The 144,179-nt window shown below is 39.3% G+C and overlaps 2 protein-coding genes across 14 annotated transcripts in view; one reads left to right on the forward strand and one right to left on the reverse strand.

Annotated features, from left to right (window-relative positions):
* Window positions 1-9,002: 9,002 nt before the first annotated feature.
* Window positions 9,003-119,567, reverse strand: dysf (dysferlin, limb girdle muscular dystrophy 2B (autosomal recessive)). Of its 9 annotated transcripts, none has more exons than XM_037546330.1 (58): window positions 119,291-119,567; window positions 107,425-107,480; window positions 107,060-107,151; window positions 101,857-101,962; window positions 97,856-97,976; window positions 95,814-96,031; window positions 94,243-94,371; window positions 94,050-94,112; window positions 93,912-93,962; window positions 93,681-93,711; window positions 92,288-92,403; window positions 91,990-92,116; window positions 91,801-91,904; window positions 91,322-91,390; window positions 91,189-91,232; window positions 90,963-91,045; window positions 89,460-89,492; window positions 88,536-88,651; window positions 88,156-88,269; window positions 87,867-88,044; window positions 87,194-87,318; window positions 86,991-87,097; window positions 86,705-86,900; window positions 85,387-85,533; window positions 83,356-83,487; window positions 82,343-82,509; window positions 81,957-82,071; window positions 79,952-80,057; window positions 79,102-79,244; window positions 73,235-73,408; window positions 68,542-68,629; window positions 68,382-68,459; window positions 60,295-60,476; window positions 60,032-60,172; window positions 59,056-59,085; window positions 58,317-58,352; window positions 58,183-58,224; window positions 55,535-55,636; window positions 55,217-55,378; window positions 52,207-52,372; window positions 52,046-52,119; window positions 42,484-42,543; window positions 33,587-33,598; window positions 33,314-33,412; window positions 29,848-29,976; window positions 29,038-29,193; window positions 27,259-27,350; window positions 26,688-26,858; window positions 25,818-25,960; window positions 23,163-23,302; window positions 21,515-21,603; window positions 21,326-21,421; window positions 20,916-21,057; window positions 16,800-16,899; window positions 14,742-14,914; window positions 14,446-14,555; window positions 11,859-12,006; window positions 9,003-11,462 (listed from the first exon to the last, which is right to left on the reverse strand). In XM_037546330.1, the coding sequence occupies exons 1-58, from the start codon at window positions 119,376-119,378 to the stop codon at window positions 11,403-11,405; spliced, it is 6,372 nt and encodes a 2,123-aa protein (XP_037402227.1). In that variant the 5' UTR covers window positions 119,379-119,567; the 3' UTR covers window positions 9,003-11,402. The 9 variants fall into 9 exon arrangements, with proteins under 9 accessions (XP_037402227.1, XP_037402226.1, XP_037402225.1 ...); XM_037546329.1 differs by lacking the exon at window positions 119,291-119,567 and adding an exon at window positions 111,613-111,937 and having other exon boundaries at window positions 73,235-73,405; XM_037546328.1 differs by lacking the exon at window positions 119,291-119,567 and adding an exon at window positions 111,613-111,706.
* Window positions 119,568-136,342: 16,775 nt separating this feature from the next.
* The window catches only part of LOC108434643 (ubiquitin carboxyl-terminal hydrolase 15-like), an 8,330-nt gene continuing 493 nt past the window's right edge, over window positions 136,343-144,179 (forward strand). The window contains exons 1-7 of one of the 5 annotated variants that reach the window (XM_017709934.2): window positions 136,343-136,491; window positions 136,960-137,566; window positions 137,888-137,983; window positions 138,678-138,911; window positions 139,008-139,161; window positions 139,346-139,483; window positions 140,631-144,179. The exon at window positions 140,631-144,179 is cut by the window's right edge and continues 493 nt beyond it. In XM_017709934.2, coding sequence (XP_017565423.1) covers window positions 137,084-137,566; window positions 137,888-137,983; window positions 138,678-138,911; window positions 139,008-139,161; window positions 139,346-139,483; window positions 140,631-141,337 — 1,812 coding nt within the window. In that variant the 5' untranslated portion in view covers window positions 136,343-136,491; window positions 136,960-137,083 and the 3' untranslated portion in view covers window positions 141,338-144,179. Of the gene's footprint in view, window positions 137,567-137,887; window positions 137,984-138,677; window positions 138,912-139,007; window positions 139,162-139,319; window positions 139,484-140,630 lie in introns of those variants that run through there. The other 4 variants (XM_037535365.1, XM_037535367.1, XM_037535370.1 and 1 more) reach the window with 4 other exon arrangements.

Genomic DNA, 144,179 nt, shown 5'->3' on the forward strand with positions numbered 1-144,179 from the left:
GGCTGCAGTGTCAGAGAACAGTTCAAAGAGTCTGAGGACAGGAACCAAAGAAGTGGCCATAGCAACGTGCCCTTTTTATGGAGAACTCAAACACATTCTGGGTGATGAGTCCAGCTGTCAACCATACAACTCTATAATCGCTCGTGTGATGCTGGCGAAGACGAAACTAAAGCTCCAGGAGTGACCAGCGGTCTCTGGCCGTCATGACTGTTTACCTCTGGACGAGCCCCATGAGCACTGTTCTTTTGCACATGTGGGTCAGTTTTGGAGCATCCTCTGTTCAGACTGGTGTCGCATACAGATCAAATTTAAAGATAATGTGAACAGCCAAACAAAAAATCTTTCTCACCAAGGATTTGGTGAGAAAATCAGATTTGTGACACTTTTACTGCTGTGTAACTGTAGCCTTAGACATACGCCCAAGAGGTTCAAGACTTGATAGAGACTCACACCAAACAGATATAACTTGACTCAGTCTCATACCTAAGAGACACAAGAATTAAGTCAACATTCACCTATGTGACTCAAGACTTGACTCAGACTTGCACCCAAGAAACTCAAGACTGAGCTTAGATTCACAACTTGAGTCAGACTTAACTCAGACTCGCATGCCAAAGACATGACTCAGACTCACAAGTCAGAGACTCAAGACATGAATCAGACTCACACCCACATGTGATTTTGCTCAGACTCATACAACTTGACTCAGACTTACACCAGAGATCTAAGACGTAACACAGACTTGAACAGCTGAGACTTCTCAAAATCACAAGCTAGAGACTTGAGACATGACTCAGACTTACACCCAGATGACTTGAGACTCGACTCCAACTCGCACACAAAAGACTTCAGGCTTGACTCTTACTCACATTCCAGAGACTAGAGACTTGACTCGTACACAAAAGATGTGACTCAGACTGGCATGTCTTGACTTGAAGTCACACACCAGACACTTTGTGCACCTGAGACTTAAGGCTTCACTTGGCATCCAACTTGGGCTTTCAGCAAAGAGGCTCAAGAATGGGCTTGGACTCACTTGACTTGACTCAAACTTGCACCCAAGAGACTCAAGACTGGGCTTAGACTCACACAACTTGACAGAGACTCTCACATCAGAGAATTGAGACTTAACTCAGACTTGCTCATCTGAGACTTGACTCAAATTCACACTCAAAACATTCAAGATTTAACTTGGACTCGCACACCAAAGACTTGAGACTTGACTCAGATTTGAATAAAAAAAAACTCAAGACTTGACTCAGACTCACACCCAAGAGACTTGTTATTTCACTTGAGACTTGACTCATACTTACACCCAAGACTTGAGACTGGTTTAGACTTAGCACAGCTTGATTCAGACTCTTAAAACACAGACTTGAGACTAGAGATTCAAGACATCCAAGAGACTCAACACATGGCTTAGTCTCACACCCATGAAACTCAAGACTTAACTCTGACTCACACCCAAGATAGTCAAGGGTTGACCTTGACTCGCAACCGAGAGACTCAAGAGTTGGCTTAGACTCGCATGAACTGACTTGTGAACACCTCTGAGCTTTACATTCAGCAGTCATTTTAAAATACTAAACATGATATCTCCTCTTCTACTTATGAACACAAATGTGGCACCGATTGAAAGCTTAGAATTTGCCTTCTCAGCTGAATGTCTCCACTTGTTTCACTAAGTTGCGTGAAAAATATTACACCATGCTTTTATTGTCTATGGCAATAACCGCGACTTCTAAGGTTTAAAAGTAGAAGTTGACATCTTGTGCTAGATGTCGAGTCCAATTAATTCTGTCCACCAGCTAGCACACATCTGATCCTTTTTCCTCATGCTGGAGGAATTGTGAACTGTTGTGTTTGACTCTTGCCTCCCACACACAGACACTCAGTGGACATCGGTCAGAGAGCACAGGAAGTTCACCAAGTCTGAAATAACACTCTACAAACCCCTACACATGAACACAACAAGCTCATGTTATCTACACAAAGGAGTGAGGAATAGAGAGAGAGAGAGAGAGAGAGAGAGAGAGAAAGAGAGAGAAAGAGAGAGAGAGAGAGAAAGCTAGCAATTAAGGCAAACTTCAAGGCTGTCAAAATGCAGTTACATGTAGATATGTGCTGACTCAGCAGGTTCGGGCACAGGTCAGCTCAATCAGCCACGTTTCTCTCCTACTCCTGACTTTCTTTGTAAGTCCTGCTATTGCTGGTAAAGTTCTCTTTAGTATGATGGTGTTTGCTGTAGGCCATGGCTTTGGTTGGTTGAACACTGATGATGTAGTTTTCCTGAAGCATGGAAAGCAGCTAGCAATCATACTTTAGTATAATTTTGGACAATTTGTGCTTTATTCAGAATGTATTGAATTGACTTGTACTGACTACATTTCAAAAGAGAAAACATACTCTTACTCCTTATTTTTCGTTTAGATCTATAAAGTGTTCATTATAAATATAAAAGACTAAAAGATTTATCTCTTTCTCTCTTGCCAATCGGAAAAAATAAACCAAAATTTAAGTTCCTGACATATACTATGACAACATGACGCAATCAAAAAATGTGCACCCCTTTGCCACCTGACAAAAGACTGTTACATACAAAATATTAACTCAACCCTTTCCTAAGCCATCGGCCTGCTGGCAGGCCCAAAGTTTTATGACACACTTCTATAACCTAAGAAAAGTTCCATTAGTTTGCACTGAAGTCCCTGTAGTTAATGAATAATAAGCCTTAGTATGTAATAAGCGTGGAATGTTAAGGTTAAGATGATTAGGAGTTAAGACGATTAGGATGTTTCATAAACAAATAACATTTAACAAATGTATAGCAAGTGTATAATAAGTGTATAACTCACATTTCTTTAGTTTAGTCTACAGAGAAATCTAAGATCAGATGATCAGACATGTGGTCGATGATGTCGACTCTTCTTCAGAAAAGAAACGTGTGCTTCAAACATCCATTTGGTTCTGAAAACAAATATTTATTAAAACCTGGTCCACCAGAAATCTCTCCTTTAGAGGGATTATTTTTATCAAAACCGTTTCAGCAGAAAATGATTCCACCAAGATGGCTTTGTAGGATTGATGGAAAGATCAAAGGCTTCTCAAAGCACCGTTTTTTTCTAACGCTTTGGATACACAACACTGATTTTGTTCCAGTAAATCAATTTGGAATTGATTTTGGAAAGACTCTTGTTTATACCTCAATCTGGAAATGATGTGGGAAGACACGGAGGCGTGTTGTACAGAGAGTCCTCAGAAATTTGAATGGTGCAGTATTTATGTCAGTGTCCTGTACACAAATCCCCTCTCGTAATAAGCATCGTCAGAAATAAATTTGGAAGCATGCAAATGATCACAGCTTGTTTTGGTAGTGTATCATGCTGACTGAATGACACTGGGACATATTTGTGGTCACTGTGTATTCGTAATGTGTTCTTGTTGAGGTCTTCAGTGTTTGATGTGTAGTCTAGTCTAATCTTGTCAAGCCAAATGAGTCATTGTACACAATAAATCTGAGGCTACCTCATATTCAACATGATTTATAGCAGAAATTTACCCCATAGGTTTGTGTTTCACTGTCACACTGTAAAAAATCATTTAATTAGTAACATTTTGAGTTGATTGAATTGAACTTGTAATAATAGTAAGATAAAATAAGCATAATCTCTGTTTTATTTGAAGTTTAATGGACTCAAGCAACCAGATTACTCACTTTTGTAAAGCTTGCTTCACACTATGTGATTACAGTGGTCTTAAATGTTTACTACTTGCCCCATTATGAGAGAGGCTGCAAATACAAATCATGTCAGACTATGCAAATTCAGATATGTTGCAATTATATAATCATTGTATACAATAAAAATGTTGGCCAATTTATGAAGAAAATGATGACATAAGACAAAAGAACCCTCTGCATAATAGTGGTGATGCTTTCTAAATGTATATTAAATGGGAAAGAAGGAAAAGTTGGAGCTGTTATTGGCTAAAGTTGTAAAGTTGGTGGGGAAATTTCTTCGTCCACTATGTTTTAGCTAACTCTGCTATTTCACCGCAGGTCACTCTATATGTCACCTGATGGCTGGTCAGACTAATAGCGTAAGCCTATTCTTAAACCTGTGAGCAATAAAGTCTATCTTCTCTCTCGTCCTCTCATGCGTGCAGACAGGTCATTTCATGCCTCTTCTTACTGGTTGTTTTTAGATGTGAGTTGTAGCCACAGTTGCACTGCGAGATACTGGAACAAATTTCAGACATTGCTAGAATTTATCACTGTCTTTGGCCAGAAGCAGTAAATGAGTCAAAGTGGAGTGCATCACATTATATGTCCAAAGACCAACACTTTTAAGTCACAGTTAAAGAATTCTTTCACAAATTGCTATTTTGGTCAAAACCAAATCATTTATTCCAGTGAATGATGCCAAAACTTCTATGTTTTATCTATTTTGCACCACGTGCTGATTGAAGACACTGTTTTTCATATGATTTGAAGCCGTGTGAACATTTTATAATGAATTGAACAGAAATGACATATTTTCTCATTCACTTTTAACTCAAACATTTTCTTGAAATGTCTATCATTGTATTAAAAAATCAAAGCAGTCATATGGGACCAAAAGTTTAGATATAATAAGATAAATTAAATGTTTAAAATCTCACTTTTTAGCCATATGGTTTAATAAATGTGAGACACTTCTTCAGCTCTGTGCTCAGGGAAGCTCACAGAACATATAGACCATAGAACATTTAAATGTCCAAATATGGACATTAACAGGTTAACATAAGCACTGTTTCCTTTTCCTGTAAAGTTACCATTTTGGACATATGAGGTTTTTTTATGACAGCAATGATATGCAAACATAGTCTTTTTCCACTGCTTATATCAAATCATCTAAACATGGATTCAGTTCATTCTATGGACAGTAAACCCACAATTATGTCTTTTTAGTTCAGAATGGTTATATTTGAGCTGTTGGACAGCAGTAACTCTGTATTAAAGGCTGTCAGGGTGTGGTGGGACCCAACTAAATGCTAGTAGGCGCTGATTATATCATTCTGTTACTGAGTGCACTGGGTGCTGTAATAGGGATATTTCCCTGCATTGTAACCAGGTTACAGTGAGTCAGAGAGAAAGCGCAGTGGCCCACTGGTATTGAGTCACATCCAACCCCACGATCTGTGACCTAGTAATAAAGACGTATATTTAACATAGCAGAGTGAATTGCCCTGAGTATGCCTATTACTAGCTGGTTACAATGTAACAACAGTGTAATAGATGCTTTTCCCAAACATTACAGCCAGAGATGTGGGAGTATCAGATATTTACTTGCTGACCGTAATTAAGGTGATGGAAGAATTGTAGCAAAAACTGACTGTTATTGCTTTTCAGAAATGTAGTTTAACATGAGTCAAATGTATAGGATGTCCTGTACATTTTGAATGATGCAGGAGGGATGCAAGTGAATCGCCCTGGTTAATGGTTTGTTAGTGTAGTTCTTGAAGCTTTATTGTCACTGTAGCTAAAGAGTTGTGCCCTATAATGGAAGTTCGTGTGAAAGGATATGGAGTAATGAGGAGCATTTGTATCAGTCAGTTCATCAAGCAATGTCCAGAAATATCCCTAAATCGCAGCTGATGTTCATCAGTTATGTAGAAACAAAAACAAAACAACAACCAACAAAAACAACAAAATAGAGATATTAAGGTTTTCCTCACTGGAACGTTATGTTTGTAAGAAATGCCACATGACTGGTCATTACTGAAAGCATAAGCTGTAAATGATGAAAAGACCAAAAGAAATAGTCCAAAAACACTTGCAATCTCTGTTAAATGAACACACATTAAAGAGCTGTTATCAGGGAAACGCAAGTTTCTGTAGCTTTTTTTTATTTTTTATTTATTTACATAATGACTATTATGTTGTACTTAATTAACTCACTTAATTTAAGCTGTAACATATTTCTTTTTTGCTGAACTCGAGTGCACATTTCAATCATGTGACGTCAACACCTTTTTTCCACTGTTGTCTATTCCCTGTTCCACACAGTCTATAAATTCAAACTAAGCTGTAAAAACAGCTCATTTTGAATAGTTTATGTGACGTCATGAAAACCAACGTAATTCAGCAGGATGTGGACCCTTAAAGACTTTTTTTCCCTTCTGCCATAAAGCTACCATTTCAGGGATTTGCGTTTTGCCAGGGAGGATTAACTCTATGTGTCACTGTGTTAGAAATAGATTGAATGTTGATCTCAGTAAGGTTCCACACCGGGGGTTTTTCACACACACTCACTGTCTCTCTCTCTCTCTCTCTCTCTCTCACTCTCTCTCTCTTAGCCTTACAGGGTCATGATTCACACTTGATTCCCACTTTTATTTCAAGACATTCCAACTCATTTGAAGCGTCGGCACGGCGGCAGCAGTGAGACGGGTGTGGCGGCTGCCAGAATGTTTCTGCACCCAGCTTTGGTGGAGGTCTATTCCACACGGCACAACCAGAACACTCTGTTCCTCTGCCGCACCTTCCCCAAGTTTATGCTGGGTACTGTGTTTTTATAAGGCTAACCCCGTCTGCCTACTCCAGGAGCGCACTGTGCAGCGAGATTCCAGCTTTGCAGCTCACTTTCTAGTTTCTACTACAGTCTGCACTCAGTCCTCATCTCCAGCCTGCGCCCTTCGGTTGAGGGACAGTTTAAACCCAAAGCAACGTTAATTTGCTGTGCATTAGCTATCAAATCATGGCAGGCAACTTTCTGAGTACTTCATATACTTTTTATTTCCAAAAAATAATTGAGTTGAATGAAGTCACATTCTTTTCAGCTGACCTGACGTTTCATTTTATATATCTAAATATACACTGTATTGTCAAAAGTATTGGGACACATCTCAATCATTGAATTTGTGTTTCATTCAGTCTTATTGCCACAAGTGTAAAATGCCTAGCTATACACAGTGTCTTTACAAACATTTGTAAAAGAATGACTCGTTCTAAGGAGCTCACTGAATTTGAGTGTGGTGTTGTAATAGGATTTGCAACAATTTAGTTGACAAAAGTCCTAATGATAACGGGGTCGCCGAGTGCTGAGTACGTAAAAGTCACCAATGCTCTGCTGACTCAATAACTGCAGAGCTCCAAACCTCCTCTGGCCTTAACATCAGCACAAAAACTGTGCTTCCACTGGAGCAGTAGAAGCCCATTCTGTGGAGTGATGGCCACTTCTCTACCTGTCAGTCTGATGGTCAAGTCTGGGTTTGGCGAATGCCTGCCTGACTGCATTCTGCCAACTGTAAAGTTTGGTAGAGGAGGGATAATGTTATAGGGTTGTTTTTCAGGGATTGGGCTTGGCCCCTTTCTTTCCCGTGAAGGGAAATCTTAATGCTTCAGCAGACCAAGACATCTTGTACAGTTTGCTTTATATTAATACCTAGAATGCACTGTAAAAAGCAACTGAATGTGGTAAAAAGCAATTGAACTAGTTTTATTCAACTCAAAATATTACTTTGAAAAAAAAAATCGTGTCAAAGTGTTTATTTAGGTTGAACAAAACTAGTAAATTTACTTGTTACCACATTAAATATTTTTAAATTAGATCCGACAAGCCACTTTTTACAGTGTGAGATGTCATATAAGCTCCTGTAGCTGTTATGCGTAGGTGTCCCAATGCTTTTGTCCATATAGAGTCTCTCTCTCCGTTATATATAACTCATGACTTATATATAATCATATTCAATGAAACCTATTTTTACATTGTATGTTTGTTTAACATTTTTGGCCACAGAAATTTAAGCGATTTCAGGGTCTTGACATGGTGTGACTGTCTAAGCACTTGCCACATTATTAGGGTATTATGGGTTTGAACCCCAGTGATGCCAGCACTGTCCTAAACTGGGTGCCCAAGATACCTGGTGGTGTTGTGTGGTATGGAAAGTGAGCAAAATTTTAAATATATATGTATTTTATTAACGAAGAAATTTGAGTTGGGTGAACTTAAATGCCCCCAGGTTAAGTTACAGTAAAAGGTGAGAGACTAAAACGGGGAAATGCAGGGTGCAATGTGTTAAAAGGCTGTGACAAGATGAATGTGAAAACTGAACCTGATTCCAGTGCAACATATGTGGAAAACGACCTGCGAGGTCAACTTGAGCCGTTAGGATCTGACAAATACGGATGAATTATTGAACACACTGTTGTGTAGTTGTTGAACTTAGAGGGTGTTTTTTTGTGCATTTTGTGCAACAAGGTGAAAAATATGCCTCATCCATTAAAAACAGAATAGAATAGCACCTGGGCCCACAAACGGAAGGAAGAAGGAAGGAGACGTGCCCCAGAGGCAACTTGAGAACTTGAATTTTAACAAATTTCAAATTGAGAGTGGTTTGATGTGAAATTTACTGTGATTTCTATATTTAGCCATTTTATTTACTATATATAAAACAAGTGAACTTATGTTTTCTGAACTTTCAGATATTAAGATCAGTTAAGTTCAACTTCACAAGAACAAGAATCTGAAAAAAAAAGTTTTCTTTGAGTACTCATTTGCCTTACAACACACTGCATCTCTCCATCGTGAACAGATATAAAAAAAATACCATCAATGTTTCAGGAATCATAACAATTTTGTGTACTAGCTTCGAGGGAGCTTTTAAACACATAAAACTATTCAGATGTCTGGTTCCTAACACAAGTACTGTGAACAATTCTCGGTAAGTTGCACTTGAGCCAAGTATTTCACACCAAACCACTCTGAATGACTCCTTATACATTTTAATCTTTTAATTATGCAGTATTATAGAAAAGTCAGTGGAATAAATAGTCCAGCATGATCCCCAGAAAAAGACAAACGTATGATACTCATAGTGACACACTCATAATGCAGTGTTTGAAGGTGGAATAGTTTCATACATTAGACGTAAAAATTATAATATGGATTCAAAGTATGTTTATTTTTTACGGACTTCTTATGCTGTTTAATGACACATATATACAAAATAAACAAAGCATATTAAGGGATATATGTTTTTTATTGGAATATTGCTACAGAAACCACATATATTGCTTGTAAACATATGCACATACAGTGTCTTCAACACAGTGAAATGACTTCAAAACAGTGAATTTATCCCTTATAAAAGGCACAAGCAATAAGGCATCAAATCCAACACATTCAGCATCACATTAGAAATGAATAAGATGCTAATATTCACGATTCAGTGTGATATTTTTGCAGTGATATCAGTCATACACATAACAAAAAAGGCAAGATTGTCATCATGACAAGGCATAAGATTGACAGAATCGCTAGCCATTCTCAGGATAACATTCGACTATAACTTTGGCTGAAAAGAGCCTGGGCTACATATTAGCACTGTGTCCTATGAAATGAGGCATTTCAAGTATTCTGAATCTCAGACTTCAGGACAATGATATAATGGACACAGTCTGTTCTACTTTGAGAAAAATATCAAGTTAAAGCAAATATTTTGATCTTTTATTTTTCTTTTCTTCCACCTGGTTCTTTCCCTGTTCTCAACACATAAGAAGAGAAGACTCTTCCCCTCTACACCAATGAAGCCTATATAAAGATCAAAGCCCTTCTTTCCGCCTTTTCCCTCTCTTTTTCGGGCCAAAACGTACACACTCCAGGAAATCTGTGGAGATTCAGTGGGATTAGCCTGGCTCTCTTGACCTTTCCTGTTCAGAGAGATACTGTGTGGTGCTGGCTGTCGGATAAACACACCACTAAGCGCTCTGAGCACGCAAAGGTCAGCTTTACGTAATAGGTGCGGTGCTGCGGAACCCTGGATCCGTTTGACCCTTCCAGTGCCCCGGCTATGACCCCTGAGCTTGCATTTCACTCAGTGGAGGAGAGAACGGTGTACATAATCTAATTACGCTAACAGAGCAGGCAGTGTGTTTTATCGTGCTGATTACGTTTTTATTAGGCGCTTTGAGATGATTCTGACCTTCTACCAGATGCTCACACATAATTTTACAATTCTGGAAACGGCAGCCACCCAGCCATGCTTTTCTACAGTCACTTAAAACCATGAACCATGAACCAAGGGGGCTGCTTAACTTGCAAACTGAAAATATGTCGACATTAATTGCAGTTGCAGTCTACGCTTGGGTAACAAAGTCAGTGTGCTGACTCTGAGTGAACGGAAATGTGTGGCATAAGTGAATTAAACTAACAACAACAACAAAGTTAGCCCACAGCTGACACCAGGTCCATCTACTTGTATGAAGCAAAACAACTGAGCTTTGATAGTTATCAGACAGATAGGGCTTCTGACAGCAGGAGTTCAGCTAATAGCCAGACTGCCTCAGCCCTTACATGCTGGACAAATCCAGACTTTAACTAAAGCACCAGGCCATGTTGAAAGCAAAAGAGGGAGGAGGCAACTCCTTCTCTCTGCGTGAAGGCAGAAGAAAGCCACGGCTAGCAGCAAAAAAGCCAGGGTTTTACAGACGACATGAAAAGAGGTTTAAAACTGGCAGAGAGAGATAAAAGTGTACATGGGAGTACAAGAAAATACAGAGAGAGTTCAGCACCAGGTCATAAACAAGGCCAAAAAGCTTAGAGTGAACACGCATACGTGTACACACGGGGCGCACAGACACACGGTCCACCTTCGCATGTAGATGCATTGACCAAAAAGGTGCACATGTACAACACATACAGTCATACACCCTCCAATACGCAAAACCTTTCGCTGACATATAAGCCGGCCAAATTCTACGTTTTTCTTTTCTTTCTCTTTCTTTTTCTTCCTTTTTAGGTTCACTTATTTTATCTGCGAAATTCTATGTACCAAAAATATTTGTTTCATTTATCCATGACCATCTCTTTATCTTACTGTTACTGTGCCTTTAAGGTTGAAAAGTTTTCTGATTGGCTGCCCTCCAAAAACTCTACAGCAGAAACACTTCTTATCACTTCATTGTGAAGACTGGCTAAACTGCTTGAAGCTGATTGGGCAGTCACAGGTAAATGTGTTCATGACATCACACTCAGGGATTCAAAACATGCTGTTTTTCAGCTTAGCATCCATTTATAAACGGTATGGACTGAGTTAACATTTGGAAACTTTTAACAGTGCTTACTTAGTACATCAAACTCTTCTATGAAAAAAGCAAGGGCAACGCAGTTTTCCATGATATGGCCCCTTTACCTTATTCAGCATTCTCTCACCTCACAAGTCACAGCTGAAGATGAATATAAATAAGAGCAGATTGTGGATTTCTGCATATAAATACACTATAGCCCAGGCGGTATGACTTGATTAGCTCACAGTATTCCACTAGGAGTGAGCAGTGAAGGTGCAGCGATGTATTTGGTGCAGTGCTGGAAGGCGCTAGGCAAGCCCTACATCCTCCTTGCGATCTTCTCCAATCATTTTATTCATTTGTTCCCCTTGTTCATTCCACCGAACGGCCCCACCATCTTCATAGCAGCATAGTTCTGTAAGAGAAATAAAAACAGGTAATTCACATGACTGATTAAAATGATACGCCCTAAAATCACTGACTAAAGCACTGTCTCAAACTGCCTACAGAATGAGTGAAAGCAGGACTTTCTAACCAAAATGACGTGTGTCTATAGTATACTGAACTTTTGTGTGTATGAGTGTGAGTGTGTGAGTGTGTGTGTGTGTGTGTGAGAGAGAGAGAGAGGTGGGGGGGGGGGAGAGAGAGAGAGAAAAATATTTGACCCAGGTTGAATTTTGAGTAATGGACCCCACATTCCTGAAATCCGATCAGAGAGATACAAGCTATTTACACTCGACGCCTATCCTTTCATCGCAAAAATTACCTCCCATAACCCACACCCACACACAGACACACGGGTGAAGCTTACAGGGAAGGCGTAGAGGAAGACTCCCAGGAAGAGCAGGATGAAGAAAAGGAGGATGAGGCCCAGGATAAGCCACTTAAATCTCCTCCACACAATAAACTTCAGTGTTTTGTACGGAGAGGAGAACCAAAGGAAGGAGGTTTCAGGTCGCCTGCATGGAAAATATAGAAACGCATGAAATATCAGTTCATCAATTTCCAGTTACTACTGATCCAGTTTCTGATCCTGCCCAGTCTTTTTATACTGCGCATTTGCAGATGCAGTCTGATAAATATATTTTCATAAGATACAGTGAAGGGAAATAAGTATTCAGACACTTCTGTTTTTGCTATTTAAAATACTTCCAGTATATATAACCACTGCAAATTTACCTACACGTCTATGGCAAGTAATTAGCTTTTTACAGCATTAGTTTTTCACAGCATTGTGGTTTAGTTGTGACCCATTTCTCTTTGCAAACTGTCTTAGATTCCATATGGTTATGAAGGTCTTTCTGAATGAATCCCAATTTCCTCCATAAATCAGGCAATTCACTGTTTTTTTTTCCAGAAACCAGTCTTGAGTTATTCTGGCTATACGCTGTTAGAAATAGGTACTATTTCACTTGCAGGTACATTTTTTGTTTAGCAGAGCATAAACAGTGTAAACTATAGTTTTAAGGTCCAACTGAGTACTTTGAATAAGTTTTTTTTCCCAGTGGAAAAGTACAAATTTATACCTGTTCATAACCCAATGTTTTAAAACAGAACAATAAACTAAAAAGCCTGGAGGCGAGACGGGGTGTGTGGAGTCAATACAACTAGGAAAATATAATTTCAATTGATTATGGTACAATTATGTTCCCTGACCAAAGGTACTGAAATGTACCCTTGAGGGGACCACCCAAGTGACAAGAGGAGTACAGCCCCAGTGACAGTTTCATACCTTTATTTATTGGAATATATGATTTGGGTTGTTGTTGAAATGTCCATCCTCTCTAGATTCAATTTCTTGGCTTTAATTAAATTTAAATTAAGATTAAATTCTCCTCTAATATCTCCTGGCACATTTCCCATTTCATGCCTTTTGACTGTCACCTCACTGATTCCTTTCGTTGCCACTATACACCCATTAACTGCTGCTTTATTGTATTTTGTGTTATATTTATTCACTACATGTAAATGTATGTCTGGTAACGTGCACTGTGAGCTCCTGTAACCAAAACCAAATTCCTTGTATGTGTAAGCATAACTGGCCAATAACGCTTGATTCTGATTCTTCCTTCAAAGACATACAATGTCCCAGAACCACTTGCAGAAAGGGCCATGCCGTGATGCTCTCCCCTCTTCACTGTAGATATGGTATTTCTTGAGATCACACTAATAATCCTTATTTCTCCAAACACTGTTAGCCTAATTTATTACCAAACATTGTTTTTGTCTTGTACGACCAGAACACATTACTCCAAAAAAGTCTTGATTTGTCTAAATGCTTGTGTGCAAATTGTAGACATACATCTCTTGTAGACATACGCCTCCTTTTTGGTGGAGTAGTTTTGCATGGCATGTAGAAACCAAGATGACTGCGGTGCAGTCATTTATTCACTTTCTGTAATTTGTGTAACTGTTGTTCCTGTTGCATTTAGGTTGTCCTGAATTAATTTGTGGTTCCATGAACTTTCCACTTGCTATTCCCAAACCATTTGTACTGACAGGGATGTTTTGAATATTATTAAATAATACTGTCCCCGAGAACCTTAGGAAGCTCTCTCACCTTTACCATGATTCCTGCTTGTTGCATGGAATCTTCCCAGCATTGTCATTGATATGCACAATAACATTTTTTGCAGCATCAATATTTAGAACATGACTCATTTTTACCTAAACTTCACATATATATCTCATCACTGTCAGAACAATATTTTTTTGTGTCTGATTTGTTTTAAACCTATTGTTTAAAACAAATCATTTATGTTTATGAACATAGACTTTTTTGTTCATAAGTTCAACAGACAGAAAATTTGTCAAATGTGACTGAAGCTTGTAATATCTCCATGAGGAGCATTAATAAGAGCTGTGATTCGATTTGGCATGGATTGGACAACTTTCTGGATGTAGGCAACATCAATGTTTAGCCACTCTTGCATCAAAGAATTGCACAGTCCAGCTTGATTTTCTGGATGCCTTCCCTGGCATCGTACTCGTTCCACGTAGTCGCACATGTCGACAATCCCTGTTCATCAGTTTCATCTTTTGGCCACAACTCTGATGAAAACCTGCGGTAAATTCAGCTACTTCTTTCACACTATGGCCTTTGGTACACCCAAATGCATCGAACAAGACATTCACTGCACTGTACCACCTCTTCTCAATCTATGAATCCCATCGCACACCCCACAGGATTTTATAGCCCAATCATCCTCATGCAAAGCAGGAGCCTGAAGTTACCACCACCTTAAACACCAAAGGTGACAATGTTTTATCCAGGGAGCTTATTTGTAAGTACAAAGTCAAAAGGCATTGTGTGTCTAAATCTGAAATGGATGTATGCACCAAAGGTATATGTAATAACAAACACAAGTGTCTGAATGCTTATTTGGGGATGAACTCACTGTGGCTCCTCCAGGTGAGGGTTCATGTTGGGCTCATCTCTGCCCAGCCCTGCAGGTCTCTCATCCTGCTCCTGCTCTGATACTATCTCCATGGACATCTCTAACTTTCCCTGAGTGACACAGAGACCAAATTCAAACACATTTGTGAGGTGATCTATCCATGCTCCACTAACAAATGCATCCTTTCACAGCTTCACAGAACGTTAAGACGAACCCATTGAACTTAACTCTGCATTGTTGAAATATCTAAAATTATTTATTAATTATTATCTGCATGAGTGTTGCATGTCGCTCACAGCTAAGATTTTCTCTCCTTGTCTGTCACACACACAGGGCCACCAGCCCTTAACTGTCTTCTGCTCGAACAGAGACACCAGCTTATCCTGGGGCTGAGTGAGCAGCTCCAGACCGCATTTCTCCGGAGACTTCGCTGGCCTCAACATGTGGTTCAGATCCATTTCCAAACAACCTGAAAGAGAACGAGAGATTTTGCTTTCATGCTTATTTTTTCTCCTTCACATCATTCACTTTTGATAAAGTTGTGGCAGGGGTACGCAGTGCTGTAGGTTTCTCACTCTAATGTAGGCAATTTGTCATAGCGTGTGCATTTTTTACGTTGTGGCCGGATGATATTTATTTTAAACATGTACATATTCCATATTTCAGAGCATTATCTGAGCGCCTTTAGGGAGTCATGTTCCAAAGGCCATAACTTTTATTTCCCCTGCTGAATGTGCTGATATGCTGGAAATAAGGACAATAAGTGCAAAAATCACAGAGGCAGTAAAGCTGAATGTTGGTCAGAATGATGTATTTGTATTATCCTCAGGACTACCGTGTGTGGTGTAACCTCATGAATGGAAGCTAGAAGTTACATAGGTTCAAACTGAGGCACACACACAAGCTAATGATCAGAACACACACATGCATACACAGTAAGCTTAAACATCAGGATCCTATCAGTGTGGTTCTATTTCACACTGTGTTTTGCTTCTCTTGCTCCTGTCATGTCAAGGCTGAGAAATGGTGCAGCACAACAGTTCTGTGGTTTTGCGAAGGTTAACAGTGTTGAACTGGCTAAGATGGAGGTCTAACAGAGGCTTAGGGATTTTCACTGTCTGTGTTTTCTTACTAGCGATTAACGTAATGAATGTGAATGAATGCAATGTTTTGGATCAGGATTGGTACCAATGCAGACCTTATTAAAAGCACAGCACTGGGTATCAGCTAGATGTGAGCGATCGTCTTTAAATACTGTTTCTTGGATATAAAATTGTAACCACACATTATCCAGTAGACCTTGTTGTACACTTTATTCATTTTCAGTGCATTTATGTGTTTTTTTTATTGTGTTAGTATCAGATCTGTACTGACTTTTGTGATTTTGTTAAAGTTCTCACAAATCCCACACCATCTATTAGACTAAGGGTCATTATACACAGAATACAACATAAATAAACGAAATGAAAATGAAAAATATTCAGATATGACTTTTTCCAATTTTTTTTCCCAATCAAAATTATACGCAACACAAAGACTTTTTTGTACCATGAAAAAACAAAGAAGTAGAAAAAAAGCAGAATATCTGTCAAAGTGTCCTTTTCACATTGTGCAGAATGATTTCTATATTGGAAAACTGTAAGGGACGTAGAGAGTTTCACCACCTCATCCAGGAGCTAAATGTAATGAACTCTTTTGCACAAAAGAGTTCATAAAGTTCAACTGGGATCTTTGAAATTCTGGAATTTGAGATGATATTGGAGATGCAGTTCAACACATGACAGAGCATAAAACAAATGAAGACAAATGTCTTGAAGTGCAAATGCAATCTCCTTTACTCCTTACAGAATGACAAAATGGTGACACTGGCCTACTTTCCCTGTTTTGCTTCATTCAGAAACTGAAAGTTTGATTTTTTTTTCCACATACAATTAGATGTTTTTGACACTGGAGGAAAAAGTTCTAGTTTCTACCATTTTGGTTGTCATCATTCCAACTTCTTGATTGGTCAGAAAGTATATGTCCCGAGCAAAACGGTGAGGGTGAATAAAATAATTTCACATTTTCACTGTCTAAAAATTGCATTTTGCGTTCAAGGTACTTCCAGTTATACACATGCTCAAATTAATTTATTGTTGTCTAAATAAACTGCATTTCTAAATCATGCTGTGTGTGTAAAGGCCTTAAGAAAGCAACATATTGTGGTATCCTGCTAATCTACCAATACTAATTAATCAATACTATCAATACTCTGGCCTCCATGTATCAATACTATCTCTTCAGTTTCACTTCAGATAAAAACTGATGTGGGCAGAACATCTGAGGCTGAGACTATGTGTATTGCTAATTCTTACCCAGGTAATCGTCAAAGGAGAACTTGTCATTGTCCCAAATTTGAATGATGAGCTTAGGAGGCAGCTTCATCTCGGCCTTATCCAAACTCCAGAAGTGCTCCTGCGCAGACGGAGACAGAAAGAGAAACAATCAATGATGACCGTGATGAAGGAAAGCAGAGATAGAGGGGCAGAGATAAACAAACAGACCTAGAGAGTGACTGAGAAAGACCAAGTGAGAAAATGATGGAGAGAACACGAGAGAATTAGAGAGCAGGTGAGAGACAGAGCCAGAGTGCAAACAAGACAGAGAGTGAAGGAGTGACAGTGCCACCAGAGGCCCACTTCCACAATCGGCCGCCAGACAGGATGCCATCACTGTGACAATATAGGTTGCGTACAGTACGAGTGATTGATGTGTGCAGCAGCACTGCAGGGATAATGAAGTCACGCTTCACGAGAGCATGCTGCTGTCCTGCACTGGTAAACAGGCCCTGTCTGTCTGCTCAGCCTGCCTGACAACCATGCAACAAGCAATCAAAACAAACTCTCACACCTAATCTCCCACACTCCTTCACTCATTATTCTCCTACATGTACATATTTAGCAGACACTCTTTTTCAGGGTGATTAACAGCAGGAGCTGAATATGGAGCCAGGAGTCTTGCCCAAACACTTAGAAACAGCAGTGATTTTCCTGTCAGGACATAGAATCCAAACCCTTGTCTTTGGGGTAGTAGTGCTCTCCACTATGCTCTCCATCTGTTAATGGAAGCTTGGTCTAGTCTGGTCTAGAATGAAGACTCAGAGATATTTAGTGGACTAAGAAAATAATGCATTTGCTATTATTAAATAATAAACTATTAGTATTTTGGCCTCCATGTATTACTAATTTCAGTAATACAATACTGTTAACAATATGGTAACTCACAGTATATTTTACTATATCGTTCAATTTAGATGATTACTGCACATTTTTTGAACCCTGAAGAAATCAAAAGATGTATTCTGTATGCAATTGATTTAAGAAAATGAACAGAGCCTGTGCCAGTTTCAGTGATAAACCAAACATAATTTGCCTCTGTATTAACTGTGAAACTGTTGCACAAGCCTAAGCTAGTAGTTTATGGACTGTGTGCATGCTAAAACACAAAATACACTCATCTCACGCATACGCATTTGAGGGAGGGCTGCACAAAATGTGGGACTATTGTGTAAAAAGTGGGTGAAAATATTACACAGCCACTGAGCAGTTTAACCAGTTTTACCTCAATTCTCTTCTACCTTTTAAAAGCAGGTGTACATTTGCACTAGAATCTTATGTGTTGAGAGGCTTCCTTTAACAATGGCAGTGGCTAGAAAAATGCCTCCAACATACTCTGAAAGCATGTTTACCATTAGAATAACACTATTTCAGCTCTGAGGATCAGTTGTATGTGCGTGAGAAGATGCAGTGTAAAATATGCAGTGATGTGACTGCAATATGTGCACAGTCTGTGCTATCACTTCACAAAATTGGAGTAGAATAACACCCCTGGTCAAATATTTGGGAAGGAAATATCTCTGTTCATTAGCACTACTGTCTCTTCACCTTACATTACATGTACAGCTTACATTTTCTGTTTTGTCTCCAGGTTGTTGATAACTCCATTGTTACTTTTAAACCCTGAACATAAGGAGCGCACATTTAGTGGGCTATGCTATGCAAAGTTGCATTCTTAGTAAATCAGACATTAATTTCAGAGGCACTGTTGGCGCATACTTCTGTCTGTCTGCCCTGCGATGGACTGGCGACCTGTCCAGGGTGTATCCTGCTTTCCGCCCAATGACCGCTGGGATAGGCTCCCGCAACACTGAGGGAGAAGCGGCTTAGAAAATGTGTGTGTGTGTGTGTGTGTGTTGCTACATACTGTGATCGCATCAAGGCACATTTTCTGCTGTGTTTGTGCTTTTATGTACATCTGGCCCACAGTAGTTTTACATGATTGAACACAAAACATAGCTAACTCTGCTAACAGTCATGCTGGTTTGTGCTTCTGTGAATGGCTAGACTTCTTCTGCCTTCTCGTCTAGTAAGTATAGCATAATGAAACTGCAAAACAATAATACAATCTGTTCAAGGTTTGTTGCTTTGCTGCATAAACTTGATTGAGAAACACAACATCATCTCAAGTGCATTAAACCAAGATCAAACAATGTTTATTTAATGTTTAAATAATCCTCTTTACTGTTTTGTTGCCCAGACCTAACATATCACCTCAGTTGCAGTGGGGTCCAGAACACTCAAAGCCAAACCTGGATCCGTCTTCTGACAGTCAGCATAATGGCCTACTCTGGGTGTAATGGGTGGAACTGCTATCTTAAATCTTACCATAACTGATCTTTCGCCTGCCAAAACCACACTCTACGTGCCCTTGTCCATCATCGCTGTTTTCCCTGAGCCAGGCTTGGCTGGAGAGAGGGCAGTCATGCTTTGACAAGACCTCTCTTACACATTGTTTTGGAGGGACGTAGCTAGCCAACATCTGAAGTCTCAGACAATTTGTTGTTCTGCACCTGTCTGCTTCAAGGATGTCCATCAAGCACAAGCTGTCTGTGGCAGATTTAAACAACAGTTAGGGCTTGCAGATTTGCCCAGAAAGCCGAGCTAAAGCACAGCTAAAGTGTGGGTAGTCTACTCTGATTTGTTCAGGCCTCTGCAATTGGGTTTCTCAGTCTGACAGTTGACATTGGTTTGGGCGTACAATGTTTCCTATTTTTAACTGCTACGACAAAGTATCAACCTCTGCGATAAGATTGCAAAAGGCCAGAGATAATAAAATGTACTCCTGCAGCCACAGAAATGTATTAACTAATCACTGCCTAATTGCATCATGTTGAATGTTCTGATAGTTGATAGAGGTCAACATCAATCAGTTTATCTTTTATCATGTCCAGGGCCAGCATGTGGGTAGTTACTCAGGTAGTTACTAGTTACTCAGGTTTGTCGTTCCTCAGCACTCTGCTGCCAGGTTATAATGCCCTATGCTAGGCCCATCACAATCATGTGAAATTTTAACTTCCATATATTACTGTGAGTCACAATTGGGTTTTTGTTAATAGTATGCTGTTACAGTACAAACCTAAAATGGCACTATGGTCGGATCAGTCAGACACAGCTTGAACTCGAATTAATACACACACATATACATCTTTCTAAGCCACTTATCATTCTGGATCACAGGGGGAGTTAGAGCCTATCCTAGCAGCCATTGGGTGGCAGGCACCCTGGATAGGTCGCCAGTCCATTGCAGGGCAGACAGACAGATATATATACTCACACCGAGGGGCAAATTAGCGAGTCCAATCGGCCTGACTGCATGTCTTTGGATTATGGGGAAAAACCGGAGGAAACCAGAGAACCTGGAGGAAACCCTCACAGACATGGGAAGAACCTACAAACTCCACACAGAAAGGACCCTGGAATCAAACCCAGGACCTTCTTGCAGTGAGATGATGGTGCTGCCCACAGCACCACCGTGCAGCCTCTAATTAATGAATATTTATTTGTTAATTTTGATTTGCTTTATCTCAACAAGTGAAAAGACGCGCAATTCACACTCGGTTTGTTACAACGTTATCATATTTTGAAAGCTAACAACTGTGGAAAATCATCCCAGTCAACCGGGTGTGCCCCAATTCACAGCATTATGTTAGTATTGTATGAAACAGCTGATGACAACGTTTTTAGCCTATTTGTTGATCAGTCAACAGTGTTTTTTATTTCTTTTATGGTAAAGTTGATAGACTGATGTCTTTGTATTATATCAGGTGAAATGACAGATGAAATGACGGGAGAAAAAGTACTGAAGGGTGGAATTTCTCATTTTACTCACAGTGCCTGATTAGCACATGGAAATAGGAAGTAACCAGTTTTATTATGTTTCATCATGTAATTGAGTTGCACTGTATGTAGAGTTACCCACACAATGTATTTTTGTCCATATCATGCAGTGCAAATGGCAATGATGACATCTTGTTTAAAAGTTATAGGAAGAAATAAAACTAGCTTGATTTGGCAATATACATTTATTTGTGCACTGCCTGTATCTTAACCTCCTCCAGAACTACAGACTGTAGTGTTCTGTCTGAATCTAACCTTTTTATCAATGGTGCACAGCTGCTCAGCAGGTAAGTAATGGAACGGGAAGAGGAACCTCCAGTTGAAGTTGCCTTCGCCACCAAGCGAGCGATAGTGCACGTCTGTCTTCTGCTTGTTCCCCTCGTGTCCATGCATCCAGCTGTGAGCAAAAAATAAAATCCATAACAAATAATTACACAACACATAATTTCCACTCAGACAATGTCACTAGGTTTGATGCATGGCTGCAGTTGCCCTGCAACCATGTTTGTTGCCATTGTTCGATCTCTTTAGCATCTTTCTGTTACTATTAGTCACACTGGCAACAGACAAGCAACAAACCTGTGACATGGGAAACAAGAGCAGCTTCAGCCAAGCAGAGTCAATCTACAGCAGATTAACAGCACCAATATGATACGCAGACATACCCTTTCACATAAATGTCACTCATCCTCTCCCCGGTAACACTGACATCATCCAGTATGACATCACTGGTGTTCCATATGATGCAGCGTAGAAAGAACCTATGCAAGAGGAAGGGGGAAAAACGCTAACTCTCATATACAGGAAAAAAGTCAAATTCATCTGTTTTGCATAGCTAGGTCTTTTCATCTTACTTCTTGGCTTTGCGTGGAGTAATTTTAAAAGGTGGCCCTGGGGGGCCCAAAGACTTAGGGAACAGATCCACCCACAGCTGCAACCGGCCCTGAATAAAAATGTACAAAATGCAGTCACTGACAATATATAGTATCTTGTAATATCCACAAACCTAGGATGTTGGTAGCTACTTGCTATGGTATTCCAGGTTGTTGCTAGGTGGATGTGATTGTATCCTTGGTGTTTGTTAGGGTCTTCTAGGTGGTTGCTTTAATGATGCTAAATGGTTGCTATGGTATTCCAGGCGGTTGCTAATGTGTTGCTAGGTACCACCACTCATTATTATGAAAAAAATTGTCATTTAACAATCATTGTACAATAAAACATACATCTGATCAAAAAGGTGTATACAAGCATACCTTTCCTGACCAGACAGAATATGCCAGAAAAAATCTGATCTTGTTTGTATGTAACTAGGCTGTTGATTCGCCATAGTCAATGACATAAGCCGATGCTGCCAATTCACCACACTGTAGCACTGCAGCTATGCGAAATCACACAATTCTCCACCCTTCAAGTTTGTTTAACCTGTGCAGCTCAACAAACACGCTAATGACATGATAACAACAAATCAGCATTACATCACAACAGCCAAGAACCAACTTTGGATAACACAGTAGCACTGCAATGGCACAACAGCCTTTTGTACTAATCCAGAGACTTATTTAACCAAAATAGAAAAAAAAACCAGAAAGCTTTTTAAAGCTTCCCAGGTCAATAACTTCACGCTTTTGTGTGGTTAATTCTTGTTATACCATCATGAACTTGCACCAGCCACACATTTTATTGCAGTGTTTCATAAGGAACCATTAGATTTATAGGAGTGTTTTCCCACTGCGTATTCACAAATAAGAACTGACACAAGCAGAAAAAACTGAACTTGCAGATTTAGTCCTAGTTAACTTTCCGCCTGCTCAAGAGGCAGCTGGAACCATTATAATAACCACGATCAATATTGAATGGTCTTTTTGGTCATTTTATGTCACTCTGAAGTGTCTACTTTGGCTAATTGGCTACTTTGCTTGCTAGTTAGTTTTAGTGAACATGACAGTAATTATATTCAAAATTTTTTTCTTTTTAGTTTTTCTCTTTTGAATTTACCTCTAATTGCACTGTTTTGAACAAAGATCATGTTCAAGTCTAATCCTTATTAAACACAGCAAAATTGATTCAGAGCACATTTTCATTATTGTCAGTGGTTTAACATTAAATATATACCACTCAACCTCATAAAGAAATACAAAATAATAAATATGTTACATTTTTTTCCCTTTTCTTTTATTTTCCTGGGGGCGGGACACATTACTGTGCCTTGCGCCCAAATTTTGGTGCTACAACCCTGAGGCTGTCAATCGTCATTTTGAGAGATTGCAAACACCACAGGAAGCAGTGAGGCCTTGATAAACATGCAGCAGCATAGCTTGATAAACAGACTAAATTTGATAGTGGTGGCAAAAGAAGAGAAAGCAAAAGATGCCGTAACACTTAAGTTACTCTAATAATTAACTGTAGAAGCAACTGTTATTTACAGCCCACTGCTGTCCTACAATACACACTCAGACTGATGATATATATCCGTCACTAGCAACTGAAGAAAACCTGTTGTACCTGTTCTATCTCAGGCTGCAGGGGGCTGTATAGAGGCCTGTTCTCCACATGTTCAGGCACCAAGCCTTGCCTCCTCAGCACCAGCAGAGCCAGCTGCTCCTCCAGTGGACCAAGGTGAGGATTGGGCAGCTTTGCATCATCTAAGGAAGCAATGGAGTGATAGAGAGATCCATCATTAGTGCAGCAATAGCATGGTATATATAAGCAATAAATAAATTCATACATGCACACAGGGAATTCTAGAATGTGCAGTATGTTTTTTTGAGAATAGCAGTAAATACATTTAGCCAAATTGCTAAATAAAGCTAATAAAAGCAAATAAAGCTGAGGCACAGCGAGCTTTTAAACCAGCACAGTTAAAATTATGTGCAGAAGACATGACGTGACATGACCCACACATTTGAGGTAAAGTGCTTTGGGCATTGAAACACAGCTTCATAAAGTCATCGATGAGACTCTGGGAAAATAAAAGAAAAGCAGTACTGTAAAACAAATTCATGTAGCATTCCATTTCTATGTTCTGAAGTGTTTATCTTTCTCAGTTCTCTGGACAATCCATTCATTTCATCGCTGTTGATCTAAGAGGAGATTTTTCCTCTTCTAAGACAGAAAGAGAGAGACAAAAAAAACACAAAACTTTGCTCTGTTGAGTTTATGGTTTCAAACTCTGTGTCACATCTCTGAGGGAAACATGGTTAGAGTGTGGAGAGGGGAGGAAGACGAGAGGAGTGAAGGAAGACAGTCTCCTGCCGCGAAGTTGGAACCCCAACATGGCCACCTGACAATCGCTCTGACGCGTGGGTTGCCACGGATACGTGGGGGGAAACAAAGAGAGGTAGTTTTCCTCGGTGGTGAGACACGGGAGCAGGAGGCGGAGGAGCCCACCGCAGTGTTGACCTTGGCTGGGTCAGGCTAATACACTAGCGCACTGTAAATCTGGAGCTGACCTTGGAAAGATGGCTGCCGGAGCACTTAGCCTCACTCAGGCACAGTGTATCTTGCCTTGCTAGCAAAAGCAAAAGTCCATTTGTTGTGCTTTTTAATTATTCAAATAGTTTTAGACACAGCAAACAATGTAGAAATCAATATAGGGAGCAAAAGGTAAAAAGAAGAGATAGGGATAGGATAGCAAAATTAGGTGTAGTTTTATCACAGCAGAATGCTAATCACAAACTAGCACTACCTGCTAAGGAAAGAATAAGAGGTGGACAGAAGGAATGGGAGAGCACAAATATGTAAATTATGCTATGTTAATCACTAACTAGCAGTAGCTGCTGGCTTCTCTCTTCTCTTTTAGAGAAGTAGAAAAGGTGGACAGAAGGAGTTGCGGTGGTGAAGTTAGCAGAAGTCACATGTATGCAAATTCAAATTAAGAGATACTAATCGTAAACTAGCCCCAGCCACCAGCCTCTAACAGGTGTGTATTAGTAATGTTTAGGCATGTGGTGTCACCATCCCAGATAAATAGAAGGCCACTGTTGGCCCGCTGACGGCAAGGCTGGTGGCCCACTGGCTTTTTGCTCAGCGTTTTCTGAGCAGCTCTCTAGAGGTTGAGTAGCGTCATTGACAGATTTCCACTTTTCATCATTTGTTTTTCACTTATAGTCCAATTCACTTATTTATTAAAATCATTTTAAAAGCATGACAAAATAAAGTATAAATAAGTAAATTAATGAGTGGAAAATGAGTGATGAAAAGCGGAATTCTGTCTAATACTCTACTTAACCACGCACAGTCCTATTAACTTATTTTTCCTTCTTCTCTTTTACCATGCTTTGTAAATTAGTTTAAGAAATCATTTTAACAGCAATATCATAACTAAGCAGCTTACACAGCTGGGATCAATATAGCACAGTGTCAGCAACATTTCCATCAAAATCATTTTAAATTAGGCCTTGTCTTTATTTTTTTCCTCAATTATTTGTAATATTTGTCTTGGTTTATATTCTAAAATAAAAGGCTATGTTCATGTATATATTCAAAATCTGTTTGACGAGATTAACAACTAGTTGGACCCCGTATGCATGACAGTAATCTAGGTGGTCAAGGGTGGACTAGTAGTGGCATACAGTCAGCGGGGTGCCGAGCTTATCAAGACAGTGGACCGATATATGGTGGCTATCTGGGCATGTAGAAGTGTGATATAATTGCTGTGATTTAACCCCCACAGCCGTTGTACATTTATACAGCCCCTTGGTCTCCTCTATATCGCACAATGTTTTTCTTTACGCCGAGGAGCAAGTAATACTTTCTGCCGATAGCACCCAAGCAGGAACTGCCACCCAGCCTCCCCATCTCCCCTGCAATCCCACACACAACGATATGATGTATAACACGAGCCGAGACGTATGCAGTTATTCTTTTTCTGTCAGTGTTTTCACAGAACCGCAGTCGATCTTGCGCGCCGCTCGCTCTTTTAATGACGGAAGATGTGATGGAGTTGGGCTGATGCTTTGATTAGCTCTTACTCGTGACTAATGCACTCAGCAGCTCCAAAGAAAAGACTTCCACCTTCATTCCTCACTCCCCTGTTCATTCCCCCAGAAATAATGTCTGCTTTACACACACACACACACATGCAGCCACATTATACTGGAGGGTTGAAAATTTGACTTCAAAATAGTAATGCAGAATGTATGCGTGCACAGTACTGACCAAGGTCTGCAACAGTGTACTCATGGCCTCTGAAGTACACCCTGTCCTGCTTGTAGACAGGCAATTTGTAGTTTCTCCTCTGACATAGCCGCTGGAGCAGCTGGGTGGGTTTTAGCTGGTCTCTCCACTGGTTCACTCCAGATCTTTAGAAAAGGGTAAGAACAGCTATGTTACATTCAAATATACCTCCGTGCATAAAAAGTACCTTTTCGTTGGATCAGCAAAGGCTTTTTAGTTTTTATTAAAACTGTAAATGTCAGTAGGCAAAAGTAGGCCTGTGTAATGGTAAAACTGTCACTTTAGTTGAAGTGCTTTGGAAAATGTTGTGTTTTTTATTATTTTTGCTTAAAGCACACTTTGAAATTACTTTAAAGTAGTGTGAAATTGAAATGACTAATCCAGTGTTTTCATACATGCTTTCACACAATGCTTTCATACATTTTCTGGACAAACATATCCCACTTGTGTTGTACATATATACATACATACATACATACATACATACATACATACACGCCTTGTATCTTCAAAATGGTAACTTTTCAGGAGGATGAAAAAACATATACTTTACTTTTAATGTAAGTCAATCAATGGAACCAGACTTTTTTCCCAGTACTTTTGGGCCATTTCTTTCGGGCCATTCATCATGAAATTTTGGCACGATGTGAAGGGCAAGAGGTATTTTCACATTGTGTCAAAAATGACAAAAGATGGAGATATGAGGTTTTGGTTCGACAGCATCGATATATGTGTGTATGGAACATTTACCATACACGATGTTTCATCCTGATGTATAAAAACAAAAAAACAAAGCCAAACACAAAAGAAAAAACTGTGTTTGTGTGTGAACAGTAGCATTACACTCCTTACATGCAGTAGGACTGAGGCAGGCCACAGCAGGCGAAGTATCGAGACAGAAATCGGTTCTCTAGGTCAATGACAGTCTCTCCAATCTTCTCATCTTTAGAGAGCATGTCGTAATCATACAGCATGATTTTCAGATCTTTCTCCAAAGGCAGAGAACACGTCAGCTCGAACATCCTGCACAAAAAGAAACAAAAATACTTATCCACTCTATCCAATTCTCTCCACACTCACTGACTGTATGACTCGTTTGCATAAAACGGCAGCTTGAAAGAGAATCATTGCTCCATTCTTTCTTTTATGTAAATGTTTCATTTTCTTACTAATAACGTCTCCCTGTGGTGTTGTTATCTATTTTGTATCACCTTTGTGTTTAACTTATCACTGTCAGACTGAAGTATTACAGTAATAGTGCTGTGGTCATTGCTATGAGTATAGCGACCCCTGCTGGTGTAGTGATAGTCCCTTGATTAGCCTAATACATAATACTGTACATGAATATCCCTTGAAAAGTAGTGTATCGTCTGTATGTAGTTGGGTGAGATGTGGAAAAGATAAAAGTGACAGAGTCACTTACTTCCCAAAAACAGGGTCCAAGGTGCAGGGGATATAGCTGTCGTGGTCATTAATTGACTTCTTTCCTAGTGTGATCTTGACATAAGGGTCGCACTGTGTAAAGAGCAAATGGAATCATTTAAGTGCATGCAGTAACACACACATACACACAGATGCTGTAACCAATCCATCGGTGATCAGCACACACAGCAGCAAACTCCCTCGTTTCTGACTCAGACCGTGCCCTCTCTCATGAGCACTGTGGAAAAAGCCCTCTCTGTGATCAGTGTAGGGTTCAGTGTAGGCTGTAAGTGTATGTGTGAAATGTTCCATATCATAAGTCCTGGCTCGAGTAGGTAATGACAGAACACCATCCGAGCGTGTTCACAGCTAATGACAGACGGGACAGCCCATCTGTGGCCAGACCAGTGGGCAGAGGTCTGTGCATGAGTGAAGCTTTACAGCCATCAAGAAAGAGATGTCTTCATAATTTTATACAGTACCATTTCTGGATCTCTTGACACTATGGAGAGTAATCATAATGCAGCACACTAGCAATGGAGGGACCGTTAGTTATTTAAAACAATATGGCAAGACTACAAATGTCATGGAGCTACAAAAGTCCAGTTTGTTGAGGGAAAATAACCCCACAACTAAAGGTAACTTTATACAAAAAAGAAAGAAATTTCTTTGCTCCAAGGTATATTAAACTAGCAAGATTTTATTACAAGTAAGTTTGGCCATTTTCTGTTGGTTCCTCTCTTAAAACCAACCAGAAATCAAAATTGGCCTTTTTTGCCTAGTTATCTCATGTCTCTGGTCATATCAGGTGCAAATCCTATTATATCATTTAAAAGCAGAGCTGGTCAGTTCTATACACCCACTACACATGTTGCAAATCATGCAAGGGCCCCACCTCCCCCATGTCAAAGCTGCTTTTTTGTTTACAACTTCAGTGAGAGGAAGTAGTGGGAGCACTGGGGTGTCAGGTATGACTGTCTGCCAACTGCAAAAGGTTTACATGGCTCACAGGTCAGGTAGGAGGGCCCCTCTGCAGAATTTTGTTTAGGGTCCCAGGAAAGTCCGGACCAGCTCTGTTTAAAAAAAATCATTCTTGCCCACATTTTCTGATTATGTCACTGCACGGCTGGGGAAAAATAACATTAACCTTAATGAGCCAAGCATCTGACCTGCAATCCTTCTTGAGAATCTTTCTCATTTAACCCATTTAAATCTAGTGCCACTTTCTTGCACCACTGTTTTTTGATTCATTTTCATTCACTCATTCATTCATAATTTTACACAAATATCAGATTCATTTGGGATCCAAAAGGTGAAAATTATTATAGAAGAGGAGACAGAGATGGGCTCCACAATAAGACACATAAAATTGCAAATATATAATTTACACCTCATGGATAACTTTACAGTGGGAATGACACTGCATCAAAAATATGAGCTGCTAATCTGGCCATTAAATGGTTCCACAGTGTAAACCCAGCCTCAGGATCAGAAAGAGTTTAGTACAATAATCAATAACGTAACATGTAAATGTTACTGGTGTGTTTCTTACTATTATATTAAGTGATTCACTCTGAAATACGTCATGGCACTGAAAGAAAATGCATTATTTACGATTCACACTGACTTTGTGAAATGTATGTCAAAATCAACTGGTATTTTTTAATTTGTGTAAAAAAAGTGACAAAATGAAAAATAGACATATATTTATTGAGTAAAATACTTATGGATTAAGATGATGGAGAAATATCTCTAACATTGGAAGCTGTGTAGCACCTACCTTGCCATTGGCATCTTTGGGCTGCAGGTTGTAGGCCTGGATAATATAGATGCGTACCAGGCACTCCTCTATGCCATTAGGAGGCAGCTGACGGAACTGGCGTGGTAGGCAAGGTGCAGAGGGGTCATCAGGTAACGGGTAGATTTTAAACATGCCCTGTGTGAGAAAAGTGTCATCAGATATATGTAAACACTCCATACCACGTTTTGTAAACAAGATGTGTGAATGAAGAATGAAGAGCATCAAGAGCATAAAGAACCTTTTTAAAGTTGACAGAATCCCATATAATGTCATGGTCCATTTAGGAACCTTTATTTATACGCATGTAAACACTCCTAACCCTAAACCTAAAACACTCATAACACATATGCTTTTTAATTTACGATTTGTTTTGATGTTATATTTAGTAAAAGTCTCTAAACATAATTCCGGAAAGTACCATCCACCCAAAATATAAACGAACAAAGCACTTCTTACAGAGAGTGGCGCACTGCTCTAATTCAACATTAAAAGCATGCTCTGAATTAAATAATTGGTCTAAGACAAACTTTGACAAAGAACAGACTCAGAGTTTGAGGCCAGCTGAAAAGGAAAGGCCAGTCCCTAATGACTTGCCTCCTCAGTCACTGCATGGGTCCATTAATAAGCAACATTTTTCTTATATGGCTCTCTTATGAAGTCATTCTGGTTTTTACCTCAAACATTAGTACAGATAAAAGCAAAAGAGGTGACAGGAATCTTGACAGAATTATTACTGTGTCTTTGCATGACTAAGCTTCTGGGTCACATATGGGACCTTAAAGAGCTCACCTTGAACTCTCCAACTACAGAGGGGTCTTCACTCTCATCCTGAGTTCGTCCACGGTAAAGCTTAAACGTCTGACAGAAGTCAGCCAGCTGCTCAAAACCCTCAACTTTCTCAAGCTCTCGGTCATACACCTGCAGAGAGAAAATAACCACATGTGAGTGAGCTTGTATGCAGTTCTTAGCCACTGAAAACAGTAAAATTGTACCTACGGTTCAACAGAAAAATATAACAACACTTTATTGTGTCTAATGCCAGTCGTGTTTTAGGGTCTTGGACATTAATCGCAAGTCTAAATTTCATCCACATAGTGAATTGACTTCAAATGCTCTATAAATGTAAATGGATCAGTAAATTCTCGATTACGAGGATGTTTAAAAACAGCAATAAACTTGTGCATAAACAGTCTGTTGTACTGGAGGAAAATTTGCATCGGTCCAACACAACACAATGCCATAGCTTGTGCCACATGATTCAATGATCCAAAATGGCTTTCAAAAGGCCACCCAGGAGACAGCTTAGAGAGCATGTGTGAGAGAATACCCATAAACAGCGCTGTGTTGTTTTAGGTGACTCATTCTATGTTCCGGCTCTGGCCTTGGAACCCTAAACGTGCGACACTGTGCGCATCCTACAAAATCTCTTTCTCTCTCTTTCTCCCTGAGGCACTATCAGCTCAAAATAACAGCTGATCTCAGCAGTTTTGAGTGAGAGATGTCTGATGTCTGAGCGTTACTCCTCCTCCGGTGAGACACATACCCATGTGGTTGTAGCCGCCCCAGGCCTTGCTTTTTCCACACAAGGGCAAGGTAAGCCCTGAGAAACGAAGCCTGGAAAGGTTGGAAAGATCGGCTTAGGGAGTGAGAGGGAGAGAGAAAGAGCAAGAGAGAGAGAGAGACCCAGAGAGAACTAGAAAAGAGAAAAACAAAAAAAGAAAAACTAGAAAGAGCGAGAGGAAGCAGGAGAGATGGGAAGTAAGAAGGAGTGCGAGATTGAAAGAGGGAGTGAGAGTGTAAGAAAGAATGAATTATGGAGAGAGAAAAAAGGAAAGACTCGAAAAAGAGACAGAGAGGGAGACGACAGAAAAAAAGAAAGAATGAAAGAAAGAAAGAAAGCAAGAAAAGGCCCGACAGAAGTGAGAGAGAGGAGGGTGGAAAGAAAGCGAGAGAAAGAGAGAAAGTAAGAGAGAGAGCAGAGATCACAGTAGTGAGCGATGTGAAGGAGGTGTGGAAAGTGGGGGGAATGAGATGATGATGACGTCAGTAGTGGAGCCCCTGTCTGCTCTTGGTTATACCCCTGCGGTATCCCCGACATGAATTCATGGGAAAAGCTGGCAGCTGCGGCTTGCTCTCTAAACGCTCAGGCTCGTGGGAAGTGGAGTGGAGTGGACTGCAGCAGGGCCGAGCGTACACTTTTAAGAAGGCATGTGCAATCCCCACTGGCACAGCAAGGCCTTTGAAGTCATGCTGCAGAGCTGACGTTTCTGTACCATTAGAAAACGTTCTCATCGCGCTTTCTTTGTCTATTATTTGCTTTTGCTTAGCACTGCTGACAAATCCACAGACAAAATACACTGAACTGATTTCAGGTCAGTAACTTATGTTGTGCTTTAATGTTGCTGCAGTTAATTTAAACATCATTATGGCTATGTTCATATTGCGGAGATATACTGGACAAAACCACTTCTTCACCTAAATATAACAGATTTAGTGACCAATCTGATTTGAGCTACTAGGTCACAGGGCAGATAAAACTCTGGCGGCAGTGGTGACAGCATTGATTTTTCCCCATCAATTCTTTATTTTCTACATGTTTAGGTAGAAACAGATTAGATCTGTATGCATGGTGAAAATTTGATCTTTTCAGATAAGATGTGAGATAATTCCACATGTGGTCATAGATCAGACACACTATATTGCCTAAAGTATTCACTCGCCCATCCAAATCACTGAATTCAGATGTTCCAATCACTTCCATGGTCACAGGTGTATAAAACCAAGCACCTAGGCATACAGACTGCTTCTACAGACATTTGCAAAAGAATGGGTCGCTCTCAGGAGCTCAGTGAATTCCAGTGTGGTACCGTAATAGGATGCCACGTGTGCAACAAGTCCAGTCGTGAAATTTCCTCACTACTGAATATTCCACAGTCAACTGTCAGTGGTATTATAACAAAGTGGAAGCAATCGGGAACGACAGCAACTCAGCCACAAAGTGGTAGGCCACATAAAATGAGTAGGTCAGCAGATGCTGGGGCACATAGTATGCAGAGGTCACCAACTTTCTGGAGAGTCAATCTCTACAGACCTCTGTGGCCTATAGATTAGCTCAAGAACAGCATAGAGAGCTTCATCAAATAGGTTTACATGCACAAAGCAAGGTCCATAAAGACATGGATGAGCGAGTTTCGTGTGGAAGAACTTGACTGGCCTTCACAGAGTCGTGACCTCAACCCGACAGAACACCTTTGAGAAGAATTAGAGCGGAGACTGTGAGCCAGGCCTTCTTATCTTACATCAGTGTCTGATGTCACAAATGTGCGTCTGGAAGAATGGTTAAAAATTCTCATAAACACACTCCTAAACCTTATGGAAAGCCCTCCCAGAAGAGTTGAAGCTGTTGTAGCTGCAAAGGGTGGGCCGACAGCATATTAAACCCTATGGATTAGGACTGGGATGTCACTCAAGTTCATATGTGTGTGAAGGCAGACGAACGAATACTTTTGGAAAACTAGTGTATCTGTGTATCCCCAGATCAACTGTACTCCTTGCGATCTAACTATAAGCCAATACAGACAGCATAATGTTAACACTGCAAAAAACCCTAAATACCTTTATCTTTAAACCTTTTCTCCTCATCGCTTTTTCTTTTCTGTTTTTGGCTATAGGTGCATACATTCTTTCGAGGGACAAGTTTATCCCTTTACACGTATCTGCTCAATTGGGCATGTTAGTTGTTCAGGAAGTTGTTCGGGGCCCTAAGCAGTTGATTATGTTGCCTATTAGGAAGAGCCAGCACTCACTACATTGTTTAACATTGTATGCATCACTTTGTGTTGGCTGGATTTTAGCAGCGCCCTGCAGGTTGTGGGATGATAAATTAGCTGACAGATTTCGTAAATGAGGTGATCTTTGGTGATTTGCTCTGCTGTGATGGTTTTGTCTGATGTGAGGCTCCTTTGGAAAGATCGAACATACATTTCTCCTCCCAGCCCTTCGTGGTTTTCTATGATTTCGTTCTGGCACTGGGCCTGGTGTGAGCACATCACTTTTGTCATCATCCAGTGTTGGCAACATGTCAGCACTGGCTAACGTGCACAGTGTGAGGTGCGTTGATGTGTATGACAGATATGCAGGCACTATAAACGCAAATGTAGACCGTTTTGTGTTGTGAAAGTAGCCTATATATCAGTAACATGCACTTTACAGCATGTTGCTGTTTAAATGTGCTTCTAATGTTCCTTTATTTCACCTGTAGGGTGTCAAAGCCTTTCTCCAGGTAGCTCCCACACTTTTCCCTCTCACCCGTCGAGGCATAGAATTTACTCCACCAGTCCATGAACTCATCATCCTAGTGGAAGAAGAGTGAGAAACGAAAGACACATTACACTTACAATAATGGCAGTGAGCTATGCTTTTTAAATGACAGCCCTCAAGCCTATAGTTCAGTTTTTGGATAACTACAAATGAGTTTTTGTATTTCTTGAATTACTCTGGAGATACTATTACAACAACCCCCACTTACCCATTGGTTCATCTGTGTCCAGCACGGCAAGTAAAGATATCAGTAACACATTAAATTCAAAGAGTGAGGGAGGAGAGAGTGATTAAAGTTCTGGGTCTTAAGGGACTGAATTGTTCATGCACATGCAAGAGTGACTAGGACAACATCTACACACTGAAAGGAGAAATGGAGAAATGACCAGTGGAAAGAGTCTTTTCCAAAAACTTGCAGTTCTTTCCATAGTTACCTATTAGCATGAATGAGAAGTCCCTTGCAGGTGATGAGGCTAAACATTTTAGGGTAATCTGAAGGCCGTAAAAAGCTCTTGGGCTGTACATTCTCGTTGTAGATCTCCACTAAGAATGAAGACCACTGATTTTAAAAACGGTTAACATTAGAAACTGGGGACTAATATATCAGCTGAAGGATAAAACCAGACGTTGTAGAAGCACTGAAATTCAGATTGTTAATTACAATATACACATTTCTCTGATACACAAAACTTATTTTATTACAATTGTTTGAAACCTGAGAAGTTAAACAGAACCAAAAAATGGTTTTATATTGTTGCAAATATTGATTGCAAACTTTTCAATGGTAGAGTATGAGAGCAATCACTCTCCACTGAAGATTCTCAACAGCGAGAAGCTTCAAAGTCAGTCCTCAGCTGCTTGGCTTTTTGTGAAATACAAGCTAAACTGGTGAACTTGAACACAAAACATCACTGCTCAGATAAGGAGAACATGTGATAACACAAAAACATTTATGTGAAGAGAACTATTGACAGCTAATCAGAATTAATGATCAGTAATTATTATAGTATTTATGCACAATAAATCAGTAATTACATTAGCAATAATTACAGTAATGTACAAACAGCAAAATCTCTAGTCATTTGATCACAGCACTAGACTGTTTATGCTTTACAGTTAACAGTTGATTGCTGTATTTGAACAGTTTTTTTCTGTATTTCTAAATGTACAGCTCATGTGTGCTCTAATGTGCAAACACTCTAGGGACCTTTATTTTTACCACATGTAGAACACTATATAAAGTTTTAGTGTAATAATCTAATCTACTTAGTTATTTCTGATACCAAAAGCTTAAATACTGATGTATATTGTTACTATACAGTATTAAGAGAATAATCATGCTATTTTTACAGCAATAGTACATCACATTACAGCATATGCTTCACTTATGTCAGTCATATAAATATGGAAGTAACTAAAAAATGTATTAATTATATCACTATGGGATGAGCTTGTTCACTAAAACACAGTTGTAGTAAAGAATTGTAAATTACCGTCAAACATATCTTTGACGTGGGAAAAACTGTGGATTATTGCAGTGTTTACTGCAAATTTACATTAATTCTTTACAGTGTATTGGTATCAGTGAGGAAACTGTACATCATTTGAGCCCTGTAATGAACCATAATTTAAATGACCTAATTTTCCGTTTGATAACTCTGGTCAGAGCTGCGCTTCATTTGCATGACGTGAGGGACATGGAAAGTGTTTGGTGGGAAACTTTCAAAGGTGGCAAGGAACAGGCGCTTCTCATGCAGGCCAACACCACATTTCCCACTAAACAAAAGACAAAGGAGCATTTTTAGCAAAAGACAACACCCTCTGCCAGTGACGCTGCCACTAAACGAGAAACAAAAGTGCATTTGAACTTCAAACAGAGCCAGGGGAGCCATCATCCAGAGCTATAGTTAACTCAACAGATTATCCAATTGCCTTTGACCTTCAACAGAGACACTGCTGAAACGAATAACGTGGTGTGTGTGTGTGTGAGAAAGAGTGAGAAAACGACAGGATGACCCAACATGGCACAGTATGTGTGAATGTGTGTCTATATGAGAGGGAGATTCAGTGTATGTGAGATTTTGTCTCTTGCCACAATCTCATACATACACACACACACACACACACACACACACACACACACACACCCCTCTGTCCACCCCCACACACACTCTCTCCAGCTTCCAGAAGCACGACTCTGGCATGTTCTACAGGGGGATGCTGAATCCAGCACTCTTTTCACTGTTATTTTTCAACTGCAAAGAGGGAGGAAAAAACAGTAGTGGGAGAGGAATGTTGGAATCTTTCTCCCTCTCTGCGGTTAAGGCGCATGGCTGTGTGGCACGTGTTATGGTGGCTAGACACGGGGCTGATGGCAGTGTGTTATAGTGCCCAACGTGCCACTCTGATGCCAGTGAGTGTGTGTGAATGGACATGTGTGAACTGAGGCTCTGCATGTTCAGTTTTAAGCACACTTTGTTATAAGTGATACATTGCTGTATAGAGGGTGTGTGTGTGTTTGTATAACTGCAGGTCTACTGCATGAAGTGTGGTTTTATATATATATGTGTGTGTGTGTGTGTGTGTATAAGTGTGTATCTGTGTGTGTGTGTAATTCCTCATGATTTATTCTAGATCACCCACAAGATGATGCTCACATCAAGAGACTTGAATCTTTTATTAACGTTTTTTCAGAATATTAGCCAAATGAATAAAAAGAATACTAATGCTACCACCATACAGTACTGTGTAAGAGTCAGAGGCCACCCTTCAATTATTTCAGGAAATTACTTATAACATAATCCACTTGCATAAGCAAGACAAAACTTATGAAAAGATAGAGAGAAAATTGGAACAATCATACAAGATTTGACAGACCACCAAAACCACCACTTTCAGATCATCTTTGAGGGAGAAGAGAAAAAAAAGCTCCCCTCTTGCTTAAGGTCTGAAAAAAATCCACAAGTGTGTCAGTCCATCCTTCCACTGTGAGACGGCAACCCAACACTATGAGTCTGAATAGATGTTGAGCTGTCAAGAAGCCCTTACTAAGAAACAGACAATAAAAAAATGCAACCAACTTGTAACACTGTACTTTAAAGATGTGGAAATATATCTGCATACATAATTCGCATGGATGCAGCTGTGCATTCATTATATGAATGACACAAACATTATTTGCATCATATAGTAGCAAACAAAAACTAGAGGCCGTAAGGTGATTTTCTTCGGCAACAAACTTCTAAGCCTGGTAATGGGTTTCTAAGTTGAATTAGGTACTTTTAAGCAGGTAAATCACCAAACTATGCTGGGCCCCAAATCTCCAGGACCAGAACTCAACACCACTGCTGTAGGTCATTGTAATGTTTGACTTAGACAGGGCCTTAAGGCCTTTATTTGTGTGTATGCTTGTGCATATCTATGAGAAAACTAGGCCTTCATCTCAGTTCCCCACACATTCTGCGGTACCAGAACACTGTGCCCAGTTTCTGAGCTCCAAAGTTTGGCAGAAATTTAGAGCCGCCCTCCACAATCAGGCGAACAAGGGATACAAATAAAGGGGAGAGAAGGAAAAAAAATAAAGTATGTTAAAATAAAACACACAAAAGTATGAACAAATGAAGGACAGAGACAAATGATGCTTCAGTGAACACTGGGGAACATCCAGAGACCACAATCACAGAGAGAAAAAGAGAGAATAAGCATGGGCTTTTGGGGCAGAGAGGTTGTCAAGGGTTCCGCTGCCAGCCGCCATGTCTACCCAGTGGCAACACACATGGCAAATGAGACTGGCTGTATTGTGCAGGATTGAAGCTGCTATCAGAGCCAGTTAGGCTGAGCAGGCGAGGCTGTGACCAGTGCCTGAATAGCGCTTTTCATTATGCCACCATGAGTATTCTCTCTTTACCTGACAGTGGGGACAGCCATATTTCCATCACTGTCAGTGTAGGGGTGTGTTTATATTAAGTACTTTATTATTTTACAGGCGTAGATGTGTATAATGAGGGCCCATGTGTCTGGGACTTAGTGGTGTTATTACAAACGTTATTGCACCAGAGTGGACAGGAGACATGAGGGCGTATGTGTGTGCACTCAATAAAATCTATCAACGAGCCCTTCCATTGAGGGTTTCACCGTAGTTATGGCTGCCTGCCATCTACACTTTCTCAGGCAGGGGAATAATACAGTACCAGACAGGATGGCAGGGCCAGACTTTGTATGCCAACTGCATGCTGGCATGGACACTTCATACATGGGCATGAAAGGGGCGCACTGCCTAATGTCGATACACGGTGGTCGGCACAGTCAGAGGGAAAACAGAGCCCCTCCAGGAATTCATTCATGCAAAACTTGTTAAAAGCGGCCGGTACCGCTCTCCATGCCTCAATTAAATGCAACACTCTTAATAATAAAAGGTACCAAAATGGTCATTTAGTACCACTTTTGATTCCCTAAGAATCTTTCACTGGGTGGTTATTTAAAAGAACACTGTAGGGTTTCTCAACCTAATATATATCTGCTGCATTTGTAGTGTATGGTCACTGACCACAGAAAATAATTTAGATGTGCTTCCCTGTACTTAGAAAAGACCAGAAAAGATACTGACTTATGATAAAAAAGCCAATGGGCTGGCTTTCTATTCTTTTCTAAATATAGGGTAAAGCATACATGGTAAACAGTCACATGCTATAGATTGTATGCTAGAGGCTAGGCTGTTTCTTAACCTTCTAAACCCCACAGCGGCCACCATTTCACTTTACGGCTGTAATGTAGGGGACTTCTGAAAGAAACAGAATAACTACAGTGAGCTTTATTACAAATTATATTTAAGATACTTTGATATTTAATTTTTATATATATATTTTTTACAATGAACATCTCAAAGAAGTTATGGGAGTCTAATAGGAATCAGCTAAACCTATAAGCTAACCTGCTGTCTGTGCTTGTATCTGTTTAATAGCCATGCAAGGGCTAAACAAGTGACTGAGGACATCTCAGCATCCTCACCTGAATGTCATTCAACAGACAGAACTAAAGTCATACTCAGTTATTCTTATAACTCCGTTATTCTTATTTCTTATTGTTGACTCTTTCAATATCTACCACTAACAACTTTCTTCAACATCTCAAACAAATAGGGTGACACAAAAACCAGGTGGCAGGGTTTGGCTGTGTAAAGACCTATTCCATATCACTATTCGTATTCAAAAAATGTTATGTCTTGGATCTGTGTTCATGTTAAAGAGACAGCAACATGCAATAGCTATTTCCACTGGTTTTATGATTGAATGCTTTGTTGGAAACAGTGATGAATAAGCCCTTTACTCTTAAAATGGTCAGGAATCTATTCTAGAATTTGGTTGGCACTTAAATGTTTAAAAAATGAAACGGTGGTTCCTTTCTGGCATCTCTCCAAAGAATTCTTTTAGCACTTGTGTTTTTAAGAGCATACAACAGAACATGTAACAAGCAAGGACTGTGTCTAACCAAGCAAAGGGATGTCATTAACTTCAGGTCAGTTTAGGGAAATAAAGAAGAATAACACATGAAAATTGGGCAGAGGTCAGCAGTAAATCTATAGAGCTTCAATGTAAAGAATGTTTTGAATATACTGTACAGGCATTCCAGACATTTTGACTGACATGTCACTCAAGAACATAAACAATTTCCAAAAAGGCCTGAGGAATTTGCGACAGAGGTCGGTGAAAAATCGGTCAAGGCTCTGGTACAGGTTGAATTCCAGACATGGAACATTTCTCCCAGTCTCCTTTTAACTCAATCTACTATCTTTTTTTGTAAGCATGGAGACAGGGGTTTGGGCTTGGGTTCTTGAATAGCACTTGAAGCTTATAGTCAGTAAACCATATATAATACATTTTTCAAAGCATACTTTCCAGGTATGATTTGGGCCAACCTGACATTAAGTATAAGGCAGAAGTAAAAAAACAACAGAAAAGAATATAAAATGAACCCTCTGGTCTGGGTTACACACTAACTCAATGCTACAAGCATTTTTCACTACAACCAAGGGGGGATGCTTTAAATAACCTTTAGCATAATTGTGCAGTCAAAAGAAAATTCAGCCATGAACCAACATTCCGTTTTATGAGCAACCACAACTCTGGCCTTTTTTTTGCCCTCAAACTTCTGAAGTTGTTTTGGATGTCAACTATAAAGGCGAGAAATGGAAAAGTCACTGAAATGCTTTTTGCGCTGAGGAATGTCTGGAGGCTTAGCTTGTAAGCGGTCAGTAATGTTTTACGTTCCGTAATGACTGCATCTTGGTAAAATGGGCTTCTGCGTTTGACAGTCATCATGAAGCAGTATCAAATGATTGCGATGCCTGCTGGCACTGGATGTAAGGATTATGAAATAGGACCTGCCACATCAGATACAAAAAAAATCAAGTTTTATAAATATAACCAAATTGGTTGGATAAGTTAGACTCTCTGTTGTGATCCAATTCAGAATTCATGGTATTAGTGGTGCACAGTTGTGCATCACTGGGCACACATTTCACTGACTGGGTCAGTCATGAGTAAACGCAATGACTTATAGGCAACTGTGCACACTATGCAGAAGTCAGAGCAGGCCTGATGATTTCTGTGAAATTTTGAAAATGAATTTAATAGAATCACCATGATTGCTGTATTTAAACTCTCAAAGTTTTGTAATAATACTTTAATTCATTATAACATTTTGGGGACAAAAGGGTGACCGTCTTGAATCACCCAATGGAAAATGATCCAATCAAACTATTTTCCTCTGTGGTATCTAGGTAGATACAGCCAAGCAAGCTCTCTGTCTGGGCAGAACCTCGGGAGCTGGAGGTCTGATAAACAATCAAAATAATTAGAAGCTGACAGAAGAATCAATGAATCACGTTTTGATGTACAATGGGCGTGACCAATTACTCTAGGCCTACTGGAAGTCATAGATATGTCACTCACTGTGAGTAAGTGTTCACCTCACCAATGCGTTTGGTCAATTGTTAGAAATGGAAAGCAGCAGCTCAATGTCAGGGCTCTTTTTTCTATGAAGGAGCCATTGTAAAACTGCTGTATACAAGAAAAAAGTATGTTCATGTGAACTGCCATTATCTTAGTGCTAACATACTACTGGAACACTAGAATCCTACAGCGACTCTAGCAGTTTTGACGTTTATGGTGCAAAGAGAAGGCTTAGTCACATTTTGTCACATAGCTTGAGATAAAATTGTTTATTGCAATTATTATTAATAGTGAATTATTTACTCCAATTAACCATGGCAAAATCACTGAAACACACAGGCTTGAGTGGCTTATTGCTTTATTAGGACTGTACAGGGAAAGAACAGGGGCTAGCCTACCAATCGCAAACTACTACATAACGAGCAGTTTGATCCACTTAGGGCAACCGGCAACTCAGGACAAAAGTGCTGTCCCTGAGCTCATGTAAAATCCAGAGCTTGAAAATTTCATTAGTGGAAGTCTGACTGAATGCAGCCCAATCCCAACCCCTTCATCTGTTCCTAACATTTGGCTGTGGGGGATATACACCGGGAATCTTTTAACGGCCCTATTTACTTTGGCTCTAGTTAGAGAGAAAATTTGGGTTTTTGATCATCTGGTTTGAATATTTTCTAATAAAATAAATATCTTTGTTTGCAAAAAGAGAAACCTCCAAATCTTGGCTTGAAGAGACACTGAGTGCTGCACTTGGAGTGTGATATAAACATGCATTTCAATGAAAAAAGTCTGCATATTGTAGGGCTGACCTGGCTCAGGAACAGACTTCAAGACTATCAGCAAAACCACACACACACACACACACACACACACGCACACACACCCCGGCCACTTTATTAGGTACACCTGTTCAATTGCTTGTTAACACAAATAGCTAATCAGCCAATCACATGGCCGCAACTCAATGCATTTAGGCATGTATTCAATGCATTCAGTCAAGACTGAAGTGCAGACCGAGCATCAGAAAGGGGAAGAAAGGTGATTTAAATGACTTTGAACGTGGCGTGGTTGTTGGTGCCAGACGGGCTGGTCTGAGTATTTCAGAAACTGCTGATCTACTGGGATTTTCACACACAGCCATCTCTAGGGTTTACAGAGAATGGTCTGAAAAAGAGAAAATATCCAGTGAGCGGCAGTCATGTGGACAAAAATGCCTTGTTGATCTGAGAGGTCAGAGGAGGATGGACAGACTGGTTCGAGATGATAGAAAGTCAACAGTAACTCAAATAACCAACCAAATTCTCTGAGTAATGTTTCCAACACCTTGTTGAAAGTATGCCACGAAGAATTACAGTATATAATATATATATATATATATATATATATATATATATATATATATATATATATATATAGTCTTTCTTTAACCTGATCCGTTTGATGGAAATGATCACTTAGAACTGGGAGGACAACATTCTTCTGGAAGGCTTTAAAAGTAATATTTACTTAATTTGAATATTTTTACACCTTTATGATCAAAATGGCACAGTCACAAAGTGGTAGCATAACCAATGAATTGCTTTTAATTTATTATTTATTCAATTCAATTAAACAATTCACTGAAACCAAGTTTTAAAAAAGTTTTTTTCTTCATTGCGCCTTTTACTTTCTTTATATAATCATGTTACGTCAAAGCACTAGAGGTGTCTTATTTCTTAATATTTCCTTATTAAATAAGGGAATGCTGTACTAATGCTTGATTTTCAAGCTTAACAGTTACTGGATAAGGCAATACAGGAAATCTACGTGGTGCGTTGGGTATAGTGATTTCATTTTGTGCTACAGAAATGCATACACCACACTTAGAACATGCACACATGCAGGGCTACACAGAGGAAGTACCACACGTGATAAACAAATATACCATCGGCTTTTCAGCATCTTCACCATCATTCAAGTCCTGTAAGAAGACGTCAGTTTTTGCACATACTTTAAAAATATCAAGTTATTTCCTAAGAATTTTATGTAAGCACGATAAAATGACTGATGTGCTACAGGACGGAAGGAAGATGCTAAAAAAACCAACAAGTGGACAAGTGGGGTAAGTTCAAAAAGAGGGTAAGAAACAGGTGCGGTCAGATTATATATGTATACGTACTTGGAGGCTGGAGCGAGAAGTAGAGAGGTTAATAATAACAGAACTGGTGCCGTCTGCCAGCTATAAACCAGAGGCATGGAGGTTAGCATCTCATCAGTCAACACCTGAGACATTCTGAAGAAAGCACTGCTCCACTCTCATAAGATGATCCTCAGTGGCTTAAGTACTGGCAATGCAATTGCATGGGGCCCCATAGCATAAGCCTGAGATATTCAACCCCAAATTATTTACTGGACCCCTTAAACAGATCCCTTAAAAATGGTGCTTTGAATTTTTCTTCAAACTTGTCAATCAGTTGCATCACCACAACGGCTATATATATATTGATTCAACACATTTTATTCATGTAAACAAACACATTTGATTTGAAAGTATATTCAAAGCACCTTTTTTCTCCAGTATATCACTGCTTATGAAACCTCAGACTTATGACTGGCTACAATAAAAATATAAAGCACTGTGCAAATTCAGAGACCACCCATAATTCAGATTCTCTTGGATGAGTTTCTGAAAGTGGAACTCAAAGAACTTGTAAAGGACACAGAGAAAATGTGACTCCTAAAAATGTACAAGACCGGGTAGACCACTAAAACGGTCACAACCAGATAAACAGTAGAAATATTTCATCTGTGAGAGAGAGGAAAAAAGTTTTGAAGAGCCAGACAGAAGCTTCTGTCCATCCAAGGATAATTACTAATTAAATAAATGGAGTGGGGTCTCTGACTTTTGCTCAGGACTGTATTTTAACCATCAGCCTTACCTTAGAGCACCAACTTGATTGAGACATAATAATAGCAAGCAAACAAGCCAACTACAATGTCACTGCTTTCTGGGTGATTCTGACAGTAACAAAAATGGGATGATAAAGTGAGAACGTATTAGCACAGCAGGGCGGTGTATGACGTTATTCTGCACAGAGCAGACTAGAAAACTCACAGACAAAGACTCAGTATAGAGTGTGAATGAAGCACAGATGGCATCCTTAAGCATTCCAATTCCAGTCTTTTGAGCTCAGACTAGACTGTATTTTCAACATTTGAATAAATCATTATGAATGCCTGACCCATACAATGTCATTTCTTGATGAAGGATGTGCCAGTCACTTTTACACGATGGGGCTTTAGAGTGTGCCTTCTCCAATAATAACTCGAACAGATGGAGAAGACACAGCGCGTATAGTTAATGCAACAATGTAGGCACTAAAGCTAATTAGACACAGACACAACGCATACACACATGCAGACACTGCACTATAGTACCCTTTAACACTAAATTAAACCATTGTTGTCCTTGCGAGTATGTTTGCATAAAAGTGCCAAACCCATCATAAATGAGTAGCCGCAAAATCCATCTTCTGAGATAAACAATGGGAAAATAATGAAAGCCTGAAGACTGTCCTCTTGGGAGTCTGAAATCTATAGAAATAAAGTATGTCTTCAGTGCAAAAGACAACAACAGAAGTGTTTCTTTTGTGCACTGTATGCAATAAAACATTCAAACAAGATTTAAGATTTTACATAATATAATTTCAAAGGTCATTTAAAGACAGTTAACATTAAAACACTCTTCGTCAGTGATGGAGACTCGAGTCAGTGATGCAGACTTGAGACGCGCTTCAGTCGACTTTTGTCTGACTTGTGACTGGACTTGAACTCACCCTTAACCCCTTAAAGTCCCAGGCTTATTACATACTAAGGCTGATTACTGAGTAACTACTGGGACAGCTATTCTTAGGTTATAGAAGTGAAACTTTGGGCCTGCTGGTGGGCCTTGGCCATTCCAGACCTGAGACTTAAGACTCATTCAGAGAAAAAAATATACAAACTAAATTGGTTAAACTAAGACTGATCATTGTAATGTGGTAAATGAACAAAACATGTTTTAAAACAATGACTTTGCCTGTCAGTTTAGCTACAGTCATGTGCAGCTATTACTGCAATGCCTTTCACATCAAGTTCAAATAATAAGCCTTTCACAATAGAAGAACCTTCAGTTTGATGGACAGAATGAGCGCTACATGCAAGAAATGCAGTGTTTAAAGTAAAAAGGCAACACTACTAGCAAGTTGTCAGCTATACCAACTGAAGTCTTATTAATTTATAGATTACACTCTTTTAAAACGTACTAAAACTTCAACTGGATTACCTATTATGCTAGCTAGACTAACCAGCTGTTTCAAGTTGTTTCACTTCTTGTCTTTAAACTCTGCGATTACTGCATAAATCGCTTTAGTTCTGTCCTTCAGACTGAAGGTTGTCCATAATAAAAGGCTCCTTATTTGAATCAGTGTCAAACCAGACAGGTTTTAGTGGGAATTTACTTTGGTTCTATGTGATGTGTGAAGCTAATAAGACTAAACCAAGATTCCAGTGACTCAAGACTAGAAAAGTGAACATCTCTGCTTCTCACAGAATAAACATAACTGGTGGCAAGAGCTAGTTACGCTGAAGACAGATAGCATGTTGAATTGTCAGTGGTTTTGTACTTCGAGGGTCAAAGGTTGAGACTGGGATTAAAGTAGTTTATTTAATTTTGTATAACTTAGGTCATGAGGCTGAATCATCCTCAGAGATGCGTACGTTCCAGGTTGCCACTAAACACCAACCAAACATAGCCAGCGCCAAACCAATTAGGCTGTGCGGTATGCCTAGCAAGCTAATCTTCCTGACAGAAATGCTTGCATATACACCAATCCCAGACTATCATCATAATCTCTCCTCAATCATAGTCAGATGGTGTGGGCAATAAGACATTGTGGAAGAAAAGTGCTACAACAGCATCGTTTTGCTTAAAGCTGTGTCATTTACACTGAATGTTCTGAAACCATATGAAATAAAGTTAGCCTTACACCGCAAAAGTTAAACTGAGGTTATGTGGTAGGTGACAGACATCAAGAGCTGCCTAAAGAGGTTAATAAACACAAATGTCAGAATCCACATCAACATTTCTTCAATCTTTTCTCTAAACGAGCAACATCTTCTCAGGTCGCACGGGGACGGCTTTGTTTTTTACACTATATAAGGACGCCGAAGCAATAAAATGTCACAAAGCTGATCAGACAAGAAGCCACAGTTGTCCGAATCCAAGCCCTCGGGCCCGTTTTAGGGGAGTGTTTCAGAACCTGTTTGCAGAGGTCTGTCAGCGCATGCTCCCTTTTCCCCTAGAGTCGACCTCAAGCTTGGGGGGTTGGGAGGGTTTCTTGTGGCGCCTGTGGTGAGCAAGCAGGAGTGGGGGGGGCGCAGTTGCCCACGACAACGACTCACCACATCAGAGAGAGGCCTGAACCCTCGCAGCGCCTTCTGCAACATAGTGCCAGGGCATTATATATACACAACAACAGAGACCGTTTTACGCAGGCACTCGGAGGAACAGCTAATTAGGACCAGGCCCATTTGTTTGCTGTTGTCCTCTAGCATGGGGCAGTTGCATTATGGAGAATTACAGCACACTTGGAATATAACATAGACCTGAGGGAGCTGGATCACCTTTTTCATGCATGATAGTACGCGTAGCCTTGCCACCTAAAGCCCTCCAGGCAAATCCACCAAGGAGCGGTGTGTGGTGAAACCAAACACCACCAGAATGCCCGGTAGGTCTCCCTCAAGTCCTCTCTCAGAAACCTCCTCAAAGCCCCTCGACACAGGTCCCCGCCTTTAGCACCCTATTTCTGAAGCTGGTTCTTTAACTCAGTCCACAAGACCACAGCAAATCTATAAAGCCACTGAAGGCGTGTTAACTTTCCCCTCAAGATGTTGTCTTTGGCCTCATCAAAACCTGCACTGAGTGACAAACATGGTCCTCTTTACCAGAGTGCGTTTTTCACTGGAATACGAGACCCCAGTTTGGGGTTCTTAGCTGGAGCCAAAGCTGGAGTCTTTGGGGAGATGATGGGTCTCAAGTTTCATTTAATGCACTAGGGAGTGTAGCCCAGCTCTCTGTACTGCTCTCTGCCCCCAAAGCATAAAACACAAAGAATTCATAGATGTGGAAATAATTCAGAGTGCTGAGTTTTTTGGATCTCTGCTCTGATGTTTGGCTGGTATAACTTTGTAAATCCAAATTTGAGTTAGACATGACCCTTAACATAGCTCGTACAAAAACGTTCACTGATTTATGGAATGTGACAGTCCTCTTATGAACTGTCAGTCAAAGACCATCAGTGTGAAAAAAATGAAAAAATAAATCAAGCTAGCACACATGAGCATCTCCCGTTCTCTAAAACAGGTATGACACAGCAAAGGGCATTGTATGGTTTGCACATACAGGATCAAGAACTTGCATTGAAGGGTTACCCTAAAGGCAGTAGCATTACCACTGAGACAACACAAGCCAGAGTCTCAGGCCTCTCTCGGCCAAGGAGGCTCCAAACAGTAGCTTAGTAGACCAGGATCAGATTTTGCTCTCTGGCTTTTCTAGCTCCCCCTTATTTCCTGACAGGCTCGTGTTCGGACCCAGGATTCCACTCGAAAGCCAAGAGTCATGTGAGAATGCAATCCAGGAATTTGCCTCAGTATTCTGTGATTTTGGGATAGATCCCTGAAACCATGTTAGACATCGATCTGACTGACCTGACAAAAGCAATGCTGCTCTTAGCAAGAAGTCCTGCTATTGTGTGGCAAAACCTTAGCCTAACACAAGCAAGCTCAGAGACTGTGGCTTCACGATACTTGGACATGCACAGGGCCATGGACAAGCTTGCAAATAAAAAAAATGCCCACAATATGCAATGACATGAACACTTGAAGAACACATAATGATTAAGGATATCATAATTATCTGATTAAACTAAACTGAAAAATCATGGATTAAAATGTACATTCTCTATGAACAAGCAGTGATTAACAGCCAGTTTACATAATATAATGCAAAATTTTAATTCGGTAACACTTATAATAATGACAATAATGATAAACAGTAACAGCAACTGATCTAATAGTTTGTTACTGACTGTTAATAATCATATAATAGTCACATTTGCATTAATAAATGGTATAATTATGAACCATTTACCTAATCATTAATTATAGCTTGTTAATTTTGATTAATAATACTCATAATCCAAATAAAACATTATAAAAAAAGCATTGATTTAGTTGCCTAAAAACGTACTACATTCATTATAATTTTGAATTAATTGTCTACATTCAGTTTTTTGGAGAGGAGTATTTATTTATTACTATATCACTATCAATTATTTTCAAACATCATAAGTTGCAACCTTCTTCTATATTTAGAAAGATAGATCTTATTGTTGCACTTACATAAAACATCTTTATGAAAAGCATTTACAGCACTATAAATATTTGTATGTTATAAAGAAGATGGTTAAAAGTAAAAATGGCAGCACAGTCAGTAACAAACTATTAGGTTAAGGTTCAGTTGCTATTTATAGGGACCAGTTATTATGAAACGTAACCTTAAATGATCTTTCTGGTCTCTTTTACATTAATAAAATAAATAGTATGGAACAGCCATTTGTACATTTTTGGCACTTTTCATAATATGAATGTGCCTTAATAGTTTTTTTAATAATATAAATAAGTTTCTCTGAAAAGCTATGCATACGTGTTAGTGTTCAGTTAAGTCCATTTTTATTGTTTGGCCTTTAACAAAATTTCATTACTCAATTAATCATCAAAACTACTGGAATTTTACTCAGATTATAAGTAGAACTGGTAGTGACAGCATAATATTTCATATTGTATTCAAAGGAACACATCCACTGAGCACACAAAGCATGTTTCATTGAAATAAATCTGCAAAACGTGTATCGTGGAGAGAACACCACCGCCACCACCAACACTCCACCCCCTAGATCTTCTTTGCTCCCAGAACATTTCTGATGGACAGAGATGAGAACCATGAGTGGATTTTCACATGGATGGCTGTGGTTGTGGTCCCATTTTATTTATTCAGACCCGAACGAGCCATTTGATGGCCGTCCTTTGACAAGGCGAGCCAGAAAACAAATGAAAGAAAAATGTTCCTCCATACAAATGCAGAGTTCTAAATAAAACCCATTGTGCTGTGGTCACAAGCCAGCTGAAATCAGAAGGGGGGACTGGAAAGGGTATTTACTGTGTATTTAGCAAAACGTTTGCTTAGTCAAAAGTGCGGTCTTCCTTCTTAGCATTCATCTGATCCCAGTTCAACCGCAACTGGTGTATGTAATGATGGTGCTAATACTACCAGAACATAAAGCAATCAGATATGTCAAATAATTGTAACCATATTGTCTTGGGAGTTTAGAGGGTAATCAAAGTGTGTGGCTTTTTGGGTTCTAGATCACAGCTGGCATCGACTGTCTATTGTCATTATTACAGAGAGTGCTGCTATGTCCTACATGAGACCTTTGGCTCAACATTCCAAAGCAAAATGATAAATTCAAGATGTTATATGTGCTATGAAATCAAATCAAAGCTTGTTCTCTGATTAGATCAATGGAGGAGGTAAGACATGGAGACCAAATGAACCTCATTAATGTCCCTTAATGAGCACTGAGTGTGGAAATAAGCCTGAAAGAACAGACGTTCAGTATTCCTCTTTCCTCTCCATAGACAACAGAACAGATGACATCTATGTAGGGCAGAGCCAGCCTGGCTGGAAGGTCAATAATGTAAATAAACTCACTCTATGACTACAATATGTTGCTAAGGGAACCGAGTTCAATCCCAAATTCATTACACTGTTCTCATTTGTTTATTTCAGTGACTAAACAAATAAAAGGCTGAAAGGTCACAGCTGAGACATGGAAACAATTTTCCATTTTTTATGATCCCTCTTGATAATTTTTATGATGTTATTTTTTTGGAGAGGGGGTATTTTTAGTCTGTAGTCATGGCAGGGAATTGACAAACACTATAGGAGGCTTCATTAAAAGCTGGGCTCTTTTCCAGGCAAAATTGGTCACTGTCTTTTGCTAGAGTCACAAACATAGAATTGGCTTCTAAACAACATTTCCACATGAGTATCCATCATTTCATCATGTACCACAAATAATCCCTAATAATTACTTTACTTTATAGAGCAAAAATCCCCACCATCAACGATACTGCCAAACATCGTCTTTACAGATTCCAACCCAACTGTACACAACTCTACATTTCACACATTTCAGACCTATTACCTGATCCCTTCTGCCTTCTTTTGGAGCCACTTTTGCTACAACAGCAGCTACAACAGTTGGATGAGCTTTACAGAACATTTGCCAAATGCCATTCAACCTAGTAATGGCCTGTATTGCACATAAAAGTCATACTTTAAGGATAGATCAGTGGTGAACTGTGATTATCAGTGGCAGGCCTTCAGTTCGAGCCATGAATTTCAAAACATGGTCCAAACAAACGATAATGTTAGCTTCTGTTAGCATCCCTATGGAATTCTAGTAGTTTGTTAGTGTTAAGCTAAGGGGGGGGGGGGGGGGGGGGGGGGGTGCTGGAGCCTATCCCAGTGGTCATCAGGCGGAAAGCAGGATACACCCTGGGCAGGTCGCCAGTCCATTGCATGTCAGTTCACATTAATATTTTTGGCCATTCTAGATTAATGACAGCCATTTGAAGTTTCCGAAACACATCTTATGTTTTGCTCTAAGCTTGTGACAGACATATGACTATATATTTTACTTTGTAGCACCTTCACAATGACTCTAAGTAGTGAGCTCCGTTAAAGAGCTGCTGCTGTTTTCCATTTCTAACAACTCACTGATTAGGCTACCACTCATACTCAGTAGGCATAGAGTGAAGGTATTGGAAATCATAATTATGCTGATAGCTAATCTAAAATGTTAGGACTTCTCTTCAGATCTTGAAGTCCTAATCAATAGGAGAGCTCACTTAGTTATATCTACTTAGAAACCATGGAGAAAACCAATTCCTGAAACTTACCACTAAAACAACAGTACTTCTGTAATACTTGCAGAGTTTAAATATAATAATAATTCCATTGAATAATAAAAATGAAGGAGAAAATTTCAGGAATGATTTAGATTCTAAGGAATTATTAGGCCTTGTCTGAAGGATTAGAAGGCTCTGAGGGTTCCCATCTAGGATAGATCAGGTCTTGGATATGTCATTAAGGTTTAACATCTGACTGATAGGCAAAGCTTAAAGTTCACCAGCTGTTTTAACAATGCTAGCAAGCTAAGTTAAAATCAAAGCCTTCAGCACTATCTATTGAAACATGGCTTTTATCACTCAAAGGGATTTGTTAACTTTCATTTTCACTCTTGTCATATTTACCAACATTATATTAAAAAATGATGAGCTATATTAACCATCACAATGACAGAGAGACAAATGGTGGCTTAGGTAGCAATGTCAAATTAGCTGCTAAGCCTATCAATCAAGATGTTTAGTCCTAAAAATACAAAACACCTCCCTATTACACAAACAGTGCACTACACAGTGTGTCAGCTACGGTACTGTGTTGCTCAAATTCTCAACCTTGCTCAAACCTTTTCTATGGTTATTCTCCAGCCAGCTGACTATATAGTAACAGTAAATGAGTTCATGAGTGAACCATAGTGACTATGGCACTAATCTGTCCTAACTGTGACTTTTCACATACATACAAAATAAATACAATTTGAAATAAATAATTCACTTTCAATTTACTTTTTGCAGTTGTGTGGAGATTTTGTTGTCAACACTCTCTCGTCCAACCTAGCAACAGTAGCTACAAAAGAGCATATTTGTGAGTGGAGCATGGAAAGTTCCACCAGAGCACAGCAGATCATGTCCTATGGCACATATAAACAACTCCATTATAACTGAAACAGGCATTATTCTTCCTCATGCACCATTGCTTGCTCTTTGACACAGACACAGTGCCCCCTCTCCCATAGAGCCATACCAGGGTAAAAGGCTGGCCAGTGATCAGAACACATATCTTTTTATAGACAGGGTGCGGTCACCATGACGATGACAGCAGTGAGGCATAGGTTCCACCATTATGACGACAGCAAGAAACTCCCCCAGAAGACCCAGTGTTTAGAGGTTTAACGTGTCAATTAGGGCACTGTGTGCAAAGGCACTCATAAGATCATTTCTCACTTACTTTCTGTATGTGTCCAAAGGGAAACCAGAGAAACCCAAGCTGTGACCCCACAGCCACCAAGTAGCAGCCAAGACAACTCATAAGAAAAAGACTCACATAGTATAATGAATGTAGCACTGCACTGGCAGCAATTTCAGTATCTTGCAGAGAGTAGCAAATTGAAAACAACTAATTATCATTTACTGATGTTAATCTAAGGAATTAGCTTGCTATGTATGCTGACCTGCTAGCTAGTTAAAGCAATGTAGTTTCTTAAATATAGGGATAAGATCAATAGTACTGATGACTATGATTGTGCACTCTTGCATTTACAAAAGGTGTTTTGGGCTAAAATATGAGAAAAATATTAATTAAAACCAAAATTCCTTGGAACTCAGCTCCATATTCTCTCCCCAAATTTTACTCCCCTCTTCTGAAAACAGTCAGGCATCAATGCTGCATACACTCAAGATTCTTACACAAGAATCTTTAGCAAAACGTTGACATTATAAACTCATGAAAACCCTACCTGTCCGGGAATGAGAGGCTCCTTGTCATCTATGTCAATCAGAACATCATCTCTAGGTGTTTGAGCAACCTCATCTGTGAAGGACGAACATATGACGTCAAATCACATGTGCTTGTACTTTTTGTATCTATTTGCACACTAATCTTCTCTATTCTTCTCACCAAACTCCTCATCTGGAGTTTCTGCCTCCAGGCTCTCTTGTTGGCATCGGAATTCCTCCAGTGAGCGGATGGTGCACTGGCCCACCACTGGCTTTCTGCCAAACTGCCTGTTGTCTATCACTTTGATCAGCAATGGAGGCATGTACAGCTCCTCTCTGGGTAGTCGCTGGGGTCCGCAGAGGGCCACGGGGAGCAGGGACACACGCAAGGGCAAAGGTGGTAAAAAGAGGGAGAAGAAGGGTTGGTTAAGAGCATTTAACACAGACGGCAGAGAGAAGAAGGAAAACCAACGTCTTGAGTTCAACACTGCTTTTTTCTCCATTTCATATATGATTACAGAGAAGCTCGTCTCAACACCACAACACTCAGCACGACTGACCAAATAAATGATGACGTGGTGAGCCACTGGCTCATGCTTGGCATTGAGCTACCACTAACTGGCATTGAAATGTCAGCATTTCTAGCCAGCATGCTTTTGTTCAACTCTTTCCAATGTGACATCTGACTGAGAACAATTCAGGCCATTTAGAGTTAACTAATTATGGGTTGCACTTCCTTGGTGCACTGCATTGCTGTTGTGGCAGTCATTACAGCCATGACGGCAACACGCAGACAATTCTGCTGACATTGCTGCGGTTTGTTGTCACTTTTGCAAGAAAACCAATGCAGTAACAAATACCAATGTTAAGATACATAGTTTCTTCACAACTTAGTTGTTTTTGCTGTAAAATGGCAAGAAAATTAGTTAACTTTCAATTTTCATGAAAACAGAACAAAATGCTGGGTCCACAAAAAAGAGAAAGCCTTAAATAGCACTGGTGATCTGATAAAATAATTCATTGGAATTGAGGCTGCAGTAAGCCTGAGTTTAAACATGGACATAGGAGCTCTGTAATGTTTTTACATCTATGGTTTGTCCTTTTATTGTTTTCATGTGTTGCTTGTTTACACAAAGTGATGGCTCACCGGAAGCTGCTGCCTCAGTTTCAAATAAAAATCTTGAATAAAAGTCAGGATAGCATGATCTAGAGATCTGCATTCCCACAGATTCCCGCTGGACCAACGGGACCCGGTACAATATCTTGCAATCCAGAACTAATTTTCAGTGTTGTGTGTGGGAGTGGGCACACATATTAATGAATAGCCTAAATAAGGCAGAACAATCACTAATGAAGTCGTTCACAGAATGAAGTCAATCTAAACAGTTGCAAAGCAACCTATCACTTTAACACTGTGCAAATTCTTGGAGCTTACAGAGATGGCAGAGCTATCAGTTTGACGGCAACTGCTGGGCAGCAAAATACCAAAAATAGCCATTCTGTGGTTTGATTCTTGCTTTGTGTTGACTAGGAATAAATGGTGTTTGGTGAAGTTACTTCCCTGTAAGCCCAATGAGCAAGACTGCTATGTTATTTCAGCAGAGAATAATGTATGTAATGTAAGGACCTCTAGCATGAACTTTAGAACCTTTTTATGTCAACAACTATTGCTCCCTACACTGGACATGGAAATGGCCTAGAATTTGCTCCTTTAATATCAATGCAGTGTTTTATCATTTATAGCGGTGACGTGCATGAACAAAAATCTGCAGTTATTTGATGACACCCTCAGAAGAAAGGTACTAAACTGTCACAGGGTAGTAGGGGAGCACGGGGAGCAACCTCATGTGGGGCACAATTTAACACAGACGTTTTATGTTTCTACACAAGGTCAAGCAGCATCTGCTTTCACCCACATTACCACATTTCCTAGTCTCCCACAAAATTCTACAATTTCTAAGCATTTTGAGGACCTCTGTGTCAAAGAGTGTTTTTAGGGCATGTGAGTATTTTTTTATCACAATTTTATTTTCGAATACTGAGCTGTTTGTCACAAAATCCAACCTTATATTACAATAATCATAATATTGTTGCCTACAACAGAGCACCATTTTGACGCATGCGACAGGCCCACAGTCAGTACTAGCTAGGCTAAAGTACAGCCACACTGCGGGGTTAGTTGTTACACAGCGTTTCAACTGAGCCACCTTTAGCCCATTAGAGGAGCTGCACAGTCATATGGTATCTGCCATGTGATGCTCCATCAATATATCACTCAGAAGAGCAAACTACAGGAGGCTGGCAGCTTCAATTCCCAAGCTGTGGGTGGCTTAAGACACAGACAGGTCTTCAGCACAGAGCAGGAGATGGAGCTCAGTGACTCTTTAGAAATCAGGGATTTTCTTCTACTTTATTAGTATTTTGGTTTTTTTATAAGCATATTAATGAAATTGGCATTTAGGGTTGGTTAATTTGGTGTGTGTGTGTGTGTGTGTATCAACTGATCTGTCTGTCTGCCTTATAGATAGATAAAATATAATGCAGTATGGTTGGAAAATACATATGGTCCTTGCAACATAGAATTATACTGAATTAGCTTCCTTTTGCACTAATTCACCAGACCTTTCTAGTGGTACAACTAACCCTCTTGTAATCACTTTTAGCCGTTTTTGGTGGAAATGCACATGAATGGCAGGTTCAAACTAAGTTCAAGTGTTCATTTGTAGCAGAGATGTATATGTTTCTTGCATAAAAACATGATTATTCCAATTTAAATATTTGCACTTAGTAAATATATGCACCTACAAATATCCACCTCCCTCTGCCAAGTCAGTACAGTGTATCTTTAAAACAGCTTTAAGGTACACATTGGGCCTTAAGGACCCTGTTGTTCATTTAAAGGTACATATTGTTTGTTCCATAGTGAACAAAAGTACCTGTACAGCACCCTTTTTTAACTGACAGTGTAACATTTAGCTTGATTAAACAACATTTGTATACACTGTAGTTTGTTTGTTTTGCAGCCATATAATTTGCTTGTAACAAATGTGTCAATAAATTAGTTAATGAATAATTTGTTGTTAAGTAGTTGCTTGAATTCTACCCATTACTACTATAACTAGCTTAACCTCTCATACCATTAAGATCCCCCTCAGCTTCCAAATCACTCCTACACTCTTGCTACAACGTACCACATCAATGAAGAGTATGTTGACGTCAAAGTTGGGGTTCTTCTTGGTGTTGCGGATGACGCAAGATTGCACCACACGGCCGCCACACTCCACCTGCAGGCTGGGGGAGGTCACACTGGCCAGCTGGAAACTCTTCAGATTACGCACTCCCCATGCCAGGATCTGTCAAATCAAAAGGCAAAGACAGTACTGTAGAACCAAGCCTAGCATCCGTAGTAGATTTACAATACTCATCATTATTATGGTCTATTCTGTTTTACACATTTGTAACAATGTTATTAACTGTAGTATCATTATTAGTCTTTATGTAGGGCTAACCTCAATAGCAGTGCGCTGTAGGACAGGTTTAATGCCCTGTGGCACCATAAAGATGTTAGGCTCTCTCTGGGGTGGAGGGTAGGGCAAGTCAGAGTCTTCTGGCTACCAATCAGAAAACAAAACATAATCAAATGAAGAACTTAACATTTCGTTCATCAAAAATCATGCTTACCATACATGAGATGGATAGAAACAATGAAATAATGCATTTTTACACCTCACTTTTTCATTTCTTACTTGTACATTACTAGAACATTACTGCAGATGTGTGAAGCCACATTTGGAAATGGTTGTGGAAAAAATGTACTTTTCAGTCCCAAATAGCAAGAAAAATCAGTCAAGCAGTGTAATTTCAAATATCTGTTGTGGTTGGCAGAGATGCCACAAACTGAAACAATGATTATTAGCAGGATTGCATCGTTCCCATTGGTGAATAGGCACCACTGTTAAACACAATGGCACATTGTGTGGAAGCACATTTTGCGATATGCCTCAGACCTTTAACAGTACACTATGTAATGTCTGACTTTCATTAAACTCAGTCACAGATTTAAAGGAGTGTCTTTTAAAACATTCCCCAATTCCTTTATTAAAAGAGACGTTTCCCCACACTATGACACAAGGCCTATTTAAACTTAGCATATATACCATCCACGTTTTATTTACAAACATGATGTAAGCGGGTAAGTTGTATGACATGATTAATCAAAACTCTCTCTATGAAACAGTGGGAATGCATCTCATCATCAGTAATATCTTGGAATTGGTTCTAATTACCCATAACACAGTGGCTAGTTTTCAAAGCAAAGCCAAAGAGCAAGTAAAGCGGAAAATGGAAGCCCCATGACTGACTGCAATATAGCGACTCAAGAACACAAGCTTTCTTTAACACATGCCATAAATACCAAATAAATGTATTTGTCATGAGTGTATGCTGCATGTCCACATGCCTAAGGAGGACCAGTTGCTCCACAGCTTAATGGCAGCTTGTTTTATTTCCACCATTTATCCTCTGAGAACGGCCTTTTAGGACAACTCAAGTTCACATGTATGTAAGGTGATCCTGATGGTGATCCTAAAGGTGATCCTAAAGGGAAAGCTGGGTGGAAAACTATGCTTCAACACATCAAAGAGCACTAAAACTGTAGGGGACTCAACCCACTCAAGACCGAATTTAGCCTTCATCATATTTCAGTGCTTACTGACAGGCCTAGACTACAGCCTACTGTAAACCACTAACATCATTAACTGCTTTAAAGAAAAGACCCATTTCTGAGCTGACCGTCAACTCCCAGCTGAGTGTCACACCCTTGCTGTGGGAGTGTGTAATCACTGCGGCTTAAAAAGGAATGCCACCAAAATTTTACAGTTTTGTAAGCATGACAATACAAATAAACGTACTCCATGAATATAATAGTGCTGAAATATAAACATTTTGGCAATTTCCTGGCAGAATCCAGCCCTTGACTGTAAAATAATAAAACACCCAAAACACACAGCATATTTATGTCACTGTAATACATACATGTTGTAGGCGGCAAGATACATAGTTATCTTAGCTTCATTCCAAATTCTTGACTTGCAAGACTGAACTTTATCTTCAGTGGCTCACCACTTTAAAGAATGATGCTTACAATACAAACAACAACAACAGTGAGTAAACATCTGTGGTAGATGTTGAAGTTTGAGGTCAGAAGATAACAAACTCCTACAGATTCTCAAGTTCAATTTCCCTTTTTCCCTAGACAACAACTTTGCAGTGTTTCTGCATACATAACACATGGCCAAAAGTATGCGGACATTGTGACACCTGACCATCATACTGATATGTGCCTGTTCCAAAATCATGGGCATTAATATGGAGCTGGTTACTCTTCACTCTTCTGGGAAGGCTTTCTGCAAGATTTTTAAATGTGTCTGATAATTTGTGCACATTAAGCCTCAAGAGCATTTGTGAGGCCAGGTACTGATATTAGATGAGAAGGCCTGGTGCACAACTGATGTTCTAATTCATCAGTGGCTTTACACCACTCCAGTTGCTCCTTGGCATTGCATGTAGTGATCTAAGGCTTGAGTGCAGATGCTCAGCCAAGGAAATCCATTTCATGAAACTCCTGATGCTCAGTTCTTGTACTAAAATTGCTTACAGAGTCAGTTTAGAAGTCTGTAGTGAGTGATGCAACAGAATATAGACAATTTTTCCATGCTATGAACTTCAGTACCTGGAAGCCCTGTGAGTCTGCATGGTCTACTACTTTGTGGCTGAGCTGTTGATGCTCCCAGACACTTCCGTTTTACAATAATAGATCTTACAGTTGACGAGGGCAAATCTATCAGTGCAGAAATTTCGTAAACTGGTTTGTGGTAAAAGTGGCGTCCTATGAAAGTGCAAATGAAATAAAACAGGACTGAAAGCAATGACATCCATCAGACCAGTTTAATCAGTTCCAAAGTTAAAATTCACTGTCACCAAACCAGAAACAAAGCATCTGGTACTGAGACTACTATATGTGTAATTATTTGGAGTTAATGTGGTAAATGATTTGTGTTAGTTTGTAAACTGTATTGTGTTTTAAGCCTGTAATAACAAGCATGGCTCAGCATTCAGTTTTCCAGTATGTGTGTGTGCGTGTATGTGTGAGTCATACCCATTGTTGCAAACTCTCAGAGAGGATCCCTGGAAACACAAGCTTGAAGAGAGAAAATGATAAAACAACAGTGAATATGAAGCATCAAGCCAGCAATCAAGTATATTATTTTATTTGCATCACTTATTACTTACCTCATCCATGATGTGAGAATGTGAGAGAAGTTCTCCCTGGAAATGAAGAGAAAAAGAGCATCATATACAAATAGAGTATATTACACAGTACTGAATACAGTATGTGCACAGTATTTAGCACATATTATATACAATGAATACAAACAAAATGACTAATACAAAAGTGCTGTATATATGGTATATATGTTTGTGTTTGTGTGTGTGTGTGTGTGTGCGTGCGTGCGTGCGTGTGTGTGTGTGCGCACTGGTGTGGGTGGGCTGGCCCTTGCTCTAAGCATGCACTCTGATTTAATTTCCCTCTGATTATGCTGCTATAACTGGTGCCAGGTGGGCAGTCTGGACTAGGTGGAGCTTCTGGCACTCTAACAGCACACTGGCATCTGCAATCAGCCTGCCGGCAGCCTACACTACACACACACACTGCAGGGAGACAATTCCAGCCTCAGACAGGCTCTTAAACTCGTCCAGCACTGATACAGGGCCAGTTACTCTGATCCAGGATTGATGCAGGGCCAGTCAGACTGATCCAGGTACAGTGATGTTTTTACCACTTACAGCAGCTCTATCCAATTTCTCTGTCATGCTTGACTTGGAGAACAGTGAGGGCCAGTGTTCAAGAGCGCAGAAGAAAAGAATTGTGTGTGTGGGTGTGTGTGTGAGGGAGAGAGAGCGAGTGCGTGTGTTTGAGTGAGTGTGTGAGAGAGTGTCTGAGTAAGCAAAGAGTAGAAACATCACTAACCTCTTGACCAGGGATGTGATGAAGCGCAGGCTGCAAGTTTGTATAGACAGTGAAAGTGACAGATATCGATAGATAGACAGACACATGGGTATCCAGGCACATAGGCAGACAGCACACAGACAAATTGACAGACACAGATAGGCAGATGCATAGAGAGATAAAAAGACAGATAGACAAATATATTGACAGAAAGACAGACAGACAGACAGACAGACAGAAGGATAGATAAAAAGGAGAGAAGAGAGACCACAAAGTTAATAAGTCTCAACTGAAGGCGGTGACTTCATGGGATGTTATTAAATTAGCCTGTAGCTGCTGGGAATGGAGCCTGTTCACATGTGAACAAGCACTCATCAAAAAGCACAGAGTGATCTCCTGAGACTCAGACGCCCTCAATACAGACACATGGACACACACAGTACACACACAAACACACACACACACACACACATCATTCTCTATTAAAGTGAATTCAGACAAACAGCCAGACAAAACCCAGATTTCTACAACAGTTAAACAAATCATTATCCAAAACAAATGTTATTAATACGTAGTCCTGCACCATCTACCTATGAACAATTAACCGAGCACAATTTGCAAGGCTGAAGGATCTAATATGTAAATGTCCCTCAGTGTAAATCGTGCCCTGGGTCAGCTGTGGACATCATGACTAGAAACACCTTTTTGAACAGAGAGGTTTCAATGTCCAGCTGGGTCAAACATGTCTACAAACAAATCTAGTAAGACTACGTAATACACATTTGATCTGGAATGACTTTGTTATCAGCACTTCTAACAGCACTTCTAACAGCACTTCCTCACTTCCAAATCCGTTTTATTTTCAGAGTAAGTTACATTAAAAATATATATATTAAGTCCAGTGTAAGCAGGTTATTATCACACGTAAGAATGGTGAAAGCTTTTCATGGGTTTAAACACTGCACTTTTTGTCCCTGATGATGATGATAGCTCTCACCTTTTCTCTGCTGATCAGCTCAAAGGCTGCGAGGAGTTCTCCAGCTGCTTTGCCACTTTTCAGGATGGGGTACCAGGCCAGGCGAGGAGAGGAGACCATGGAGGGCTGACATATACTGCGCCCCATAAACTCATCTGCCCCCTACAGTGTATAATTTCAATGGTAATTAATAATGCCATTCAGATGGTTTCAGACCAGTTTAAAAGACACTCATATGGACACACACACAAATACACATATGTACACCCACGATGTACACTCACATAAGTATCCTGATCATACAACTCCACCACAATGTTCGGGGGATTCTTCTCAGTTATTTTAGGATCTCCAAATATCTCCACCTCATAGAAGATTAGGGTCTGGTCCCAGGTGGGGTTGAGGGTGTTCCTTATGATCACTGTCTTTTGGCTCTGGTGCAGGAAAGATACAATGGCGTAGGGATCTACAAAGAAAAGTCAATGTAAGAAATAATGCATATATAATGACATATGACCTCCATATGCAGGTCATGTTTTTGACTATCCTCACTGTGTCCATGAATCACTACGCAGCTTTCATATGGCAGTATCTTAAAGAAGCTGGGGTTCAGCTGTCACTCAATATGTTGTTCTGACTGGAACGCTGGGAGCCAGTAGGGAAACACAATTTTGTTAGGACCACTCAGTTTAGAAGAATTTTAGTATTAGTGGACGTGGTAACGTTATTTTATTTACAGGACATACTTTATGCCCTCAACAGTAAGATTAGTGTACACACACACACATATATATATATATATATATATATATATATATATATATATATTTATATATGTGTGTGTGTGTGTGTGTGTGTATATCTATATATATATTTATATATTTATATATATATATATATATTTATATATATATATATATATATATATATATATATATACATATATATATATATACGTGTGTATATATATAGGTGTGTGTATGTATATATGTGTATGTGTGCACCGACCCACACATCAAAATTGTTTTTACAAAAAAGGTACTGCATGATGTAGTTTTTGCATGTACTCATTCAAATATATTACATCAAAATGTCTTTCAGCTTAGTGTTGTAGGCAGTAACTATGTTGATGTAATATTTTTTTTTTCCTGTGGACATGCTGTACACATTTCAATCAAATAAACTAAATGCATCACTGTTTCAGTATAATATCCCACTAATATTCTCCAACAATTGTGCTATTATTTCCATTTTATATTTGATGCTTTAATAAGGGTGACGAATTGATGAATACAGAGCCAACTGCAGCAGTGAAAAGAACCAGAGATACCCTGAGTTATGGTGCATGAAAACTGACAAATCTGAACTTTGGTCATTATATATAACGCCTACACACACAAGTGCATGTAGGTACGTGTGCACATGTACATGTGCGTCAGTGTGTGCACATGCATGTTTGCATGTATTTGTTCTCGTTCCCCCTTGGGAACAAAGAGTTTAACTGATATATTCTGAAGGGAGCAGGAACGAAACAGAATGACATCAACTGCTAAGGAATGTTTAAAATTGGAGGGATTTTTTTTACTTTTGAGGGAGTCTCAAAAGTTTATTATTCCAGTCCACGTAAAACAGCCTCAATGGGATAGTTTCACTAGGGAGGGGAAGACGGACCTGCTTTTTCCCAGCTCTGATTAACACACACACACACACACACACACACACACACACACACACACACACACACACACACACACGCACACACACACAGTCTTATGCCCCTTCCCACAAAACGCACTGGCTCAAATAAACAGAGGGATAAATAAGCCAAGTGGAGTGTGCGTCGTTACCCAGGAGCCAATGGGAAATAAATACAGGCAGGGGCTAATCGGGTTGCCCCAAGTAAATAAACACTCTGCCCAGGGGGATTGTGGGACTGGACAATGCTGTGGCGACGGCCGCCCACGTGTAAAACTTAAACACGCAAGTCTCTGGAGAGCGCTGCTGTCCACTCAGACGACAGAGAGAAAAAAACAGAGGCGCCGCTAATGCGTCTTGTATGTCATTTGTCAACAGAGTAGTGTTTGGTTGTCCAAGCAGTGTACAATTCTTATACTCTCAAAAATGTAGAAGGATGCCTGGGAAAAAAGTAGCCAATGCAATCCTCAAGTAAACAGATTAGTACTAAAGTGGTTGATGTAGTGTAGTGGTTAACACCTCTGCCTTCTACACTGCAGACTAGGGTCCAATCCCTAGTCTCTACTGTAGGGTAAGCACCCTACACTACACCAATAAGAGTCCTTGGGCAAGATTCCTAACACTACCTTCGCCTACTTGTGTAAAATGATCAAATTGTAAGTCGTTCTGGATAAGAGCATCAGCCAAAATGCCGTAAATGTAAAGCATGTAGTATATGAGTCGCACATTTTCAACATTCACAATCATCAATTTCTTCCTCATTAGACTCAAAACTGGTTCACAGAATTGCATAGTTTCATGGCCATTTTGAGTGAATGAATGGTCAGAAGTTTGAATCTCAAGACTTTAGCTTAATATGGATTTTAGAGCTCTAATTGAAGGTGAAATTGTCATTCTTATAGTCCAATTAAATCCAAGTTTCCCATTGCTCTGCATTGCTAACTACCTAGCCTGCTCCAAGGCAAGAGAATAAATAAGCAAGTGCTGTCCACAGCAGTACGAAACTTAGTGGCACCTGGTATGAAGATCAATACATCTGAATGTAGCATGTGCTCTAAAATGCTTTATATAGCACAGAAGCTTTGCAGAATCTGAAACATGTTCACATCTCTAGCCATGAATTGACCAATTTAACCAAAAGCTTGTCTTTGCACTTCTGCACCACTCATCACTGACATGTTCAAACAATGGCAGCATCCTGCTTAGTCTTGCCAGATTGGGCTGGATCGCCCAGCTTAGTACTTTATGCAACTTAATTTGAGAATAATTGTGTTTTGTTTCTCATTTATATTATAAAATTATAAAATTATATTATAAATTATAAAAAAGATAAATAAATTGAATGTATTCAGGCACACAAAAAAGAAAATGAATATGATAATGATAAGAATTTTTAGCCAATTATTAACATGAAATACAAGCGCTGTGCTTTTTTTATTTAAGATATTATTTTTATGCAAATACTGGATAGGTGCACCCGGAGAAGGAGGAGCGGCTTAGAAATTGTGTGCCTGGATAGGTGCAGCCATATTACACTGAATCACTTCTGTATTTGCACTCTTCAACACAAATTATTAGTCGCATACAATCTTTACTACTAAAGTGTGGTGAAATCTGCTACTACAATCTGATAGATTTAAGCCACATCAAAGCCACTGGAAAACATTTGACACATGTATACATAATATGGCTGCACACATTGTATTTTATTATGTTGTATTTTGCTCTACTTCACTTTGTGCCTAACAATGCCCCTTAATCATGGCAAAATCGCTGTAATGTACAGTCTCTGCATACTTATTGCTCTAATCTATAACTTGCATGGTGGTTCTAATGTCCTCTTGTGGAATCTTTATTGATTATACAGTGTATGAGTTATTGTGGGTAGGGTAGTACATCCTCATGTCATTGCTGATACTGCACCTGATATTCAAGAAAAAAGCCACTAGCATTGTGGAAGACCCCATCCATTCTTCACACAGACTTTTTTCAAGGTACCGGAGCATCCGTGCCACCACTGCCAGACTCTGCAACAGCTTTATTCCTCAAGCAATCAGGTTCTTAAACTCACAAAGGCTGAGCTAACCCCCCTATATACTCCACACACACACACACACCTCTTTTGATGCTCTACTTGCACTATCTGTAACATTGCTGCTACACTGTGTTTTCACTGTTTTACTCACGTTTTTTCTACCTCAGTAACTGCTGTGTTTATGTCTGTCATCTGATTGTGTGGCTCACAGATCACAGCATGTTAAATATCTCTGCACCTTATTCCACTACCTCATGTCCAGAAATGAGTGCTCTGTCGGTGCTGCACTGTCCTGTCTGTTTACTGTGTCTAATGTCTGTTTAATTTATTGTATTTATTATATTGTTTCTAGCCTATTTTTTTTGTTTGCACACTGTCTGCACATTCACACTTTGCACTTTATGTTCCTTGTTGCACCGTGTTGTTCCTGGAGGAACGTAATTTCACTCCACTGTGCACTTGTACATAGATGGAATGACAATAAAAGCCTCTTGACTTGACTTGAAGAGGAGATATCACCAACTGAGCAACTCTACTATCAAGTTCTGATTCTTTGATCTATCTTGACTTTGAATTGTTAAGTGTTGTCAGTATAACTGTATGCAACATGCTAACCGCTGAATTTGCAGTGCTAAGTTGCCTAGGACACTAGGACACAGTCTCTGGCCAGTTGCTGTAATCCTTCACCATTGGCTGAGCTGCTGATGGGGTTTGAATTCTGGCTCCCTAAGAAATGTTGTGCTCTATCCATCATCTTCCTTTATCCAGCTCCCTCTCAGCTGCTCAGGACAAGTGATTCCAGTCTGCCCCTGATTTATGCCTTTTCCCCACAATCCTGAAAAAGAGCAACAGCAGCTTCTACGAATCGGCAATGTGACCCCAAAACCATTCAGAGATTTGTAATCAGAGCGCAGGACCTGCTGATTTATATTGGGCTCATATTTTTGAAAGGATCTGCCATGTTTTTTCATCTGGGTCTGTGGGCTTGAAATTACGCCTCAAACGCAGGACCCGCTGTCGAAGTCTGTTTCCATTATTTCGTCAAATACAAAAAAAAAACAAAAACAACATACTCCTCCATACACACAAGTCATTTTCACCCAGTTTTCAATTCACTTTAGCCACTGTGGTTTTTCCAGGCAAAGAATATTTATGCTGGACATCTGTAATGGGTCGTAACCACTGGCCATGTGTAAAAATGTCTGTGCTTTAATTAGGCTGGATACACAGTGCCATATGGGCCTCTGGGTGATGAATTTCTGCTTCCCAAGTACTTTAACCCTTAGAAGTACAAGCTGCTTTTGTCACTTTGCTATAACACTCAAATGAAATTACATGATTACATGACTAGTTAGTGACGTGTGCACTGAATGGCTTTTTACATTCAATCTACATTTTGTTGTGAGAGGTTTGAGTCTGCACTGCTTCTTTCTGTTTATGTTAAGGAAGGACAAAAATATGGCAAAAATAATGCTTCCACAAAACAAGACTGCAAATACGACGACTTTACATTAAATGGAAATCATAAAGTATCTTCTACTTACAAGTATTTCTCCACTTACTACAAGTGAGATAATTTATATCAAATTATATAATAATTTTTGTTGTGGTCAGCTACCAAAGTGAGTGCAACTTCTGAGGGTTTTGAATATGATCATGCAAGACTTGACTGCAATTTTATTAAAAGTCCACTGTGCCTTGCAGATCTTTCACGTGCAGCAATAATCCATAGACCAGCCATCCAAGTATTCATTATCGGCAAATCACAAGAAATATTACTTTTCTTAGTGCCTTGAGCAACCTCTCTTCTCTTAGTAGTCACAAAAACAAAATATGAAAGTGTTCTTAGAAGCTAAAAAGTCATCATTCAGCACACAGACTAAATGATTACAGTGAAACAGTAGCCCTTACGCTTAGCCACAGCATCTGGAGACTCATTCGTGCACAGCCGACTAGAACTTTCCACCTGATAAGCACAGTTAGAGTGTTTATATCAACGCCTGTATCTAGTGAGCTAACCACACTGCATGTGCCAAATCCCCCTTCACCAAGGCAGAAATATATGTCATAGTATGTGGGTAATCCTAGTGTCTGCAAACACATACTGGCACAGAAGAGAAGACTTGCTTTAGCTGCACTTGTTTGGGTTTTTGTTTCCACGGCTACAAGATACAACAGGCCAAACCGCAAAGCTACTCCAACGAAACGTTTGCATAGCAACCCTGTCACTAGCCATCTTCATTAAACCATAATCACATGACCTCTGAACAGAAGCTTCTACCTACATGATGAACAGAAATGTTTAAAACTTCAGGTTATTACTGATGTTTTGCTATACTGCTTAATTACACAACTGCACAATTTGTTACACAAGGAATTACATAATTATTTGTTTATATTGTCATGACACTGTAAAAGTAATTAATTTTACAATACAATTTACAATAACAGTGTTTTTTTTCACATTATGTTCAATGAATACATTTATATGTTCAATGAAGTCTGGAAGCTGATGTTCCTTGTTAACACTTTACTGTATTATTTACAGTAACCTCCTCTAAAATAATCTATCCCAAAAATCTCTACAAATGGAAAATAAAGCAATTGTTTTAAATGAAACCTTTATAGGAAGCACTGGCAGCTGAACTGACATTCACAGCAAATATATGTCAGTGTAATAACTATTTCAATTAGCAACGAGTAAGAAATCATTCAAATAGCACCAGCTTCTAAGGGTGAAATGTCATTTCCATTGTATGAGACTATTAATCAGATGCACCTCAGACTGAAACTAAAGGACAAGCCTCGTTGTGTTTTCTAACTGAATTGCAGATTTCCAAATTCACCTAGACGCTAACTAAGTATGCAAGTGAAACATTCGACTCACAACCACAATGTCTTGTCTTGTGCCCTCAGCTGCAAATCTACTGCTTTTCGTCACTCCACTGTGCTAAGCTCAACCAAAACTTCTTAATCTCATTCTTTGCCAAGCATCGTATTTTAACCTCTCTGATGTAAAATCAGCCATGGTTATGTGACCATTAAGTTTCAAAAGACTTCGTTTTCATGATTTTGTGATTTATAAAACCTTTATGGTACACTGAGCAAAGCTGACTGTTTTTACACAGCGGATTCATAAAAATATTATTCTGCCGCTATTATGTACCGCTCTCAATGTGCATCATATTAGGTCTACCCATGGACCCCAATCTACTGTGCCCACATGAGCATGTATGGTGAGGAAATACGGACCTTAGCGTGCATTAGCTTGGCAAAATGGCATCAGAACCTAGCATGAGGTTCTTTATGTGGTATGGTACAGTGGTAGACATCTAAGGTAAGGTTTTGCTGATGTCTGGAAGTCTAGAGCAAGCTTTGGAGTCATGCTAATGTGCCTGACATTAGGAAAGTAGCATTAGGCCACCCTGCAAACCACAAAAATGACTGTTTAAATAAGGGTTAAAAGGTCAAGGCCAGGGTGTGGCACAGCTTACACATACTGTGTTTGACAAACAAAGACAGCTGCTTACAATGAGCGGCAGACGTGTACAAGAAAGGCTTGGTAGTGAAGGACAGGGGAAAGCACACCTGCTTCAAAACTAAGAGCTCTATTGAGGATTGATATGTTTGAGAATTTATATTATTAATTTGTATTATTAATATATTATTTTATATTCAAAAATTTAAAACCCTTTGTCAGAGCTTTGCTTACAGCCACCACAAAGCACTTGATAAGCACAGTCATGACCACACACATTAACTGGATTCTGCATTAAATTCCCAGGGAAAAAAAAATATGAATATTAAAAATGTTAGTATGATTCTAAAATTTAGCATTATATTAAACATTTGGTGAAGTTTGAATGTAAAATACAAAAGTATAACAAAAAACTGCTTAAAAACTGCTGATCAGATCAATATGAGAGCTATCTGAGCACGGTCCTGATATTTTAATGAGTATGCAGGATCGACAGCCTTCAATCCAACACTCCCAGTCCGCTATTCACTGAAGTCGGGCTGTCACAAAACTTTAGATTACATGAATTTGTTACACAGCTACTAAACAAATGAGAAAGGAGATAGAAAAATAAGCAATACAGCTGCTTGGTCTTCACTGTTATGATGCAGCTGATTAAGGTAGTTGTTTATTGCTATCGAGTAAGCACTGAGATGCTTTAGTGCTACAAATGTTATTTGTCATATGCATCCCTGACCACACTGTCACATCTGCATCCTGTTCATCACAGGCAAATGGTTAAGAACTAGCCTGAAAGGTCAGTGATGCTAACTATGGTAGCTATCATTTGGCCATTAGCACAACGTTTCTTTAACTCAAAAAGAGACGAGCTGTGAAAAAAGCAACTTTGTTTAAGACGTGTGGATGGGTCAAGCCACATGAGCTGTGTGACTGGTGAAGTTAATACTAATGCAAGCTAGTTTATATCAAAAGAAGAGAATTTTGGCAAAATTCCCTAAATGGCTAAAATGATGAACAGCTGACCATCACAGCTATATGAGCTTGTTTGACATTCCAGTGCAAAACAATGGACCACATAAGTGTAAGACATGGTCTCTAATGGCCAATTGCTTTATTCATACATAATTAACATGATCACATCATTTAACAGGCTTCTGACCCACCTGAGAAACTGTCTTTATCCATGGCTAGGAGGTCTCTGGCCTGATACAGGTAGCAGCGCAAATGATAGCGTGTACCACCTGAAACACAGGCAAATTCAACAGTCACTTCTTTACACAGACCACATGCTGTCCTTGAATGCTCGTAGAAAAACTGACTTACTATCAAAAAAGCAGGAGATAGTGGGCCGGTTGACGCCAAAGGTTGTTGTAACCGACTTGTCATCATTTTTGTCATCGATTACACTGCCCTGTTGATTGACAGACAAAAAAACATCTCACTGAAACACAGAGCCAAATAAGCAGTTACTGTGTCCTCCGAATGTAAATAAGAGTTGCATATCTTGGCTGTTGAGCAAGACAAAGAGTTATGATGCTGGATCATATATCTAAAAATTCCAACCAAGAGTGAAAATGGAGAATGTGTTAATGATCCGAGTACCGCGGGCAACTCCGCAGCACCACAAACCACTGGCACTGAACATCTGTGCATCACCAACTTATGATGCTGGAGTTTCACTTGATGCGTCCAAAAATTCCTGAACATAAAAAAGCAAAACATCATATTCTTATTCAAAGGAAAAGCGCTGAGTCATCTGAGTCTCTACAGACTTGCATTTCCCATTGCCTTGTTTGGGGAAAATATGCGAGTAACATTAATATCTATTCCACACGTGCATTTTTGCCACTAATTTATTATCTCATAAACTCAATTTACTGCATAAAAACAGAGATGCTCAGCGAAACTTACAGGCCTACTGGGTCTACTTGTATGCACCTGTAATTACCGGGCTGCCAGTAATTAATAAATTTAAAAAAAAAAACATTACATGAGTTCTGCTTCTTTAAAATTCATTGATTTACTTCTTCACTGATCCACACTCAAACAATCTGGCCACTCTCGGCAAGCAGTGGAAAACGATCAGAGGATTTTGGGAGCCTTTGGGAGAAAAAATTTGACTTTTAAAGTTTATTGGCCGCGAGTATGGAAAAACTCAAAAAGCACTTTTCTCCCTCATGTACATGCATTTAGGGGAGGGTCTCGCTGATAACATATTCTGCTCGATTTCCTAAAGTCAGAGCAACAACCGTCAGCCGGTACAAAAAGTCAAACCACCTCACAAACAGTTTGAAGTAATCTTTGCTTTTTAAAGCATACATTTGTGTTAGTGTCTCAAAAGCATGTTGTTGTGGAGGATTCTGGTGACAATAGGTCATAGCAACTAGACAAGGGCGTAAGTGTTGTAATGTGCTGAAAGCCAAAAAAATATTTACCATCAAAATTACACTACTTGACCTCTCAAGATCAAATGTACATAGATGAGAATGCACACCGCAAAATGTGCCATGATGTGGCTGCAATATGCACACAGTTTGTGTTATTGTTTGTACAGTTCCAGTTTTTGCTGAAGTAGAATTGTAGAATGTTTGGCCTCTTTATACTGAATTTAGATTTTCTCTTTGTCTCCAGACTGTTGATGGCTCCACTATTTCACTGTGGCCCTGTGCCTCACACGCACATGGTTAGTAGACCATGCTTTTATTTATTCAATTTCCAGTCAAAATGGCAGTTAAGGGCAAGCTATGCCGTTTTTCAGCATCAGAATGCAGGAAACATTTAACAGCAAATCACAATAAAGCCTCTTTGCCTTTATTACAGCTTCTAATCTTTTCTCAGAACCCAGCAGGGGTATTTTTTCACACCTCCAAAGTTCTGTCTTAGAAGTTGGTTACTGCTTCTCAAGTTCACCCAACTGCAAATTGAGATCTATTGATTAATAAATCCTTTATTAACATCTCAGATTTCTAGTTTGGGTGTTCCAGTACAAAGTTTTTTGTTTTTTTTTCTCAGTAAGGGCTTCTTGACAGCTACACATCCTTATAGACTCATAGTATTAGATGGACTGTGGATTTTGTTTTTAGATCTGAAGAAAGAGTGGAGCTTGATTTTCTCCTCTCTCTCTCAAAGACAAAATCTTTAAGTGCTGTGTATCTGATGGAGACAGAATGGTCTCTTTTAGCCATTTTAGGGGCAAATGAGAAAGACATTTGCAAGGCAGCTAATGTAAGTTTAGGTAGTTGCTAGTGTGAAGGTTAGTGTCTGTTTAAAGGGGAACATGTCAGTGACACTTTTAAGAACAGAGCTTATTGGGAGGACACAGCTCTAACTTGTTGGTTTAAAGACTGGAAGGGCATAAGAGATAAAGTTGATTTAATATTTTACTTGATGTTGGAGGACTTTAATTTTCTGTTAAATATATATTTCCTGCCTTATTTTCTGACACTGAAAAATGATTAACTTGTACCGAATGGCTGCTTTGACTGGATATCAAATAAATAAAAGGGTGGCCTCTGACTTCTACAGTACTCTAGAAAACAGTGGGTTCAAAACAAAACAAAGTAACAATGACTGATTTCTTCTAATCCAACCAAGTCGAAGAGGTATCTGTGACAACCGGCACTGAAGGACCCATCACACCTTACGGCCATGCCAATGACCTGCTCAAATAAACACTGTTGTTGCTGTGTGTTTGGTAGTGCTGATGTATGGCCCCACCAATCATAAATATGTTCCATGAGCCACGCCTTGGGAGATCAATAAAGTGGTCAGAAAGTCCACTATCAGTACTAGAGTGTAGCTGGAAGCAGAGCAGTTTGTGAGATTTAAGCCTTATGGATATTACATATCAAAGAGCCTAAAGGCTTCTATGTCAACAGATCCAACACCTCAGAAAAAGCATGTGCAGCCTTTTGCCTTACAACAGTGGTGGCACTGTTGTGAGGTACAGGGAAGGATGACTAAACTGGGTAAAATGCAAACACATAATAAAGGAAACAAATTAGTACCACAGCGAGGAACCAGCTCACCCAGCTCTAAACCACTGCTTAACCACTAGCCTGTGCCCTACATCAGCTGGTGCCAACACAGCAGGGTGTGCTTGTGGGCTAAATAGAACACGGGCTTCAGGAGCCAGCAGCTTGCTGAAGCTTAAGTGCCCGGCCAAGTTAATCATAATCAAAAAAATCTATCCTAAAATCATACAAAAACTCAACAGAGTAAGACCTCAAAACCCCTAATGGGTGGAGGGATTGGCTAGATATGTAAAAATATCAGCAAAGTTTTTCAATCAGCTGTTTTAAATTAATATCAATATTGCAAGTGTTGATATCAACACAGTTTGAGAACAGCACTCTGCTGAGTAGTAGTCATTAGAGCATTCTGCAGGGGTTTCTCTACACACCAACTCCAAGACAGCCAGGGGATCCCCATTCCAGAACTGATAGCACTAACACGGACTTTCACTCAACAGACCAGACCCTATCCAGAACCTCCTCAAACCCTGTTCCAGCCAAGCCCACATCACAGCCCAAGCCTGAGCAGCCTGAAACGGATCAGAGACAATGGACCCTGTAGACCAGAGACCAAGCGTGAGTGAACACACTGTACTTTTACTGTGTGCACACATTTTCAGTGACACACACAGATCTGTCTTTATTTCTGTGGTAATTGGTTTCCCAAGGTGCCCTTATTTCACCAGGCTGATTCCGCTCTGGTTGCCCAGTCACATTCAGCGCCTCAAGTCCATCCAAGCTCAAGGCCCTTCACGCCCATTTTCACCATCTCCCTCTCCAAACTGGGCCCCGCCCTTAACTCTCCTGCTTTCCATGGTTCTAAGTAAGGGCATCCACCACAGCTACCGAACATTATTCCTTTTCTCACACGTACACAGATCATTTGTTGTTTCTGCCACACTTGTAGAAGCAACACTTTTGGTTCTCTTAAGAATGAATGTTTGACAAAAGATCAGAAGTACTAAATGTTCCACTCACCCTAGATGTAGTCGATCAGCCAGGACATGTTTGGCAGTCAAATTTGGTTTCTTTATTTTAAAGCTATCAGGTTAGTTTTGCTAACAAACAGTAGAAGTCAAGTCACCCAGACTTGTGGTTGATGTGGTTTAGTACACAGTATGACTTACTGTAAGCTACAAAAATGAACAAAACGTCACTGTGTAGCTGAACACTGCAGGCAGACACCTTAAATGACGGTGTTGTCATCTATGCATATGGATGCAACAGAGTATGGCAAACCACACTGACAAGTCAGTGAGACCTTTGTGAAGGGCTGGATGCTGTTGGAGAGAGGTTTGGGGGATGTATTTATAGAAAATATTTGAGTGACCATTGACTTCCAGTGTTTTTTAGCTCCAGCATTAAACTAAAGAAGCAAAATTTTGAAACCAAATATGTCTTGGCTGAAGGAATAAATCTGTGAAAAATGGTACAGATGACTAGTGAGTACAACTATCTCAAACCTAGTTGATATATCTAATATTTCTCATTTTAGATAGTTGTAAGTTTATATACCTATTATTTAACTTCTTTCTAGACAACCTTCTAGAACTATTTCAAAAGGAGAAACATTTGACACTTAGATTTAAGATAACTTCACCTGTACCATTAATATACCATTTTTTTTGCAGTTCAGAGTAAGTGGAAAATTGTGTCAAGATTGTCTCTCTGAACAATTGCTTTAAAAGAACTTTGTAATTGAGTTGTGCAAGTCTCAAGTTAAAAGAACCTCCACATAATATATAACAATTCTGAGCAAATAAAGTTTTCCCTAGAACCATACATCTGAGCCAGGAACTTTTTTTTAAATTTTTTTTTTTTTTTTAAAAGAGTGTATTGCTTGACCTCGGCCAAATAGTACCCTGCCAGTGAGACAGTATCCATTCTCACTGTCTCCCCATTAAAGTCGACGTTCTTCCTTTTCTCTCTTCTAATTACAGTTTGCCAGACTTGCTTCATTCCACTTCCAGCCTTGTAAATTTCATACTGTTAACCCTCATTACCAGCGAGCACTCCAGGGCAAAGATGGCCGCTGGTCCAGTCTTCTCCAGAGGCTCCATGCGGCGGCGCCAGCGGCGGCGGCGGAACGAGTCCGTCTTCCTCTGCTTAAGGTGGAACTTCCAGCCAAACAGAGAGGCATACTCCCAGCCCTCACGCTCCGACTCATCTGGACGCTGCTGTTGGAGAACACACACACACACACACACACAATGAGGAGCATTAGACTAACAGCACTGTGATTAAAGAAATTCTTCTAAACTGTGTTCCTACAGCACCACCATGAGGAGAGGTTAAGTAATGTAAAGAATAAAGAGTACTCTCTATTTTTTCTCTCTAGGCAAGGCAGGTTTATTTATACAGCACATTTTCATACAGAAAGTAGTTCAAGTAACATTATAGAAAATTATTGTTAAAATTGGATAAACAAGTGAAAATAAATTAAAAACATGAATGAAGATAATGAAGTTAAAATAATTAACATTTTAAAAAGGAACACAATTAGTTATGAAATGCTAAAATGATACAAAGTGCTTTCTTTATTTCTTTCTCTTCCCATCTTTCTCTGTCTCCTTTGTGTGTGTGTGTATATATATATATATATATATATATATATATATATATATATATACATATATATATACACACACACACATATATATATATATATATATATATATATATATATATATATATATATATGTGTCCTGTGAAAATAACACACAGCCACTAATGTCTAAATAGCTGGCAACACAAGTGAGTACACCTCACAGTGAACATGTCCAAATTGTGCTCAATTGTTTCACTGTCCCTCCCTGGTGTCATGTGACTTGTTAGAGTTACAAGCTTCCAGGTGTGAATGGGGAGCAGGGCTGTTAAATTTGGTGTTTTGGGTACAATTCTCTCATACTGGCCACTGAATATTCAACATGGCACCTCATGGCAAAGAACTCTCTGAGGATGTGAGAAATAGAATTGTTGCTCTCCACAAAGACGGCCTAGGCTATAAGAAGATTACTAACACTCTGAAACTGAGCTATAGCATGGTGGCCAAGGTCATACACTGGTTTTCTAGGACAGGCTACACTCTGAACAGACCTTGCCAGTGTCGACCAAAGAAGTGGTGTCCACGTGTTCAGTGTCATAACCTGAGGCTGGCTTCAAAAAACAGATGCCAGCATTACTGCAGAGGTTGAAGAACAGGGAGATCAGCCTGTCAGTGCTCAGACCATACGCCGCACAATGCATCAACTCGGTCTGCATGGCCGTCGTCTCAGAAGGAAGCCTCTTCTGAAGTTGACGCACAAGAAAGCCTGCAAATAGTTTGCTGAAGACAAGCAGTCCAAGAACATGAATTACTGGAACCGTGTCCTGTGGTCTGATGAGACCAAGATAAAGTTGTTTGGCTCAGATGGTGCCCAGCATGTGTGGTGGCGCCCTGGTGAGAAGTACCAAGACAACTGTCTCTTGCCTACAGTCAAGCATAGTGGTGGTAGCATCATGGTCTGGAGCTGCATGAGTGCTGCCGGCACTGGGGAGCTGCAGTTCATTGAGGGAAACATGAATTCCAACATGTACTGTGACATTCTGAAGCAGAGCACGACCCCCTCTCATGGCAGTTTTCCAACATAATAATGATCCCAAAAACACCTCAACTGCCTTGCTGAAGGTAAAGGTGATGGACTGGCCAAGTATGTCTCCAGAGCCTGTGGAGCATCCTCAAGCAGAAGGAGAAGGAGCGCAAGGTGAATAACATCCACCAGCTCTGTGATGTCATTGTGGTGGAGTGGAAGAGGATTCCAGTAGCAACCTGTGCAGCTCTGGTGAATTCCAGCGTTAAGGCAGTGCTAGATAATAATGGTGGTCACACAAAATATTGACACTTTGAGCACAAATTGGACATGTTCACTGTGAGGTGGACTTGCCAGCTGTTTAGACATTAATGGCTGTGTGTTGAGTTATTTTCAGAGGACAGTACATTTATACTGCTGTACAAGCTGTACACTGACTACTTTAAGTATCCAAGTTTCATTTCTATAGTGTTGTCCCATGAAAAGATGTAATAAAATATTTGCGGAAATGTGAGGGGTGTACTCACTTTTGTGAGACACACTATATATACAGTACTGTGCGAAACAATCTACCTCAGAAGTGAGTTTATCACAATATACATTAGAATAAAGTCATATTCATAATTCAAATAAACATAAAAATAATAAAAAATAACAAGAATTTCTTGGGTCCATATTTTTCCATGTCACCTTCACAGCCACCACAGAGACTTCTTAATATCATCAATTACATCATGAGCACAATTTACTGCAGCACTGATTGGTCAAACCAGGAGTTGCTTTTTAACTACATATAATACTGGGCTTCCTCAAGGAGAGGTTTGAAAATGGTTAAACAAGCACACTAACATCCATAAAATCACTATTTATTATTTATGTATATACAGTTAAATAAATAAATAGATTTTGAAAATCTGTCTTGGGTGCCTACGAATTTCGCACAGTACTGTATACACACACACGCACACACACACACACACACACACACACATACATATACACACACACATACATATACACACACACATACATATACACACACGCACACACACACACACACACACACACACACACACATACATATACACACACACACACACACACACACACATACATATATACACACACACACACACACACACACACACATACATATATACACAAACATACATGTATACGGCTCTCATTTACTGCGCTTGTTTGGAGCACATGAGATGCTGGCTGCCACTCTTCTGTGATAAAATGCACAGTTACGGTGAAATAAGATCCTGTGGCAGTGGATGTTGCAGCAGATTACACCTATTCTACGGATTTTCTTTAGTGATTTCATAATTTAGGACGTGGTGTTGTAGTAGAGAGCGTGGGGAGTCGCTGTGTCAGTAAAATATCTTTGAGACGGGACGCTGTATCTCTGCTCCGAAGTGTGCAATGAAGCGCGGAAGCTCTCGTTCGCAGCAATGAGAATGGGCACAAATCCTTAGCGATAAAAGTTATGATATAGTTTGCAATTCGCTTCATCCTTTCCGAGTTGGGTGGAAGTTTTTGACATCGCTTACTCAGTGGTCCTCTAATTGGCAGCAAGTACAACCGGATGGAAAACGGGTGATATGTTTAATCTGCAACGAGAAACTGTTAAACACCAAAAAACGTGAAGCTGAATCTTGAAATCTTGCTGTTTGAATTCACCTTTTCCACCTTAAACGGTGCAGCAGTTACATTCTGCTGCCTCAGACTCTGCTTAAGGTGGAACAGGAAAATTTGAATGAGAAGCTGGAGAATGCAAAGCAACTTCAGCCTCATAAAAGGTAGAACATTAAGAGATATTTTACAAGAAACTGTCCTACTATTGTCGAAACGTTTCCAGCTGGCGATGCAAGAAAAGCGGCTACAGCTGAGCTACAGCCCAAACGAAGAGCAAAGTAAGTCTGCATTTTTGTTTGTATTATATTTTTAGCCTGTACTCGGACATTAGCACGTACTAAGACACGTGTGCAGCAAAGATGGTAAAATCAAAATTTTTTATTTTTGTTGAAAAGACAAAATGACTCTTATTTACATTTGGGTTGCAACCCCTGCACTAGGTTTTAATGCAGTGTACATGCCACAGACTGTCCGGGCACTGCATTTCTGCACTTTGCAAAGTTCTGCCTTTTGCGTTCCATCAACTAAAATTAATTAATTATTTTTCCATTCATTAAAATTTAGAAAATCAATTTTAATCGATTCAGAATCGTCCACGTTTACATCATGATGCATCTAAGAATTGATTTTCCCCCCACCCCTTTTATATATATATATATAAAACACATACCTATATACACACTATATTTCCAAAAGTATTCACTCACCCATCAAAATAATTGAATTCCTGTGTTCCAATCACTTCTATGGTCACAGGTTTATAAAATCAAGCACCTAGGCATGCAGACTGCTTCTACAAACATTTGCAAAAGAATGGGTCGCTTTTAGGAGCTCAGTGAATTCCAGCGTGGTACCGTGATAGGATGGCATGTGTGCAACAAGTAGGGAAATTTCCTCGCTGCTAAATATTGCACAGTCAACTGTCAGTGGTATTATAACAAAGTGGAAGCAACTGGGAACGATAGTAAGTCAGCAACGAAGTGGCAGGCCACGTAAAATGAGAGCGGGGTCAGCGGATGCTGAGGCACATAGTGTACTATATTTCTGCAGTCTGTCAGTACAGACCTCCAAATTCATGTGGCCTTCAGATTAGCTCAAGAACAGCATAGAGACCTTCATGGAATAGGTTTCCATAGGCGAGCAGCTGCTTCCAAGCCTTACATCACAAAACGCAATGCAAAGCGTTGAATGCAGTGGTGTAAAGTGCCTCCACTGGACTCTAGAGCAGTGGAGACGTGTTCTCTGGAGTGATGAATCACGCTTCTCCGTCTGGCATTCCGATGGATGACTCTGGGTTTGCTAGTTGCCAGAAGAACGGTACTTGTCTGACTGCATTGCGCCAAGTGTAAAGTTTGGTGGAGGGGGGTTGTTTTTCAGGAGTTGGGCTCGGCCCCTTAGTTCCAGTGAAAGGAACTCTTTTTTTCATGCAATTTCATGCTCCCAACTTTGTGGGAACAGTTTGGGGACGGCCACATCCTGTTCCAACATGACTGCACACCCGTGCACAAAGCAAGGTCCATAGAGACATGGATGAGTGAGTTTATATATATATATATATATAAATCTACATCTCTTCTTTCTCTCCTTCCTTTCCTCCTCTCCCTTCTCTCCTCTCTCTCTTCCTTGCATTCTCCTCTCACTCTCTATTTTTGTCTGTTTCTCTCTCATCTATCTACCCTGTCTCTCACTCTCTGTACCTCCCTCTTTCTTTCTTTCTTTTTCTTTCTAACTCTCCTTCCTTCTCACTGTACCTTGTTCTCCCCTCACTCTTTCTCTGTATCATTATCTTTCTATCCCCTCTCTCTCCCACTTTCTGTACCTCCCTACTTCTTTCTTTGTCTCTTTGTTTCTTTGTCTCTCCATCTCTCTCCATCCTTCCCCTCTCTCACTCTCTTTTCCTTGCTCTCTCTACTGTTTCTCTTTTTCTCACTCCCTCTCCCTATGTCTCTCTTCCTCTCTCTCTCTGTCTAATCCTAAAGTGTTCTACAGTGTACCCTTTTTATCCCTCAGCCCCGCTGCCTCATCTATCATTGAAAACAGTGAGTTAATCTCAACAATACATCATTATTAATACAAGTGTGCTTTAGCCATTACGTCTATGGGTTTTTAAGCTCTCTCACACACACACACACACACACACACACACACACACACACACACACACACACACACAGACCTTCAACAACGGAATCGTTCTCTTTCTCCTTCACACGCACAACACACACACAGATGATGAACATTAGGCATATTTGCGGTCGGACCCTAAATGTGGATGAGCTGTGGATTTCTTGCCAAGGCAGAATAAGGCGCATGGATTAGAGACATGGGATTGATTTCAGATTAGTGTCAGATGGCGTGATTGATTAAGTGTCCTCTCAGCCTCCATCTACCCCCCACCAGAACCCCCCTTCCATCTGCCAGATACTCTGCAGAGCTCCTCTTGCTGTCCCACCACACTGACATTTCCCAGAATGCCCTTCAACTCAGTCAGCAGCAAGGAGCAAACAGACAGGAAAGAGTGGCATGTGCGTTTTTTTGAACTATTATTTTTTTTTATCTGTTTCCCAATACAAGAGTCTGGCAAGTGCTGAAATTTATTGCACTGATGGAAACCATATGACCTGGATTTGGCCAATAAGAGAGCAGTAGCACAGTGGTACCTTTCTGAGTGCTTCCATTTTCTTCAGGTCTCTGCGGCGCAGGCGGATCCAGCGGCGTCTGCGATTGGTGTGGTACATTTTCTCAGCTGGCACCCAGGACTTAGGCCGACGGTCAGGAGGAATGGTTAAGCCATACTCCCACCCTGAGGATTATGGGAAAACAATTAAAGAAAGCCTTTTTTTTGCTTCTGGACTGGGCAACCATACTGTACTACCATCCACCAAGCAATAGTGTACCAAGATACAGGCCCAATCCCATTCCTTCTTTTTACCCCACCCCTTGTTTTCAAGTGTCACCCTAACCCTTTGGAACGGAGTTACAATGGGTAGTGGTGGAAATCTTGCCCTACGAAATGGGACAACCCCCAAATTAAAAACAATACATCAATTCATTATCATTAGCATGCTATTAGCAATTTGTTTTGCTTGTTATGAAGAAAACAACCATAATACACTGAAACGACATTAAACAAAGATAATATGATAGTTATTGCAATTTTTTAATGGAGAAAATGCTCACATTTATGGGTTTCTTTTCTCGCTCATGCAGCCATCTTGCCGGTTTTTCTTTTTTTCCCTCATAACCCACTGTTTGGAGCAAGCCTCTGAAAAACCTCTGTTTGGAGGGCCATGGAGCCCTAACACTTCGCCCTACCCGTCCATCTCAACAAAAATCGGGACACCCTAACCCTAGATGTTCACGCACAAAACAGAGGGCTAAGGGCTAAGTGGTAGGGGCAAGGGCTGAAATGGGATTGGGCCAGAATGTACACATCATCAGTACAGCAAAATCCTAAAGACAACATTTGTACTAGTTAGCACAGCACAGCTCCTGAAAAGGTTTCCATACCTTGATCATCCACTGCCCGTTTTAGGTCTTCACTCCATTCAGGGTCTTCCCACACCCAGCCTGGAGGGCACTCGATATCATCTTTGGGCACAGCTTTCTCTCCATTCTGCTCCCCAGTGAACAAATAGAGAACAGCAAGATTATTTCTACTTATGTCTTATGTACTTCAAGGTAAAACGGTTTCTATGATTTCAGTTTTGAAAATCATGCATTACCACCCAGTCAACAATGAATATGAGAATATAGAAACAAATCATATTCTATATAGTATATAAACAACTCCTTTTCAATGTAAGTTCAGAGAAAATTGCTGCTCAAAAGCTGTGCTTCTTTTTAAGCAAGTTGTATGAATTATTTAAGTTTGGCTTTCAAAAACAGCAGTGTTGGCTAGGGAAGTTAATGATTTACTGGTTGCCTCAGATTGTGAAGAAGTCTCCCTGCTGGTACTGCTGGATTTCAGTTCAGTAAGCCATGATATCTTAATGGACATGCTTGAAAACAAAGTTGGGTTGAACAGACAAGTTTCTGCCTTGTTTAAATCTTAAAGAACTTATCGAACTGCTAACAATTTGTCAGTGTAAATTAGGAGTTTTCTAAATAAACAATATTAATTGTGTAATATGGTGTCCCACAAGGTTTTGTTTTAAGACCCTTACTGGTCTCCCTTTACTAACAGGCCCCAGGAGTCTGTAAATATAATGTTGCCCCTTCACTTTTATACTTACATGTGTCAGTTCAGGCAGATTCGGTCACACAGCTACACATAATGGAGGACTGTCTTAAAGACATAAAAGCCTGGATGACCAGAAACTAAACCTGCTAACGTCTGATAAAACAAAAGCATTGCTGTTAGGTCTTAAGTACCCTCAAGACAAGTTTGCAGATTTTATCCTTGACTTTAATAGACTTTCCAGTGCACCAAATGCTATAGTTAAATACCTTGTTGTAACACTGGATGTTTATTGTCTCCCATGTCATAGTCCCATATCAGTAATATTTATAAGACATATGCTACCCCTACAAGAGGCTGAGAAATAAATGTATGCTCTCATAACTACTAGATTAGACTACTCTAATATCTTACTGACCATTTGCCATGTTGACTTGCTAATATGCTCCAACTAGTTCAGAGTGCAGCAGCTCATGTGTTTACCAAGAAAATAAAGTTTGAGCATATAATTCCAGTCTTATTTGACTACAAGAGCTTGCCTATGACATTTAAAGCTCTTAATGGCCTAGCTCTGGCATATCTTACTTTTGAAACATTACAGCCCATCACGACCACTTCAGGCAGGCTTACAGGAAATTCCTAGGATCACTTACATTTCAATTGGTGGAAGATCACTTTTGTACATAGTTTCTAAACTATGGAATCATATTTCAAAGAATATAAGAAATGAAAACCCATTTTAAGATCTAAATTAAAAAGTGTTTTAAAACCTACACTAAAATATATTTGTTTAGGCTAGCATATGCTAAGAGTATTGTGGACTCTCCTATTCCTGTAATTGTGTGACATCCTTACAGTGTTTTTGCTGATATTATATACATATAGTTTACTTATAAACAATTATGTAACTAAAATAGAATGTGTGACGTAAATAAACATGTACATCCATCCATCCACCCATTTTCTAAGCCACTTTTCCCTCAGGGTCACAGGGGGGTGCTGGAGCCTATCCCAGCATGATCGTGCAGAAGGCAGGATACACCCTGGACAGGTCGCCAGTCCATCGCAGAGCAGACAGACAGACACAGACAGTCACTCACACACTCACACCTAGGGGCAATTTAGCATGTCCAAGTGGCCTGACTGCATGTCTTTAGACTGTGGAAGGAAACCGGAGAACCTGGTGGAAACCCACACAGACACAGGGAGAACATGCAAACTCCACAAAGAGAGGACCCCGGTCACCCGGCCGGGGAATCGAACCCAGGCCCTCCTCACTGTGAGGCGACAGAATGTACATTATGATTATTATTTAAAGGAATCAAATATACAAACCACATCAGTGTAGCCTTCTGGCATGCCAATCCACTGTCCTCCCGGAAGCCGCATCTGATTCTCAAATACTTCCTCCATAAAACTCATATGGCCAGCATCCACGTCATACAGCAAGCTGGGTAATAAGACATGCGAAAGATCAAGATCTGGTCTAGAACCCAATTATGATTAGCATGACTAGGCATTTCAGAGAATATTTAACTTACAATGCAAAGTTTAATTTGTCAGTAACTGCTCATAGCCAGTTAATAGCATACACGCAAAATCAATAGTCTGCTGTGTTCAAATGCAATTGTGTCAAATAAATGAATCACTGTATCAAAAAGACCTCATTAGAAGACAAGGATCTCAACAGCAAGCTAGTGAAGAACTGGGGCAAAACTCACGTTTTCTCTGGGCTGATGTACCAGTCTCCAGCCCAGGACCAGCCTGGAGAAGGTTTGAAGCTCTCCTTAGGCAGCTTTACTCTGCCAGTCACCTCACTGAACTTGGGGTAGGTCAGCCCTGTCGTGCCCCAGTTCCCCACCAGAGCCAGCTTGGTCTGGTTCTCATACTGCAGGAAACACAGCAGGAACAAAACTGGCAGATCACAGCGGAGCCAGTGACAGAATAGCAGAGCTCGACCATTCATCACACACCACACGCCTGTGTGATATCACAACGCAAATTGTACATAATGTACTATCAACTACAACAGTGGTTGCTATTAATCACTTCAACTCTAGTCTTATTGTTCCGTTATGAAACCTGAGACTTGTTATTCAGTAGATCCATTTACATTTACAGCATTTAGCAGAAGCTCTTATCCAGAGTGACTTACAAGAAGTGGTTTGTCTATCTAGAGAAAGTATCTTTGCTAATTACCAATAGGTTAGAGAGAAAGCTATTCCTGAGCTCAGATACTGCTAGAAACAAAAAGTGACTGTTGATACCCAGAGAAAGAGGATCAGAGTTGAACACAGAACAGTGCAATACAATAAAATACAATACATAAGTGCAGTACAATATATTACAATCAATACTTAATTCAGTGCTCATTTAAGTGCTGTGTAAAGAGATGTGTCTTCAGTCTGCATCTGAAGACAGCAAGAGACTCTGCTGTACGGAGAGCCAGTGGGAGTTCGTCCCACCACTTGGGGGCCAGTACGGACAACAGTCTTGATGCTTGTTTTCTATGTGCCTTGAAGGATGGCGGGTCAAGCCAAGCTATACTCGAAGCTCAAAGGGCTCGAAGATCCACTAATTTATTGGATAATCACTATGAAACTGACATACAAGTTATGCACTTATAACAGTTAAACGATGAACTGAAGCACAGAACCACATGCAGGCTTAGAATTTAAAGGTTAAGATTAAAAAGCAGTATATGGGATATATGATTCACAGTGAAATTGCTCACCGTCTCGGCAAACACGGACAGCTTGCCCTCGGAGAACTGGTTAAAGTGCTTGACATCAGCAGCCAGACCAAACCACACTTTGACCCGAAGCTGTGCTGGGATCTTAGCGTCTCCGCTGCCGCTCTGAGGATACTGAACAAACACAGCCACTGACGTTAGTTTGAAATTTTATTGTATTTCATATTGTTATACCGCTCGTAGTAAAGCATACAATAGGCAACACTGATTCTCTTCTCCAGTGTTGCCAATGATAGTATATCCCAATTCCAGTACTGATCCTATACTTTTGAAAGTGTTCTTGCACACTTGAAAATAAAAAAATGGGGAAAAATATGTGAAAATGAAATGTGTACATAAAAACTATATTTGGCTCCGTCATATTACAAGCCTCATTGCTCATTTTTGATTTTTTGCTAACTTCAGGATAGTGCTTGTTAGTGCATGTGCAGTGGAAAAAAGCACAAGAATTCTAGGGATGCAAGATGATATCGGAATCATATCGGTATCAACCTATACATGCTTTTTTTAAACCTCATCGAAATCAGGCCAATGATTTGATGTGGCCAGTATTTGATATGCATTTAATGCATGCTGGAAGAGTACAACAGTGTTTTTAAGGTCCGATGATGTACCTTACATTAGTTTTTCCTAGTGGAAAAGTAGATATTTGTACCTTTTCACAACCAAACATTTTAAATCAGAACAATAAAATAAAAAGCCTGGAGTTGAGACGAGGTGTGTAGAGTCAGTGCTGCGTAGAACACATAATTTCAATGGATTATGGTACACTTATTTTCCCTGACTTAAGGTACTGGGATGTACCCCTGAGGGTACCACCACAGTGACAAGAGGGGTACTGCCCCAGTGACTGCGTTGTACCTTTTTTCTGAAAGTGTCGCTCTGTAAATAAAACTCACGGTGGAATGTTTTGATAGCCTGAATCTCCTTGTCCAAAAAAATTTTTTTTTAAATCTATTACAACTAAGAAGCTGAAGTTGGCTTCTTATTTGTCGGCTACTTGTATAAATTTTCAGGCCCCACCTTAAATGACAGCAGTTACATTCTGGTGCCTAAAGTACAGGCAGGGAGAGCTGATAAAAGATCAGTTCAAGGACATTTTTACACTCTTCACATACATAATGGAAAAAAATGAAGTGTTGGCACTGCTCATCAAGCTTGCTGTTGCTCTCTTTCATATGCCCATGCATGATGCAGCCATACAGAAGTTACAGATTACAGTCATGATTTCAGTTGTTTGTTTAAATAATAGTTATGCTTAACTTTCACTTCACAGTGTGCACCAGAGCAGGATCTAAAACACAGAGACTACCGGTGGTTGTTTAATTTAATATAACAAACTAAAGATGCTGGTTGTTGTTGCAGCACTCAGGGGATTGAATGCCTTTTCAATTTTAAACACAGTGTAAACAGTTTTGTGCACGACCTTAAAAAAAAAAAAAGATGGTTTAGAATTTTTGGACACTGCAAATGCGGCACATCTGGTGTGTGGTGGCCATTGCAGAAGGTAGTGCATGTGAAGATATGTGCATGTAAAATGCTGAATATCGGCATCAGCATCAGCTGACATGCTTCTAAAATAATGGTTATCAGCATTGTGTCAGAATTCCAATATCAGTGCATCCCTAATGAATTAGATCTGACTGTTCTTTTTAAGGACACATGGCCATAAATCGGATATGAATTCTGATCCTGTACCACATAAGAAAGTGGCTCAGATTTGGTTTGAAAAGATCAGATGTGTGTGTCCACACAAGTCTGGTAAAAACAGATCTATGCCACATCAAGGCAAAAAATCAGATTTGTGCTACTTCAGCCTGGTAATGTGAACACAGCCTTTGAAAGTCTTAACGTTACTGATAAAGAATCAGACTATTTAGTGGAAAGCATTCACACTGTCTCACTATTTTACTCTGTGTGTGTTCATGAAAACAAATAAAAATGACTTTCCTTAATCGAGTCTCAAAAGCAATCATCAGGATCAGAAATATCAGAGCTGCCATGCAAACATACCTTCATGAAGACAGTCTGGAGTTGGCCACAGTGCTTGCCACAGTAGCCCTGAGAGAAAAGCACCTCGTGGGCTAGAATTCTGTGGTACGCCACTCTTCTGTCTCCCTGAAGCATCCAGATCACGATGTCTGGCATACTGTTCTGGGGCTGAGAAAGAAACAGAAACAAGTGACCCAGAAGGTCAGAGGTACAGAGAAAGAGAAACAAAGCACCACTTACACATGGCACTTGTTTTTTGGCCTATTTCCACCGCCTGAGATGAATCGCCTGCATTTGTGTTCTCATGCAGGGTATGTTTAATATGGTTTTGGGGCTTTTGCTTCATATTCATGCAATTTTTGATGGAAAACATATGCACATTTGGGATGTCCTAAAAGTATAATTTCCTGCCAGGGTTTCATTTTCAGTAGCTTTTGAGTAACTTTTAGTGCAGGGGTCGGCAACATGCGGCTCCAGAACTACATGTGGCTCTTTTACTGCCCCCTTGTGACTCCACAGCAGAATTAGATTTTTTGGTAAAAAATAAATCAATCCTTCTTTGTAGTAAAAATATACCTTTATAACACATAATACCTAAAAATATACATTATAACACACAGTTACAACACAATTTTAACAATAAAGCATCAAATGCTGGAATTAATGTATATCTGCTAATTCACCCTTTAACCTGAAGATCAGGGCACAGATTTCAGACAACAGACAACAATCCCACTTAGCTAGTAGCTAACAAAACGGTACAGAAAAGAAAGATTAAGAATGAATCTCTTCACTAGTCAGTGAGGTTTGCCTATGTCCAAAAGTTTGTAGACACCTACACATCCAATGTTTATTCTGAAATCGAGGGTATTACCACAAAGTGTGTCCCCCCTTGATGCACTAACAGCCTCTACTATTCTGGCAAGGCTTTACACCAGATGTTGGAACATTGCTGTCAGGATTTGACTGCATTCAGCTACAATAGCAGTGAGATAGTAGATTAGTGAGTTCAGGTAATAACACTAGATGATTAGTTTTGGGTCAGAAAAGCCAACTCATACTGGATGGTGCTCCATCACTCCAGAGAATGCAGTTCTCCACAACTCCACATGCCAATCCTGGGGGGGCTTTGGGAAAGAAAACATTGAATGTGCGGCAGCTCCTTAGAGTCCCATTGTGTGTGTGTGTGTGTGTGTGTGTGTGTGTGTGTGTGTGCGTGCGCACAGTTGAATGCCTATGTCAGCAATGGGTGCACCTTAAAGTCACTGCACTCACTAATTAGATGGAGTGCCCACAAACCTTTGGAAATATGATGTACTCACACTTGTGCCTTACTGACCTCTTCTGCAAGAGAGCGCAGTCTCTGCGTCCAGTCCTCGGCCTGCTCCAGCACTGAGCTCAGCTCTGTCTCTGGCCCGTGTTTCAGTGCCAGAGCTGCCTGCTCAATCTGCTTCAGGTTCACCTTACGCAGACGCCGCAGAGATTTATCCAGAGGAGTCACACACGGCCAGCTGTCCAGGTCAGGTAGCTCCTCACTGACAAATAAATATGTGTACAGACAATGAATGTAACTCACAGTGTAACGTATTAATATATCAGGGAATAAAAGCTGAGAATAGCTTTACCTGCAGTCAGCAATGACATCATCAAGCAACTGTACCACTGCCTGCTCCAGGTTGTCTTGGTCACCTCCTGATTGGAGCTCTAGCTGCACCAGCTTCAGGTTTGACTCCTAACACAGACAAGGTCAAACACATAAACACACCTAAGTAGCAGAATGCATCTTCATTGTAATGCTGGGTGCAGCTCAAGTTGGCTTGGCTCTCACCAGGTGGTCTACAACGCTGAGCAGCATGTTGAGAGCTTCTACACGGGGGCTGATATCCTCCCACTCTGATGACAGAACCACCACAGGCTTCACATTCCCCCAGGGCAGGTAATAGTAGTGACAGCCTGCAGCCACATAGTGCAGCACAATTTTAGCCTGAGCATCCAATCATTATCAACACACAAGTAGTTGGTTATAAAACACATAATTTAGACTAACTTGTAGTCGTCGTTATTACTTAGCACATAATTTTGCTGTTCATCAGCTAGTAAGATGGTGAGCCTCCCAAAAAATCCTGCTTAGGGCCCCCAAAAGGCCAGAGCCTTTCCCTGTTGGGAGTCGTAGAAGAGGGCATTTACCTGCACTTTCTATAGGTCAACTGATTTGGAGTGACAGGTCATACTGAGTGCTGCTAGTAGCACCTACATTATGCAATAACTATTCTAGAATTATTCCCTTTAAAAAATTAATATAAATAATTAACACATGTCTAAGCTCCTGTCAAATGATATAACTTATTTTGGGCAATACCAAACAAACATTTTGCTTGTGGATTTTATTATCTTATTTAAAATCTTAGGAACCAAATGAACTCCGCATAGTCAGTCCTGCTTCTTCCTAAGTGAAAGGCTGTAATAAAGGATAAAGACCACTGGGCAGTGCTGTTTCTCACCGTCAAATACTGCTCTGCTGTACTGAGTGGTGGAGGCCAGGGGCAGGCAGGTGCAATCAAACTTGTTGCCATAGTTACCGATGCTGACCTCAAACTGAATGGCATCGTCCACATCCTGAAGGAGGGTGGCAGAGTAGAATGCAGCAAACAAAGAATACTTCCTCTTCCGCATGAATTTCTGAAAAAAAGAAAAAAAGAAAAAACAATTTATGAAAATCTGTGAAATCAGTGAAGAATGTCTTTAGACTAGATGCTAGCACACACAACAAGGTGAAGCTTGACTGCTCACCTCTACCACCAACAGGTCATCGGCCTGGATGTCTTCAACCCTCTGCTCCGCTCGGTCACACAGCTTAGTGGTCAGCTCCAACAGCACTCGGCCTCGATACGCTACACCCTCGCCCTAGACCAGCCCAATACAAACACAACCTCTGATGCACAAACAGAGATGTGCTCATATTTCAGGTAATCAGCCATACAATTAGTAGATGAATGATAAGCCTGAAAGTTAAAGGGTTACCTCTGAAATTTCAATCATTTGTTAATGCGTTAATAACCTTGATGTAAAGTCTCATCTTGGAGACTTTTAATCAAAAACAACCATGAATAACTACAACATAATTCTAAAAAAAAAAAAAAAAAAAATCAGTTTTACATGATTTATCTTACCTTGCCAAGGTTGAGAGCCTCATAAGGGTCAGAGAAGGCAGTGAACTCTCTAAGGCTTCCATACATGTTAACATAACAGGGGCCAAACGTCGGCAGGAAGCCCAGGCTGTCATCAACTATGACAGAAATTGTGAGGGAAACTTGTGAGTTATTGTAAACCCACTTCCAAAGTTGGGAAAGTATTTAAAATGCAAATAAAAACAGAAAGCAGTGACAGAAAACTGCTGTTTACGGGTATTGAAAGAAAAAAGAAAGATATTTGACATTTTACCTTATTAACTATTGATTTTTGTAAATGTACACTAATTCCAAGTTTAACATCTGCATTACATTCCAAAAAGTTGGGTTAGGGCAATGTAAAACTGGGAAGTTAATGTAATCACAAATAATCTACTTTCTACAGGTAAACAGGTGAATAGATAACAGGAGTTGCAATATTGATTGGGTGTAAAAGGAGTATTTACAAAAGGCTCAGTCATTGATGAGCAAAGATGGTTCAAATTTGCAAAAACTGCATAACTGAATAGTCCAAAAGTTTAGGAACAGCACATGATTACAAGGAATTTAAAGATTTCTGCTTCTACAGTCAACAACAATATTAATCGATTCAGAAAATCCAAATCTCTTTGTATTTTCAGTTTTACTACAGCCCCAACTTTTTTGGAAATGAGTTTGTACAAAATTACCATGAATTTGTTTAATTGATTCTTACATTAGAGCATTAAGCATTTTTCTGAAGCAGCAATTTAGCGCAGGACAAAAGCTGAAGGCTAAAGAAATAGAGACAACGGAGGTTTCACAAAAGCTATGATTATGCTATTGCACCCAACTATCCTTCTGGATTCCAAAAAGAGATACAGCATCTCTCTATGCCTACGTAAAGCGAGCGCTGTCACACAGATACAGTATTAAAGAGAGACATACTGGTGCTTTGGATGGTCTTGGGGGACAACTCGTCTGAATGCGTAAAAAAATAAAGGATAGTTTTAAGAAACAACAACTAAAGAGTACAACTGCATGCTCACTCTTGCTCCTGAGTTAGCCTTCCAGTTAGTCAGCCCATGCAACACAGCAAAAGGATGAAAGATTTCAAAACAGCTAGCATAAACAAAACTCTCCAACTCTCTACTGCTGGACTATGAGCAAACTGGAATTTGTAAATGAAATAGGAAAAAAAGGTGAGAGGTTGCAAAGAAGTGTTAGTTCTACTGATGCCACAAAATCACACAATGCAGGTAAAATGACCTTAGAACTATATACATCACAGAGACTGCTGTCACACCAGGCAAGGCTGAGAAACTACTACTCAATAACAAAGCACTAACACTCCAGCAGAATCTGTCTATCAGATCTATCAGGTCTATCATCAGCAGTATAGATTTACTACTGCAAACAGCAATATGGTCACCTACGTAGACTCAACACAACACACTCTACATTAAAACCCCCACTATGAACCAGCACCACCTCAGCATATGCTCAAAGTGAATCAATAAGTATACAGACAAATGAAGACATGCCCTACTCTTACTGCTCACCGGCCACTTTTTCTTTTTAAAGAAAATACTGAATATCTTGAAAAAGTAAGGAAAAGGTTTAAAGGATGTCTTCATTTTAGCTACAAATGTGATCAAATGTATAAATATATTTTTTTGTACTATTAGCAAATTGGAATTACGTTTGATCTGGTTTATTTCTGCTTGTACGATGATATACAGCAAAGAAATGCCGTTTGTGATCTGAGACCAATATAATTGGTCAATATAATTAAGGATTTTATCTACTTATGACTGTAGGTTTGAGGCCCTACATTTGGTGCTCTGGTTCTGTTCCTTGCTGCATTCTCTCATTATTGAAGGGAATTGAATTCAGAACCATTAGCCTACTGTGTTTGTACACAAAGGAATTAAACCTCTGCATTTAACCCATTTCTGCAGTGAAACACCCACATACATGTACACTAGTGAAGACACACACTAGGGGGTAGTGAGCACACTTGCCCAGAGCGGTGGACAGCCCTATCCACAGCACCCAGGGAGCAGTTGGGGGTTAGGTGCCTTGCTCAAGGGCACTTCAGTCACGCACTGTCGGCTGAGGGGGTCGAAACAGAGACCTTCTGGTCACAAGACTGATTCCCTAACCTCCAGTCCATGACTACCCCAAATTATGACTGTGAAAGCACTGCTGCTGACAGTCAAAAATGAATGCATGCCACATACAAGCGACATCCTTAAATAAACTACACAAAAATGACAGTTGAATGACGTTTTAATTTCTCAAAACTCTTTTGTGCTGAAATTGGCAATAAGCAAATCCACTAAAACATCTCCTTTCTGGGAATTTTAAAAGGATGTAAACAATAGATGAAACTTCAAAAAAGCCATGGCACTTTGCTGCACTCCATGTGAGATGCATATCAAGGCTTACCCTCTATTTCCCCTCCTGGAGCAGAGATCTTTGACATACACAGGTGTGTGGTGCCAATAACATCATTGTGGCTTGCTCGATCCCTAGCATGGATTAGGACAATGTGGAATATTACAAATCCAAACATATACAATATGAAAATACAGCCTAGTAATTAGATAATTAGATGTAATTAGATGATAATCCTTAGTCTTGTATATCTGATGTCACTTCAAAACAGACTGACCAATCTAAAATGCGTATCCTCATCTTTTCGCACATAGATGGAAACTGCAGAGAGAAAGAAGAACATTGACTGTAAGTGCTGGTGCATATAATCAATAAGAGCTCATGAAAAGCAGTTATGTAGCTGATCCTACCCTGATAGGAAGTACCAGACTTTGGTTCCACTGTGGATTTGCATTCTTCTCCAGTATCTTACTGCACATCTGTGGAATGCACATATTGGCCTTCTAAATGTCTAAGAGATCATCCACATGATTCACATGACATGCATCAGTTTCTCTATAAAGACTCTAGTGTTCAGGTCTTCTTTACTATAAATAATGCACATTCTATAATGATCTGAGAGTTCATTATTTCCATATTAAGCCAGTAGCCTGTACATCTGCTTCTATCATGTTTTTGTGCATTCTGACTGGGCCAAATCTGTCTGAAACCTGGCTGCAGCATATCAGTCAGGCTTCTTGTGAGAATTTAGGGAGGCTTAAAACAAAGTTGAGGCAAAATGTACTTCAAAGAGCATACTACAGTAAATTTTAGTGAGTTGTGGGCTGCCTGAAGATGACCAAAGGAGATCTAAGACATCCTGGCCTTATAAGTATGGTAGCTATTGTACCGTTTTGCCAGCAAAGTTGACTTCCACTAATGGATCCACCAGGTTTTTTCTGTTGGAGTCAAATCCCAGAAACTGCTTCATACCATCCATGAAGGCATCATCCACTAATGGAAAGAAAGGAGAGATAAAGGCAAGATACAGACAATAATGCACACAAAAACACACATACACACAGATGTTGACACTCACTCTGTGGTAGGTCCTCTGCTCTGTAGATCTTGAGAGTGAAGGAGGCTCCTCTGAGAGTGAGTCCAGCTGGCCTCAGCAGATTCGCCTCAATGTCCTCTTTCTCCTGAACACCCTCCTTCTTATCCATCTAAGACACATACGAGCATTCACAGGTATCATGTTATATGTCAGAATTTCCCAGAAGTAAGAAGGACATGCTGTAGCCAAATGGTGAAAGCTGAGATTTTGCTTTAAGGAACAGGACCAGGAAAAAGTGATCAAATCAAAGTTTACTTGATGAATAAATACTCTTACTCACTGGTGGCTCATCACCTGCAGCCAGGACAAACAGGCTGACCTTCAGGTAACCCCTAGCCCCAGCAGAGAGGTCGTCAGGGTCTGCCAGCAATAACCACTTCCTGAGAATGGCATGTCCTGCAACAAGAATTAAAACCCAGGATTGTAAATCAGCTCATAATGCTAAGCAAAGACTTTCTCAGACTTTTTGTCAGAGTTATTTAGTAAAAAGAATGTGAACTATAGTTATACATTTAAACTGCAGACATTATTAATCAGACATTAATACTAAGATCCATCTATGGTACCAAAAAGGGTTCTGTAGCCATTAGAAGTCAAATAATCTTTTTTGGTACTACATAGAACCGTCTTTGCTAAGTGTGTACTATGAAGCTACTATGTTATATGTTATTTAGATATCAACCTCCTCTAAGCTCTAAAGGTCTGTATATGAGCCCGCACTTAGGCTCCCCATGCTCATAACCACATAATGTACATGCCTAAATGCAGTTATTGAATTATTTATACAAATTACTGAATATCAAAATTAACAATGAATAAAATTAACAATGAATAATAATTCATACATTGCTAATTTGTATTCACATTTAACAGTATTATAATATTTTAAGATTAAAAACCATAAGTCAGTCTAAGTCAGAGGTAAGTATAAGTCTAGAGGTCAAGGGGTTAAATGAGGACCTGAAGTGCAGAACCTTGCGCTTTAAAGGGGAATTCCACCATTTTTTTTTTTTATTTCTACATGACTAAATCATTAAAATTTACATTAATGATTTACATTAAAGGCTTTATTCCACAGAAACTTACAGAATTAGAATATCTCACAGTGGTGGTGATAGGAACCAGATGTCAGAAGGGTTTAATGCCTTTAAAAGAGCCCTCACAAGTTATTATACAAAATGATTATAAATGGCATCTTTGTTCAAAGAAAAACATGTGTGTCCAAAACAGTAACTTTACAGTAGAAGGCAAAATTGTTTTAACTTTGAATGCACCTTCATGCAAAATGTTTTTTTCCAAGTGATTCTGGAGCATTTCAATTGGTCTATTCATTATGGAATTTTAACACAATCTAAAGGGCAGGTGCAACGACCAAATAAGAGTTTTTTGGGTTTTTTTGGGCTAAGATGATAACGCTGTTCACTGATCATTTTGGATAGTGAATAAAATGGCTATAATAGATGTTGCAACCCCTGGTTTCTATCATCAAAAAGAGATTAGGTTAAGAGGTTAGAATTTAAAACCTATTTATTATGTTGTATTACTCATAGTACTGTAGGTTTACTATAATAAGTGAGAAAGTGAGGGGGTTTTAGTTCACACTAATTTAAACAAAAGCCTGCAGCCTGAAGTAGAGAGCAGTCCCGGTCTCAGCAGGAGTCTGCAGTACTCACTGTGCTCATTATACACCATGCCAACATCCATCTGAGAGACACAACAAGAAAAAACAGTCAGCACTATTATTAGTGCTTCATGAAACAACAAGCATGTGCCCTACAAACCAAAAAGAATTCATAGATATGAAGAGCAGATAAAAGAAAAACAGCTATATACAACAAGAAGAGATTACTAAAAAACCGAGATGAATGCAAAAATTAGAAAGTAAAAAAACAAACACACATTACCTTAAATTCCCCAATGACAGAGTCTGTGCGTAGAGACTTGGAGTCAAATACCTTAGAAAAAATAAAAATCTTATTATGGCTTTTACATACATTGAGCTAAAAGGTCAAAAGCAATGAAAAGATGAGAAGTGTACTTACTGTTATAAATATAGGCTCATCAAAGAGATCTGAAGGGGTTTCAAAGAAATTTAGGAAGAAAGTCTGGGGCAAAAAGAGAGAAAAATGAATATTGGTGAATATGTTGTTAGAAATAAGTTCTACATTCAAAACAATTACAATTTGAGAGCAGGAGAAACATTAATATGCAAGTTAGACGTTAGAAGTTCTTTACCTCATCAAAGAATGGATTATTGCCTTTCTTGATGCGTGTTCTCTTTGTCTGGCCCCCTACAGTCACCTTGACCACAGGTTTTATGTTGATGCCAGGAAGCTGTCTTCCCTCAATGATTCGCACCCGTACCTTAACATTTGAAGGTATATTTCAAGGGTTAAAGCTTGAACTTAGTTTATCTGCTGATTTATAGCTACACTGAAAAAAATATATAGATTTAAATCCAAATGTGTAAATCAGCTGTCAGTTGCACATAAACTGTCCAATCATCATGAAATTTACACATGTAGAAAACAACTAGCATATATGTGTAAATATATATGTATATATATATATATATATATATATATATATATATATATATATAACCACACATATATGACTAGACATATAAAAGCAAGATGTCCCCTCAATTACACCCTGAAATAACCCCAGATTTCATTGTCACTGCAGAACTCATAATAACTGCTTCCATAAGAGGACACTATTTCTGACCACCAAACATTAGCCACCAGCTGCATTAGAGACTAGTCACTATGAGACACAATACTTGTGAGAAGTAATATGTGCACCAGAGCAGTAAGATGCTGCTATGGCCTTGTGAATCTGTAAGACCTAACAGAGCCTGTACACTTACAGAGAAAAATCAATTTAAAGGAAGTTCTGGAGGTGATCTGAAATCTATCCATTTAGAAAGTAGTCAAAGTTATATAATGAGTCTGTGTTCAAAGAGCAACAAGCTATACAGTCTATGTACACTCTTAAAAATAAAGGTGCCAAAATGGGTTCTTCTGAGTGATGCCATAGAAGAACCATTTTCATTCCCTAAAGAACCTTGTAATGGATGATTCTTTAAAGGGCCATTTGAGTATGAAACTAGTATTTAGTATGTAATTTGTTATTTGTATGTTAGTATTCTGTAGTGCAGAATTGTATCCCTCAGTTTGACAGAATTCTCAATTTTGTATGCTTCTCGTCCATGGTGGTTGGTGTCGTGTAGTGGGTAACACCTCTGCCTTCTACACTGTAGACGGAGATTCAACACCCCACCAGAGCATCACACTACACTATACCAATAAGAGTCCTTGGGCAAGACTCCTAACACCACCTTGGCCTACCTGTGTAAAATGATCAAACTGTAAGTCGCTCTTGATAAGAGCGCCTGCCAAATGCCATAAATGTAAAATGTAGATTAAAAGTTCTCTCACTACAATACCCAGCATGCATTGCGCAAATACTTCACACAACCACTGAGAACCACTTACAGCGATAAAGAAATGCACTAATGTATGCACTAAAAAAATGTAAAACTAATTACAGCATGTCTTTAAATAAAAGACCCAAAAGTAATTGTAGTTTATCAAAAGTTCCTCCCATCTTCATGATCCATCATCAGAAGGACATTTTTCTGGTCTTAAAACCGGAAAATATCATTCTCAGGACTGCTGTGGCACTGCGGTAGGAGGGTAGGCCTGCTTACATCTGATGTAGTGATTACATTTTTCATTTGAAATAATTTTGTCAGTTGTGAAATGTTGGTCTCATATGCAGACATACACAAAGACACACACCTGGAGGTCCTGGGGTTTGTTGGGGAGAGGGGCTTTATTGTGGTGTTGTTTCTTCTTCTTCAGGCCCTGGTTAAAGGTTGGAGGGGCTTTCTTAGGTGGAGCTGTAGGGGCTCCAGTCTCTGGGCCCTGGGGTCCTGGAACAGGCTCAGGTTCCTCTGGAACCTCCAGCATCATCATGCTTTCTGTGTCCTCTTCACCCATAGTGTCCAGCGAGAAGACTGCGCACATGAGAAGGGCTCTGCATTATGAAAGGTAGTGGACTACACCAACACACAAGAATCTCAGATGGTTAGACCCTCACAGGATGCAGTATGCTATAGTAATTACTAGGGGTGTTATGGTACAATTTTTTTTCAGGTTCAATATGGTTGTTGATTCTGAGCTCAACAGTCTATTCGATTTTTGTAGTAATGGCTCAAATAATTTGAATACTTGAGTACTGGTTTGTTACATTGTTTGTTTCTTGATTGAGTATTCAGAAGCTAGGAGCCTAAAATAAACTTCATCAACAAAGATCCTTGGAGAGAATAATCACTATTAGAAAGAAAGAAACAACAAAAAAAACTTCTGACGGACCTTGAAATTATTATACAACAAGAAAAATGTTCAGTGCAAAACTTGCATTGAGAAGCTGTGATACCATGCAGGCACAACAAATTTGTTAATTATCTTGTACAGTGATCCTTATCCAAGCACCGTCATGCATCCAGTCCACACCGCTTCCGACTCATCACCACATACCCACTTCAGAAGGGAATGTTAGCTCTTTTTTCTCCCTTCCTTCTCTAATTTAACATGTTTACATACCTAACGGCACAAACAGCAGATCTGTTTATTTGGATGACATCACAAAGTTTTCACTGCTGTTTCAGAAAAGAATCTCCTTCACAACTGTTAGCTTAGCACAGGAGCTGCTCTTCTGCTCTTCTACCACACCAACAAGATCACATTTAAGGGTGACATTTAAGCAAATGATTATTTTAAATATACATTCCAATGCAAATAAATACATAAATAAAAACATAAATAAATAAAAAAATAAATAAACTAAATTAAAAAATAAATAAACCTAAAATATAATTGTTTTACTGACGGTTTTGGGCTGGTCAGATTCCAGATTTGAACCCTATAGAGAACATTTGGTCTCATATTAAACACAGATCAGTGCTGAGTGGAAAAAAGTCTGTCTGTATGTTGACACTTAAGGAAATCAAAGGAAACAGCTCTCTTATGCTCAGTTGAGTAGAATGGTAGTTTGCCTGTTCTGTCAGACAAATAACTAAAAAATGTTAAATATTATCGTTTTTAAAGGTGATTTTGAGAACGAGTAGTAAAACACTCCTTCTGAAATATCAATGAGTAGTCAAAGCTTATAAAATGCTGTTGGGGCCAGCCAAAGATTTTGAATATTTAATGTGTAAAAAATGTTTTGATTCTACAGAGTTTCAATTATTTACTGCACAGACTGGCTCTGATCATTGAAGTCCTTGAATATATCTTTTAAAAGTTTTACATTGCACAGAATTTAGAAGTGACTTCAGAAAAGAAGCTGAGTCAATTGAGCACGTATGCAAACATAACAAATTTATGACTGGCTGCTGTTTTATGCACTTTTTACTTATGACTGTGTGTATGTGAGAATGTCTACAGGAACAGATGTCTGCTTTAGTGTGTTTAGTAGAATTCAGATGAGGATGTCTGTGTGAAATTTCTGGGATCAGCTGTCATGTAACATGAGCTACCACCAAAAATAGCTTCCTTGTACATGCGAACATGGCCAGTATAGCCTGATTCTGATTTCTAAATGCCTGTGTTCTCCTACAAATACATCATTTTAACTGGTGCTAGCGTGGCACTCTCCTTACTCCCATCCCTCCTTCTCTGCTGATTTAACATTAGCCTTCTCAAATACCAAAAGCTCCTCACTAAGATGGGAACACTCTGTCTATATGCCTAGAATCTAGCAGTAATCAGATTTTAGGGCTTTTAACTGTAAATTGCTCGGCACATGAATTTGTGTGTGTGTCTTGCTGAGTCATTACCCGTGACAGTGTCCAGTTCTACAGGAGTGCTGCTGTGCAGGGGTTCAGGCTGGGGCGGAGGCTGAAAGATTGGAGCCATGCCTGGAGGAGGGATGTAGGAAACCTGCAAAGTCACTGTAGCCTGAAAGAGCACAGACAATAATACAGGCTACTATTAGATTATGCTGTTAGATTATGCTGTCTATAATTGATCAGTTTTATTAATATGTTTGACATATCCTGGGTGCATATTATTGGAGGGATCACTGCAGATCTAAACATTTCACTAAAACAATACAAAAACACAACATTTGATGCTTGACCTCATGAACTTCACTGTTTGTTGTAAATACACACTTAATCCCAATAAGACGCCTACATCAAATTCCAAAGACGTTGGCACAGGAGCATGACTACCACAGTGTTACATCACTACATCACTAAAGACATCAACTGATCTAGTCTTGAAAGAGGAATATTTTCTTCAGTTATACAAGTCTTGAGCTGCACAACTGTACTGGGCCTTTGTTTTTGTATTTTGCACTTTATAATGCACCACACCTTTTACAATATTAGACAGGCAGGCAAGTCTAGTACCTGCCCTCTCTAATTACTCCGCCATGCTGCTTTAATACATGCAGAACGTTTCTTGGTGTTTTTACATTGAAATAAGCTTGGACGTCCCTGAAAAAGACAATGTCTAAAAGGCACATGTACTGACCCAAAATGTGCATGTATCTCTCAGCATTGATGGTGCTTTCACAGATGTGCAAGACATCCAATAATACACCCCCCATCCTATGAAAGACTCTGTCTCAGTCTAAATAGATAAATAGAAAGATTAAAAAAAAATTCTGGCCTGTTTCTATCTGACACTGCATTTTAATAGCGCAGTCCCAAAATACAGCCCTTTAAAGACCGACAATTCATCCATGAATCAGGCCCACAAATCTTTCATTTCATTTGCCTGCAGCTAAATAATTAATTTCATGGGTAGAATTGCTTTAACCAACAGATCTTGTTGCTGGTTACCCAACATAAGCTATAAACTCAGCTTAAACGGATGTTTACATTGTTAAAAAAAAAAAAAAAAAATAGTTCAGCAGAACCATTTAGTGAAAACTACACTCTGCATGAATGCTGCACTCTGCATGATTGTAATTTAGATATAACGAACTTAGCTCTTATTCTGATTTAGTTAAATTTGCCTTTGTGGATAAATTTATGTCAGAAAAAGAATGAATGGAATTAATTTACTAACACTTCACTCACAATAACCTCACTCACACTCAGCAGGAACATCTCTGCTTTTACAATAAAAGTCCTATTTATTAAATGTGACGTTTATGCTACTAATACCACTACAACTACAACTAGTAGTAGTAGTAGTAGTAGTAGTAGATATTGTGGGTTTTGATGACAAGGTGACAAATGAATTGATGTGTTTGGATGAGTGCACATGTTACATAGCTCAAAGTCACATTTAAAAATATTACTTTACCCAATCAGGTTAAATGTTTAATGAAAAAAATGCTGTTAGTTCAAACATGAATAAAATAATCCCTGCATTTTTTTAGCCAGGCTCCTTGGAGAAGACCATTTGGCTATTGGCTCTTAAGGCAATGTGAGTTTAAGACCCCGTGATGGCACATGAAATATAGTTAGGTTGTAGCATCTCTTATCTTTATTTAATGTAAGGCACATCAAAAATTCTCAGAGAAATTGACAGTGCTTGGTCATACCAATATGGTTCTGCATGCACTTTTTGGGAAGTGCTGTTTTGTACCTATTCCTAATAATAATTCCTGCATTCTTCCACAAGGTGACAGAATTATCATACTGTGATATTATGGAAGGTTTGTATTGTCATTGTGGAACGAGTGGGAGTGATATGGCCGCTGCTGAAGTTGTTTTTGAACGCAGTGTCCTGGTATAAGTGCAGTACCTGGACACACAACACACTTTCCTGAAGTTATTTCCTCTGGTCAAGCTATTCCAGAGAACACGGATACAAAACAGCTAAAAGGGACAACTCCACCTTCTCCTTTTCCATCCTTCATCATTCAGTGGCATGACACAAAAGCACGCACACACACAATGCCAGGAAGCGACACGTAGATGACAACAGCACAGTCTCAGAGTGTGAACAGGGTGGAGAGAGGTAGAAGGTGAGTGTTTTTTTTTAGTTAGGGTTAAAGGGGGAGGGGGGTTAAGGTCTAACAGGAGGCTGAAGGTGATTCCATGAAGAGATTCCATTCAAAAAGGTAAAGTGATACTCAGTGTTGGGCAAAACACACTGTTCTTAATATATTCAGCAAAGTTTTCCATTTCAGGGCAAACAAATGAACATATTCAGAATAAACATGTCTCAGGAAAAATGTATTATAATTCTAAATTATTTTGGCTCTCATCACCCACTTCAGTCCACTGCTGGTCACATTGATTTATCAGTCTACTCAGGTTTTAGCAGGTGCTTCAGTTTTTTTAGGGAAGCTGTTTTCAAATTCTTATTTAGAGCATGTTTTTACGCACTGTGAACTCATTTTAAAATGGCTAATAAACAAATATTGATGCTATATATTTTAAAGATAGTGTATAGATTACATGTAGTGGCTATATATTCTTAAAATATTTTCCTAAATATTATAAAAGTAACTGTAATCGGAATACTGCATTTACATAATGTAACGTGGTCTGAATACTTAAGTTCTGTATTCCGAAACATTGAATACAGTGTATACTTGTAGTCCCTACAGCCCCTCCAGGCCCTCCAGCTCTGTATACTGAACATACAATACAAAATACTGCCAATATTCAACAACAGATTTTTTTTTGTTCTATTTTCATACCAAGGTAGATATTTTATGTGTTCGAATTATTAATGTATTGAACATATATTACAACATGTTATTGCAATATGGCATACTTAATTTTCAAATCCCACATCAGGAAGGAATGTGAGAGGTCCATCTAGCTTATAACTCACTAGTGAGCTTCAGTTAAGGACTGTTTATATTTACAAGACTGGTTATATTTACAAAAGCAGGCAGGCATGTTTGGATCTCCTCCTCAATGCCACTCAGAGTTTTATCTGGATACAAATACACAGAGATACAGAAACTGGCACTTGTACCCGGGACTGGGTGTTTCTGACCTCTTACATAAGCACATGAGGTAAAAACCACAGGCTGCTATTTTTGTATCACTCAGAGGAAATTACCAGTGATTAATCACAGAGCGTCTAGAGCAGGTTATGAGAATGAACAGTGCCGTATTAAGCAGATCTTACGCACATCTGTGTGTGTGCAGAGAGCATCTTTTCTCTCCCAGAAAGTGTTTTCAGAAGCTGAGAGCTGTTATGTTCTTTTTGCTACACCATTCAAATGTAATTATGTATTTCATCATTTATAAAATCATTCAAATTTGGAAATAAACAGCTGAAAGTTTTAGAATATTGTAAAATTTAAAACAAAGAAACGTTATAAACATTAAACTGAAGACAAAAAATCCAAAATTCTGCACTACTTGTAGGTCACTTTAAATTCATGAAAATGACCATGCTAAGCCCTTTGTCCAAAAAGGTCAGAATGTTTTTTTAGTCTTATTTCTCCCATTAAAACACATGTCCAGATGACTCTCAGGTGGATTTGATCTCCTGATAGGAGGATAGGATGTTTTTCACTACCTTATGGAGAAAAGGGGGGATTTACTAAGAAATTATGAAATTCATGTAAACATTCTAAGATTCTACTTTTCACTCACATTGTTATGATGATATCATTTGTAATGAAAACCTTTGTAATAAATTAGAAAGGAAAGCAACATAAAGTTTCACCAGAGGTCTCAGACCCCACCGTATATGAATTAAATAAAAACAATAAAATGACAAGTTATATGAAGTCATTTTTAGGAGGAACTGATGAGCAGTTTTTATAGTGTGAGTTCACTCTCAGATTAGAAAAAGAGAGAGTGGGAGAGAGAGAAGGGTACACAGAGAGAGAGAGAGAGAGAGAGAGACCTACCCCAGTGTTGTTCCTCTTGGTGTCAACTAAGGATACAGTGAAGGTAGCTGCGAGGTTTGGGGAGTTGAGTACATCTCTCAAAGAAACACGGCATTCGCCCAGAAACCTACAGAACACACACACACACACACACACACACACACAAATAATATAAAAACATAGCTGTGTGAGGCATTATCTTACATAATAGCAGGAAAAAGGGAAGGTGCCGCAGTTTAAATAATAATCCAGATTTCTGGATAATAAGAATCATTATTGATATAAAAGTTATTTAATTTAAAATATAAGTGGCTAGAAGAGTCTGGTGTTAAGAACTCTTTGTAACTGATATTTGACATTGATTTGTAACCGCAGGATGCTGACATATTAGCTGCAGAGAACAACAGGCAGCCGAAATTGCACAAAAAATATTCTGCAAATACACAACAAACTAAAAAGAGTTGTACAGTGGTGCTTGAAAGTTTGTGAACCCTTTAGAATTTTCTATATTTCTGCATAAATATGACCTAAAACATCATCAGATTTTCACACAAGTCCTAAAAGTAGATAAAGAGAACCCAATTAAAGAAATGACACAAAAATATTACACTTGGTTCCAGCACCACTGTAGCTTTTTGTCTTGGGAATCTCACAAAGCATTTTTTTCAGAGCTACTCCCTGTTGTCAAGGACCATGAATGTCAATCATAACTGTCAGCTGTGTTTTATGCATCTAGAAAGCTGGTTAATGTGGTCTAGCTATCATTTCTACAGGCCTATATTATCAGAATTTCAATCTGTAAAAACTTCAATGCGGTCTCAGGCTGTGAGAAATATAACAATGTATGCACAAGATTGAGTAGTGTGAGAGAGTTTGATATGTGAAGATGTGTGTGTGATATGTCAAGTATAAAAATTAGTCTAAAGGGCCTCCAAGACACACACACACACACACACACACACACACACACAGACAGATACCTAAGAATGCAAGAAAGTGTGAGACTGGGACGGATACTTCAGCGTCTAGTCACTCTGTCTCAACTTTCCTCCTACAGCTGTCTCTTTGCTGAAACACTCATGGAATTATGTGGAAACAGTCACTCTGAAAAATGCGGCTGAACTTGTCATGGTTAAAGCAAACCAAGCACTAAAGACGTGCTGGATTCTTCCATTTCTTTCCTTTTTTTTCTGCCCGTTCACTTCTTGTAAAGTGTCACCGAGTGGTTGAAAGATGGTACAACATTTCCATTCTTTAATAATGTGTAACAGTAATCGACAGAAACACGAATAAAAAAACAGAAAAAAACCTATTTAAAGACTCTTTCTATTCCCATCTGTGAAGGTAAGACTAAAGACAGACATGGCAGACCCCAGTGAGTCACATCCTGTGGGCATTCCCTTCCATTTATGCCACTCTTCCTTCCTCCTGCACCTCTCCGGTCTCAAAAACACAGCGCTGGGTCTAAGACGTCCTGAGTGACCTTAAACATTCCACAAAATGACCTTCTTTATGTAGAAGTGCCACAGAACTCCACAGAAAAGACTGAATTAAGCAATGAGCCATTTGAAGCCATGTGTTACACTTATGCAGAGTGACAACAGTATGATAAAATGTTCAATAACTATTGTAGCAATTATTAATTTATTACTAAGTAATTTACTGTTTTTATTACAATACTCAAATAATTACAAGACTATGCTGTATTTCTAAATAGTTGATTACTACGTACAGTTTCTTCCTGCACATCTGTATTTGTAGTGCACAGCTCATATGTACTCTAATGAGCACCCCCAGCTCACTGAGGACAGCTTTACTATGTTATATAGTGCAACATCACAAACCCATCAAGCTAGCTTCAGGAAGCAAATGCTTGAACGTTTATGCAGATTGTTACACTGTTAAGTGTACTAACAAGTTATGTTTCACAACAGTGTAGTACTGTTTAATCACACCATCAGCTGAACATCACATTACAGAGGTTGCACACACTTATACCAGTCACTCAGACTACAAAGAAGCATTAACAAGATATCTATTCATATGATATTATGGGATGAACTAGTTCCCTAAAACACAAAATACTATCATTCAACTATCATTGAAAATACATTCAGTGTTTTCTTTGGGGAAAGACTAAGATTACAGAAACAAGATTACAGTGAAATAAAGCACAGAAGGAAAAAACATTAACAAAACTGAGAGGAATGCTGGGACATTACAACATTCAGACACAGGCTACTCAACACTATGCCAGTATATCGGCTTCTCTCCCAGTATGCTCTGCAAATACCAGCTAATTACTGTAAATGTGGACAACCTTTTTGAGAAGTAGCTCAGAAAGCAGCATTTTATAACAATCTGCCATATTTCAGAAATACAGTAATTACTGCAGTATTTCTCTTGTAAATTTACATGAATTCTTTACAGTGAATGGTTGCCAAGCATCATAACAGTAAACTATTCCATGAACAGCAGAACGTTTTCTGATAACTTCATACATTACAACAGAATCTAACTGATGTGTGATAGTCATAGGTGTGCATATTGAGTATTTTATAATGGCTCAGCCAATCAGATCTTAGAATCTCACTAACTTATAAAATCTGAAAATTGAGCGGTATCAAATCAGAGATAGAAGTAGTTGTTTATGTTTGGCTGGTCATCAGCAAACAGTACATTTATCACATGAGCAATGTATATGGACCAGGGACATCACTCAGAGCAAAATAATGGAAGCCACGCAGAAACATGGCTGTTTGTTGCTGCTTTTAGAATGAAAAACGACACAGACAAGTCTTTATTCACAGTGTTATGTGCACGGCACACTGTCTGCCAGCTTGGTCTACTGTGTTCATGTTGTATGAGAGAACATACTGGCTAAAGAGATCACTTGTAAACTACAGGAGCTACATGGAACTTGCCTGAGTTTACCACTTGTATTTATGACTTTATCAGCTGCTCGAGTGCAGTTTTCTCATGGAAAACTCATAAGGGCTGCCCAAACACACCTTTAGTGTGAGTACATCTGTTAAACAGAAGTAAGATTAGCTAAATGAACAGTATGAACACCAAGGTCCCATACAGGCTCTACATGTAACAATGCCGTTTGATTGGTGTACACTTGGGGATTCTATGAGAAACAATGCTTGATGGAACAAATCATTACTAGTGGAAACACATGTCATTAATAGACCTTCACATTTCACAGGAAATCGAGTACATAGAACAACTATAGCATCACCAGAAAGTAACTTTAATGAGACAAATATTCTCATTTGGAATCTTCTCAAGGAAAAATTATTTTGGGAGAGAAAAGCCAACAGATTCAGTGCCCAGACTGGCTCAGAACCGCCTTTGGGAATAATCAGGAAGTTGGAAGTTTAGCGAATTTGGATGTTGTTTCTCACCATTTGCCACACCTTCTGCTAACGCCACTGCTCATTCCACACATTCCCCGGTGCTCTAAACATGGTTCTACAATGTTCTAAAGTGACTGTTTTGACTTGTGCAGCCAGACAGAAGAAAGATGAAAAGGAATGTTCTAAAGGCCAGCAAGCCGGCCACAATACGGGCCATCTTTACATCAGACCCTACAGACATTAGCAACTATAGGCCTTTCAGTAAGCCATGCATAGTGCTGAAGGTTACTAATGCCTGTGTAGCACAACTGATGATCTTGATTACAGCTCCTTCACACAGCACAGCAAGATCCAGGTGGTGTGCTACATGTGATTATAATCTCAATTTCTTTAAAAAATGAGAAAGATAACGGACAACAAAATTTAACCAATACATACATAACTGTCAAACTATTGAAATATCATGAAGCACAAAGTGGCAAGGAATAAAACTACCAACTACCATTAAAACTATAATCAGATCCGTAAAAGCGCCCATATCCAGAGACCTATATATATACAAAGTATTCAGTCCACTTCCGCAGTTCAAGATTCCTATGCTTGCACTGTGAATGCACTTCTTAATGACAGACAAACTTAAGTTGATTAATTCAAAGTAGGCTCAAAAATTATTTTTAAATAGGCTCAAAAATGATAATATTCACTATTTTTCTCTGCTTTGACTCTAAAGGCTTATACAGAAAGGCCAATAAGTGGGTGCTTTTAAATATTGTAAAACATTAATCATGCAAGCATGCAGTTCCCTTAAACGAAAGTCACTAAAACGAAAAATGTTAGGTTTTTTTTTTTTTTTTGAATGTTTACCGTGCCAGTGCCAAGGCAGAAGTCAAGGAAAAACAGCACGTATGAACAAAACATCTATGTATACTTGTAACAGACAAAGGATTGTTTACTCCCTGTACTCACACTAGTTTTACCAGAGGTTCTCTAACTTAAGTGGAGATGGCAATCCTGATGACTTTTTTGCATTGGAGAAAAGTGTAATGTCCAGCTTGACCAATCAAATCAGACCTCATTAACTGTAAGCCAAGCATGTCCGACCTTGACCTTCAGTGAAGGTTTTCCAAATTTTACGACAGTTTTCTTCAGTAAAACGGTGTAGCACTGAGCTATCAACATTAGTACATTAGTGACCAAATCATTATTTTCACTGAAATATTGCTGCTACAGCTGCTTAGTCCTGCATAGAATTGCACTACAAAGGAGTGTTGCTCCTACAAACTGCTGCTGGAGTTATCTTTATTAGCATTTAGAGCTACTGTCAAAGGCACTTTGCTGGGTTACTGCCTCAGATATAGTCTACCACAAGCTGTTGTGTAACAGGGACATACCTTTTTCTCATCTGAAGATTGTGAAATAAAGTTAAATTCAGCAGAAAAGACCACAGTTTGGGTGTTAAATGTGAGCTCTTTCAGTCTGCTTTCCTTAAGCTCATTTTCTGGTATAAAACAATGAGTCAGCCCACTTTGGCTAACTAAGTTAAATCTAGGAGATTCATTATGTGTTTATATCGTCATTAGGATGTTTATGAAAAGGTCTGACAAACTCTATACCAGTTTTAGATGTTCCACATACTTTTCACAGGTCTTTTGTTGCAGCATCATCTGGTGATGCTTGTCTCACACAACCTTTGTTTTCTTTGTATCACAAGGCACATTAAAAATGCTAGAAAAGCATGTTGAAGATAAATAAAAGGAGTCAGTTTGTTGTATTGAGATCTACTATGGCACCATGGCTACTGTACCATGTAAAACAGGCAGCTTGTCCAATACTTACTCTTGCAAACAGATAAACACACATACCTGTTCCTTCCCATTTTTTCATGGTCCTTAACGACCACATGCAGATCCGCTGTAGAGTCTAAGGGCACTCCTTTCAAGTCCCATTCAAAGCCCTGAGTATAACGGAAAAGGTCAGGAGAGGAAGCATAAGTGAGAGATAAATGTGGCTGTCATATAATTTCATTAGGTTGTCAAGCTCCAGATGAATCTCTAACATGACTGTTATCATTAAGCTTTATGGTATCCCATAAATGAGGATTTCTATGTTGTTTTGTCTTGGTGGTCTTTATCCATAGAGAAGTTTGGTTAATTCATTTTTCAAGCAGAATTCCCAGCACTATTGCTACCATTTTATAAATGAGATAATACAGTACGTCTGTCCCAACCTCGTTCCAGACAGGGTTGACATTGTTCTTGATGACTTTGGTCTTCTTCTTAGTCCCTGCAAGAACAAACAATGGGGAAAGCATTGTGTCATTGCAGATCACACTGAACAACCATTTCATAACCATTAAAACGCCCTTTAGGTCTACCTATATTATGATCATTACTACAGGTTTCAGACGATGCAGCCCAAAGAATAGGTGTGAGATCCTCTCACAGTATCAACAATACATGCAAAAACCCTGCAGCTGTTTATGGCATCATCGATGCTGCATGGAATAAGGCATGATGGGTCAGATTGTTCCACATATAATAGAAGGAAACAGATTTCTTAAAATGGGAGGAGAAGGAAAGCTGTGTATTGACTTCCTGTCCACAAAGGAAGTGGCGTTGCTGGTAACTATAAACAGATCTAAGATTGATGCTATGCTGAAGTGCCTTCTGAACGAATGAAATGCTGGGCATACATGGATATTAAAATAGATATCTGAATATTAAAATGGATTGTAAACAATAATTAGGACGCCAGCCCACCTGGTGGTCTTATAGAGGTTATTTTATACCAACTGGCCGTAAATTAAAACTATGAGATGTTCTGTCCAAAAACAGGAAAACAATGCATACCTCCCATTCATGACAAGTGCTATGCTTCCATAGGTTGTCTGTTTATATATCTGCTCAGTGATCTTCGCTTGGATAGATTATAATGCCCACAGCAGTTACATAAACCACAATAACTCCCTTGGCAGAACTAACTTCCTTGTAAACACACACCTACGTCAAAAGAGCTGCAAAACATACTGACTCTCATGTCATTCAGTCACAGACAGTATGTCAAGCTTTAAAACAGTTCAGGAAAGGGCTGTTTGCTTCCTGTTTGGACAATTAAAGGCAAGGGATATTAAAATAACTTATCTGGAAGACATTCATTACCAGGCATTTTTCAGAAGCTAATCTACACTAGCCAGTGGCGGTCTAATATAGCTACTTACAATCTTGAGCTACTGGGTCAACAGCTAAAGGAGAAAAACTGACAGAGAAACAACAAAAAAGGCCAAACATTTTGCCTGAAATTGTACAAATGCTGAATTTTGATGGAAATAACACCCCACAAAGTTTGGTGGGAATATTTTGACTAATACTGTGGACCACTTATGACATTTGTATGGGTTATGGAGAAAAAATAGCCATAATTCATTTTACATGACTGTTTTCCATCCTCTCTTTTTCCCCTAGAACTAAACAGGCTATTTTTGTTACTGTGCCTTTATGACCTCTGCTCTGATTGGTTGACCTGTATTGTGTAAATGGACACTACTAAACTGCTGTAAGTGGAATATATATGTAAATGGCAATGCTTTTCATGATATCACAAAAATATTGAGAATATACTACAGAGAGAAAATGGACTAGTTTTAAAACAGGTGACTTCTTTAAGTTGAATTCCATTAAGATGGAACAAACTGTCAGAAACACTCAGATACTCCATCCTGTTTCTCCACTTTAACATAGTTTAGAAATGTTCTGCTATTTTTCTTGTCATTCCTTCAATGCTACTTCTCTTTCACTCTCTCTCTCCTGCTCCCCCCTCTCCCTCTCAGAGCTTACTCACAGTTCCCTCTGTGCAGGATCATTTGTGTCTCTAATGTCTATAAATGGAGATGGTATTCAACACCATGAGGGAGGAAGCACTTGCCTGCTTTAAGATTAACATCCCTCCCTCACACTCTCACAGACACAACATGGAACCTCTTTTGTTTTGAGTGCAGCTATCACATTAACAACAGTTCTGTGTCAGCAAAAGAACATTTCAAATCAGGAAAACAGCAATTCAGTGCTGAGTGAAACTACAGTGTTACCAGCACTTTAATTACAGTTCCTGCCAGGCAGGGCTTAACATACACAGATACAAACGAAGGCCAAATAATCCACATGTCTGATTTTCCTTCAATTGTTCTGTGTTTATAGAGTGCTTTTGGGTATGTTTTAGAATAAAATGAGGTGGCATAAGTCACACGGACTCAAAACTTTCAGATTTTTTCAAGAATAAAAATGAACATAAAATACTGATTGTTATTTAACTTTAATCACTAGGCATTTATTCAATTCCCAATCAAAAAAGGCCATTAGGTAACATTGGTTGCAGTTTCTGCTTCTCACAATCCCAAGTAATTCAAACACATTCAGTGATGTTGAGGTCTGGACTCAGTGGTGGTCAGGGCATTATTCTGAGAATGCAAGCAGCTTCTTTATTTAATGTGCAAAATGTATTTTTGGGACATTAAATAGGACATTCATTGTTGTGTTTTCAGCTTAATATTTCGAGATGTTTCAGTTGGAGACAGTTCACAGATGTTGCAGGTTCCTCACTAATATTTTCGGCCACAGTTTGTCAAAGCATTCCCAAGCCCATGTGTTGATATCCATCATAGAAGCTTGACAGTTTATAATGTCCTAACGTCTGTCGGGTCGAAGGTCATGGGCATTCAGTTGTGGATTCCAGTCTATGCATGGAGATTTTCTAAGTCTATTAATCACATACACTGTAGAGGGTGAAATACTAAAATCCTTGCAAACGCCCGCTGAGGAATGTTATTCTTAAACTGTTGTATTTTTGCTGAAAATTGTCAAGTTGTGAAACTTTATTCCATTTCTAGTCTTAAACTGCCCCATCCCAAGCTTTTTGAAACCTGTTGCAGGCGTCAATTTCAGAATAAGCACGTATTTACAAAAAAACACTGAAGCTGATATGATGAAACATCTTATTTTTGTACTATTTTTGTACTATTTTTGTTTAAACACAGGTCAAAGTAGATTTACAAATCACTGCTATCTGTTTTCATTTGCGTTTTACCTACTGTCGCAGCTTATTGGAACTGGATTTGTTTAGCAATATGCGATGATTTGGAACAGATTGTATTGCAAAATAATCATTTGAAATTGAAACTGAAGCAGTTTTTAAGCCAACACTTTTTAAAATAATATACACCAAAAACATGTATCCACGTTTGCAGAATGAAGTATTTTAGCATATCTCGTATACATTAAACTGTGTGCCACAACATAAGAGTAAGAGCTTGATCTCAAAGCAACTTTTCAATTACGTAATTCAGAGTCAAGTGGCCCAGACAGAGATCAACAAAGTGGGCAGTGAACTCAGGAACTGCACTGTTGTTTTCAGCACCCTTAAACAGCAATCACATTCATATCTCAACACATTATATCAACAGTATAAACTGCAAACTCACAGAGCAGGGTGTTAGAGATTTTGTGAGTCAAGGACATAAATCCCTCAGATTCTTTTATATAATCTGCTGTATTTACAAAAAGAGTGGTTGGTGCTATGGTAACCCCCTCCTACACTCAAACATACATGTCCGTATGCGCCAGTTTGGGACAGGAAAAATGGAGACAATGAAAGGAACTGCCAGTCATCTCATAGTGCAGTCTCAAAGTGACTAACTACAGTCTGCTTTATTCATTGATTCCATAAAGAGACATTCCTCTCTTTAGTTATACTATCTGCTCTTATCACATTATTTCTACAGCTGTGGTCACCAACCCTCCTCTACTAGTTTAGTTCTAACCTGCATCTGACACGCTGACCCCTCCCCTTACTTAACACTAATGCATCTGATCCAGCCACTCTGCAGGAAGGATAGATCTCAGGAAACATGCTTGAGCCCATTACTGTGCATATATGATTGCCATTTATCACAATACACTCTTAAAAATGAGGCTGGCACTTACGAATCCAGGAAATAACCTTCAGGTGGAAATGAAATTTTATGCTATGAATACGTTCTTTAGACCAGTGGTTCTCAAAGCAGTTCTCAGGATTTCTCAGATGGTCCACATTTTTTCTCTATCCCAATGCTCAAAACAGGGATACAGCAAAAATGGGGAGTATCTGCCCTCAGGATCAGTTTGACAACCAGTGCATTAGATTTTAAAGGTTCTTCACACTCTTCACACGCTACAAAGAACTCTGAATATACTTTTCAGAAAAGACTTTCTTACTCCATTTCTGACGGACGAAATAACTTGTTAAAATAAACCCCAGCCTTTCTAAAAAGGCACCAGGATTATATAACATCTCAGCTGGATTCCCTGAACCACAGATCCATGGCGACTTTAGTAGTTAGCGGAACATTCTCCAAGACTGCCTTTTACCCAGGAAGCTGTGTTACCTCTGAAGGTGATGCTGGCCAGAGGGTCGCTGTGCCGCTCTCCTTTCTCCACATTCCTCAGGTTAGTAGCTCTTTGGAGCACGCACCTCAACATGCTGCCACGTATCGTACTACTCAACTATCTAACAAACTCACAGAACCTCCACACATGACAAAAAAAGGATGAGAAGAGATGAAGAAGAACGTCCCCCCCACAGTGAGGTGTCTGAGTACTTGTGCAGTATGTTCCTCTCACTGTGGACATACAGAATGTAAATCCTTTCCAAATTCTAGCTTCGGAGTCCAAAAACAGGACAGCTTTCAGTGCCTCCAACACAAACAGGGACAAAGTCATGTAGAGACAGACTCACTGTGGACCAAACCCCCCAAATCCACTGACCCAGCCCATAAGTCTAGAGGAAGTCTAATCATTTCCTGCTGCCTTGTCCTCTTTCCCTCTCCCATGTTCTGGATGGGAAAAGTTATGGAACTATCTGGATAGTAAAAATGAAGTAGTTGATTCAGTTTGGCTACACATTTCAATTCAGTAAAATTAAGCAGAATCAGCAGATACAGTTGCATCAATCAAAAATACAACTGAAATGAATGTAAAATTAACCTTCGTTCATTAGAGTGGAAGTCCACGTTGAATGACTATAATCCAATGAGCAATTCCGTTTGTCTGTCATGCTACTAAAATATATTTTATGCTTTACACAATAGGTTTGAAAAGATCTGAACAATGCGCTGTGGCAATTCATTAATAACTGTATTTCACTCTTAGGGTTGTTCATGTGCCAGGCTGTTTAGGGCAGAATGGCTTTTCTGATAAGGAGCACCACCTACTGCTACAAGAGAAAAGCACCATCTCACTTTAAACATCACTGAGCATTTAACAAAACCTGGGACAAAATCTGGCTTTATCCAGTGCTCATGTGGCACCATGTTACTTCACAAAATGCAACCGGCATCTAATTTTAGGCATTTCAACAGGGCCTGGCCTGGGCATTCAGGGTTATTGTTATAATATTTTCAATAAATGATTAAAAATAGCTCATTTTTCATACTTTTCACTGGCTGTAATATTACACTCAGGGGTTTTATTTCATAGTTGTACTATGTTAACTTTTAGGTTTTCTATTGCTGTGTGATAACTACTGAGCCTGCGTTTTATGGAGTCAAATTAGGGTCTTTAATGGTGACGAGAAAAAAAATATATCGCAAATATAAGATTAGCATTTTGCATTTTACGTTCCTATTTTGTTTTTGCAATACTTTCCCTCTTTTGCGTTTCTTTCTTTTCTTTGCGTTTCACATTTTATGTTGCTGCTTTTTTTTTGCAATACTTTCTCCCTTTTGCGTTTCTTTCTTTTGTTTGCGCGTCTCGCGTTTTACGTTCCTCATTTTTTTTTGCGCTTCTCTCTTTTCTTTGCTCCGGTTTTACCCTGTGTGGGGGCGGGGAAAGAGGCGTGGCCAAGAGCGAAAGGCGTGCCGTGAACGTTCCGCGTAATCAGTTGGAGCCACCGTCACACAGCGCGGCAATTCGGTTTACTTATCATGGCAGACGGTCGCCCAGCTGGACCACAGCTATATACACTGATATATATACAGGTATATACAAGCTGAGGGAACTACTGAGGACAAGAAAGTGGTAAATCTGCACGTTCTGGTGTCTCCTTCTGCATCACACACACACACTTGAACACAGTAAAGGCTTCATGACCATCTAATTAGTTCGGGTGCTGACAAAACACCAACATGTGCAAGACAGGAGTACTCCAGGACCAGGATTGGGAACCACTGGCCTGATTCAGTAGACCAGTAGTTTTCAGCTCCAATCCTTTACCACACAGGGTAAAACTGGAGCAAAGAAAAGAGAGAAGCGCAAAAAAAAATGAGGAACGTAAAACGCGAGACGCGCAAACAAAAGAAAGAAACGCAAAAGGGAGAAAGTATTGCAAAAACAAAACAGGAACGTAAAATGCAAAATGCTAATCTTATATTTGCGATATATTTTTTTTCTCGTCACCATTAAAGTCCCTAATTTGACTCCATAGCGTTTCACTTGGTTCAGGAAATTTGCAGCTTGTAATGGCTTGATTTGTTGATGATAAGATGATGTCATCTTCCTCAGTGTGTGTGGACAATCTCAGTTATACACAGGACAAATTCCTTGTGCTATTGATAGCAGACTTGCCATAGCAGCCAGTGCTCAAACCTAACAACAGAATGCACTGGAAAGCACGGCCACTACACTGGCACTTAACAATGCTAACAACAACACAACAACAAAGCTGCCTGTGTGAGCACTTCACAGGGGTTGTCATGTGGGCACCTTCCTTCATCACTGGCCATTTTCATCCATACTAATGCCCCATAGATTTGGGTGATGATGAAAAGGCCAAACGTCAAAAACTCATAACTAAATGTTTTTCAAGTAGAGCTTTTAGAGAGATTTTGCAAAGTCCAATGAACTTAATAGATGTTTTTTCAAGAAAATCCATATATGAACAGGAGGGCAAGCTCAGTTGGTATGGAATGACCCTGTTTTAATATTTCTACTACACTGAACCTGTCAAGTACGTAACAGAGCAATGTGTTACAGTCTGTTAAATCACTACTTGAAGTACCATTTCATTTATCATTTAAAAAAACAGCCCAGTGTTGTATGCAAAAAAATGTTTACTCAATATTTTGTGGCCAAATCAGGCTGCAGAGACAAACTCACACAGAGGGAATGTTTTGTTTTAGTGTGATCTTTTTGTCTTTAAAATATTGTTTTAAATGCAAACAGCCTAAAATAAAATTAACTTAAAAAACAATATCAATTATAAAAAATGACTCAATATAAGTACAGTTGGTTTCTTTAAGTACAACAGTAACACATGCTTTTCCTTATATCCGTAAATAAATAAGTAGACTAATGTATCTGTTCTAGAACAGTAACCTGAAAACCCTCTCCTCTTCCCACCTTTCCAATCTAGTGGTATGAATCAGTGCTTCTCCAATTTTCATTTATTGAGTCTTAGCCAACAAGAAGGCAGCCAGAATTCCCTGTGGATAAATGAAGCAAACTAACAACAATATACTCAGTATACTCACAAACAGTCTGAAACTCAGAAAGGGGTCGGTATACAGGCACTTGTGATTATCAGGACTCTTTCAAAAGAAAAACTGTTTTCTTTTGCAGAGTTTTATTGCTTATGCATATGAAATAGGGCAATGCATTCTCATCAATATATTATGAACTTGCTCATTGTTCAGTGTAAGCTTTGGACCAGTCAGCATACTGAGATGGAAGCAAATGGTTCTAAACTGCTAGTGGTGGCCCCTGTTACACTGATAATGGAGAAGAGCCGTCTGTCTTAAAGAAAATAAGCACTTGGCCCACATAGTAATTGCCACTTAGAGAATTTTACCTCATAGCAGTTTGACACTGACTCAGTAAAGAGGCCTGCTGCCCCCACTGTTTTCCATTCTTAACAACCCACTGCTCAGGCTGCCACTCATATTAAAGGAGACATATATGACTATTTTTTTTTTCATGTTAATAAACTTCACCGTGCTCTTTGAAACACATCTGTGATGAGTAGGGTGGAAAAAACGCTTTAATTCAGCTTTTGTACAGTTTGTTTTAATCTTGAAAATTTTAACTTGGATTGTTTCCTGGGCGTTGATTCTATATTCAAATGAGAAGACTTTCATTGGCCGACTGCATCAGCGCGCATAGTTCAAAAACAGCTGCACTGGACCCCAGCATCGTGAAACTGTATAGCATCACGTAGCAGAGTGGTGCTATAGCATGCATTTAAATAAGTTCAAGTTCATTTTTTACACTCTACTTGTTTAGATTTCATTTTAAAAAATCTTTCAACATTATTTATCATGCTTAAAATCAGTTTTCCTATCTTTAAACTCAATGTTTTTGAGCTGAAAGATACAATGTAAAAACATGTAGGCCAGTAACATTATCTGCACTTACAGACCATTAGCATTTGTCTGTTTATCTAAAAGACTGAGCGCCTGTCTTTTTGTAAATTTCAAGACACGTGACCTATACTTGCTTTCTATATAGCGGTCTCTGTGCGGCTTTTAATTGAATGTGATAATGACAAAATGCTAAGTTGGGCCCTGAGAAATTGAGTAAGCTGAGATTGTAGAACTGCTCTACAGTTGGAGTCACAGAGTGTCGGCAGCAGTGTACACCATGTTTCGAAATTTTGGATGTTGCAGGACGCTGGTGTGTCTTATATGTTGTCTTACATGTTAGAACCGGAGTCAGATATCACAGAGAAACTGCTACAGAGGACCAACCACCGACCAGTGTGCAGCAGGATGTTTCTGAATAATAAAAGGTTTACGTTCACAGCACTGTTTCGTTTCACCTGTAACCTGCTGACTTCGCATTAACCATCCTGCATACACTCATCACAGTCACCTAAGAAACATACACTAATCTTAGACCTCTCCTATCAGTTTTGTGTCATCAGTCTGATTAAGGTAAGAAATCTCAGTGCTCCATGTTAAAACATCACCCATGTGCACTAGATAGCCTAGTCATTGTAATATTTTAAGGAGCTTAGCCAATAACGGACATCTTCAATTGCAAAATGGGTGTTTAGATTCATCCGGGGGGCACATCATGTCACCAGGTAAATACAGAAACTAATCAGGTGTTTACCTGTCTGTACAATCTAGGGCTTGAAAACATGACTAACTAGGAAACCTGCCAGCCGCCACCACCACATTTATCCTTGTTTATGTCAAAATGATTTCTGGCGGAGATGTTGGCGAAGGCAGGGATGGATGGTGTGGTTATTCTAGCAGAGTGTTCTAGAGTGTTCAGGCTCTAGTTTCCTTGATGTACAAAAAGAAAATCCCAACAGCCTCTTGTAGTTTTACTGTCAGTCAGAGACATCTGAACATGAAAAGACAGCTGCAATAGTGAAAGTATGAAGGCTGGCTGAGTGACTTTACAAGCGACACGTGGTAAAAATGAACTAATACTTTGTCCTAACAGCAAGCGACAACAACAAAAACTGAATGTTTCCATTATAATCACTGAAGCTGTCTATATTAGCTGAGAGTGGCACAGTGCACACAGCAAGAGAAAGGCTGTTAGGGGTCTTAACATTATTGTAGAGTAAGCTTAGCTACATTACTGAATCAAGTGTCGGCTGAAAACTGTCATCCACACTCCCTTCAGCAAGTGTCATTAAAGCTTTTGTCTCCAGCTTGAGTCGGATGGCAAATACTGAGCTGTAACGTTATTCAGGCCAGGTTTCAAATAAGTCAACAAATGCTTGCTACATTTGTTCTGGATGTCACTTCAACTCCAGAAAAAGACTGCGCCGTTTTGTCTTTATCTCGTTATTTGGAATAGAATGTAGAAGGTGACCTCCCTCCTGCATCCAAAAGCTGAGCATTTGTAATTGAGCGCCATCTCCTAGTAGCTATAACGTTACTCCACTAGAGCGGTGCGGGAAGTGTGGGAGGGTCAGTAGAGTTCACAGTTCATGAATATGCAATATAAGCTTACGATCCGCTACAGTCAATTATCTATGACGTCTACGATCACACCAAATCAAGTGTGATTCCTAAACAGGGGTCAAGGGGCAGTCTACAAAATTCATTTCATTTAAAAAGAGTTCATTTAATGTGTTCTGCAGTGCCCAATACATGCTAGACTGAGGCTGAAATATGAAGACAATCACACACTTCCTACTAACATGACATTTTGAGATTGCTGGGCCTTTAAGGAGAAAAACACACCCAAAAATGAGACCACTCCCCACTTGTTTGATGCGTGTGGTTGCTAGGTTTCTATCAAGCAACTATGCAAGAGCACAACTAATACTCAACTACTACCAACTGTTATTCACTAAAGACTGTGAATTGATTGGATTGGCTTTACGCAAGCTTCGATTTGATTAGTCAGTCCTAGCTCAACTATCTCTTTTGAATGTTTGCCTTTTTTGTGTAGATCAGAAATCATTAGGAAAAACAATGGGCCTGATTCCCTAACCAAACACAGGTTTTAAAAAGATTCTGATATTCACCCACTTTTACTTAGAATTTGTTCTTAGGTCAGCACAGAACCTACATAAACCTCCCCCTCATAAATCTGACACACTTTTTTTAGGATGTTTCTCAGGAACAAGTTTAAGAAGAAACTTGAGAAGATATTGATGACCGAGGCCCAACGTTTCTAGTGTTGTTTTTTGCCTGTTAGTGTATATTAACCAACTGAAAATGTGTCGTATGCGTTAAAATTGCTTGATTCAAATACGTACACCATTTCCACTCTTACATACATAATCTATTACATCAAATATTGTTTAAAAAGCAGTAAAGACTTACAGTGTAAATGATATTGTTTGTCAATATTTGAGCAGACCTTTGCCATATTTTCTAAGGTCCACTTGGAATGTTGATGTGGTACCAAAAACAGTGATAATTAATCATTATGACCACTTTCTGACCTTTTATTATTATATAAAAAAGTTAACACATCCTCTACAGTAAATGCAAATATGGCTTTTTCTTCTATTTATTTGGTGAATTTAACATATTGGGGGGAAAAAACATGCAAGAGTGTGCTCTCTTCGGAGGATGTGTTAACTTATTAAACCAACAAACATGTAATTTGACGAGGGCTGCCCAAACTTCTGCATGTAACTATATAAAAGAGCTCTGTTCTGATTGGTGACCCTGTGTCTCATACAAGTAGGAGTCCAAACTGAAACACTCCTTATAACTTCAGCATTAATGGGTGGGACTAAACTGCTGTAGGCTGAATAGGGGTATATATGTAAATGAATTGATCATCAAAAAATAAATAAATAAATCCTCACTACAGTCACACCGGGGCAAAGAGCAATGACATTAAGGCTGTGGAGAGCAATGGTGCCCCAGACAGTCCTAAAAACTGATGACACAGCACTGCTTATAAACATACAGCCATGCTGTAGAGCACACACGCACACACAGCCACAGTGTAAGAGGACTCCCCTACATACCCCAGCCCACCACAGAGACAGAAAGAGAGAGAGAGAGAGTGAGTGGGAAATTGACTCTGCTATTCCAATAATAACTTCAGCTGCTGAAGTGTGGAGAAAAGAAAGCCAGAGGCAGAGGGCAGGGCACAATGAATGGTGGACAAGAAGAAGACAAGTAAAATGCCAGAATGGTTGCTAGGTCACCTACGTTCTCAATAAGGTTCTTTAAACTTCTTAAAGGTTCTTTATACCCACACATCCCAGCTACAAACATGATTCTTGGATAAACTTTCCATGGCAAGGTTCTTCTGGGAACCAGACATGGTTCTTCTGTGGAATCACTCCAAAGAACCGTTTTGGCACATCTATTTTTAAGGCTTTACAGCCTTACTAGTATTTGTTCTATACAGTGTCTTATTGGTTTTTTGACTGGTAAAAACAGTACAACCTATTTTTGGTGCTACATTCTAATCATTTTAAAAAGGGAACATAAAAGAACATATATGACATTTCCCATCATAGAAAAGAACTATTCTCCCAGGCAAAGAACAATTTATACATTCAAATGGTTTCTTTTAGTATTCACAGCTCTACATAGAGCCACTGCCTTTACTAAAGACCCCTAAAGGAACCTTTTTAAGGGCGCAGTCTACCTATCATCTCCAAGTTATGACTGCCTGCCCAAAACTCCCAAACCTTACCTTCATATGTGACGCAGCAGTAGGCATCTGTAATGTCTTCATCATGCGTCAGCACATTCTGGGCACAGAGGATAAACACACGCAGCATGAGGAGACTCCAGCCTTGTCCACCAAACTATTCAAACTCAGGCAAAAGACGATGAGTCTGGACACAAACTAGCCCTTTAGAATGAATCTCCAGCCTCCATAAATAGAAGTGAGAGAAGCGAGGAGCCCTGCAGTAGACTGTGTCTGGGACAGCAGTCTGCTAGAGCTGGTACTGCTGCTGTAGCTGTCCTATGGGCTGCCAGTACACTCACACACACACAGCTGGAGAGCCTGACTCACGCAGCCACACACACACACGCACACACTCTGACCGTTCAGTCAGACTGATTTTCCTTAAAGCAACAGGACACATTTACACAGCACCTGTTTATATGAAAAATAACTGTGCCATATCCTTATTGCACATCATAAAGAAAAACCCTGAACAAATAGGACCTAATTACAATCACTTTATAAAGCATATGCAGAAGTTTCAACACTCCCCATTAGGGGTGGGACTCTCTTGGCACCTCACGATTCGATTTGATTACGATTCAGAGGGCTGCGATGCGATTATAAAGCAATTATTATCAATGCATCTCTTTTTTTCCATGCAGGATCTCTTTTTTCTCACTGTGTGACGACTTGGTACTTTTAAAGTATTTGTAATGATACAATTACACATTTGTAATTGTACCTTTTAAAGTATTTGGTAGTTTCAAAGTACTTGCACTGATCTATAATGAATGTACTTCAAATATCTTTTATTAGTAAAACAAGTGAAAGTGATGTAGAACGTCTAGAAGGCTCTCATTCACTGCTTTTGTTTGGAGCACATGAGACGCTCCTGCCACTCATGTGCGATAAAATGCGCTGTAATAGTGAAATAATAATAGTGAATATGATGGATGTCCACGCAGCACATGTTACAGCCGTCCTGTGCGTTTACTTTAGTGATGTTATAACTCCGGATTTGGTCGTGTTGTAGGGGTCACTGTGTCACTGGGGTCACTGTGTCAGTAAAATATCTACGAGACGGGACGCGCGCAACACAGCGAGAAAGCCCCGTTTCTCAACGAGACTGCAGGTCATTTAGCAACACAGTCCCTCCTGGCTAGTAGCTACGAATAGACAGAGAGAGATTCAGCTCAGACGAACATTTGGAGACTTATTCACATTTATAAGCTCCTTAGTTGGTTTCCTGGTACGTTAAATTTGCAAAGAGAGGCTGTCAAATACCAAAAAGTTGTGAAGCAGAAGACTCTTCTCTTTCGAATTTTTCCGTTCCACCTTAAATGGTGCCGCATTTACACTCGGCGCCTCAGTCAGAATTTAAGGTGGAACGGAAAAATTCGAATAAGAAGCGACTTCAGCCTCGTAAAACAGCCGAACCATAAAATACATTTTACAATAAGCTGCTCTACTTCTGAGGAACAGTTTTCTGGCTGAGACGGGAGGAAAGCGGCTATAGCTGAGCTAAAGCTTAAAGCAGAGCAGAGGAACCTCACCTCACCTCACCTCACCTCACCTCACCTCACCTCACCTATGTGTTTTCTTTGATACTGTTTAGCCTATACTGGGACATCAGCACATTCTGGGCATTAAATGTTGTGGCTCCCAAGGTCTGATTTCTGTTGAAAGGACAAACAGTCTCTTCTGAACATCTGTGCTGTGGCTCCTGATCTAACCTGGCTTCACCGCAGAGCCGGGCGGATTTCTCGCTCATCCAGCATCTAACTATGGTTTTTGGTATGTGCCGCCACAGGCTGTCCGGGCGCTGCACTTTCCCACTTCCAAGTTCCGTTTTAACGTTCCGTCAACATTACGGTATAAATTATATCATATATTAAATAAATTATATATTATTAGAAATATTTAGAAAACCCATTTTTGACATTTGTGAATCGACTCAGAATCGTTCACGTCCGCATCGCGATGCACCTAAAAATCGATTTTTCCCGCACCCCTAATCCCCGTTATGTTACGCGTTTTGTAGATTTCCTACATGAAAATAACATAACTAACTTTAAATAAACCGATATCTGGACCTTGGTAGTTTCTGAAGGATTTTTCATGCGTCTCAATTCATGAGATAATGTGGTAGCCGTCTCAGCTGTGTAGCCTTTACAGGCATTCCTTATTAAATGGGATCATTTATTAAGCCGGTTTTTTGAGATAGTGGATGCTGTCACTTTGTTATGGCCAATCAAATAATTACGCTCTAAGCCATGCTCCGCCTTATTTTCCTCAGCCCTCCAATCACTGCATAGCAAATACTGCTATCTGTAATTGCCCCAAGCCTTCGGTTCATGGATCGCACCCATCATGTCCATAACTAGCATGAGCACACAGAGGTCCTTGGACGTTTTTGAAGCATTTTATGGGAGTCTACTCAATCAGCAATAACTGCCTCTCAGCTGCCCTCGCACTGATGCTGTGATTTGTTTACAGACTTAACTTGTCATGGTGTTTATCTCTGTATGACATGCTACACTAAAGCTGATTTCACACTGAGCACAGTATATGCTGCGCTTGCCACTCAAGTCAATAACATTACAGGTATGCATCATTACTATAGGCTAACATACCTCATAGCTATGACAGAAGGAGAGCTTGTTAGGGTTCACAGACTATGACTGTAAAATGCAATCCCTATAAAATGCAAAATGGATTATTAAATTTTATTATTATTAATATTTTTATAATTATTATTAAAATTTAGTTCCTAGTTATGGCCCATCCTCACTGAGAACACACTTAAATAAAACAATTTACTGCCAATTTTGGTGTACAATTTCTTTTAGTTTAATATAAGAAATATAGTATATAAAATGTGAGCTAAATTGAGAATATTGTTTTTCATGACATCACAGAAATAGTGAATTCAAAATAGGCTGTTTTGGAGCTCATTTTACATACATGGACTATGTGGTCTAGGAAGTGAAAGGTGTGATTTTGTAACTTTAGTGATTTTTTTATACTTTATCAACTCCTTTATTTCAGAAAAATGAGGAAAATTAATTTTTCAGTGACATGGGCCTTTAAATTTAGTAAAATACAATATTTGTGCAAAGCCTGAAATGAGTAGTGCATTGACTGAAATAAAGGGTAAAATTCAGTTACAACTCTGATGATTAAACAAATTTTTAAATTGAAAATAGTACAAATATAATATATCAAACATATATATTTTTTAATATATGCTCATTTTGAATTTGATACCAGCAACAGCAAACTACAGCAACTGGTCTCCCAAATGCTTACAGAGTGTTTTCAAAAAAGAAGTGATGCAACACAGTGGTGAACATGCCCCTGTCCCAACTTTCTGACATGTGTTGCTGGCATCATATTCAAAATTGGCATATAATTTTCAAACAACAATAATATTTCTAAGTTTTCCATTTGTTGTCATTGTACTTTTTCAAATATAAATATATGGCTTAAAATGATTGCATTCTGTCTTTATTTACATTTTGCACAGCATCCCAGTTTTTTTGTAAACGGTAAATGTGCTGCATTAAGTGCTAAGATTGTTTGCATTGTGTAGTTGAATGTGTCCTTTTTCCCATTAATGTGTTCCTTCTTAATTCCCATTTGCAGATCAGGGCTCCCCTATCACATGATGCTCCAGGCTTGGGGGATGAAGTAGAGTGCTTCATAATCTCAGGCTCCTGACCACAGAAGGCTGTGGCACTGTGAAGGTTTAAACTCAGGATCTTGTGATAATAAGGAGTTTAGGAACTCTGTGTACAGCACTAGAGCCATTTCTCTACAGCAAAAAAATGAAAAGCATCAAAACTTCTAATACCACAATAAAAAAAAGAATTTTTAGCATTTTGCTCTGTAAACTTTACCTCAGCTCCAAGCATGAGGAACTATTCGAGCGCAAAAAACATTGCTCTAGGTAAATGTATTATTTTTCATTCTTTCTTGTGCTAAGGATGTTAATCACCCTCAGGTTTTCAGGTATTGAATGTTTAGAGATTGTCACTCTGCTGGGACAAGGGCAGAATGATGCGCCATGCACTACTCATTGGTCATGTTACTGGAGTTTCCCCTTGACTGGAACATTACCATGTGGGTCAGGAATGCTAGTTCTCTTGTACTGATAGGAATGCTCACAGTTGTCCTCACAGTGACACTCCAGCTTAACAAAAAAGATATTGTCTGTGCTGAAAGTGCTGCGTAGGTGAGAGAACTGGAGAAAGTGGGAGTAAGACAAAGAAAGACGTCAATCAGTGTTGCTTCCTAAGTGGACAGTTTGATTTACATGGACTTATATTGTGTTGTTTAAGTGTTCCCTTTATTTTTTTCAGGTGTGTGTGGACACACACGGATGTATGAATTTTTTATGTAAGAGAGACACGGATGTAGGGCTGAACGATTAATCGTTTTTTAATCAAAATCGCGATTTGAATGGACGCGATTTTCCAATCGCAAGAGCTGCGATTTGAATGAGCCAATAGCCTGCAAGTAGGACCAGGGAAAAATCATCCCAACAACAAAAAAACACGTGAACGGCCTGCTGTTGACCAATCAGAAGCCGCTAGTCATGCACATCCCTAAGGCAGAAATCGAAAGATTAACCTCATCTGAGCAACCGTGCGAGGCCCAAAGTCCAGTGGACGAGTTGGTACCAAAGAAAAATGGCACATCGTGTGTGTGGGAGCATTTCAGGAAAACTGACATTGGCCAAAAACAGGTACTGTGCAAGACGTGTGGAGCATCGGTGCTAACCTCACGAGATAACACCACTAACCTCTATCAACACCTGAAGAAACATCATGGACAGCTGTGCGATGAGTGCATGTTAAAAAGGTCCAGTGATGAATCCCTACATCAGGCACATTTATCTGGTACCACGGCCAGGCACTTCTGTTACACAGGCGTTCGACTGCATTGTGCCATATGAAAAAAAGCTTGTGAAGGCACCGCGAGATAACCGATGCTATCGCAAAGTACATGGCTAAAGACATGGTACCGATTTACAGTGTCCAAAAATGGATTTCAAAACTTTCTCTTGACTCTTGACAAAAGATACCAGCTTCCATCCCGCACATACTTCAGCCAAGTCGCCATTCCAGAACTGTACACTACATGTAGGAACAAAGTTGAAACGGAGCTGAGAAGTGTGGCGTATCACGCAACAACGACAGATATGTGGTCGAGCCGAACCGCTGAACCTTACCAAAGCCTCACTGTTCACTTCATAAATTAACATTTTGAATTAAAGATGTGAAAGATATGTTCTCTACATACTTCGTACTTTTCTCTTGACCATACGGGAGAGAACATCGCGAATGGATTAAAAGACGTTTACCAGCGTTGGCCAACTGGGGTTTAAATGACGAGGGGCAAGTGTGCATAACCACAGATAGCCCATCTAACATGATAAAGGCAGCCGACATAAACCAGTGGACCACAACTTTCCAAGATTGAGCAGGCAGGCCCGCAAATATCTTTGTGCACCAGCAACAAGTTCACCCTCAGAAAGGCTCTTTAGTGCAGTAGGCAACATTGTGAACTGTCAGCGTTCATGGCTTAAGCCACAAAAGGTGGACATGCTCATCTTTTTGGCAAGAAACCTGTGAACACTGGTTTCTGTCTATACATGCAAACATTTGATGATGCTACTTTTGCCCTTAATCTGATTTACTGCTAAGTTTATTTTGTAAAAATGCATCTCTTGTACTCAGAGTTTAACATATAGCTGTGATATTTTGCTTATTTCAGCTTTTCTACTGATGCATGACTGTCCACTGCTGACCAGTCAGTTACTGATGTTGCAGTTAAACCTTTATGTGAATTTCTGTATATTTTGTTGTTCTTTAAAGGTGTTGAGTTTTAAAAATAAAACTACAACTGCATTTAATCTGACAACCCTGGGAATATTTTTTATGTAGAAGTTTAAAATTATATTTGATAGATATTTGAAACACTAATACAGGTTTAGGATTTAATGGATTAAAAATAATCACAATTTAAATCACAATATTCTGTGGAAAAATCGCAATTAGATATTTTATCCAAATCATGCAGCCCTACACGGATGTATGCATTTTTTATGTGAGAGAGAGAGACAGAGAGAGACAGAGAGAGAGAGAGAGAGAGAGAGAGAGAGAGACAGACACCGATGTATGTATTTTTAATTTGTGTGTGTGAGAGAGAGAGAGAGAGAGAGAGAGAGAGAGAGAGAGAGACAGACACAGATGTATGTATTTTTAATTTGTGTGTGTGAGAGAGACAGAGAGAGAGAGAGAGAGAGAGAGAGAGAGAGAGAGAGAGAGAGAGACAGACACGGATGTATGATATTTTTTATGTGAGAGAGAGAGAGAGAGAGAGAGAGAGAGAGAGAGACAGACACGGATGTATGCATTTTTTATGTGTGAGAGAGAGAGAGAGAGAGAGAGAGAGAGAGAGAGAGAGACAGACACGGATGTATGCATTTTTTATGTGAGAGAGAGAGAGAGAGAGAGAGAGAGAGAGAGAGAGAGAGAGAGAGACACAGACACGGATGTATGCATTTTTTTTGGGAGAGAGAGAGAGAGAGAGAGAGAGAGAGAGAGAGAGAGAGAGAGAGAGAGAGAGAGACAGACACGGATGTATGCATTTTTTATGGGAGAGAGAGAGAGAGAGAGAGAGAGAGAGAGAGAGAGAGAGAGAGAGACACAGACACGGATGTATGCATTTATATATAAGAGAAAGACACACACACGGATGTATGCAATTTTATATAAGAGAGAGACACAGACACGGATGTATGCATTTTTATATAAGAGAGAGACACGGATGTATGCATTTTTATATAAGAGAGAGAGAGAGAGAGAGAGAGAGAGAGACAGACACGGATGTATGCATTTTTATATAAGAGAGAGACACAGACACGGATGTATGCATTTTTATATAAGAGAGAGACACAGACACGGATATATGCATTTTTATATAAGAGAGAGACACAGACACAGATGTATGCATTTTTATATAAGAGAGAGACACAGACACGGATGTATGCATTTTTATATAAGAGAGAGACACACACACGGATGTATGCATTTTTATATAAGAGAGAGACACAGACACGGATGTATGCATTTTTATATAAGAGAGAGACACAGACACGGATGTATGCATTTTTATATAAGAGAGAGACACAGACACGGATGTATGCATTTTTATATAAGAGAGAGACACACACACGGATGTATGCATTTTTATATAAGAGAGAGACACAGACACAGATGTATGCATTTTTATATAAGAGAGAGACACAGACACGGATGTATGCATTTTTATATAAGAGAGAGACACAGACACGGATGTATGCATTTTTATATAAGAGAGAGACACAGATACGGATGTATCCATTTTTATATAAGAGAGAGACACAGACACGGATGTATGCATTTTTATATAAGAGAGACACAGACACGGATGTATGCATTTTTATATAAGAGAGAGACACAGACACGGATGTATGCATTTTTATATAAGAGAGAGACACACACACGGATGTATGCATTTTTATATAAGAGAGAGACACAGACACGGATGTATGCATTTTTATATAAGAGAGAGACACAGACACGGATGTATGCATTTTTATATAAGAGAGAGACACAGACACGGATGTATGCATTTTTATATAAGAGAGAGACACAGACACAGATGTATGCATTTTTATATAAGAGAGAGACAGACACGCATGAATGCAATTTTATATAAGAGAGAGACACAGACACGGATGTATGCATTTATATATAAGAGAGAGACACAGACACGGACGTATGCAATTTTATATAAGAGAGAGACACAGACACGGATGTATGCATTTTTATATAAGAGAGAGACACAGACACGCATGAATGCAATTTTATATAAGAGAGAGACACACACACGGATGTATGCATTTTTATATAAGAGAGAGACACAGACACGGATGTATGCATTTATATATAAGAGAGAGACACACACACGGATGTATGCATTTTTATATAAGAGAGAGACACAGACACGGATGTATGCATTTTTATATAAGAGAGAGACACAGACACGGATGTATGCATTTTTATATAAGAGAGAGACACAGACACGGATGTATGCATTTTTATATAAGAGAGAGACACACACACGGATGTATGCATTTTTATATAAGAGAGACACACAAACGGATGTATGCATTTTTATATAAGAGATAGACACACACACGGATGTATGCATTTTTATATAAGAGAGAGACACAGGCACGGATGTATGCATTTTTATATAAGAGAGAGACACACACACGGATGTATGCATTTTTATATAAGAGAGAGACACAGACACGCATGAATGCAATTTTATATAAGAGAGAGACACAGACACGGATGTATGCATTTTTATATAAGAGAGAGACACAGACACGGATGTATGCAATTTTATATAAGAGAGAGACACAGACACGGATGTATGCATTTTTATATAAGAGAGAGACACAGACACGGATGTATGCAATTTTATATAAGAGAGAGACACAGACACGGATGTATGCATTTTTATATAAGAGAGAGACACAGACACGGATGTATGCAATTTTATATAAGAGAGAGACACAGACACGGATGTATGCATTTTTATATAAGAGAGAGACACAGACACGGATGTATGCATTTTTATATAAGAGAGAGACACACACACGGATGTATGCATTTTTATATAAGAGAGAGACACACACACGGATGTATGCATTTTTATATAAGAGAGAGACACACACACGGATGTATGCATTTTTATATAAGAGAGAGACACAGACACGGATGTATGCATTTTTATATAAGAGAGAGACACACACACGGATGTATGCATTTTTATATAAGAGAGAGACACAGACACGGATGTATGCAATTTTATATAAGAGAGAGACACAGACACGGATGTATGCATTTTTATATAAGAGAGAGACACACACACGGATGTATGCATTTTTATATAAGAGAGAGACACACACACGGATGTATGCATTTTTATATAAGAGAGAGACACACACACGGATGTATGCATTTTTATATAAGACAGAGACACAGACACGGATGTATGCATTTTTATATAAGAGAGAGACACAGACACGGATGTATGCATTTTTATATAAGAGAGAGACACACACACGGATGTATGCATTTTTATATAAGAGAGAGACACAGACACGGATGTATGCATTTTTATATAAGAGAGAGACACAGACACGCATGAATGCAATTTTATATAAGAGAGAGACACAGACACGGATGTATGCATTTTTATATAAGAGAGAGACACAGACACGGATGTATGCAATTTTATATAAGAGACAGACACAGACACGGATGTATGCAATTTTATATAAGAGAGAGATACAGACACGGACGTATGCATTTTTATATAAGAGAGAGACACAGACACGGATGTATGCATTTTTATATAAGAGAGAGACACAGACACGGATGTATGCAATTTTATATAAGAGAGAGACACAGACACGGATGTATGCATTTTTATATAAGAGAGAGACACACACACGGATGTATGCATTTTTATATAAGAGAGAGACACACACACGGATGTATGCATTTTTATATAAGAGAGAGACACACACACGGATGTATGCATTTTTATATAAGACAGAGACACAGACACGGATGTATGCATTTTTATATAAGAGAGAGACACAGACACGGATGTATGCATTTTTATATAAGAGAGAGACACACACACGGATGTATGCATTTTTATATAAGAGAGAGACACAGACACGGATGTATGCATTTTTATATAAGAGAGAGACACAGACACGCATGAATGCAATTTTATATAAGAGAGAGACACAGACACGGATGTATGCATTTTTATATAAGAGAGAGACACAGACACGGATGTATGCAATTTTATATAAGAGACAGACACAGACACGGATGTATGCAATTTTATATAAGAGAGAGATACAGACACGGATGTATGCATTTTTATATAAGAGAGAGACACAGACACGGATGTATGCATTTTTATATAAGAGAGAGACACAGACACGGATGTATGCATTTTTATATAAGAGAGAGACACAGACACGGATGTATGCATTTTTATATAAGAGAGAGACACAGACACAGATGTATGCATTTTTATATAAGAGAGAGACACAGACACGCATGAATGCAATTTTATAAAAGAGAGAGACACAGACACAGATGTATGCAATTTTATATAAGAGACAGACACAGACACAGATGTATGCAATTTTATATAAGAGAGAGACGCAGACACGGATGTATGCATTTTTATATAAGAGAGAGAGGCAGACACGGATGTATGCATTTTTATATAAGAGAGAGACACACACACGGATGTATGCATTTTTATATAAGAGAGAGACACACACACGGATGTATGCATTTTTATATAAGAGAGAGACACAGACACGGATGTATGCATTTTTATATAAGAGAGAGACACAGACACGGATGTATGCATTTTTATATAAGAGAGAGACACACACACGGATGTATGCATTTTTATATAAGAGAGAGACACACACACGGATGTATGCATTTTTATATAAGAGAGAGACACAGACACGGATGTATGCATTTTTATATAAGAGAGAGACACAGACACGGATGTATGCATTTTATATAAGAGAGAGACACAGACACGGATGTATGCATTTTTATATAAGAGAGAGACACAGACACGGATGTATGCATTTTTATATAAGAGAGAGACACAGACACGGCATGAATGCAATTTTATATAAGAGAGAGACACAGACACGGATGTATGCATTTTTATATAAGAGAGAGACACAGACACAGATGTATGCAATTTTATATAAGAGACAGACACAGACACGGATGTATGCAATTTTATATAAGAGAGAGATACAGACACGGATGTATGCATTTTTATATAAGAGAGAGACACAGACACGGATGTATGCATTTTTATATAAGAGAGAGACACAGACACGGATGTATGCATTTTTATATAAGAGAGAGACACAGACACGGATGTATGCATTTTTATATAAGAGAGAGACACAGACACGGATGTATGCATTTTTATATAAGAGAGAGACACAGACACGCATGAATGCAATTTTATAAAAGAGAGAGACACAGACACAGATGTATGCAATTTTATATAAGAGACAGACACAGACACGGATGTATGCAATTTTATATAAGAGAGAGATACAGACACGGATGTATGCATTTTTATATAAGAGAGAGAGACAGACACGGATGTATGCATTTTTATATAAGAGAGAGACACACACACGGATGTATGCATTTTTATATAAGAGAGAGACACAGACACGGATGTATGCATTTATATATAAGAGAGAGACACAGACACGGATGTATGCATTTTTATATAAGAGAGAGACACAGACACGGATGTATGCATTTTTATAGTAGAGAGAGACACAGACACGGATGTATGCATTTATATATAAGAGAGAGACACAGACACGGACTGTATGCAATTTTATATAAGAGAGAGACACACACACGGATGTATGCATTTTTATATAAGAGAGAGACACAGACACGGATGTATGCATTTTTATATAAGAGAGAGACACAGACACGGATGTATGCATTTTTATATAAGAGAGAGACACAGACACGCATGAATGCAATTTTATATAAGAGAGAGACACAGACACGGATGTATGCATTTTTATATAAGAGAGAGACACAGACACAGATGTATGCAATTTTATATAAGAGACAGACACAGACACGGATGTATGCAATTTTATATAAGAGAGAGATACAGACACGGATGTATGCATTTTTATATAAGAGAGAGACACAGACACGGATGTATGCATTTTTATATAAGAGAGAGACACAGACACGGATGTATGCATTTTTATATAAGAGAGAGACACACACACGGATGTATGCATTTTTATATAAGAGAGAGACACAGACACGGATGTATGCATTTTTATATAAGAGAGAGACACAGACACGCATGAATGCAATTTTATAAAAGAGAGAGACACAGACACAGATGTATGCAATTTTATATAAGAGACAGACACAGACACGGATGTATGCAATTTTATATAAGAGAGAGATACAGACACGGATGTATGCATTTTTATATAAGAGAGAGAGACAGACACGGATGTATGCATTTTTATATAAGAGAGAGACACACACACGGATGTATGCATTTTTATATAAGAGAGAGACACAGACACGGATGTATGCATTTATATATAAGAGAGAGACACAGACACGGACGTATGCAATTTTATATAAGAGAGAGACACAGACACGGATGTATGCAATTTTATATAAGAGAGAGACACAGACACGGATGTATGCATTTTTATATAAGAGAGAGACACAGACACGGATGTATGCATTTTTTATGTGAGAGAGACACAGACACGGATGTATGCATTTATATATAAGAGAGAGACACAGACACGGACGTATGCAATTTTATATAAGAGAGAGACACACACACGGATGTATGCATTTTTATATAAGAGAGAGACACAGACACGGATGTATGCATTTTTATATAAGAGAGAGACACAGACACGGATGTATGCATTTTTATATAAGAGAGAGACACAGACACGGATGTATGCATTTTTATATAAGAGAGAGACACAGACACGCATGAATGCAATTTTATATAAGAGAGAGACACAGACACGGATGTATGCATTTTTATATAAGAGAGAGACACAGACACGGATGTATGCATTTTTATATAAGAGAGAGACACAGACACAGATGTATGCATTTTTATATAAGAGAGAGACACAGACACACATGAATGCAATTTTATAAAAGAGAGAGACACAGACACAGATGTATGCAATTTTATATAAGAGACAGACACAGACACGGATGTATGCAATTTTATATAAGAGAGAGATACAGACACGGATGTATGCATTTTTATATAAGAGAGAGAGACAGACACGGATGTATGCATTTTTATATAAGAGAGAGACACACACACGGATGTATGCATTTTTATATAAGAGAGAGACACAGACACGGATGTATGCATTTATATATAAGAGAGAGTTACAGACACGGATGTATGCATTTTTTATGTGAGAGAGAGAGAGAGAGAGAGAGAGAGAGAGAGAGAGAGAGAGAGAGAGAGAGAGAGAGAGAGACACAGACACGGATGTATGCATTTTTATATAAGAGAGAGACACAGACACGGATGTATGCATTTTTATATAAGAGAGAGACACACACACGGATGTATGCATTTTTATATAAGAGAGAGACACAGACACGGATGTATGCATTTTTATATAAGAGAGAGTTACAGACACGGATGTATGCATTTTTTATGTGAGAGAGAGAGAGAGAGAGAGAGAGAGAGAGAGAGAGAGAGAGAGAGAGAGAGAGAGAGAGAGAGAGAGACACAGACACGGATGTATGCATTTTTATATAAGAGAGAGACACAGACACGGATGTATGCATTTTTATATAAGAGAGAGACACAGACACGGATGTATGCATTTTTATATAAGAGAGAGACACAGACACGCATGAATGCAATTTTATATAAGAGAGAGACACAGACACGGATGTATGCATTTATATATAAGAGAGAGACACAGACACGGACGTATGCAATTTTATATAAGAGAGAGACACAGACACGGATGTATGCATTTTTATATAAGAGAGAGACACAGACACGGATGTATGCATTTCTATATAAGAGAGAGACACAGACACGCATGAATGCAATTTTATATAAGAGAGAGACACAGACACGGATGTATGCATTTTTATATAAGAGAGAGACACAGACACGGATGTATGCATTTTTATATAAGAGAGAGACACAGACACGGATGTATGCAATTTTATATAAGAGAGAGACACAGACACAGATGTATGCATTTTTATATAAGAGAGAGACACAGACACAGATGTATGCAATTTTATATAAGAGAGAGACACAGACACGGATGTATGCATTTTTATATAAGAGAGAGATACAGACACGGATGTATGCATTTTTAAATAAGAGAGAGACACAGACACGGATATATGCATTTTTAAATAAGAGAGAGACACAGACACGGATATATGCATTTTTATATAAGAGAGAGACACAGACACGGATGTATGCATTTTTATATAAGAGAGAGACACAGACACAGATGTATGCAATTTTATATAAGAGAGAGACACAGACACGGATGTATGCATTTTTAAATAAGAGAGAGACACAGACACGGATGTATGCATTTTTATATAAGAGAGAGACACAGACACAGATGTATGCAATTTTATATAAGAGAGAGACACAGACACGGATGTATGCATTTTTATATAAGAGAGAGACACAGACACAGATGTATGCAATTTTATATAAGAGAGAGACACAGACACGGATGTATGCATTTTTATATAAGAGAGAGACACAGACACGGATGTATGCATTTTTATATAAGAGAGAGACACAGACACAGATGTATGCAATTTTATATAAGAGAGAGACACAGACACGGATGTATGCATTTTTAAATAAGAGAGAGACACAGACACAGATATATGCATTTTTAAATAAGAGAGAGACACAGACACGGATATATGCATTTTTATATAAGAGAGAGATACAGACACGGATGTATGCATTTTTATATAAGAGAGAGACACAGACACAGATGTATGCATTTTTAAATAAGAGAGAGACACAGACACAGATGTATGCATTTTTATATAAGAGAGAGACACAGACACGGATATATGCATTTTTATATAAGAGAGAGATACAGACACGGATGTATGCATTTTTATATAAGAGAGAGACACAGACACGCATGAATGCAATTTTATATAAGAGAGAGACAGACACGGATGTATGCATTTTTATATAAGAGAGAGACACAGACACAGATGTATGCATTTTTAAATAAGAGAGAGATACAGACACGGATGTATGCATTTTTATATAAGAGAGAGACACAGACACGGATATATGCATTTTTATATAAGAGAGAGACACAGACACAGATGTATGCAATTTTATATAAGAGAGAGACACAGACACGGATGTATGCATTTTTAAATAAGAGAGAGACACAGACACGGATGTATGCATTTTTAAATAAGAGAGAGACACAGACACGGATATATGCATTTTTATATAAGAGAGAGATACAGACACGGATGTATGCATTTTTATATAAGAGAGAGACACAGACACAGATGTATGCATTTTTAAATAAGAGAGAGACACAGACACAGAAGTATGCATTTTTTATGTGAGAGAGAGACAGAGAGAGAGAGAGAGAGAGAGAGAGAGAGAGAGAGAGAGAGACACAGACACGGATGTATGCATTTTTTATGTGAGAGAGAGACAGAGAGAGAGAGAGACCCGGATGTATGCATTTTTTTATGTGAGAGAGAGACAGAGAGAGAGAGAGACCCGGATGTATGCATTTTTTTATGTGAGAGAGAGAGAGAGAGAGAGAGAGAGAGAGAGAGAGAGACACAGACACGGATGTATATATTTTTTATTTGAGAGAGACACACAGACACAGATGTATACATATATATACCTACATACACTCAGAACACTCCGGCTCCGACTTACCGTTCCTGCTTTGGGATCTGCGACGCAAACGCAACAAGGATTTTCAAGCAGCACTCGCCTTTTATAGCCTCCGCGACTGTGATGTCACCGCTGCCGGAACGTCCCGCCCACATTTCGTCACCATAGTTACATGTAAACAGTCGAGCAGCATCAGGTTTTTACTGTAAATGAATGAATTCCCAGACAGTATCAGCCGCTGGATCCGCTCAATCTATGGGAAACGGCCACCTCAACTCCAGTGACCAACAGTGATGTAATATAAAATCTTAGTAAAAGACTAATATATATATATATAAAATAAAAAATAGATCCTTAAATTAACATTGAGTCTGAGACTTCCGGTGTGACGCAGCATGGTGTAGGCGTGTTTTTGCAGCTCTCCGCCGATCGGAGTTTTATTTTAATGTTTTGAGGCTCGTTTGCACTTCTTGGTTGGTTTGTCACTGCACTTAATGTCTTTGTGAACTTTGTGGACTTGTTTGGTGGACATTATGCCTCCAAAAGCCGCTAAAGCTACCAAAGATCCCGGTCCCTCTCAGCTGCTTATACGGCCAGCTCTCCAACACACAGCCTCGCCGTCGAGAGCCGTTACTCACACTACGGCTAAGTACCTCACTCCGGTTGAGACGCTGGACACCTCCACGCTGAGATCTGAGTTCGCGCAGGCTGTGGCCGAAGACCTGAGGGCAGTGATAAAGTCCGAGCTCCACGACATGAAGGTTGAAATTATTCGCGATTTCACTGCTCTAAAAACTGAGGTCTCAACTCTGAAATCCACGGTGTCGGATATGGAGCACTCGTTGACCACGTACTCAGGGGATGTGTTAGCACTGCAGGCTAAAGTGGAGCTTTTAACGAAAGAAGTGAGCGCACTGGATGCTAAATGTGATGAGCTGGAGTCCAGGTCTCGCCGCCAGAACATCAGGATCGTCGGTGTCCCAGAGGGGGAGACGATCTCGCTCACCAGCTCTGCAGTGTCAGAGTTGCTGCGGCAGGCCTTTGACGCTGCTTTCACGCGTGGCTGTGCAGAAAGCAAGCTAGACTGAGTCAGTAGCGTCGACACCTGCTGGCCGGACTCAGAACTACACTCTCGCGTTTTGGGAGCTATACCATGAAAGAACCACATTTGGTTCCCAAAGAACCGTTGAAAAATACATTTATGTACCTTCCCATTATGTGGAGGTTCTTTAAAGTTTGAAAATGTTATTCACACATCTCGCTTACAAAAACGGTTCTGCACTGAAAGGCTCTTTAGGTAGTGGACGGCTTTAGAAGTGCGCTCTGAACAAGGAAACGCCGAAAACACACAACTGAAAAGAAATAAGAGATAAGAATTAAGAAATAAGAGATAAGAAATGAGAAATAAGAGATAAGAAATGAGAAATATACTCGAAATGAAGATGTGGGTGGAGTCAGGGTCATTTTGGAGAACTGAAAGCGAAACCGGGAAGCAAGCAGTGCTGCAGAAAACTGAGAGCCACAAAATTCAAATTACAAACCTCGAATCGGCTTTTTATGGCTTAAAGATAAAGACTATCATCAACCCTGAGAAAAACAAGCAGGTAAATGTGTTTGTTCTTCAGTTTTTTTTCTCTTTTGCTCGAGGATTCGTGAGTCGTCTCTCAGTGTTATGGCTGCTGTAAATCGCTGCTGTGGGAACTAAACCTTCTATCTCCATTTTTGTTTCTCCTTTGTGTCTTGTATCTCCATTCGTTTTTCAGTTTTTGACTGATAAATTGATCGCTTGAAAATGCCTGTGTGCCCGTTGCACATAGTGTGTAAATTTCATGAAGAACGGACCAAAAGAAACGGCCCAATATGATTTGGAAAACGTCTGGTTCCATTGACTTTCATTAGAAGTAAAGTAGGTTTATTCCTTCTCCTGTAAAGTGACCACTTTGGAGATACGAGGTTTTGCTTCGACAACAGTGATTGATTCATATTTCAGTAAATGAACATGAAAGACTGAAACATGCTGTAAAATGATGATTTATGGGGGAAAAAATTGCTGATGTATCTGCTGGTGTCAGTGTTTCTCCTCAGTCAGTCATGGCCTCCTCCAGCACTCTTCTGTCTGAAGAGCAGTTCCAGTGCTCTATCTGTCTAGATGTGTTCACTGACCCAGTCTCCACTCCATGTGGACACAACTTCTGAATGGCTTGTCTCAGCAAGTGCTGGGACAACAGTCAGAACTGCCAGTGTCCGTTATGTAAGGAGGAATTCCCCAGAAGACCAGAGCTTCGTGTCAATACATTCATCTCTGGTATGGTTCTTCAGTTGAGAGAGTCACTTCAGGCAAAATCCCACAGTTGTTCAAAGGAACCTCCTGCTGAGCTTGAATATGTGCCATGTGATGTCTGCACTGATCCCAAAGGGAATGCTGTAAAATCCTGTCTGGACTGTGGAATGTCATTCTGTGACATGCATCTGGAGCATCATAAAATTGCAGCTAAACTCAAGAAACATAAGTTGATCAATGCTGTGAAGAACCTGGAGGACTATATGTGTCAGAAGCATGACAGAGCTGTAGAACTGTACTGTAGAGATGACCAAAATTGTGTGTGTCTGTTCTGCACTGAGGGTGACCACAAGACTCACAACACTGTTCCCATAGAAGAGGAGAGTGGACAGAGGAAGGTGGGAGATACTGCTTCATTTGCCATTATGTCAACATTTATTTTTGCTTAAGAGTTACATCTGTATAATATCATAAATAAAAACATTTACAGGATAAAATTAAATAGGTCAAAACACATGCAACAAATGCAGCTTTTAGCAGGAGTGTATCAAAATATATTAGCAAAGAAACCTGTAGGTAAAGGACTGATGATAGAACATGTAAAACATGGTGATTATTTTATCAGCTGATTAGTGGAAATGAAACAGTTTGGCTAAAAGTTTTGATGAAAATCCATTATATCCTTATTTGTTGCATAAGATTTTCTTTTTTCCCTATAGGCTCAGATTAAGGAAACACAGGCACACATTCAGAAGATGATCCAGGACAGAATGAAGAAGATTGAGGAGCTCAAACATGCTGCAGAGCTCAAGAAAGTGAGACTTTGCTAAAGCAACAGAACACCTCACGTACAATGTAGACACACCTGTTTAAATGTGCACACGGAAGCTTTTTCAAGGGTTCTTAAGTAATGACAGAGGCTCTACATAGGACCATGGGCACTTAAAGAACCATCTACATCCTTTTGTATGGTTCCATATAGGACCTTTTTGAAGAGAGTTGTATATAGCACCAAAAAGGGTTCTGCTATTGTTATGTCATCAAGCTTGTAACAGCAGAACTCTTTTTGGTGCTATATAAAACCCTTTTCAAAAAAGTTCTAAATAGAACCTATACATATCACCCAAAAGAACCATTTCACCAAGCAAAAAAAAACATTTAATCATGCAAATGGTACCTTTGAGTATTTGCCATTCTATGCAGAACCATTGTTATTTATAAAGAGTGCATAGTTATGTTTTAAAGAGTGCATGGTTATGTAATCTTAAAGACATTCTGATTCCATAAATGTATGCTTAAATGATGGAAATTAGTTTCTAAGAAAAATATAAACTATAAAGTTAAGTAGATGCCCAAGCATAAAGGTATGACCAAAACATACCTTTACATTTTGAAAAAATACTGTTGGAAAAGCATCTTTGGAGGCTTCTCATATACATACATACACATATATGGTATACATATACATATATACATATATGGTACATGCATATAATTTTAACATGTTAGAAAAATGCAGATAAAGAAAAAACAGGCAGTATTCAAGTCTTCACTGCTCTGATTTCGACCATTGAGAGAATCCAAGCTGAGCTGCTTGAAATGATGGAGAAGAGGCAGAAAGCAACAGAGATACAGGCTGAAGGGCTCATTAAAGAGCTGGAGAAGGAAATCACTGAGCTAAAGGAGAGAGAGACCGAGCTGGAGCAGCTCTTACACACTGAGGACCATCTCCACCTCTTACATGTGAGAGTCCCTCTTTCTTTTGAAAAGAAGTGCAACACATCACAAGGTCAACCCTGACAATGCTGAAAGATTTCTCTTCTTTCCTCTTGTATGCAGATCTGTCCATCCACCACTTTATCCAACCTTCCAAACACCAGGAACTGGACCAAGATCGAGATCAACACTGACTGGAGTACAGAGGGCCGGAGGAAAGCTCTGCTTCAGCTTCAGCAATTGGTTAGCGAGGAAATAGAGAAGATGTCTGAAATAAGTAGGTATCCAATACCTTGAACACTTTGAACTTGCAACGGTGTCATGTTATTAATATATTGTATGCTGACCAGCCACTTCATTAATGCCACCTCCTTGTTTCTACATTCATTGTCCATTTTATCAGCTCTGCTTGTCATGTACAATTACAGACTGTAGTCCATCTGTTTCTCTGCATACTGTAGTGTCCAAAGAAGAAAAAACGCAGGGGCGGCCATGTTTTGCAGCAATGTGTTCTTTATTCACTACACCAGCAGAAAGGCACATACAGATCACTTTAACCCAGAAGAAGGTCACCGCTAGCCCTATACTTCACCCCAACGGTGAGCCCTGCTCACACACAAAACGCACTGATAACCCACATCCACCAACACAGAACAGGACAAACAACACATACACATGATGTAAACTAACAAATAATAACATTAAGAATAACAAGTCCCTCTGTTGGAGGGCACACACCTTCCAAGAGCCTTTGCATGTAATTGTCTGCATAGCCGCATAACCTCCAGAGTCTTTCAGAGGTACCGCTCATAGTTCCATCAAGCACAAAACAGGGGCATCTGCTCTTCAACACTGAGCACCCCAGTCATCCCCCAGGGCCATGCCTCTGGTACCATGGCTCCATAGGCATATGGTATCGCTCCCCACAGCCAAGCACATAGTCATCTCTCACTAAGTGTTCCATTGCTTGCTGTGGTGCTCCCGTGCGCCTTCAACAGTTTTGCTTGCGCTTAGCCTGCCTCTCTCTTCCATTGTTCCACAGTGGGCCAACCTCACCACCTTGCCTCACCGTACCAACCCATGCATTTAGCGTCACTGTGTCAACCTCACTGTGAAGGCTTGCCAGGCCATATTCCCCATGAAGCCTTGCACCGTTGTCCCTATTGTCACAGTCTTTTGCCAGGCTCTGCCTCTCTTTCTGTCTGCTCCCAAGTTTGTGTAAGAGCCATTCTCCCCCATTCTCTACACTTGCGGGGGGGTGGGGGGGCGCGGGGGGGTGCTATCCCTCTTCTGACACCAATGTGACATTGGCATTGAAGATGAAGACGTGGGAAACATAGCTCTTCAAATGAATACTCTTTTATGGAACATAGCAGCATGGGAGACCTGCTGGCTACTAGCAGTGCTCCTGGAGTTTTTAAACGCTGTATCCACTTACTGTCCACTCTATTTGATACATTTTCTTTGTTGGGCCACCTTGTAGACGTAAAGTCAGACCTGGCTGCGCAGTTTGTGTTGGTTGTCCTCTTGTCCTTCATTATTAGTCACAGGACACTGTCCACAGGATGCTGTTGGATATTTTTAGTTGGTGGACTATACTTAATCCAAGAGTGACACTGAGGTATTTGAAAACTCAGTAGCGCTGCTATGTCTGATCCACTCAGACCAGGTGTACATTATACATTTTATTAATTCATGATATGTTAAAACTTTTTCAGTATACTCACCATATGTTTTTTCCTTAAGTTGTTCCAGATTTGGAAACTCAAAGAGCAGAGATCACAGCTCTGCTTCAAACTCTGCTATTGGAAGGAGACACTTGGTACTTGGTAGACAGTTGTTGGTTTAAACAGTGGAAGAAATATGTAGGCTTTGACAGCTGGGACAAGTGCAGTGTAGGAATGAAGAATGTTTACCCTGGACCAGTGGACAACTCAGGTCTCCTACAAGATACAGATTCACACTCCATCAAGAATCATCTAATTGATGAGCTGGACTATATCCTTCTGCCCACAGAGGGATGGTGTAAATTAATCAGCTGGTATGGACTGGCTGAGGGTCAGAAGCCAATTGCTAGAAAAGTGACTGTGTTTGGCATGTTTGTTAAGCACTGCAAGGTGGAGGTCTACCTCACTGAACTGAGATTGTGTGAATACAGTGATATGGACAATATCATTGAGAGGTCCTTCAGCAAAGCAGACACAGTAGCCTCTATTGAAAAGGAAATGCGCAATTTGTTTGGCATTCCAGATGAGAAGATGACCAGGCTGTGGAGCAAATACATGAGTAATACATTCAAGCCTCTGAACCAAGCAGTTAGAGTTACAGTTAGTGAGGCTGGATTGTATCAGGGACAGGTTCTGATTATAGAACAGAAGAATGAAGATGGAACATGGCCTAGAATAACAGGAACAAACACATCTCCTAGATCAAACCTTAAAAATATTAATTGAGCTCAAAAAGATTGTTTTATAGCAGGGGTGACTGATTAGGGTTGGAGCAAAATTTTGTAAGATGATGGAGAAGCTGGTGTGATCAGTGTATAGAGTAGAAACTGATTCCTCCACACTGCATTTGAAAATACCAAGCACAAATAAGCGTTATTTTAATTAAGATAGAAATAAAATGTGATTGTAGAGTGTTTTTGTTTGAAATATCTTATTACATTTGATCATTTATTATAAGCATTTTGGAATCAATGCTTAATGTAGTGCTAATTTGATTCAGATTATTTATGTACAAGAAATAAAAAAAATACAAACATTAAACCTCATCAAAGTAGCAAGAAAAGCACTTAATTTACTTTACACAGATTTTGGATTCACAGTTGTCGATCGTATAAAGTCAATTTTATTGCAGATACTTGTAGAAAATGGTTATGATATGATATTAATAATCTTTAGGTTTTGGACTATTTGTTGGAAACTAAAAATGAATACATTTTCAATATTGAATGGAGGTGTACTGTGAAATAAAGGTTTGTCAGTTCAGCCTAAAAAAGGCCTCATGTGGTAACAAACAATTGAACTAGTTTTATTTAACTTAAAGAATTTGACTTAAAGAATGATTCATTCAAAGTATTTATTTAGACTGAGTAGAATTTGTCGACTCACTTGTTATCATCTGCCCTGTGATGGACTAGCATCCTGTCCCTGCACCAGAGAGATAAGCAGCTTAGATAATGTGTGTGTGTGTGTGTGTGTGTGTGTGTGTGTGTGTGTGTGTGTGTGTGTGTGTGTGTGTGTGTGTTTGTCACATGAAGTATTTTTTAGGTTGAACTTTAGGTTGACAAACCCTTTTTTAGTGTGTATAAGATTCCCTAATAACTGACAATTCATTCATAATTGTAACGTAATACTTTTTTTATTATAAGCAGAATGCCTATTGAAATTCATCTGATGACAAGAAATGACTCTAAACAGATAATAGGCTATATTTAATTATATCTACTATTTTATTAACACATCATAAATTCTTGCATGTCCCAAATTACTTTAAATTGTGACTAAAACCATCAGATGAGTCCTTGCAATGAAAAACGTATATAAACGTATAAAAAAAAGTATATTTGCAACTTTGTGAAAAAATCATATAATCAAGGGGTCACTAAAATGTCCGTAAAGCATAGTTGGGCTATTTTAATATAAAAAATAAAACAAGCAAGCGAAAGCATACTGAGTCTATGAAGTAATCCTTATATAAATAAAACACATAGGACGCAACACATAGAACACAGCTAAACACGCTCTGACACTGACGGTGTTTGTTAGGCACTTGTTTTGTCTTAAATCTCTATTTCAGTTTCCTCAGATCACCAGCTGAACCCAGTGATCAGAGTCTTGTATATACACCTATTGTCTTGGGGTTGTGTAATCAGTTTTATCATGAACTACAGCCTGAACCCCACCAGGGCTGAAGTAGTGACACTATCATTTTACAAACATTTACATCTGTATTCTTTGTCATCACCAATGGGCTTTCTGGATAGCAAATTAGAGAGAAGACATACTTCATGGGCTCACCCCCAACTCTTCTCCACCAAACATCTTTCCTCACACAGCTCTGGGATTTTTCACACACTGCTCTTATTGATCAGTCTAAACAAACTCTGTCAGGGTATTCAATAAAGGTGAGGAGACAATAGATCATGCCGTGTGGAAAAAAAAACAGTACAGGACAGTACAGGCATTTTTAGCAACAGCTGGCTAAGACTATTCATGAAAATGCGCTGAATCCAATGTAATTCAATGAATGCAGGGTAAAAAAATAATACATAATATTAAATATATTGATCACAAATAGAAGCATTGCAAACTACCCAAGGACAGTATCTGGTGTGCATGCGATAATTTCTATGAGTATGCACTGTTCACTTAATAGTGTCTGCAGCTCACCAAATAATATCTAGTGCACATGCAACTACATCTGTGAGTATCTAGTGTTCATGTGATAATATTTATTAGTATCTGTTTTCAAAAAAATGGCAGCACATAGCTACACAAATGTTGATATGGTGACAATGCTACTGGATTATCAGAGGAGAGCTTTAGCAGCACGCAAAAGGCAGAAGGATGCTCTATAATATTTTTTTGTTTGGAGTTCAACAATGAGATGTTTGGCATCCAAGGCTCCTAGCGGTTTATTTTACCATTGCGATTGATGGCAGAAGTTTGGAAAAGTGAACTCTTGATGGAACGTTTCACTGACCACTGAGGTCTGTGGAACATGGCTGCTCCATCACATCTTCTTTGAAAACAATGGAACTATTGCTGGGTTTCTATCGTGCATCTGTGTGATAATATCTATTGGTATGTGGTACGCACACAATAATATCTATTAGTATGCAGCGCTCTCCTAACACTATCTTGTGCACACAATAATATCTATTTGTAACTGGTGCATGTGATCATATCTATTAGTATCTTGTGCACACACAATAATACAGTGACTCTGTAACCAGCTTTGTGGTCTTAACTGTATGGCCGAATACTGAGTGGGGGGCATCATGTTTACAGGTGTATTGTACAAGTGCTTCATTTTAGTAATGAGCTCTGGTGCTTAATTAGAGAAATTGATTGCACTACATAATTGGACCAGAGCCACTAATGCCCTCTCATGATGTAACCACTGCCTACATCAGTATGTGCAGTTTAGTGTTTTTCTGCTGTTAAACAGCATCATTTCAAAAGATCAATGTAATAAAAGGCTTGTAAGTTGAATTCCAAGTTCTAAGTGCAGGGAAAGCTCTGTGATATAGACTTTTTACTGTCATGCGCAAAAGTGCAATGAAATTTT

This window comes from Pygocentrus nattereri, chromosome 2 (assembly GCF_015220715.1).
Source record: "Pygocentrus nattereri isolate fPygNat1 chromosome 2, fPygNat1.pri, whole genome shotgun sequence".
NCBI classification, from domain to species: Eukaryota; Metazoa; Chordata; class Actinopteri; order Characiformes; family Serrasalmidae; genus Pygocentrus; species Pygocentrus nattereri.

What these genes read in the sequence shown, in the direction of transcription:
- dysf (XM_037546328.1), bottom strand. Translation starts at nt 111,706, where the DNA reads ATGTTGAGGTGCGTGCTCCAAAGAGCTACTAACCTGAGGAATGTGGAG. An exon ending in TCAGCGTTGTAGACCACCTG is followed by an intron (nt 87,098 to 87,193) that starts GTGAGAGCCAAG and finishes TGTCTGTGTTAG; the next exon opens with GAGTCAAACCTGAAGCTGGT. An exon ending in CTGCCTCAGTCCTACTGCAT is followed by an intron (nt 25,961 to 26,687) that starts GTAAGGAGTGTA and finishes CCTTTTCTAAAG; the next exon opens with ATCTGGAGTGAACCAGTGGA.